General features: G+C 30.5%; 8 protein-coding genes, 1 long non-coding RNA gene and 1 pseudogene across 11 annotated transcripts in view; 6 read left to right on the top strand and 4 right to left on the bottom strand.

Annotated features, from left to right (window-relative positions):
- Nucleotides 1-3,579, top strand: part of LOC129910065 (inhibitor of growth protein 3) — an 8,067-nt gene extending 4,488 nt beyond the window's left edge. Inside the window, exons 4-5 of the mRNA XM_055987313.1 lie at nucleotides 2,969-3,296; nucleotides 3,358-3,579. Coding sequence (XP_055843288.1) covers nucleotides 2,969-3,296; nucleotides 3,358-3,474 — 445 coding nt within the window. The 3' untranslated portion in view covers nucleotides 3,475-3,579. The remainder of the gene's footprint in view (nucleotides 1-2,968; nucleotides 3,297-3,357) is intronic.
- A 3,022-nt stretch (nucleotides 3,580-6,601) lies between these two features.
- LOC129910077 (mpv17-like protein 2) lies at nucleotides 6,602-7,580 on the bottom strand. Its single transcript, XM_055987331.1, has one exon. It carries the CDS (start codon nucleotides 7,329-7,331, stop codon nucleotides 6,744-6,746), a length of 588 nt encoding a protein of 195 aa, XP_055843306.1. The 5' UTR covers nucleotides 7,332-7,580; the 3' UTR covers nucleotides 6,602-6,743.
- Nucleotides 7,581-11,635: 4,055 nt separating this feature from the next.
- LOC129910070 (phenoloxidase-activating factor 3-like) lies at nucleotides 11,636-12,966 on the top strand. Its single transcript, XM_055987324.1, has 3 exons — nucleotides 11,636-12,134; nucleotides 12,195-12,394; nucleotides 12,463-12,966. Exons 1-3 carry the CDS (start codon nucleotides 11,713-11,715, stop codon nucleotides 12,876-12,878), a joined length of 1,038 nt encoding a protein of 345 aa, XP_055843299.1. The 5' UTR covers nucleotides 11,636-11,712; the 3' UTR covers nucleotides 12,879-12,966.
- Nucleotides 12,967-15,298: 2,332 nt separating this feature from the next.
- Nucleotides 15,299-29,297, top strand: LOC129909556 (serine protease grass-like). Its single transcript, XM_055986630.1, has 8 exons — nucleotides 15,299-15,392; nucleotides 19,171-19,328; nucleotides 19,392-19,750; nucleotides 19,924-20,098; nucleotides 20,191-20,467; nucleotides 27,732-28,113; nucleotides 28,172-28,371; nucleotides 28,799-29,297. Exons 1-8 carry the CDS (start codon nucleotides 15,314-15,316, stop codon nucleotides 29,209-29,211), a joined length of 2,043 nt encoding a protein of 680 aa, XP_055842605.1. The 5' UTR covers nucleotides 15,299-15,313; the 3' UTR covers nucleotides 29,212-29,297.
- A 6,268-nt stretch (nucleotides 29,298-35,565) lies between these two features.
- On the bottom strand, nucleotides 35,566-47,134 carry LOC129909255 (uncharacterized). Of its 3 annotated transcripts, none has more exons than XM_055986316.1 (10): nucleotides 46,964-47,134; nucleotides 45,435-46,480; nucleotides 42,077-42,199; nucleotides 41,506-42,019; nucleotides 41,103-41,449; nucleotides 40,752-41,043; nucleotides 38,404-38,525; nucleotides 37,429-38,196; nucleotides 35,941-36,081; nucleotides 35,566-35,794 (listed from the first exon to the last, which is right to left on the bottom strand). In XM_055986316.1, exons 2-10 carry the CDS (start codon nucleotides 46,308-46,310, stop codon nucleotides 35,723-35,725), a joined length of 3,255 nt encoding a protein of 1,084 aa, XP_055842291.1. In that variant the 5' UTR covers nucleotides 46,311-46,480; nucleotides 46,964-47,134; the 3' UTR covers nucleotides 35,566-35,722. The 3 variants fall into 3 exon arrangements, with proteins under 3 accessions (XP_055842291.1, XP_055842290.1, XP_055842289.1); XM_055986315.1 differs by having other exon boundaries at nucleotides 38,404-38,543; nucleotides 45,435-46,483; nucleotides 46,964-47,133; XM_055986314.1 differs by having other exon boundaries at nucleotides 38,404-38,543; nucleotides 46,964-47,133.
- A 986-nt stretch (nucleotides 47,135-48,120) lies between these two features.
- On the top strand, nucleotides 48,121-49,443 carry LOC129910620 (uncharacterized). The gene is made up of 4 exons (XR_008771530.1): nucleotides 48,121-48,383; nucleotides 48,465-48,535; nucleotides 48,588-49,137; nucleotides 49,222-49,443. It is a non-coding gene; the product is annotated as an uncharacterized LOC129910620 (long non-coding RNA).
- Nucleotides 49,444-50,149: 706 nt separating this feature from the next.
- LOC129910619 (cytoplasmic dynein 1 intermediate chain-like) lies at nucleotides 50,150-51,789 on the bottom strand (annotated as a pseudogene).
- Nucleotides 51,790-56,661: 4,872 nt separating this feature from the next.
- Nucleotides 56,662-63,346, top strand: LOC129911957 (GATOR complex protein NPRL2). The gene is made up of 5 exons (XM_055989994.1): nucleotides 56,662-56,867; nucleotides 56,933-57,181; nucleotides 57,235-57,355; nucleotides 62,581-62,717; nucleotides 62,779-63,346. Exons 1-5 carry the CDS (start codon nucleotides 56,766-56,768, stop codon nucleotides 63,340-63,342), a joined length of 1,173 nt encoding a protein of 390 aa, XP_055845969.1. The 5' UTR covers nucleotides 56,662-56,765; the 3' UTR covers nucleotides 63,343-63,346.
- Nucleotides 63,347-66,458: 3,112 nt separating this feature from the next.
- LOC129908551 (uncharacterized) lies at nucleotides 66,459-113,271 on the top strand. Its single transcript, XM_055985131.1, has 10 exons — nucleotides 66,459-66,860; nucleotides 92,916-93,646; nucleotides 99,689-101,977; nucleotides 105,082-105,178; nucleotides 105,237-105,363; nucleotides 105,421-106,061; nucleotides 106,125-106,220; nucleotides 106,282-106,422; nucleotides 112,256-112,779; nucleotides 112,840-113,271. Exons 1-10 carry the CDS (start codon nucleotides 66,849-66,851, stop codon nucleotides 112,973-112,975), a joined length of 4,794 nt encoding a protein of 1,597 aa, XP_055841106.1. The 5' UTR covers nucleotides 66,459-66,848; the 3' UTR covers nucleotides 112,976-113,271.
- A 1,584-nt stretch (nucleotides 113,272-114,855) lies between these two features.
- LOC129910431 (myosin-G heavy chain) lies at nucleotides 114,856-140,857 on the bottom strand. The gene is made up of 6 exons (XM_055987812.1): nucleotides 140,137-140,857; nucleotides 119,986-120,929; nucleotides 115,856-115,979; nucleotides 115,612-115,778; nucleotides 115,212-115,540; nucleotides 114,856-115,130 (listed from the first exon to the last, which is right to left on the bottom strand). Exons 2-6 carry the CDS (start codon nucleotides 120,862-120,864, stop codon nucleotides 114,968-114,970), a joined length of 1,662 nt encoding a protein of 553 aa, XP_055843787.1. The 5' UTR covers nucleotides 120,865-120,929; nucleotides 140,137-140,857; the 3' UTR covers nucleotides 114,856-114,967.
- Between the last annotated feature and the right edge of the window lie 3,322 nt (nucleotides 140,858-144,179).

Genomic DNA, 144,179 nt, shown 5'->3' with positions numbered 1-144,179 from the left:
CAGTCCGCCCCTGAAAATTATGTATGTACGACCACATTATTTATTCAGATTCTAAGAGCATTCCAGGAAATGACGTTTTGACCATATTTTATTTTTTTTTGTCACAAAGTAAAACAAAATATTTTTGAGAGTACCTATATTGTAATATCCTCGATTTTTGATCACAATACAACCAAAAAAATAAAATTTTAATCTAAATATATCCCAAAACAAGCGTTCCCGGAATGACGGTTAATTGATGTACGCTACTTATAAATGAAACTAAAACTAACTTATAACATACATTTAATATATTTGTCCATACAAATAGGTGTGGAATGATAAATCTATATAATATCATCTTAAAAAACTGCTTTCAGCACCATTTGTACGTTAGATGAATAAAATATTCAGCCATATTCTGCTATTTGATTCACGTGAAAGTCTAAAATAAGAAGCTTTTTTTAATGGCACAAGTTGCTAAATAAAACTTAACAAACAAAAGGTGGTTAAAATTAAATTTAGACATTTTTTTTCTTTAGAATTTCTAAAACAGACGGAAGCAACACTTTGCTATCGAAATTAGAAGTTTTTGACTTAAATGCGTTTTGAAGTCATTTGAATATCAGTTTTTGAGTAATAGACATGTCCGGGAACGCTGTTTTTGAGTATATCAGATGAAATAAAAAAGAAATGAAAACTTTTCTAACCAAAACATATTCCTAGATGCTTGCCTATTTTTTTAATTGGTAAATTCGAAAAAAAAAACTGTAGTTAAATGTTATTTTGATTTAAAAAAATGCCTGGACATCAAGTTTTCACCTCCATGATTTTGACCTTTATAGTGTAGAATTTCGTAAAAATGTGTTCGAACCAATTTGTTGTCGGTTGTTTTCATAAACGTCGGAAATCTGCGTTAGTACTATCGTCAATGAACTATGAACATACCAATTCTGCAGAATGTTTGCAGGCCTGAGTAAGTACAAATTTCAGCAATCACTGAGTGTTCATAAACGTCAGAAAAAAAAAATATTTCTGTATATTGGTTTTTGATCATATATATTTAACTTTTGATAATTTATAATTGGGCTTGATGATCATCAAGCCCAATTATAAATTATCAAAAAATATTTCTTTTTTTAGTTCCCGAAAATATTGTTTTTTATAGCTGCGTTCCTTTGGAAATATTTATCTACTTAGTAATTAAAGCTGCTTTGAACTACTTTTTCAGTATAGCAAAATTAGTTCAAAGTAGTTTTAAGTACTAAGCAGTAGATAAATATTTCCAAAGGAAAGCAGCTAATAACACACATGTTACATTAGGGTGGCTCAAAAAAATACATACTTTTTTCTACTTTTAATAGTGGAATTAAAAAAAACATGTGGTTTACATTAGAAATAAATTACCTATCGATAAATAAAACCATTTTCAATTAGGGTGTTCAAAAAAGGTTTTTTTTTTTGCGTTTGAAAAAAAAAAAAAAAAAAAAAATGAGTATTAGTGCACAGAAAGTTTACTAAGTGCGTTTTTTGATATAGTATTATTAAATTTCTTTAAAATTAATTAAATCGATTTTGGTTGAATTCCAAGAGTAAATGTAAAATATGTATGTATAGCATTTTTCTGAACCCACTAATGCGAAAATATCCAATAATACGTTAGGTTTATTTCATAAACGAAGTTTTACAAACATTCTTTGTAGTGAAAATCAGTTTTTTTTTGTCAATAATATAATTTAAAAAAAAATTGAACCACCCTAATGGCAAATTTTTCAAAAATTCAAAATAATATACACGTCGACTTTTTTAGAATTTCACTAGCAACTGTAGAAGATAACTTTTTTTAGAGCCACCCTAATACGAAAAAATTCAATTTAAACTCATTATCTCAAAACACAATTTATAAATTTTCTGTTTTATTAAAATCCAAAATTTTCGAAAAATGAAAAAAAGAAACAATTTTTTCACCACCGTTATTAATATGTTTGCTTCCAATTTTTGTTTCACAATATTTACTTTATTAACAATAAAAACATCGAATCAAGAGCCAAATAAATTTCTTCTTGAGTTCTGCAGCCAACAAATTTTGGCTGGGCAATCTGCCCGATGTTGACGACATAATGACGTTTTTGAACAGCAGCAACTGCAGTTCGACTAAGTTAGTACGATTGCAATTCTGCATTTATGAACACGCCTAACGCAGGTCTAAGTTAGGCAGACGTTTATAAAAACACTCGTCAATTCAGGCGTCCCTCAGGACAGCCATTTAGGTCCAATTTTATTTTTATTTATAAAATTTATTTATGCTGATGACATTAAGCTATTCAAAAGTTAGTATTAAATGTACTTCTGACTGTTTACTGTTACAAAAAGACTTAACTTTATTAAGGGAATGGTGCAATAAAATTGGTCTTGTTCTTAATGTCGACAAGTGTAAAACAAAGTAAAGTCCACGTCTTTTCAGACTTAGGAGTTATTCTTGATCCTGAGCTAACATTTAAAGATCATTTAAAACTACATTATCAAAAAAGCTAATAGAATCCTAGAATTTATAAAGAGATTTGGTCGCGATTGCAGCGATCCTTATGTTCTGCCTTAAGCTGCCATTTTTTATAAGACCAATACAATACTCGAATATAACTGTGTAGTGCAGGTCACCTTCCTATGCCACTCATATAACAAGATTTGAAGTCTGTTAAATTTCAGTTATAGTCGCACAAGTATAAGACTACGCCAACCATTGTGCCTTATTCTTAGTAGTTTGAACTATGATGCATATAGCCCCCTCAATCAATTGACAACAATATTCAATAATTTTTATCGAGTCTCTAAATGACAATTTTAAATGCACTAAATTCAAAACTATGTTTTTCAATAGCTTAGAGTTATTAACTTAGATTTTAAGTATTATGTATAAATATTATTCACGTTAGTATTAAACGAATTGAAATAAGTAAGTAATTGGATTTTTTTGTATTCTTTTTTGCAGAAAATCCTCATCTCATTTACCCCAACATACACCAGCAACACCAACTTCAATTCCATCCTCATCATCCTCAATCAGTTCACATGCTGAATCATCCACATCCAGCATTGCAGAGGTGGTTCCTACACCAGCTGCTGTTAGCGCTGCTGCCACAACATCTGCCGCAGCTGCTGCTGCTGTTCAGCGAAATAGTACCCCTGCTGCAGAGAATAATAGTCTGGTTGTGGAACAGACTGCCGAAGGCGAATGGTCCTATGATCCTAATGAACCCCGCTACTGCATTTGCAATCAAGTGTCATATGGTGACATGGTTGCTTGCGATAATGATGCGGTAAGTTCTAAAATGTTTTATTCTTTAGTCATCAACTTCTAATTGTGGTTTCTAATTACAGTGCCCATTCGAGTGGTTCCATTATCCTTGTGTTGGAATAACACAACCACCCAAAGGCAAATGGTACTGTCCAAAGTGTACCGCATCAATGCGCCGACGAGGCAATCGCAAAAACTAAATTCTATTACTTTCATTTCCATGAAATCTTTTTTTTTTTTCTGGAAATGTCTCGATTTAAGCATGAAAATTAATAAATGAGTCTTACAATTTCATGGCCTCGGAATTGAAGTGTTTATACTTTATAGTTTTTTTTATAGTCTTATATAATTGAAGTCTTAGGCCACAAAAGTCTACTATCGACCAAATATTTACAACCTAAGAACATCAAATCGACACCCCGCTACCTATTAATTGATTTCAAGTAACCGAATCTGCATGGTGCAGCTCATCATCTTCCATTGATTTATCAATTCTGTTGTATTTGCTCTTATTAATAGGGCACATGCCGTTTGTGATCAAAACCATATCCAAGATGAATTGAAAAGGGTAGATACAGCACTAATTTAAAATTTATATGGTTCCAAGCAACGGTTTTGGATACAAAAACCAACACAAGACGTTCAAAACCAAAATGAAAAACTGGCATTTCTTGCACATAGAAAGTTTTTTCGAAGGAATTGGAAGAATTTTATCCATTTGTGGAATTAAGTCGATTTTCAAACCACCACGACAAATTTTAAGGTAAAATACATTCAGGGAAAAAAAATAATTATTTTGTAACTATTTGCATAACTTTGAAAATAGTTAAAAATTACTATTTTTTTTCTCTGTGTGTATGTATAAAGTACCCCTACAAAATCCAGGAGTATAATCTGTTCCATGTAGCTGCGGCTTGCAATATATTGGAAAGACAAAACGACCTATATCGACACGCCTTAGTGAACACATCAAAGCGATCCAAAAGAATGAAGTTGACTCTAACAGCTCGATTCTCCTCCACAAGTCACAACTTGTAAGAGTCACAAAAACTCTTAAAGTTGTGATCTCCTTTAGAGCAGGTCACATTTCACAACAACTTTATGTGACTCACAAGTTATGACTGTTGGGGAGAATCGGGTTATAAATCTACCATTTGTGACCCTTTGGCCTACAATAATGATCACCATTTGATCAATCGAAATCCATTTATACGGAAAGATATTATGTGGCAAGATTGGTTTGTGAGACAATTGAAATTAAAAAGAGCAAACATTTCAATAAAGAACAAAGTGTAAATTTATTCGGAGCATAAGGCCGTGTGTGAATTGCGTTAAATACTTAATCTATGTAAAATTTTTTACACTATTGAGGTTAATAAAAAAAATTTCAGCTGTATGGATTATTGTTTAAAATTTTGTCTGCTTTTTTTCTGCCATGATATTCCTTTTTAATAAAAAAAAAAACAAAACCATCTGCAAAAAAATTTTACTCAAATTTAACCAGGTCCCAGAGTCAAATACATTTTTAACAGCTGAAAATTTTGTATTCACCTCAATAGTGTCAAAAATTTTACACGGTGTTAACTATTTAACGCAATTCACCCACGGCCTAAGATCCACATATCAACCAGTTGCCTTAAAAGTTGGTGTGTTTAATTCTCTTTTCAAAATGGTATAACATTGTTGGGAATATTTCATAAATAACCGAGATAAAATTTTTTTTCTTAAGAAATCCGACTTTTTTTAGGTAATTTTTCCATATTATTTAAGTTTTTGTATTCTGAAAGGTTCTGAAAGGGTACAAAACTTATTATTCAAGTGGAATAATAATAATAATATGGAAAAATTACCTCATAAAAAAGTCGGATTTCTTAAAAAAAAAATGTTATCTCGGTTATTTATGAAATATTCCCAACAATGTTATACCACACACCAACTTTTAGGGCAACTTGCCGAAACATCGTAGTGCATTTTTTTACACTACGGCTCATTGAATTAGACTCATGTAAATTTTTTTAGTTCTAAGTTGGGTAAAAAAGTAATATTTTCTTTAAATCTGATGCAGCTAAGTTAAAATTAAATTCAAGCAATTTTTTTTTTTCCTTAGAATTTCTAAGATAGCGGGACACATCGTTTTGCTTTCGAAAAGTTGAGATTTTTCAAAGCCTGTTTGACGTGATTAAGGAATGAAATCTTTCGATTAACGTGAATCGAATAGCAGAATAGGGCTGATAAAATAATTTAGTGCGCGATATAAACGTATTTTTAGTTTTTTAAACTATTATTTTATTTTTTACTTTTTAGAAAGTAGGTTCATTTCTGCAAAACCTTCATTTTTGCATCCATACTTCATACCTATACCATATAGACTTAAATTGATTTGGGATGTTTCAACCCTCCAATGTTTCAAAGTTTTAGTTTTATACAATAACACTGGTCAACAAAATTGGTTTTTGAACTACTGAACACGAATCTGAAGTCAGAAAAATTTGATTGGCCTCCGTTTTTGAAAATTTACTCTTATAAAATGTAAAAAAAAGTCATTTTGGCTGTTTTCGAGGTTATGTTTTTATGTGCGGTAATTCATTATAAACAAATTTGTAACCGTGATTATAAAAATAGACTTTTTTCTTCCTAAAATTGTTGCAACCTTCCCGATATCTCTTTTATTACTCGAGATCTTAAAATGCAGTATTGTTCTACATATCTAGCAGTTTAAAAATATATAGGTTAGACCTGTTGTCTAGTGCAAATTTTTTAAGTTTGTTTGAAAAAATAGAGTTCCATAATTATACAATTAAATTTTTTTTTTAGAATACTATAAATACCTTGATTATCAATATTCATACCAAAAACATTAGAAAGACCACTTTTTGTTTATAAAAATCCCAAAAAAATCGTGTTTACCCACATAGTGCATATTGATGGTATCGCGAACTGGGTTGACCAATTTAAAGACAGACTTCACTAAAAAGTAGCCTGATTATCTACATAAGCTTAATCGTCGAGGGCAAAATTAAGAAATTTGATTTGTGGAAACGTTTTAGGTTAAAATACCGAACTGTGAAAAGTATATTTTGGTTCTTGTGGCAAAAACTTTGTTGATCAGTGTATTTTGAAGTAAGCTAAAATTGGTTTGGGATGTTTCAACCCCCTAATGCAACTCCCCAGGGTCCGGACCACCAAAATATTGTGTTGTCACCCAAACTACATATATGTGCAAAGTTTTAGTTCGATACGATAATTGGAATTGGGTCAAAACTTATTTCCAAGATTTTATTACATTATTGTTAGTTAGTTTGTCAAAGAAAAAAGAAAAGAAAACAATTGCATTTAAATCACATTTTATTTGGAAGCCCATGTTCAACGCCCGCTCTGTACAAAGTTCCCCATACAAAAATATATACAATCCATCATTTAAGCTAAATTTATACATTAACGCCCACTTTGGTCACGTTATCTTAAATTCTTAAGAATTATCATGTATCACTTGTGATGCATACACATCATAGCCCAAACTAATTATATTATCATAAAACACTCGATACTTGGTCGGCAGCCAATAGAAGTTAACAAACTGTGCTGGCGGCCATATCGCCCATTCAGCTGCATACAACTTCCATGCTTTTTCCTTCATCTCCTCCAACACTTGTTGTCTCGTCTTTTGTTCGAGAATGCCAAGTGTTACAAAAAACGCTGATATATAAACTGGCGAACAAATAAATTGATCTAAGGCAATCTTTTGAATTACAGTTCGTAATCCACGTCCGGGCATACGTCGATCCAAGTATTTATACCAAAAATGGCATATTACTCCGACACTAACCCCAGATAAACCCATATTCATGGTTCGTCGTCGATCCCATTTGTCCAATTCACCAGAGTACTTTTCGTATTGTTGTTCAAGGAAGTCACCAGTTGAGGAGAGGCTTAGGGAGATTGTTACATTTGTTACAAGTAGATATTTGTCGCTGAAGGCAGTACGGTGGAAAGATTTTAGTTTTTTAACTGGTGCCGTTTGGGATATGGTTCGCAAGGCTGATCTTATCGCAATCATTTTTTTTTATTGTTATGATATGAAGATTAGAAGAAGAAAAACACTTGAACAAAGATAGTACGCAGGTGAATTGTATTATAATTAATGAGGACACAACATAAATCTTTATATATTCGTCATCGCTAAATGGATGTTATAAAACGACTGTGCTTCGTAATAATTCACACAAAAAAGAGATGATTTTTGTTGAGAACGAAAGTGTTTATTTTCGTTTCGCAAAGAACATTTGTGTTATTTCGGCACGTGCTGTTTTGAAATGTCAAAAAATTGACAAATCGATGGTGGTTCTGTCTTCTGAGACAGGGTGGTTAGAATTTTTAATTTTCAGGTATTCTCAAACTGTTTTTGTTTTTATTTTTTAAGCCTGGTACGCTGCTCGCGCTAAATTTTAGCTGAGATAAAATTCCCATACAAGTTATCGATAACTTGTATGGGATCCATTTTATCTCGGCTAAAAATTTTCGATAATTTGTATGGGAGCTAAAATTTAGCGCGAGCAGCGTACCAGGCTTGAATCGAAACTTAAGCATTTAATTACAACATAAATCCTTATGTGACAGTTTACGCCGAAGTTAAAATAGAGCCTAAAAGTTTATGTTCAACATGAATTATTTAAGGTTCGTTTCAGCTAATGGCCCTTAAAGAAAAAAAGAAAAACGTTAAGAAAAACTCAACGTAATAATTTAAATGAGGTAAGAGCTCAAACTAATAAGTCGTTTTGGCTCAAACTTTTTGTTTATTTTTGATTCCAAGGAGGGGAAATTGGAATTTTTTAACGGCACCAACTAGAGATGCTGCAAATAATGATTCGGTCGAATACCGAACATTCGACCACGCTTATATGTACATTCACTTACTATTAGGCTATTATTACTATAATTCACCAAAGCTTATCATTAGTAAATTTGATTTTCTACGAGCCTTACCAATAATCAAATTAAAGGTTCACTTAAATATTTAACTGAATTATACATATTTCTCTCAACCAATATAAACAATTTAATACTCAGATTAAAGGCTAAAGCTCGGCTAAATTTAATACTTGAGTTTCATAACCATAAAATTTAACCGAGCATTAGCTTTTAACCTGAGTTGTTTTTATACGCTAGCCCAAAAAGTTTAAGGAACAAAGGAAAATTCGTGATAGCTCGAAAACAAGTACCAATTCGATTTGATTTTTTCTACTAAGATAGATTTTTAGAAAAAAAAAATTTCAAAATCGTTGGAACCTTATAAATTAAAAAAAAAAAATACAAAAATAAAATTGGTATGCAATTTTGTAGAAATTACTAATCCAAAAACTATTATTTTCCCAAATTTTCTTTCTGTTTTATATCTAAACTATATAAATGCTTTTGTATAAAAAATTCGTTGAAATTAAATTGGTAGTTTGGCACGGTTCTACGGTAGGTTAATAATAATTTTAAAAAATGTCCATGATTGCCCAAAAACTATTATATAATTTTTTTAAACAAAATCACTGGTACCGTTTTCGAGAAAATTAAACATTTCCTAAATTGGTTTATCACAGGTATCGTTATTTTTGATAAAAAAAAATTAGTTCTAAAAACCCCTATTGAGATTCTGCAAAAAAATGCTACATACCAAGTTTGATGTTACTCGGTAGATCCATTTAGCTGTTCCTTTGGGAGGTGGCAAAGTACTACTAATAGTTAACTAGCGATTTTCAATGGAACGCACTTTCAACGAATTCAATACAAATCGTATCCACTCGGGAAGAAGAGCATGAGTAGGTAGATGATAGTACTAGATTAAACAAAAAATCTACTATTAGCAGACTACCACCTCCAGTGGAACAGGGCTATAGTAATCCCATGTCTGATTGTTATCTCAACTTTTTTTTTGTACGAATGCATAGCTTGACTATATCATGACAAAATAAAAAGCATGTAAAAGCTACATTCTTCTAGTTTTAGAATCTTAGAACCAAATATGTATTTTATTTCAAATGGTGAAATAAAAAAATCATTGGAACTATCCCAAAACCACATTTTCTTGCATTTGCGATCAAAATATGCCCTTTTACCTTTTGAGTTTATTTGAACATTTTATTTATAAATATCGTTTAAATTTTAGATAACAAAAATGTTTTAATTAAAAATAAAGAAAAGTATCCAAAAATGGTACGAAAAGATTTTTTTTTCAAAATTTAACATTTTATAAAAACTTTTAATTTTTATTTGCAGTTGCAAATTTGAACAAAGCCGTATATCCAGAGTCCTTGTTCGCAAACATAAATCAGTTTAAGCAAATAAACGAGGTTGTTTCGTATTGTATTAAAATACTTTAAAATAATGTGAAATATGGCCATATTGTATGAACTTGATCCCTACCTACTCTTGCATTATGCGGTTTAAGAAAATAGTAAGTATATGCCACAGTGCATGTGGAAAACATTCAAACAATGTGAACTACAACTTTGGCCTAGATATTATTACAAAAAGCACCCTAATCAAAATTAAATAAACACTTCTATAACTGAAGAAAATCTTCTTCTTCTCGTTAATAAAAACAAAAAACAAAATCCTTCCAAACATACATAAGAATCAAACATTCAAAAATAAATATTCAATTCAAAATAATACAAAAATTTAAAATAAATTCAATTTCAATATTACAGAAACAAAAATAAACAAACACACTACTAGCACAAAACAAAACTAATACAAATACAACAAATATAAATAATATTGTAAATGTGGTTACTTAGTAACCAAAAGTCCTTTTCAGGGATTTTTCGGCCATCGAATACACAATCCTAAAACGATTGTGGCGCCACTCCTCAAACGATTGTGGCTCCACCCCTCAAACATAGCGGACGTTTTTTCCGGTGTCACTTCTATATATAATTATTCAATGATAAAATGCTTTAACATTTCTGAGAAACTTTTACCAAAAGAGCAAGTACGTGAGACTCAGTATAGTGCTTTTTTATGGAATCAAGAATTTTTGTGCTTGGGTTTATTTATTTAATTTTAATGAATAATTTGGTGCAGTACAATAACACCCGCGGCAATAACCCCTGCAGGTATTATTACCCAAACGAAAAAAATATCCTCTGCAGGCTTTATTTCCTTTTAAAAGTGGCAATAACATCCACTTCGAAAAGGCAACGCCCTGCAACCCCCCTGCTTGGCTCACTATAGGAGTTGGGACAAGGTTGGTTGTGTACACACACTTTCACTTGTAATAAGGCATTTAAAATTTGAGGAAGGTATCGAAAAAAATATCCCCTGCAGGCTTTATTTCCTTTTAAAATTGGCAATAACACCCACTTCGAAAAGGCAACGCCCTGCAACCCCCCTGCTTGGCTCACTATAGGATTTGGAGTGGGGACAAGGTTGGTTGTGTACAACGTTTCTTTTGGATTCCAAGAAACTTTTAAATTTTGAAGAAAATTTGCCTACACCCAACCTCGCACCCACCCCAAATCCTAGTGTGCCCAAGCAGGGGGTTGCAGGGGAGCAGCATGTCCCCCCCCCATACCTTCCTCAAAGTGTATGGCGCGAAGCACTTCAATTTTTTGGTTTTCGATCTTATAAAGTGGATGAGTTAAAACTGGAAAAAAAAAATAAGATAAGGCTTTAACACTCGCGGGTGTAATTGCCATATGAAAAAGGAAATAAAGCCTGCAGAGGATATTTCCTTTTCATTTGGTTAATAACACCTGCAGGGATTTTTGCTGAGGGTGTTATTGCACTGCACCGAATAATTTTAGTAGCTATTATTTATATTTGTGGTTCTTCCTCAAGGATGAAAATTCAAGTCAAGGATCGTAGCATTGAATTGGGGCAGATATTTTTAAACAAAAAGAGAAATATTAAAATTGGAATTGGAATAAACTGTTTTACAATCTGACTTATCTTTAAGTGGTTTTGATAGAATACTTCCATTTTTCAGAAGGGGTTTAGAATTTATCCATCTTTAAGTAACTCTGTGTCATTTGTTATAAATGTTTCAATCAAATACAAATTACTAGATATGTATAACGGCAGAAAATCTACAAATTAAAAAAATACAACGAATTAACAAAATGTTAAATAGTATGTTAAAACTTAAATATTCATATATAAAAATCGTGTAAAATTTAAAATTTTTAATCTGTTAAAATAAAATATACCCAGAACTTCGGCAGGAACCCCCTGCAAATAGTAAGCTGATGCATTTCGGGTCTTATCTTTTTCTTTGAAAAAATGACAATGCACATTTTACAACTAGGACTGATCAACAAATCAACACACATCATCTTTTCTGAGCTGATAAGTTATTTTATGTCTTCCATAAATTTCATTCAATCCCAATGTTTTGAGGGATTAAGTAGTTTGCTATAAAAACTTATAAGACTAGTTTCTAAAAAACGATGATTTCGAAAAGTGTAACTTTTAGCGCTTTGATAGTAATTTTGATAGCAGGGGTTGGTAATTTATCAATGGCCAAAGCCGATTGGTCACTCGAAAAATATACTGTTGAAGGCTCTCCAGCAGTGATAAGTCGTCAAATTGATGTTGATTTTGAAAAACCAATTATTCGTAAAAGTGAGCGAAAAACGGATGAAGAAATAAATTTAGGATTTCGTATTCTCGAAGCTACAAAATGTGGCAAAAGGGAAATAGAATTAACAACAACTACTGATAAAACACCTCAGCCACAGGAATTCCCATGGATGGCATTATTGGTATATTTTGATGGTTTAACTAGAACTCTAGGTTGTGATGGTTCTTTGATCACTGAAAGATATGTCTTGACTACAGCGCAATGTATTCGTATTGAAAATAAAACCTTGTAAGAATTTTATATTTTTTTCGTAAGAACTTGAAAATATATTGTTTAGTTTTTTTTCAGAGTAAGTGTTAGATTAGGTGAATATAATACAATGGAGAGGGACGACTGTACCGGAAATGAAATTAACCGAAACTGCGCTCCACCTGTTCAAGAAATCGATGTTGAGGAAGCAATTTACTACAATGATTATGATCCAAATTCAATATCTTTTATTGGAGATATTGGTCTTGTTCGACTTAAAACTAAGGCGATTTTACGAAGTGAGTACGAAATCAAAGAATGTTTGGTTGTTTAATAAAAACTTTCAAAATAATTTTCGTTTTCACAGGTAATGTTATGCCAATATGTCTTCCATTAACACATCAATCCAAAGTGGAAACAAACAAATGGATGTCAATTGCTGGATGGAATAGATTGAACAAAGATCTAAAATCTAATTTGCCATTTAAAGCTTTAATACCAACAATTAATTATCAAGAATGCCAAGGAATTCATATTTTCATTGATTTAGTAGACAAACATATGTGCGTTGGAGAAGATAATTATGTAGTGAATAATTATTGTAAAGGAGATTCTGGATCATCAATATTTTCAACAGCTTTTTATGCTAATGGTGGACAACCACGTTTTGTTCAGTATGGTATCGTATCGCTTTATGGACAATTTTGCAATTCTGTGCTGCCAAGTATTTATGTAAATGTTACATCATATTTACCTTGGATAGCTGGAAATATTCGTCATTAAATTGAAATTTCTTATTATTGTTTAGTAATAATTTGAATGATAAATAAACTCAATAAAATAATGCCAACAGCATTATTATGCATATGAATTTTGTTCGTTTTAATCTTTTTATACTTTGATTAAACTGATTCGACTAGATCTTCCCAAAAAGTTTTTCGATCGCTCAAAAAGTTAAAAAAGAAACTCTCTATGTAGAAGTACAGGGTGTGCACTTCTCAAAGCCCGATATTCGTCTTCCAACTCTTAGCATGAAGGCTCTGTTAACGTGTTAACGGAGTGTTGGGAACTAATAAGAACTTAACGGATATTTACATCTGAGAGTGAATCGTCATAACTTGGGAATTGACATACAAAAATTCGAACTTGCCTATATGTAGGTACTTACAAAATAAGTCTTATTAAGATAAAAACTGTTAGTCTAAGAGCCCACAGCAAATTTTGGGAGTGAGTGGAGGTATAATCAAAATGTGAGTATGCAGTTTTATAGCCTAATGCGTTCTGATAACGGATTCAAAAGTCTGGAAGCTTTAAATCACGGCTTTATATTGATTTCAGGGGGTTAAAAAAATGTGAGTTTTCCAATTCATATTAGTACATAAAGAAGGATAAATTCACACTTTTTCATATTACTTATAAAGGAACTGAGGCTCAGTAATTTGCTCTAAGCCTGAACACATTAATGTTGACGATGTGATAAATAGAACTCAAAATATAAGCTGCTTAAGCGACGTTTTTTTGGATTTGGATACTTTTCTGTTTAATTTTTGGTTTCTCAAACCTACCTGGTTCGATTGCCCGAGGTTAGCTCAGTATACCCCTAGTTTTTTTTTTTCGCTAGCCCATCCTTAAGTTTCAAAATCATAACGGAATTTTTTTTTCACCTCACAACTCACAAAAAATAATTTTTGTTATTCAGTGTAAGAATTGTTGGTTTTGCATTGTGGTTCGTTAGCCCAACGTAAGCCCAGGATAGCCTAACTTTGTTTTTCTTTATTCCACTATTTTTTTTTAAAACATACTACATACATAACAGAAGCCGAAAAAATTATGATTTTTTTCTTGTTAAAAAATCGTTTGTTTAAAACCGTGGTTTGTTTGCCCTGCCCAGAAATATCCTAGGGAGCAATTTTCGTAAAAAATAGTACGCATACACCACAGTGACCTTTATAAATTTTTAACTGCTTAGAAAAAGTAAATACACTGGTATAGGCACTGTGCTTCAAATGTTATTTATTTGATTTAGAATTCTTACTTGATTGAATGTAGTCCATTAAACATTCCTGTTAAGAAGCTTAAGTTGACATTTCACCTTGAAAACCACAACATGCAAATAATATTTTTTCAACTGATTTTTTTTGGTTTGCCATATATGTATAAGCACCTAGAAAAGCTAAATCCTTAGTAAAATATTATTATATACATTTTTCAAAAGTAACAATAAATATAAAATGGTGTGCAGTGATTTCTGTTTCAGTACACGAAAAGAACTTTTTAGACCTTTCTGAACTAACCTTGGTAATTCCAACAAATTACATCACTTTTTTTTGCTAGCCCACCCTTAGTTCAAAAATTATGACAAAACACTTTTTTCACATGCGTACTTTTTTTGGTGTGGTGAGTTAAAACTAATTCTTCTATAATTTTAAACAATTAGGTACATATTTCAAGTTAAGGTAAAACTAAAGCCTTATTTATCTTGTTTTTTCTTAAAATTTTAAAATATCATCAAAAATGATTCACCTTGGGGCTTTCCCTCTAATTTTGTATTTGAGTGTAATTTTCTTCCGAGGTCCATCGGGGGAGGTTTCAGGTTCTTTCAATCCTTCTCTCAGTTAGCAACTGATTTGAAAAATTAAATATAAGCAAACATTACCCCCAAAAAACTGCTTACATTAGAGAATTGTAAATTTTTGGTTGCGATGTTATCTATTCCAGAGTGCGATGTGATCATAATTATTATCTTGAGTACAGTATCTTTTTTAAGTGTAAATTGAGTATGTATCTAGCTACCAATAATTAAATGAGTATTATTTTAAATTTTCTTTAAGTGGTAATGTATAAAAGATTTCTTATCTTATAATCCCAAAGAGTAATAAATAATAATTTTAAGGATAAAAATGTCTAGGTACCAAAACTGATGTTCTTTCAGTTGAATTGAAAAACAAACACTAAAACAAGTATTACTTGGACTTTTTCTTATAATTTGTCTTTAATTTACTTTGAAATTTCAATCTGTGTTTCCCAGAACGAAATACGAGTGAGCAACAAGTTTGCAATTTAAATTCACACAAACAAGTTTCGAATTATTAACCTATCTACATGGTTCAGCCGATTCAGCTTCAGACTTTTAGTCATAATTTAACTCAACGAGATCCAATTATAAAACTGCAGGTATCAGCCATTCTGAGTCTAAATTGATAACAAACAATACAACAATGTTCACGAGATTTGCGAAGTTAATTTTATTTGCCATTGTTTTTATATTAAGTTTCGATTACCACAAAGTCTACGCACGTGAGTTTAAAGATTTTAATAAAATGTGTGCTTAATGTAAAACATATAAATAATTAAATTAAGTGCAATATTTTTAAAATCGTCTAATTTTTTTTTTTTGCAATAACAGTTAAAATGTTCAAGTATAATAAAAAAGTTCTAAAAAAAAGTTAAAAATATAAACGTCTAAGCATAATTTCCGTCTATTAATTAAAACATTACAAGTGAAACAGCTTAAGCTTAATGAGTTTCTCATGCCATTAATTTACCATTGTTTTCAAGAGTCCATCAAAAACAACTCCGAGAGAAAAAAATAATTTTATTTCTTCATCCACTTGCCTGACTAACTACCAAACGCACATTATTTTAATAAATATGTAGATAATTTTATAGAAAAATTAGAATCGAAAAAGTAACTAAAACACTTCCTAAAAATACCACAAGACGTCATCAATTTGAATTAAATAATAGAAAAGTTCTATTTGGGTTTGCCAGGTTGTTCATATATGTGACTGAAGTGTATTATTTTTTTTTATTAACATTAAATCAATTTTGTTTTATAAATTGAAAAGTGTAAATAGAATGTTGGAATTGAAATTAGAAATTCAAATTAATTACCCTATTTATCAAGTATCTACAAGAACAAGTGGACTGTTTTTTTTTGGTAGTAAAATGTTTCCGTAAGAAACACTTGGACCTAATTTTTTAATATGCTTACGTAATAAGAATTCAGGAAATTTGATGATGTATTTCGACTTAAAACCCTTTTAACCGACTTCCAAAAAGGAGGAGGTATTCAATTCGACTGTATTTTTTTTTTGTGTTTGTTACTTCATAACTTTAGACTGAGTGAACCAATTTTGATAATTCTTTTTGTATTGGAAAGTTGGTGGCTGCCATGTGGTCCCATTTCAATTTCGTTCAGTTGGGGCCATAGGAACTATTAGACAAACCATAAAACCCAGTTTTATGTCGTTTTCGATTGGTTTCACTCAAGGATTTACTCATTCTGAAATCGAATGAAATAGTTCAAATCGCTTCCACTCAATTCTGTTTTTTGTGTTTGTGTTAGTAGTTATTCTGTGAAATTTTAAATGTCAAATATAAATTAATTTGTTTTCTTTCAAACGAAATATTATACATTTATTTTCAAAAACGGTATTATTCAACAAATAAATGGGACAGTTGGTTTGTAGAATATTTTAAGTAAGTATATAATGCGTTTATTTGTTTAATTACAGAAGAAATTTTGAAGAAAAACCAAAAAAATAGTGATTGAGTGATTATTTTGACTTTTGAATAAGCATGTATTAGTGCTTCTTTATTTGATTCTGATTTTAAATCAAGAAGAGAATTTCTCTTCTGAGAAGCGTTCTTGCTGTCGTTTTCAAGTCAATAAAACGGTTTCAGAGGACTTCCAAATGCTTCCGGACGCTTCTGGACGTCCAATCGAAAACGACATTAGTCGATTTTGTTTTTTGTTAAAAATGATTATTGTGAAATGAAAATATATTTCCTAATGTGTTATAAGTGAGTTTTGAAATTCTTTATCTCGACTGTGTGTAGCTGTAGCCAAAAAAAACTGGAGTGTTTTGCTGCAAAAGTAGTATTTAAGGGTCTTAGATCATTTCATAGAAGTAAAATTGAATGTTTTTGGAATCAAAATTAACGATTCTTTTTATAATAACCCACGTTGAAAAGCTTGTTTTTCTCAACACGGCTCTAATGTGTTTTGAATCGTTATTAACGGAACCTGTTTGGGATAAACGTTTTAGTCTTCTAGGGTAGCTTCAAGGTGTAGAGGCCCTTCGAGGGTTGTGTATAGGCCACAACAGAGCTGCAGAGGCCTCGATTAAAATTGAAGGGCTCCAAAAGAGCTTTAAAAACCCTAATAGAACCGGAGAGGCTATAGAGGAGAGCTATATGGGTGCGGTGGGTCCAAGAGCTCTTGGACCCACCACAGAGCTGTAGAACCCTCCAAGAGCATTGTTGGGCTATATGAAATCTTATTTTATGAAAACCTTTTTTTAAAGAGAGGCTTTTAATTTTTTTTTTTGCTCGCCCAGTTTATCCGGTGAGCATTCCGCTACTGTTCTTAAAAATTGTCAAAACTGTTTTGCACTGAACTAAATTGGAGTGTTACAGTTTTAAAGTAAATAATTTATTTCCGACTACGGTTGTAATGTAAGTGATTGCAATCATTTGAGAATGCATGAATTTTTTTCCATTTTTTCATCCCAGAATCTATGATTTTCACCGAGGCGAAGACGGGAAAGTTTATGCCTTGACAAGAGCGCCGATTTTCCACATTTTCTTTCGTAGGAATGGGTTTAGTCCACCCTAATTAGTTGCTGCACTACTCGTTCTCCCACTACCAAGTTTATTTTCTCGAAAACTTCCTTTGCTGTCAAATTCTCAAGAAAATTACTTCATTTTTTGTCACTTTCGGCTATCTCTCGACCAAAGGCTTCCGTCCTGATCGTTTTAGGTAACCATACTTGTCATTTTTGTAAATTAAATTATCAATTGCACAATCAGACCTTTCTACTCCTCCAGATTTTTCGCGGTTGGACAATCAATTTTCATGGTAATCCTTAATTTTGCCCATTTCTGTCTGCGTCAAGGGTTTTTCACGCCTTATTTAAAAATAACCGAACAGTTTTACTTAAAAAATGTTCATAATGGGTTTAATTAATTTTCCAACAGTTTTGCTTACTTTTGGTTACATTTGATCTCGCTAAACCACACTTTTAATGCGAAAATCAGCTCTGCCTTTATAATTATTTCGCACCAGAAATTCAAAAAATAATTTTTAAAATTAAGTTTAACGAATCAAATAAAAATAAAGGGTGGCAAACAATCCAGTATATACTTGTCATCTTATTCGTGCAAGGAGTAAAAATTAAATATCCTTTATATGGTTTAAAAACGAAAAAAATCGACTGCCTTTATAATTATTTCGGTGAGTGTATATTATCAAGTAATGCATTCGTACAAAAAAAAGTTGAGATAACAATCAGACATTACATTACGATGATAAAGAATGCCAACAAAAGTGGGTTTTTGTAATAAATTTTTTAGGAGCAAAAATAACGGTACCTGTCATTTACCGATTTTAGTAAAGTTAAAATTTCTCAAAAACGGCTCCAACGATTTTGTTAAAAAAAGGTCCGATTTCCTTCGAAACTACTGTTTCGAATTCAACGAAACTTTATTGTAAAAAAAACATTTATATAACTTTAATATAAGCCAAAAATGAAATTTAAAAAAAATGTATTTTTGAATTTTTAAAATAAAATGAATTTTTTTTTTTTTGAAAAATCAAATGTTCGAAAACCTGAAATTTAATTTTTTTGAAATTTTGGTTTAAGATGTTGATTAGTAATTTTCTAGAAAATGGCATAACAATTTTATTTTAAAACTTTTTTTCCAAAAAATTATTTATTCAAAATTAGTTTTTTAAAAAAACGGATTTTGAATTTTGTTTTTCTAAAAATGCATTTTTATGAAAAATATGAATTGCATACCTACTTGTTTTGGAGGGCAATTTGATTCTAGATGTTGTTTTATTCCTTTGAAAAACGATTTTTATGTGTGTTTTTAAATTTTGATTTTTGTTTATATAAAAAGTCTTAAAAATTCTGGCAGAATCCTAAGAGCAAGTTCGTGCGACCCAGTCGTGCATTTCATTTTATTAATTTTTAAACTTTGATGGCTTCTTTCCCCACTTATACTTTCTTCTTTTGCGTTTTCTCAAAAGGTTATTAATACAAAAATATATTTTATTTTTTCATCTCAGAAAGCTCTTGTACAACATTACGTTGTCAAACTGGAGTTTGTGTTCCAATATTAACATGCAAAATAATAACTCAATTACTGAAAATTGCCCCACGCCCTCTTCCACCCACAGTCACAGATGTCATACGAAGATCACATTGTGGAACATTCAATAATATTGTAAGTTAAAATTGAATTGTTGTCAATTATTTCCGAAGAGTTAAAGATTTTTTTTGTTCTTAGCCTCATGTTTGCTGTGATGCTAATAACATTGAAAATGCAGACGAAACAGAACAACAATCAACTCAAGCTGCGCCAGTTGTGTCCACTTCCCGTTCCAAAACGACAGTACGTCGTAGTTCCGAATTTAGCGAAAGACAAATTAAAGCTGGAATGAATATTCTCGATAAGACCGATTGTGGAAAAAGTAATGCTGATAAAATTTCTAATGGAGTAGAAGCCGGTCTTTCCGAATTTCCATGGATGGCTTTACTTGTCTATACTGATGGAGTGTCAAGAACTCTTGATTGTGGTGGCTCTTTGATTACCGATAGATATGTTTTAACAGCTTCCCATTGTATTCGATCTCCGAAAAAGAAATTGTAAGATATAGCCCGACAAACAATATTGGTTCTATAAAGCTTTACAGATGCAATTGTTGCTTCTGTAAAGCATTATAGAAGCAAAATTGTTAGTAGGGAGGACATTAGCTCCTAGTATTTCAGAATTCGATGGGACTTTAAAACCTTATATACATACATATTTTGAATTTCAGAGTAAGTGCAATTTTGGGAGAGCATAATAAATCCGAGCCTAATGACTGCGTCGGCGAAGGACAACGAAGAAAGTGTGCCCCACCCACACAAGAAATTGATATAGAGGAGGCAATTTATCATAAAGACTTTCGCCCAAACCCAAGATTTGCAAATGATATTGCACTTATTCGACTTGTTAGCCCAGTTATTATCCGAAGTAGGTTCTAAGCTAATTTTTAGACCGAACTTCAATTTTAAGCTTGTTTTACATTATTTAATTTTTTAAGGTAACGTTCGGCCAATTTGTTTACCAATTACCGAAAAATCAAAAACAGCTTAATTGGTTGACAATCGCTGGTTGGGGTAAGATAGAAAATCAAACTTCAGCAAATGCTTTGCAGAAAGCAACTGTACCATTACGCGAAAACAATTATTGTGATGAGAAACTTGGTCTTATTCGATTGACTGATGATCAATTGTGCGCTGGAGGAGGAGACAAAAAGATCGACACATGCTTGGGTGATTCGGGAGGGCCGATATTTTATGCAGTTCCCTATCGATTTGGTATACGTGTTTAATCATATACCATAAGTACAGTTACCTATAAGAATAGTTTAGGTAGAGAAGTAAGAAAACCTATAAATAGCGACGCTGGGTCACATCCATCCCTTGCAACCATTACCATATTTACTCAGCGATTGTGTTGTTGACATACATCTGTGAGCTATATGGTGGTAATAAAGGGATGTATCGTATCTTGCGTCGTTATCTGTATGTACATTAATGTTAGTTTAGAATCCTAAGAAAACTAGTGATAAGATAATTTAAGTAGATGTTAATGTATTTGTAAAATAGAGATAAGATATAGTTATAGAGTAGAGTAGATTTAATTTGAATAAAACAGAATACTTTGTGCTACCAAAAGAAGCGGTTGTTTTTTATTTTACCTTTCAAATTGTTCAATACGATATGTTCAGTTTGGTGTTGTTTCGGCAGGTACTGTTGAATGCGGTTTAAAATTACCAAGCATATTTACAAGAGTTGAAAAGTATTTGCCTTGGATAGCGGGTAATTTAAATTATTAGCTGTGATAATTAAAAACCAAATGTAAGATTTTAAATAATTTATATAAATGTATCTCTGTATGTATATTTTTATATTATATTTATTTAATATTTAATTAAAATTTAAAGTAAGAATAAAAGTTTAGTTTTAATTCAAAATTATAATAAGAGGGTTGCATTTCAAGGCATGTAATAGAGGAGATGGTTTCCGTTTTTTATTTTATTTCATATCCGTCCAATTTTATTTTTATTTTCGTTCTGATTGTTTGTTGCTATTTCTTGTTCCTTTGCTTTATTGCTTATATCGCGACAAGCCTCAATTTGCTGTGGAAAAAAAGTTATAAACATAAATAGAGAACAGGGTAAAAAAAGTAAATGTACATATAGGAGAGACGACCGATAAATTTGTGTAGCCTTTGTTTGTTGGTCTTCCTCGAAGCAAAGAATATTTGAATATTTAACAGGTACATTTTAATATTTTTTTTCTTTTAACATCGAAATAAATTACTACTTAAATACTGCACATTGTTAACCCCCTGTCGGCACACGGGTGCGAATTTAGCAGGACAAAAATAAAAAAAACTACTTTTTTTTCAAAAAGTGGTCACAAAAAAGTCTCTTTATAAGTAATTAATTCCTCCTTTTGTGACCTTTTTTAGTAAAATAAATTTTACTTTTTCCGTCTCTTTATGAGGATGGAAATATATTTTTTTTGGAATTGTGAACACAACATTCGAATTCCTCCGAAAATTCTATATCAATTTCATACAAGATTCTCTATAAAATCAGTGTTGCAAGAGTATTTTCGAAGCAAGGAGCCGATTTTGAAAAATCTTGGAGCCAAAAATAGCCGCTTTCAAAAATGGTCCAAAAAAACGCAAATAATTGTGGCATGAGATTTAAAAATGTTTTTCTTTCAATTTTCAAATAACTTTTGCTTATCAAAATTCAAGTGTAATTATTTTTTTTTTCATTTTGTTGATATATTTTGGTTTTCATGCTCATTTACGGGCGTAAAATTAAATTTTAAATGAAAATCAAATCAAAAATGTATGCAAATTGGTTGTCTGTTCACATTTTTGGTGAATTTTTGCTGTAAAATGCCTTGATTTTAAAGGAGCCTGAAATCGCCAAGTTCGAATTTAAAAGAGCCAAAATCCGATAAATCGAAAATCAAAATTTTAGGGAGCGAGTTAAAAGTTCAAGGAGCCTGTTTGGCGATAAATAGCCGGCTCTGGCAACACTGATAAAATACTGAGATCGAAAAAAGTTTTAGCGATATGAAAAAGTATAAACCAAATTCGCACCGTGTCTCGATTGCAAGTCTCGATTTTCATGGTCAAACTGTGAAATGAAGATTTACAAAATAAAGTACCAAGTACAATGATTTCAACCGATTCTAGTTGATAATGAAGAAAAAATCGAACAATCGTAATCATTGCAGCTAGCTAGACTTTAGTTTAAAGCCTGTGAAATTCCGAATATTTCGTTAAAATTTTGATTTTTTTGTTTTAAAACTGTTATCTTCTTCACAAATACGGTGCATTTTGACCTTAAGAGGCTTAATTAATCTTTATGTTGTGGGATTTGTTTTATAGGAAAGAATTTTTAAAAAATGTATATTTTTAACATTTAAAATTAAAAAAAATTACACATTTTTTTTTTTTTTTTTTTTTTTTTTATAATTAACGCGCACATCAAGGGGTTATGAATACCCTTAAAATGTTATAAAAACACAGTGTGAGCTTTTAGGAAAAGAGGAGAGGATTAAGTAGGAGACACCGATGTACATTGACTTTAAACCTTTGTAGATTGTAATGCGGAGGAAAGACAGAGCCAGGTAAAGCATTCCACATACGAGTTGAACGGCTAAAAAATGAGTCTCTATACTTAACTGTACGGCCGAAGTTGGGTTCCAGGTAGAATTTATGGGCATTCCTAGCAAGCCGGGTATTGCGGTTGAAATTTTTTAGGGGAGGAATGCAACTAGCAACTTCACTAGAGCACTGATTATAAAAAAAGCGGTAAAAGAGTGAAAGGCAGGTGACATTACGACGATGTTCAAGAGAATCTATTGATTCAGTAATTGCCCCATCACCAATCAGTTTTAATGCTCTATGCTGTACCCTATCTAGTAGGCGCAAAGATGTTTGGGAAGCACCTGACCAAATGTGTAAATTATATTCTAGTTTAGGACGGACGTAGGCTTTATAAATTGATGCCAAGTCTGAAGGGGTGAAGAATTTCCTGCACCTTTTAAGAAAACCTAAGCATTTAGCACCATTTTTGGCAACTTGAAATATATGGTCGTTCCAGCGTAGGTCATCATTAACACACATACCTAGTACTGACAGCTTTTCGGTTTTATTGATGCAGGTACCACTCATGGATAGTGGCAAAGGCGGTACATTGAATTTCAACGACAAAAGACAGCATTGGGTTTTCGAAGCATTGAATTCTACTCGGTTTTCGTATCCCCATTTTACAATGCTGTCGAGATCAGAATTCAATGAACTAATCATACGCAACCGTTCACGCTCTATATCCGAGGAGCAGGGACGTGAAGTAGGAAATGAATATGAGAAGCTTAGGGTTGAGTCGTCGGCGAAACAATTTACTGGATTAGTAGTTTTTGATAAGAGATCATTTATGAATATAAGAAATAGAGTCGGAGACAAAACGGAACCCTGGGGCACACCAGCATTTATGTAGTGAGTGTCAGATTTATAACCATCCAACACAACTTGTATTGAACGATTAGAAAGAAAGTTACTAATCCAACGGAGAAGGCAATCATCGATACCAAAAGCACGCATTTTTGATATAAGAGCTTGATGCCAAACTCTATCGAATGCCTTGGAAATATCTAGCGCAATAATCTTACTTTCTCCAAAGAAGTGTAAAGATTGGTTCCACTTTTCGGTAAGATATGCCATCAAATCGCCAGTGGATCTTTTGCTGCGAAAGCCGTATTGCCGGTCATTAAGAAGCTTTCGTTCTTCAAGGTATTTCATAAGTTGACGATTAATCAATGTTTCCATGACCTTGGAAAGAATTGAAGTTAGTGCAATTGGACGGTAATTGGATGGGGAGGACGATTCGCCTTTTTTGGGAACAGGTTGGACATAAGCAGTTTTCCAACTGTTCGGAAAAAGTCCAGTTGAATGGGACAGATGGAAAATTTTGCGAAGTGGCTTTGCCAAAGTTGAAGAACACCTCTTCAGAATAATGGCGGGGATACCATCTGGACCAGCGGATTTGTGTATGTTGAGATCTTTTAAGACTCTCGCTACCGAGCGAGTGCGAAAAAATATGTGCTTCATGGTGAAGTTTACACTCTCGAGCTCGGGAGGAGCCAGGTTGCTATTTGGAAGCGTAGAATTCGCAGCAAATTGTGCTGCCAGCAAGTTGGCTTTGTCGAGAGAACTGACAGTTGGAATATCGTTGAAGACAAGCGTTGGGATCGAAGATGTAGTTGAGTTTTTGATGTTTTTGACAAAAGACCAAAAATTTTTGCTACCTTTTGGACATGACATTATTTTTTGTCGAATTTGCCTGTCATGTAAAAACTTAGTCTTCCGAATGTGGGCGTTACAGATATTTCTGGCCTGTTTGAACTTTAATTGTTTTTCTATTGTAGGGTCATTTTTATATTTCCGAAAACATTCTTCTCTCATCCTTATCACCTCTTTACAGCTCGAATCAAACCACGAATTTTCTTTGGGGGTGATACTTTTAATTCTGTGAGGAATATAATTTTTCATGCCGTTAAGAATAACGTTAGATATCATATCAGCTGATGCATCTACGTTACCGTCGAGAAAGCACAATGACCAATTAAAATTTCGAAAGAAATTGTTCAGGCCATCCCAATTGGCTCTCTCATATTGCCAAACAGTTCGCTTAGGGATTTTTACTTTTGTTATAACGGCGGAATACGCAAAATCTACCGATATGACACAATGGTCCGATGAGCCTAGAGGAGAAGATACTTTAACCCTGTATTTATCGGGATGAGAAGAAAGAAAGACATACACCACAGTGTCCATTTTTAACTATTAACTTTTGTCAAGAATTGTAACAAAATGAGTAGTTTGTTTCTCATGATTGCTTTTACATACTTTATAAATGAAAGTGTACATTATTATATTACTTTCTGGCAAGATTTAAATTTTCTTAAAAAAATTCTTTTGTTGCATTTTCTCTATATTTTATAAATTATAAGGTATCCAGACGTAGTACAAATTATATTTATTTATTGCATTGTAATTTTCAGTTTTTGCAAATTTCTAGGCCAAATGGCCGCTTAAATATTTTGTATTAGTACTAATATTTGAAAAATTAATTGAAAATTGAATAATACAGTCAAATAAGGTGAAAAAAGGGGTAATCCTCGGAATGAATGCTAATAGAAATTTTTCTAGCTCAATACCTTCGTTTTGTCATTCTATAACATACCTCAAAAGTCTAAAAAAATCTCATGTCCGCAAGTCACGATTTTGAAGGTCAAAGCGCGAAATGGAGATTTTCAAAATTTGCAAATATAGACGATGATATACACATATGATACATGATTTCTAGGTATTTTTTAATGCTGATTCCAAATCAAGGCAATCTGACGTCTCTGAAAAAAGTTATATCTGTTTTTCATCTGTCAACCCATATTATTATAACAGTTGCAATCTTACTACCGAAAAACCCCTAAAAGTTATAGTAGAGGAACCAAATTTTGCATGAAGGTTTTCATATCCATTATCATTAAGAATCAAAACAGTGCAATGAAAAAAACATATAAATCTATGAACAAATGGTATTTTTTGAGAAAGGGAAAATTTTAGGGTATGCACTAAATCTTGGAATTAGTGCTAATAGGCTTATTTTTTGGTGTCTATGTTTGTTTGGATATTCTATAATTTATGTCAAAAATCTATAAAAATCTCATGTCCGCAAGTTCTAAAGGAAAGTGGAAGTGTAAACAAAACTTGATGAACTTTAACATTAACAGATTGTATTTACCTATACTTTTTGGCGTTTTATAAACATTTCTGTAGAAAATGATAACATTAATCAATACTTTCAGCTTAATCACGCTTCAAAGTACGTTTTAAATCCCAACATGTGATTCCAGTGCCAACAGGAATTTTTCATAAAGGGTGTTTTAACAATCTTCAGACGTTTCGTTTTGATTGATGATCAGAAATTCGCATGATTTTTTGTTTTGTTTTGATTTAACAAGTAATTGTTAAAATATGTTTACGGTACTCATTGATTCTTTTCATGAACCTTTAGTTTCTTTATTCAATCTTTATTCCTTCTTAATAAGGTATTTTTAATAATTTCATTCAGAAGCGTTTTGAAATTTTTCACTCCGTCTTTAAATTCAGTCCACCAAAAATTCCTAGAAATATTTTCAGAAAAAAAATTCTTACTGAAAATAAAAATCCCCTGTATTAAATTTAGAAAAATAACAAAAAACAACATAAAAGCTAAAAAAAATCAAGTCGTTCAAAATTTACAGTAGTATGTATGTATAGTTAAATGTATCGATTTATAATGTTTGCAAGAACGCCCTGCAAATATTTAGCTGCATCTCACACCTTATCTCTTTTCTTTGAAAAAAAAAAATGGCAATGCACATTTCTGAGCTCATAAGTTATTTAATTTTTCTATGAATTTCATTCAATCCCGAAGTTTTGTGGGATTAAGTAGTTTGCTTCAAGAGCTTATAACACAAGTTTTTCAAAAACGATGATTTCAAAAAGTGTTATTCAGTTTATGGTAGGGGAGAGTGGGGCCAAATGTAACACTTTTTTCTAAAATCGATGGTTCTCCTACAAATTTGAAAGTGGGTCAACCAGACCTTTTTTAAATTAAAGACCCATGTTTTAGCTCCAAGATCCATCATAAAAATTTAGCAAAACATAACGGTAATGTTGAAAAATAAAGCTTCCAAAAAAAAAATCGTGTTGTTTCAACTTACCCCACATACGGGGCAAAGTGTAACACATACCGGGGTAGGTTGTACCAAGAACTAAAAATAAGAGAAAAATACCTTTATTTGTTTATATTTATTTATTTTTAATTAATAACAATAAAAACAAACCTCAGTCATGAAATTTTGGTGCAAATTTGTAAAAAGTGGAGCAAATCCAAGATTTCCAGAGAAAATTTGACAGTAGTCTTAAATAAAAGTTATTCGAATTCATAAATTGTTTTATAAGCTTTATGAATTCAAGTGGTGGTTCAAAAATTTGTTTCCAATTTCAAAATAAATACAAATTCAATTACAAGCATTCATATTCAGGGTTGTTAATTATATTAGGTAAACAATTTTTCAGTATAGGTAGGTTTTTACATGGTACAACTTGCCCCGGAAAAATGTTACAACTAGCCCCAGCATGAAATTTGGCACATAAAATCAATTTAAAAAAAAAGCGAAATTGATATAGACATAACATATACACGCAATTTGAGCCAAAACACAGTTGCATATAACAAAAAAACACTTAGCACTCTATCTTTTTCGGGTAAAGAGGTAGACCAAAAATAAAATTAAAAAAAAAAGTTACAAACATGCATTTTTTGGGCACCACTAGTGTAACTTCTCACCCTGTCGTCTAATCTTCATCTTAAGAAAATGTGCCGGTAGATATGCAAAAATTGAGCATTTTTCTCCTTTACGCGTTTCTTAATATTGAAAGGAACATCGCTTTTTTTAGCTGTTAATTCTTACCCCTGTTACATTTAGCCCCACTCTCCCCTAGTTTTAATGGCAGGGTTTGGTAATTTATCAACGGTTAAAGATGATAGGTCGCTCAAAAAATATACCGTTCAAGGCTCTTCAGCAGTGACAAGTCGTCAAATTGATGTTGATTTTGAAAAACCAATTATTCGTAAAAGTGAGCGAAAAACAGATGAAGAAATAAATTCAGGATACCGTATTCTCGAAGCTTCAAAATGTGGAAAAAGGGAAATAGAATTAACAAAAACTACTGATAAAACTGTTCAACCACAGGAATTCCCATGGATGGCATTATTGGTATATTTTGATGGTTTAACTAGAACTCTAGGTTGTGATGGTTCTTTGATCACTGAAAGATATGTCTTGACTACAGCGCAATGTATTCGTATGGAAAATAAAACTTTGTAAAAGTTTTATTCCTATTTGTTGAGAATTCGTAATAATTTTTTTTATTTTTTGTAGAGTAAGTGTTAGATTAGGTGAATATAATACATTGCAAAGGGACGACTGTACCGGAAATGAAATTAACAGGAACTGTGCTCCACCTGTTCAGGAAATCGATGTTGAGGAAGCAATTTACTACCAGGATTATGATCCGAATTCAATATCATTTATTGGAGATATTGGTCTTGTTCGACTTAAAACTAAGGCGATTTTACGAAGTAAGTATGAAATCAAAGAATGTTAGCAAGTGGATATTGTATATGCAGGTGGCCATGGCACAGAGGAATAGATGGATGACTTCAGAGCCAGACATCGTGGGTTCAAACCCAGCGGTCGGCTCAGAAGTTTTTTCTAAATCGCCAGCTTAACTGAAGCCACCTGTGCGATAACATGAGACAATTTTCAACTATGTCTCCTCCTCTGTGCCACGTAGTTCAGTGTTGTATGTTCTTCGTTCTTTCTCTCTTTGTCTTTCTGTGTTGTATTAATGTCTTGTGTTGTATCAGCAAAATGGACCTAGATTCCGAAGCTGCAGTGTTTCTAGTCCGGAGATTTATCTTCAGACTAGTTTAATATGTAATGTAATGTAATGTAATGGATATTGTAATTTATTGAAAACATTCAAAATGAATTTATGTTTCCTAGGTAATGTTAAGCCAATATGTCTTCCATTAACACATCACTCCAATGTGGAAAAAAATAAATGGATGTCAATTGCTGGATGGAATAGATTGAACAAAGATCAAAAATCAAATTTGCCATTTAAAGCTTTAATACCAACAATTAATTATCAAGAATGCCAAGGAATTCACATTTTCATTGATTTAGTAGACAAACATATGTGCGTTGGAGAAGATAATGTAGAGAATAATTATTGTAAAGGCGATTCTGGCACACCAATGTTTTCTACCGCTTTTTATGCTTACGGTAGACAACCGCGTTTTGTTCAGTTTGGTATTGTATCGCTTTATGGACAATTTTGCAATTCTATGCTGCCAAGTATTTATGTAAATGTTACATCATATCTACCATGGATAGCTGGAAATATTCGTCATTAAATTGAAATTGTTTGAAAGTTTTGTAATAATTTAAAAAATAAATTCAATAAAATAAAATAATGCCATCTGCATTATATGCATTTGAATTTTTTTCGTTTCAATCATTCATTCTTCAAGTCAGATGGAATTGAAAAAACGTTTAAGGAAGAAAAAAACCTTGCAATAAAGGACGACTTCTTCATAAAGTTTTAAGCCTCACCGGTATACTTGTATTTGAGTTATTACTCAAATTGGTATTACAGTGTGTCAAATTGGGTTTGAGGGTTAGGAGATACCCATTACAGTAAAACCCGCTTAAGAGAAACCCGCTTATGAGAAACCCCGCTTATCTGAAACACTTTTCTTATCTCCAAATATTGTTTTCAGTTAAACGTGGTTCGTTTAAGTGAAAAAACCGCTTAAGTGAAAGTAGAATTGTGACATTTTGCCGTTTCTCTTAAGCGGGTTTTACTGTATTAGTAAAGACTTCGAAATTAATAGTCTTAATGCATATGTAAATACTTGAATCAGAGGGTAATGCGGGTTTCATTATTTTCTACTGCAGATTTTTGAATATCTTGGCCGTTGTTTTCCTTCAATTAATAGGTTATAGGTAGGTACATTTCTGGACTTAAGGATTAAAAGTAATCTTTCATTTATATTTACTTAACTCACCACAAAATGTCAAAAAGCTCTGCGCACTGGAATTAGAAGAATGGGCACTTCTTGATGAAGAACAAGTAGGTATTTCTTACAAATTATTTTTTTTTTCCGGATTTTCGAAAAAAAAAATCAAGGTTAACAACCCCTTGTCTAAAAAAATAGCATTTTCAAAAATTTCCTCCAAATCCATCGAGTGATACACCAAAAGAAAAGCCTCTTTTAGCTTTATTCATAACTGAAAACCAAAAACTGCAAACAAAATGTATTTTTTTCTTACATTCGGAATCACATACACATTCGTACAAGTTTTGGTTTACATATACGAGTTCACAATGAACAGGTCCAAACTTAAGAAAAAAAAAAAATAATAAGAAATAGTCAGACCAATATAGCCCTTCACAACTTATCTGGAACATCTATTCCCGGAAAAGTCTACAAATCTACAAAGTCCAGCATTTGATTACTAAATGTTGGGACTGGTCAGAAAATGAATTACAAAATGGTTAGGTATATTATTTGCTAACCAAAAACTATGTGTTAAAAAGATTACACATACACCACAGTGACCAGTCAAACATTGTTAACTTGAAAAAGGATAAATACAATTTGAAAAACTACAAACCAGCAACTAGAATCTTTCTTTCATTAAAGAAAAGCGTGAAGTGTCAAACTGACAAACAGCGGTCAAATATCAACTATTTAAGCCAACTGTTATTATAGTTTTAAATAGGTCCGTTTGGGTACTCCCAGACAATTCTTTAGAAAGGAAACCAAAAGGAAAAAGTTTATTTTTATTTGATTTCACAGGTTACAATATAAATTAATTTATATTGTCCGGAATGTTAAAATAAGTATAAGCTATGTAATACTTATACTTTCTTAATCAATTGGCTTGAATATTTCAATAACAATCATCAACGATTAAAAAAAAAAAACTCCAATAACCATTTCTCAAAGACGTATTTATTGGTTCGGAAACTGTTGGTATACTTTTATCACTTTAAGCACCTTTCCATATGACAAGTCGTCCTTTTTTGATCTGAAAACTAGAACAAATAAAAAACGTTGATGTAAAAAATGCGAAATTATATGCCATTTATTCACTGATTGATACATAATATGTAATAATTTGTTTGTTTGTTGTATTTTGTTGTTTGACTATTGTGTTCATTTTGCCTGTAGTATTTGCAACAAAATTATTATTATTTTATTAATTTTATTTGTTTACACATTATACAGAGTCCGATGGTTTTAATAAATAAACATATTTATGTATAAATATTATAATCATGTCTTATCTTTTTTTTTTTTTAATTTTTACAATAAATAAAAATAAAATTCAATTTGCATTAAATAAATATTTTATGGACGTTTCTCCTTATTTCAAAACATAAAATATAAAAAAAGATAAATAAATAATTTAATTTAAAAGAACGTGTATTTTTGTTTTGTCCCTCGCATAAATATTTATTGTGCTGCTGCAAATTAATTGTTAATTTAAAATACATTTCTATGCAAGACATTTTTTAATTAGAATATTATAGTTTTATTTATTTTACATGATTCTAACTACGATTAATAAGATTACATAATTTTTTTTTTTACACATTTATATAAAGTTATTTAGGTTTTTGTTTCTTTTATTTTCTTAAATTTTTCAATAAACATATATAATGTATTTTTAAGTAATTATTTTCTTTTTTTTATATTTGTTCTGGTAAATATTACAACAATTATCACGTCGTATTTTATTTTTATTGAATTTTCACCTATTAAAATATTATTTTTGAAATTGGTGTTTATGTTATTTTTATCTTCTAACAAAATCGGGCTTGCAAAATAATTTTTTTTTAAATAAAAAAAAAGAAAGTATAATGTTTTTGTTGAAACAAAATTTATTAAATTAATTTAATTTTACACTGATTTAAAACTTATTTGAATAATCCTAAAGTCAGTTGCTTGTCCTGAAAATCTTGAATGCATTTTCTTTAGTAATCATGTAAGTGTCTTTATGTATTTGTATAAATATTTAAGAGTTCTTTTTTGAAAGTTAAGTTCTTGAAACCCAACATGACATTGAAGTGTCTGTTTACGATACCAAAGATAAAAAAAAACCATAAGTCCTATCAATACAAGAATATTTTGAAGTAGAAGTTCGAAAATTTCAAAAGTTTGAATAACCACAGGGAAAAAAACTGCAATAATGATTTAAAAAGTAAAATGCGTTCCAGGCTTCAATAAAATTACAATTTATATGTAAAGTGTTTCTGTTTACCTTTACCGATATATAGATCAATAATTTCGAAAGATAGGCATCTCCATAATGTAATCGATTTGGGGGAAAATATTGATTTTCTTATTGACTTTCATTATATCATTTTGGGAACGGTTCATAACTCAATAACTGAAATTCAAATCAATTCCCAATTGTGCCACACTGTTTTTTAATAAAATTATTTTTATTTTAAACAAAAATGTGTTCCGAAGAAATATTTTAAATCGTAAACAGAAGTTTAAGATATACAGCCCTATTCTGCTATCCATCATCGAGGGGATAATCTCTAAATATTCACCAATTGCCATTCTGCTATTCATCGGGGGGAATCGAAATTCACGTCGCGACGTGTCGGTCGGTAATATCGCTAATGTTGTTCGGTATTCCACTATTCACGTGAATGAATTTGCTCCATACATTTGCAATCCGCATACAAAATGTTACGGATCTGCCATCGTTAAAATTAAGCAAAATGCAAATTCTCATACATTTTTAAGTAGTTAAGTTAGTATGTAATCGGTTGTTTTTATTTTTTCTATGCAAAAAAACAATCACCCGTATTGTTATTTACAACAACTATCAATCGATAGTTGATAAATACTGAAATTTGGGATTTTTAAACCTAAATTATATGAAAACTTGTCAACTTTTTAATGGAATTTTGTAATTAGATTTCGTTTAATAACGGTTAGGACCATTCTCTGCTTTCAAAACTTTTTAATTAAGTAATAAGATATCGAAATTTAATTTTTATCAACTATCGATTGATGGTTGTAAATCGAAATAAGGCTGAATAAAAAGATTTTTTTTTTCTTTCAATTTACTTCGTCGCCATTTGTTTTTAAGTTGAAGTTCACGTGGACGTCATATAGGGGTATGATAATGGAGTTCACCTTTTTGATTGCAGAATTACAAGTAGAATGAAATGTGTGAATCGGATCTGAGATTCACGTAAACAGCAGAATAGAGCTTATAAAAATTGTGTGCATCCGAAATTAAAGGCCTTTTTGGGTAATGTATTCGAAAAAGGAAAATAAATCAATTAAAAGAATTATTTAACGAAACAGAACAAAGTCATATTTCTTTAATTAAACATTATACAATTCTAATGGTTACCTATTATTTTCGGAACAGATGATTAATTTCATCATTTGTAGAAACATCATTACAAAATGAACAAAATTATATTATTTTTTAAATGACTTTTACTTTATCAAAGAATTACATTTTAAAAATATAAAAGGAAAATGTCTCGTTAGTTTAATAACTTTTTGTTTATTTGATTTAAAACAACTTTATAAATGAGTTTTAAATAAAACTACTTCTTTCTTTTATGTATGTTAAGATAAAATTACAAACAAACCACTGTCTGCTCTTGCTCTGTCCATTTATAAACTAAAATAAGTTTTATTCTAAAGCGTGAAATCTGAAATTTTGCACCATTGTTAAAGTGAGTTTATCGGTGATAGTCCAAAGAACCAAATTTTGTCTGCGACAATCAGATTTCGCTGAAGAAATTGGTCTCTTTTGATTGTAACCGACCAAAAATCACAATTACCAATTTCATCCCAGGTTCAGATTCAGCGTATATCATCTTGACTTTGATTTCTGGGTATTGTATCTTGCAAGGAGGTCATGTAGAAAACTCAATCTATTCTTGCGAACTTGTTTAAAAACATATTAGTGGTTGGTTGAAAGCTCAAGGTTTCTAGTTTCTTGGATGCTTGTTTCGCCAAAAAAATATTAATTTTAAATTATGTTAACAATTTGATTTTTCAGGACACAGACACATTTATATCATTGTGATTAGCTTGGAATTATTTTTGTAAATAGGTTTTACCTCACTTTTTAAGCTAATACATATTATGTTGAAAGTTTCGCCAAAACATGGTTAACGGTCACACTATTGATACGAGTCAAGTTTTCTTTCTGAAAAACGACTTTGGTCTAAGCAGGATATCAGTATACCTGGAAGCCTAAATAAATCAAAGTAAAATGAAAACATCATTTGGGACACCAAATGTTATTATTAACGCATTTCAACGATTGTAAGTTACTTCGCAGTTACTTTTAAAAAAATCGAATTGAATTATTTTTAATCGAAGTGTTTGTCTTCTTGTTACATAATCGATCTATTGGATTAAGATAACGTATAATGTTTAAATGCAAAACTATGTATAAGCATTTTTGAACGTTTACATTTTTTGCTTAATAAGTTTTAATAACAAAAATATGTATGTATGTATCAACGTGAAATAAAACTTACATAACTGCATAAAATTAATAAAATATTTTTATAGAATATTTGAAAGTTAAATAATATATTTGAGCATTTTTTTAAATCTATTTCTATTATTTTTTTTTTAATTTAATCCCAAAGGTCACTTACAAGAAGTTCATTCTTACTAGGCTAAGAGTTTTTTTTATATCAACATTTATGTACAAGCAAATTATTATTATCAACGCAAATGTATACCTGCATGAATATTGTTATATTTGAGCTAAATGTTTATTTTTTTTCCGAAGGTGAATGAATTATTTTGAAGACAAGCGAATAGCATTGGGATATAATGTGGATATGTGATGTTTAAAGTTTAGTACATTCATAGGTTTTGAGCGTGTGTGGATTTTTAATTAAAAAAAAAAAGAAATATATGTTTTTATATAAAAAAATAAAGCAAATTATAGTTTAAAAAAAATTATATTTTTATTAAGCTTATAAAAAATATTTATTTTGAAAATAAAATGAATATATAAAAAAATGTTACACAAAGAAAATGTTGATTGATGCTAATGGCACGATAACTCAATAAATAAATATATTGCGTATTTTTTTTTTTTTTTTGATTTAATAATAAATTGGATATTAATAAATTGAACATTTTTATACTGATGTATACAATATAAATACTGTTTTTTTTTTTAAATATCAATAATATTTATTTTAAAATAAAACTAATAAAGTAATTATGTACATTGGTTTGTATGTTATTATTATTATTATTGTTTTTTGGTTTAATGCATTATAACAAATCATTAAAAAATAAATCACGCATAATGTCAGTCTCGATTTTGCAAAAAATATTTATGTATTTATTTACTGCGTGAAATTAATTTGAACTCAATAAGACTGAATTTTATTTTTTTCAAAATAAGAAAAAAAATATAAAAATAAAAAATATTACAAAATATTGCATTTCTTTTCTTTTAAAAAAGAGAGCGCAAAAAAAGTTAAATTCGTATTATATCGTATTTGTTATTTTAAATAAACAAAAATTCTAACAAAATTATGATTGCTTGGTGTTTACAGAAAATATCTTTACAGTGATTTATATATTTTTATTTTTGTTTTTAATTTTTCATTTTTGTTTGTTCAAAATATTTTTTTTTTTCATAATTAATCGTTGCCGCAAATAGCAAATAAGTGCGTGTGGGTATTTTCTTTGTATTTTTGGTTTCAAATATTCGTTAGGTTTTGTTTTCTGTTTTTTTTTTATTTTTTGTTTTAAATATAATTCCTATACACTAATAGCATTAAGTTAGATTTTTGTTTTATTTTGTTTAACTTTTATTTTATTGGAAAGTTGAAAATAGTTAGATGAAAATTGGATTTTCCTGACCAGTCAGGAGTCTAAACATTGAAGTCGGCATTGTTTTCATTAAAATCTGAAAATGGACATAATACAATAAATTTTATTTATAATCAATATTATTCATTTAATAGCTAACAATACTGAATATTTAACAGAAGATTTTAATATCGATAATTTTTCAATTATCTGGTAAAGCTTAGTTAAAGCTTATGCTCTTACCTCGCCAACAGATGTTGCTAACAAATTAACAATTTTTTCATGAGGAACAGCCACAACACTTTGATTATTTATCTCAATTATTCTATGACCCACACGTACACCACCACGTTCTGCTATTCCACCGCGTAAAAGACTACAAATCTGTAAAGAATGAATTATTACAATTAGTATAGGAAAAATAGGCATTAAAAGCTAGTAACCCCTTAAACTTGACTTAAAGTAAGAATGAAACGAGTTTTACGAATTACGAATAAAATAAGTTTATAATTTTTCTTCAGAACGCTGCAGAGCGGTGTTAAAATTCAGCAATTATGTTACTTTTGAGATTGGAAGTCAGAATTTAAATTGTCTATAAGAATATCATGGTTTCAAAAGCGGCTCCATAAAGGTTCCATAAAATAATTTTGTGCACCAGCAAACAATCGTATTACTCATATGAAGATGGCTTAGGCTAGTACATAAAGCTTTTCTGCGCGAGTAGATGCATTGAATTTCTCGACAAATCGTTCCACTGAAAACCACCAGAAAAGTACTCATGAGTAGTATCAGCTCCTAGGGATCGCTAAGAAGACATGCATCGTTTAAATTAAATCTTGACAGATTTAAAAAAAACCTCAGAATTTGTATCCATCCTCTGCAATTTTTCATCGATTTCAGAGATAAATTGGTATTTTCTTAATACACATTGCATTGAAAAAGGAATGTTAACGGGGTTTCAGTTAACAATTACCAAATTCGTGGTAGGTATTTGAGCGAAAGTCAAACAAAGGCAGTCAGACACAACTTTAAATATCAATGTTTGATAGGAAGACACGCTAAGCAATTGGGGTGCTCTCTCATGACTGAGTTGCATAGACGAAGAAGAAAAAGAAGAACTATTTATCGTCTTCTTAGCGCCTGCTTTGATCTCTTCAATAAAAGAAAACTATCAGGGAAAATTCTTCGATGAAGATACTAGTGATCTAGTGTAAACGGACGTAAAAAGTCTGACCAAATTCATTGCAAAATATAAGTGGTTCCCCCAAAATAAAGCCATGATGTCTATCTAAGTAAGTTAGGTCTTCACCCAACAGCCACTTTAACCTAATTTAACGTAGGAATAAAAAAAAAATATTAAAGAATCAAGCGATTTCTACATAAAGTAGCGGGATTTATGATAAAAATCATATTTTAAAAATCGGCGTTTCATGACGTGCAAAAAAACCAGCTATTTAACTTTATGGATTTCAGATAGTCTTGAAATATTTGTGCTTGCGTATTTTTGTTAGGCTCAACTTTATTAAGGTGTACAAAGATCTGTGTTATTCAAGTCATTACCAAGTAATTAAAAATCAACTTTATAACTTTAACTCTTTATTTATCCGAATTCACTTTTTGTGACTTCGTTTTGTAAATCTATGAGCTCTCCATATGAATGTTTATAGACGTAAGTAAACAAAAAACAATTTACTAAACAAAAATTTATAAAAGTAACTAATAAGTACTTACCACTCCATTTTGAACACTAAATCCTAATTGATATTTGGTATTCGGTCGTTTTATCTTAACCTCGACTACCGGCGGACAAGGCACAACCGTAAATTTAACAGCAGTCTGATTTTTTGCATTGCGTATATAACTCTGACAGGTCGATAATGGAAGCCCGACTAAGCTCATGCCATTTATAGCAATCAATTGGTCACCGATATTTAACTGACCGCATCTAGCTGCAGCCCCAGTTGACATTAGATTTGCAATTACAACAGTGGGCAACATTGAACCCCAACCACTCTCCACAATCACTACACCTAGTATTTCTCCTTTCGCCTTTGGTACAACTACCTCCTTTTGCAATTCCTTTTTCGCAAAGATCTCCAGTTCATCACCGAAAATCTCTTGACTATTGAGCACTTCCTGGTAATCCATTTCCTTAACAAAACTATGATCCTCAATTCCATTTGCTTTCAGGAATTCCATGTATGCCACTTGGAATGCCTGACCAATTGATTGTGCTATAAATTGTGCTTCATCACTCTCAAAAACATGGCATATCATTTTTGGTGTTCGATTTGGTTTTGGGCCTTCATCGGTGTCCGATGGCACAAATCTACGCCGTGCCATTAAAACTACTAAGTCGCCAATGTCGGCGATGTAGGAGATTGTACGTAGAGCATGATCCATCATGATCTCTTTGAGATCAGTGTTAAGGACCATTATTTTCTCGGTTGATATAAATAGATCAACCTCGGTGGATGGTTGACTTTCACCTTCTGGTGCCTATAAAATTAATTAAATAGCATTGAATTTAGATTGGTAAGTTTGTAATACAAATTGTATTATCAAGAGTGTAGTGTTGAGTGAACTTACCAAAGCCTGTTAGTATGCATGCGAACAAAGAGTGGGAGTTTGGTTAGTAAGTTATTCTTGTTGTTGATGATGATGATGATTATGAGAATTTCAAATGAAATATGATTATGAACGTACCTTGATCCTTGAAACGGCTTCTTCAGCCTGCATCATTCGGGTAGATTTCGTTGGTTGTCCCTCGCACACTAGCTGCGTCGAACCTAAATACCTTGCTCGAAATAGAACTCCCTCGATTAGTACTGCAGGATCAAGTAAAGCTGTAACAGGGAGAGAAAATTAGTATCATGTAATTTACTTATAAACTACTTCTAAACTAATCTATAGAAACTGCACATAAGTTTTCATGGTAGAAGAAAAATTTAAAATTAAGAGAGAATTTTTAATGGACCGCGTTTTGTCTATTAGGGTTGCGAAAATTCATATTTCCACTTGTCATTTTGTCGAATTTATGGCAAGTTTTAAATCCTTCTCTCTATACCAACCATAAGGACATTGGCGATTTAAAAATCGCATGCAAAAAATGTGATGAACTATCTTGTAACATCTTGATTATATTCCTTCAAAAGATAATTCCACTACCTTGGCCCATACCAGTACAACCTCGAAGCAAACTATTAGAGGCGCACAAAGTGAAAGTGAAAAGAAGAAATTTAACGTTGAACGTCTTAGCACACTAGAAGTTTCCAGAGCTTACAAAGAACGACTGAATGTCCCGATATCGCAAAACTATCAAGTCAGTAGCGGAAATCATAAAAAAAAATCCGTTGTATGATGAATACGAATACTGGCAGGAGATGATAGAAGATGAACAGCGAAAGAGATACAGCAAACCAAAAGTGTCGAGCTAGAAAGAGAAGCTGAGAGCAAAAAACAAATCTACGGACAAGAGAAAAGGCATACTCCGAATTCAAGGAGATCGAAAAGTCAAGTGATCGAAAGAACATCCAAAGGTCTTATACAAAATGCAAACAACTCGCTGCGGGTTCTGAAATCAGAACGCAAGCTCTTCGAAACATTGAATCTAATCTAATCACTAAACAATAAAAGTTTTCAAGCAAGTTTTCAAATAATGAAAATCATGTGCAGAGATTAGAACGACAAGAGGAAAACCATGTATAAAAAATTAGTAACAAAACGTCGGCTTCGGTGGAACTTTTCATCTAGGGAGATGAAGGTTTGCTAGCTAATGAGTGAAAGGAAATATTTCATTTTCATTTCTTGAAAAAACTATCGGAGCATTCTATGCATTTTATGCAGACAGCACCTGCACCATACATACTTTACGTGGCTTTTGGTCACAAAGATCACATAAATTTAAATCTTCAAACTAAGACAAATCCTTTGGCGTATAGTGGTGGAACAAGTCTCGCCCATGAGTCTATGTGGGATTTTTATATTTTCGTTGATTATATCGCTATAACGATGTCAGGCCAAAAACTTTTAACTTGCCCTAGTAATACCTATAACTATTTCACTACTAAGAAATCTTATCAGCCGGCCCTGGGTCGAGTTTCGGACATGTTTGTTTTTTGAGTTGTTGAGAATATCTTAATATTTTTTTTGATGCACTGCACGGAAGTAAGGTGGTTCATATTCAGAAACTTAAAACAAATATATATCGGCCTACGTATGTTAAAGAATGTGTATTGACAGGGCCGTAAACACCATTGGGGCAATCGGGGCGGTACCCCGTGGACCCCGACACGCCAGGACCCCGACTGGAGAAAATGCAGAGAAGTCAACTTATTATAAAAGTAAAGAAGCAAAAATATGAGATTTTTGACATGAATATCTTCGGACACAAGAGAGACAAGTTATCAGCCCTATTCTGCTATTCACGTGAATTTCAGATCCGATTCACACATTCGATTCACTGTAACTCTACCTTGCCATTTTGTAATCCACCTGGTGAACTGAACTGTTATACCCCTATTTGACGTCCACATGATCGTCAACTTTAAAAAAAAATGGCGACGAAATGATACATCAGGGGCCCCAAAAAAAAAAGGGGCGTATATTTGTTCTTATTTTCTATATCAAAGGAGCCCAAAAATTTAATCTTGCCCCAGGGCCCCGGCAACTCAACGTTCGCCTCTGTGTATTGATTTTATTAATTAAAAAAGAAATTATCAAAAAATTAAGTATTTAGAATGAAAATTTTTATACTGAATTTAAAAATATTACGACCCATGAAAACATCTTGCTGTTTCCTAAGATATAAATACAATTTTAAATGATAAACAAAAATAAAACACAACTATCATTATAGGACTTACATTTGTTTGGTTAATATTTTTGTGCAACAATTTGGTAAAACATTTATGTTTGTTATTTTTATTGCAAGGTTATGAAAGCGTGGAATATAAAAAAAAACCATTTAATTTTTTTCTTCACTCATTAAAAAAAGCCAACTTTTAGGTAGGGGAAACAAACAACAACACAAAAAACAACATTTCAAAACTTACCTTCTTTATTGCGAGTTTTTGCCTTCTTATCACTATTTGTAGAGTCCTTTAAAGATTTAATTGAACCAGTTGGACTCTTTGAGTATTGTAGTTTTTCGGGTGATGTTATGGTGACTTCACCAGTGCCAATTATTTGGCAATGTTCGGGTGAAGTTGGTGTGAGTGCTGTTCCAATACCTTGTCGAATGGTTGCTGATGAAAATGTTTGAGGTTTAATGCTAGTTGAATTGTTCAACATTGTTATGTCTGAAGTTGTTGGTGAATGAGTTGCAGAATTCTTTGACCAAAGTTGCTAAAATGAATATTGTTATAAGCTTTTTTTTTCTTACAATTTGTATCTATTTGACAAACTTTATCATCATAAAATCCTTGATCATCGAGACGTTGCTGTCCTAATAACCTGTCAGTTTCTAAATCAGTATCGTGTTCCTCCTCTTCGGCGTGACACTGGCCTTTGTGCATTACATCGACGGAAGAATTCTCGTGCGAGTTAGTTCGTGGAACCCAAATTGGTGATTCACGTCCGGCGGGAAGTACTTCATCGCAGAATTTTGCCTTTTCAGGAAGAGTTTTCGCACGCTGCAAAGCCGATCGAATATCCTTCATAGCTTCTTGAATGTCTTGAGATTCTGCTTCGGTTATCGTCTGGCGATGTGGGACCGGTGCAGGAGGTGGTGGTGGAGTATTTTGTGGCATATCTACAAAACAAAAATATTAAAATCCCTCTCTTCTCACAGAACAAAACAGAACTCACTTGTTGCATAGACAGCATCATAAACATGAGAATCTTTAACATCTCCATTGTTAAGAGCTGTATTGCAACATCCACTATCACTTGTAGCCACATCGTTCATAGCCTGTTTTGCTTCGACATCAGACTCATCTTGACCATTATTTATGACACTATTATTGTCGACATCATCCAAAGCTGCCACACTAAGATTATTACACTCCAAGTATTTCTTATCAATCACAACTGAAATATTGTTTTCAGTATCAGACGCATGTCCACTTGAAAGTCCATCTTCAAGCACTGGCATGCTTGTGTAAAGTTTTCCAAAATCAGTTTGCAAGTTAATATCATTGGATAGGCTATCCAAATCACCGCAATTCGAATCGTAGTCTGTTGTTTCTGGTGAAAGAGTAAAATTACGTGAATGTCGACGTAAATTTGCTTCTAATTCTGTATCAGCAAGTTCACCTGAGCTACGACTATTCGAATCAATGTAAAGTTCAATGTCATTTTGCTCGTTGTAGTTATCATATTGCTACAATTGTGAAGGGTTAGAGAAATACATACACATTTTTTAAAAAGTTTATATTACTTGTTTTCTGGGTGAACGATGAACCATGTAAAGTTCTTCCTTTGGAATTCTAGCCAATCTTTGGCCAATGTAAGCTTGTTCGGCTTTTTTGTCTTCTTCACGCTCATAGTCTTGGTGTGTATCCTTAAAAAAAAAAAAAAGAAACCGAATTTGAAAATAATGAATGATAATAATTTAGCAATTTAAAATACGTTCGTTTAAAGTTTTTTCTAATAGGTCTCATTAATACTGCAGCTAGAATAACTATTACTCTTTATATTTTAAAAAAGAACATTTTTTACGATATAGTTACTATGGCAACTGCATTTTTAAGGTTTCGGGTATATTTTTTAAAAGGTTGCACCCAATTCACTCATAATTTATAGACAGATATTTTTCTTATAAGTATTTTATAAATTTTAAGGATAAAATGTATTCAAATTACGAAAAAAAAATAAGATCGGACATTTTTTCTATGATAGTTTTGTTTTGGGGCAAACTAAAAATAGAACATTAAATCGCATTAAATTGAGGGTCATTCTAAATGATCGTTTGAGTTATAATAACTATCAATACGATCTTTGTCAATCAAAAAGGATGTGCCATTTTTATATAAAAAAATTTTTTTAGAAACAATTTGCAAATTTTCAGTACTAAAAACTTAAAAATAAAAATGCGATTGAAGAGGAGGCTTTTTATAAAAAAAATTAAATTAATGTTAATTTAGGAAAAGCAAATCTTCTCGCTGAAAATATGTTTCAATTTTCCATAGACTGCGACCTTTTTTATTTTTTCAATGTTCGCACTATATAATTTTTTAACTCTTAGGTTGAGGCTACTTGAAAATTTAGAATATTGTCACATATACTGGAATTTATAGCTAAATATTTACCTAATAAGTTTGTTAAAGATTTAAATTTTTTTCTGATTCGATGAATTCAGCGAGCAATAGCTAGAGAATATGTTTTAAACAAGATTTAATAGTAGCAACAAAAAAAAAAACTGTGCCCTAAATTCTCGCTTTGAGGTATTTAAAGTTGTTTTCAAATTGAACATTACAAAAATATATGTTAAATAACTATTCACTTGATACCAACCATATTTTTTATCAATTGTTTGGCAATGGATAAAAACAAAAAAAATTGCTTCTTGAAGTAGTAGCGAAGCATCGAGTTCATTCATTACACATAATTTTTCGATTTCCATATCCTATGTCAGAGCCTTTTTGGCGCAACAAAATGATTTTTGTAGAGGATGAACTATTCATGAAAACGATCTTAATTAAAGAGCGTATTTTTAGAAAGAAAAAAGTTACACATACGCCACAGTGGTCGGTTCTTCTAAGAACTTAAAAAAAAATCAAAAAACACCTTTTTTGTTAGTTTTTAGGTTATATTAGGTTATTTTAGGTTTTTAGGTCTTTCATTAATTGATGTACGAAATGCAACGTGCATAATCCTCTGTTAAATAACAAATTTATTTAATGTCATTAATATATGAATTTGTTTTTAATAAATCAGTCAGTTTGTAAATTTTGATTTTCTCGAACATTATAAAAGATGCAAACATCTGTACTAAAGCGCTTGACTAAAATTTACTTAGAGCACTGATAATAAATTCGTTTAGTAGTTTTATTTTTAAAGATTTCTGGAAGCTTTGTAAACGTGTGATTTTTAAGATTACTGTTGTAATTTTCTGACTGTCAACTTGTTTTTTTTCGCTCGAAGCATAAATATTTGAAAAATGGCGTATGAAGAAGTTCATTTATCTCCGTCAGAATCCTATATATAAAGAGGATAGGAATATTGTACAAAACTAATAGTGTATCAGCATTTCTCTTTGTTTGAGTTTCTTTAAGGAAAAATACATTTTTGATATTCCTTGTAGTGTTTTTATGTGACGAAGTATCGAGGAAAACATGTTTCTCAATAAGGGGCATACAAATAAACAGAATTTTCTTTGCGTTATATCGTTCTTCGAAGCCTGAACCATAAAAAGATAACTTGCTATATTTTTGACAAAGTAAATACATACATATGTATGTACATATCGTCGGCGGAAAGCAAAATTGTTCAAAGTCCTTAACAAATCCTATGGAGTTAGAACAATTTTGCTTTCCGCAGGCGATATATAAAATAATGTCGCGAAAAGATATTTATTTAATGTATATTTTTTTTGTAAAATCGAATGCACGAAGTAGATATACAGTGTCCCTGATTAAGATAAAAGCATTTTATGGGGTGATTCTTGGGTATATTCTAAGAAAAAATTGTTCTACAGTAACTCTATATCTTCAAAGTTGATACCACTTAGCGATGATTGAAGAAAACGCTTACTTTGGTATGCCTATACTCATGTTAATTTTCATTTTTCCGTTAATACTGTAGATAGAAACTTTGTTAAGATCTTGATTTTTAGGAGAAATGTTATTCTTTGTTCAATTTCAAAAATGTTAATATCTTTTTTGATTGCTCATATTTTTTTTACTATAGCATTATGTGCTGTATGTATGTTCTCTTATCAAAATAAAAACAAATAAATAATAGTAAAAAAATAAAAAAAAATAAAAAATATCTAACAAATAAATAAGAAATCCTGTGCTTTTTTAAATTTCTTTCATCCTAGTTGAGAAAGAGATTTTTTTATTTTTATCAGAAATTGTTTTCAGGTTTTAATTTACACAGCTGCTTGTAATTTACGTTTAATCAACACAAGCGAATTCGAATGATAAAATCCTCGCTATGTGACATTCTTTGATGAAATATTACTCTTTGATTAAATTTGTTTGCAAATTGTGGGTTGTTTTATTTATATTATTTTTCAGATAAGTATATTTTGTTTGTGTTCTTTATCATCTGGTGTGTTAGAAGAATTTCATGATGCATTTATGCACAAAGTAAAAATATCAAATACTTTATAACTCATCAATTTATATATATTAAATTTGAAAATGTAATACGAAGTCATAAAAGAATTCGGAGTAAATAAATATTGCAATTGTAAACTTAAGTCTTCATAATATGTATTTTATTACACGACCTACCCTTAAATTAATTGATTCCACGCAAAATCTACCACATTTACATATACGAATGTACATATTGATGTTTCCTCATTTTTTCCTAATACCAATTCATTATTACTTCATTATTTTACATTAGTTATTCTAAAAGAATGCATATTATAAAATAAACAATCAATAGTTATACCGGCAATGATTCATTTACAATTCAGTGATTAATAAAATATCATCACTTCATTAAAATACATTATCACGACTTAGGAATAAAATTAACTCAAATGTAAATCAATGTGAAAAAAAGAACAATTAAATCATTAAATCTTAAATTGGACAACATTTATATATAAATATACTTACAGAACTTCCAAGATCATCACTCTCAGTGAAATCTGCAAATTGTTTCTCGTCTGTATTGGCTCCTTTGAAAAACTCTTCAAGAACCTTCCTCGTCTCTGAGAACTCATACAAATAATCAAATGTTGGTGTTTTAGGTCTAGATTCATCAACAACACTTGAGCAATCATTACGATTCTCAACATCCCCAACAGCATTATTATCATCGATATCAATCAAATTCTCTGATCGATGGTTAGTGTCTTTTACATCTTGCGGTGCAGCTGGAGAAGAATGCTGCGATACACGTTGTGGAAAACCAGGAGGACGAGTTGGCATTCCTCCTGCAGTCGCACTTGCCATCTTAAAGCTGCCTCCTTGCAGACTAAAACCTTGTTGCTGATTGCCAATCCGTCGCGGAGATCCTTCATACTCTGCAATCGGTAGTTGACCAATCATTTTGGTAACTTTCAATACATCATCTACATTTCCATCTTTTCCATGCGACTTAACCCAGTTAGTATCGATGTCGTCAAAGACAACAATCTCTCCATCGCGAACACAATGTCCACCAGCTTTCCCAACATCCGTGGGCGACCCAGGACTAGTCAATCCCTGAGGAACCATATTATCAACCTGGCTAACTGGACTTCGTCCGACACGAATCTGATTGTGCCTGCCGTGATGCTGAGAGTATTGCACTTCAGCCAGATCCGGCGAATTCAGCACAGTGCTAGCCGGAGTCGTATTCGGGCTTCGACTACGCATCTCCCAAACATAACGTTCCTGGGGCTTTTCAACGAATTTCTCAAAATCCGTATCAACGACAGTTGAACTCATTTTCGAATAAGGTCGTCCTCGTATAATCGAACTGCCCTTTTCACTACTGTCCGAGTTCATCTTTGTTTAGAATACTCTCTTCGAGATGATCAGAGGTGGCGAGAAAGGTGAACTGTGGACAGAGAGGGACACAGAGGAGACACTCTAAACACACAAAACATGCACTTGACTGTTTTGGGTGGCACACAGTCCTTCTCTGTGCTTTTCTAGAGCAATTCAGTTCCAGGGTGCTACTTGAGGATTCGAATTGAATCATGCAACAAAAAAAAAGGAGGGGAGAAAGAAAATAAGAAGAATATTGAAAATGTGTGAATAAAAATTGACACTGAAAAACTCTTGTGTTTTCAAGATAAAAAATAAAAGGCAAGCACCACACACGGCCAAGGCAGTTGGGTGGTGGTGTTCACGCCCTCTCTGATGATGATGAGCTTTATAACAAAAAAAAAAACTAAGCATTGTTGGATTCAAATAAAAATTCTATTTTTCATAAAAATAAAGTCTTTGTTCTTTTTTCTTTTTGAGGCTCAATATTTTCAACAAAAAAAAAAGGAAGAAATTATATTTTCGTCCTTTGTGGACGATGAAAACTTTTTCGGAAATGTAATGAAAAAAAAAAAATAATCAATAATCCAGCCATGATGTCTACAAAAACACAGCCGGAAAAAAACTAGAGTTTTTCTTTTGATTTCACCGATGATTTAATTAAAACTTACTTTAAGCATAATGTTTAGCAGTTGTTTATAGTTTTAATAAATAGTGAATATTTATAATTTGATGAAGGTACACAAATTTTATTCAAAGATTTTTCTTGAACAGAGAAAAAATTTTATATTTCAGTCAATCAGCTTCAGCGAGCACAAACTACAAAGTACGACGAGAAAAGATTAGGAAAATTTTTTTTCATTTTCTTTGACGTTTTTCTTTGTGTTTTTTTGGGTTCTTTTTTGTTGTGACGTTTGTAACAAGTGTGGTGAGTTGAAAATTATTGACACTTGGCATCACGGCACCTAGTGGATAGCGACGGAACCCCGAAAGTTATATAGATTATTTTCGGATTTGCCGCTCAATGTAATTTCCATAAGAAAAAAATAAAAAAGACCTCGAAAAACATTTATTTTACGAATTAATTTTATATGTACGAGTATCAATTTTATGATTGCAAAATGATAATAATATGTGTTTATATCTAAATCAGGTTTAAAATATATCAAAAAGTATAATAATACCTGTGTAATTTGTATTTAAAAAGTGCAAGCGAATCGCCTGAAAACAACAAAAAATACTATAAAAAATATAAAAATTATTAAATTATTCTTTTATTTGTTTCACTTTTTCACAAATAATAGTAGGTAAGCATTTTTTTTTATTTTCAACAATCTTGAAAGAAAATTAAACCAAAATAGTTTCTATATTTTTTGTAGTATTTGTTGTTGTTTTCCTGCGATTTGCTTCTCTTTTTGGAGACAAATTAAATAGGAATTATTATTCTTTTTGATATATTTTAAACCTGATTTAGATATAAACACATATTATTATCATTTTACAATCATAAAATTGATACTCGTTCATATAAAATTAATTCGTAAAATAAATGTCTTTCGAGGTCTTTTTTGTTTTTTTCTTATGGAAACTACATTGAACTGCAAATCGAAAAAAAAATCTATATCATTTTCGGGTTGTCGCTACAAGTGGTAGATGGCGTGGAAAGCTATTTCCCAAGTCACAATACAGGGGTGGTTCTAGATTAATCAAGGCCGTGTGTGAATTGCGTTAAATAGCTAAGGCCGTGTGCGAATTGCGTTAAAATAGGTGTGTTTTTTTGTTTATCTATAGGTGTGTTTTTTTGTTTATCTATATAGATTTTGTGCAAAAAAACGACATCGAGATTTTTGAAATGAAAACAATTTACGTGTTAATTACAACAAAAACTTTATCTGTATAGATTTTTGAAAAATCCAGATAATTATCCAGATTTTACTTTCTCTCGATAGAAAACAGTACTGCCAAGGTACATTACACTTATTAAATGTCAGATTCCAATAAACGACAGCTGCAGTTGACAGATATATGACAAAAAAAAATTTAATATTTAAAATTGAATTCAATTAGGAATAACAAACAACACAAATCAATGTAAGTATAAGCATATTTTTTGGAAAAAGATGAAAATTGTGCGATAAACTTTGGTTTTTTTTTTTAATTTAATAATTTTAGGATTCACGTATTTGCATGAGTGCGATATCTTCCCCAAAATTAAAGAGAAAAACCGGAAAAGGAGATGGAAAGTAAATCAATTTATTCTTACAATGAGCTAGCGTATTTATCTTTTTTTTCTAGGAATTATTTCACAAAAGAAGAATTCTGTGTACTGTGCGATTGGGTCTTAATCGTGTCGGTACCTTCAACCCTCACAGTCAAAATGTAATGTAAAATGTTCTTGGAATGCCCGCTCGTTTGCGAAAACGTCTATTCTTAGACGATCAACATGAATAAATGATAACAAAGCTCTTGTTGTTAATAAATTGCCTCATTAGAATGCCCACCACAAAAACAGTCTCTTACATTTTTAAAATGATACACGTCATGTATGTGCGCTGCGAAGAAAAGCAAATACAAACATACCTCCCGAAAAATATTCCCCCAGGAAACACTTTTCATCCCAAACAGCAGACAGCAACAAGCAAGACAATCCTAACATTGCATTATGCAGCTCATTCAACACCCAAAAATCCTTCAGCTCCCGTTGATGAAAAACCATTTTATAAGAGATCGCTTCACTGCGTTCAAACTTGTACGACATGTGCATGATAAGTGAAGTGTGGAAACAAATGGCATGTGAAAGTGGTAATTGTTTCAGAGCATCATTTAGCTCCCCAATTGGTTGCAGGTAATATTTTTATTGATTCTCCTTTTTTGGTTCGATATATTCCTTATGTACTCTGCCTGCATTGATGTCGTTTTGTTTCTGTAGGACATGTCTTCTACAAATGGGTCTAAAGCCCCCATCGAGATCCCGAGAAAATCTGCATGAATCTTCTTCGCAATTGCTTTCCCCTTCTAAACAGTTATGCAGAGGGAGGAATTAAGGCAAAACACATGGATTCCCAACCCAACTTAACCAACCCTACAACTGGACATCCGGGTCTGAACAACTCGAGTACAGCAGACTTTTTAAACTAAGTTTATCCATGTATTATATCGCACCCCCGATGGAACAACGACGTAAGTGCAAATTTTGAATTTTCTGAGTTAAGTATGCCATAGTTTCAAGAAAAGGTATTTCCTTCCGATGAAACAAAGACCCAATTGAAAATGTTCTATTTGTATCCAGGGGGCAGAAATGTCTTTGGACCGTTACATTGTTTTCAAACGTTTTCAAAATGTTTAATCGAGTTTTCTGAAGAATCAACATTTTTGCACTTACGTCGTTGTACCACCGGAGGTGCGATATTTGTTTATATTTTATAACTTTGTCATTATTATTTAACGTCAGACCCCCTTTGTGCCATCAAAATTTTAAATGTATCTTAGAAATAAGTTATTTAATTATTAAATTGCAAATTGCAAAATTAAAACGTAATCCGTTCTGCTTTTTCTCATTAAGATTTATCTGACAAGTTTCCAATCCGATATGAAAATTAATTGAACAAATTTGTGCGCGCCTCACTGCATAATCTCGGAACTGCAACATCAGACTTACAAAATGTTTCCATAAAAAATTCAACACATAACTTTGTATTAGTTTTTAGAAATAAATAACATACTCAAAGAAAGAATTACTCAGCTTTTGACTAAATTTACCTATATATTTATTTAACATTTAACATTTTTGTTTCATGTTTTTTTTTTTCATAAGTAGGTACCTACTCAGTAAATACTCTTTTACTAATTTTCATTATCATACATACACAAAAAAAAAAAAAAAAAACAATCACCGATGCCGAGGGCACTTCGGTATTCCATAAATCAAGGCGACCACTGCCGTCGACAGAAGCGAACAAGGCGGGATGAATTGGAGACCATAACATAATTTGAATTTTCTTCAAATGAATATAATGGTTTAGTGTCCTACAAGTAAATACAAAAAATGTAATACATATTGGTCGTTATAGTAGATATTAAATTTCACCTTAAGACTCCATAACTTAATTGTCCAATCAATGAACGATGTAAGAAACAAATCATCAAAATCTGTTGTAGATTGATTTGGATGAGTTGATATTCCCGTCACTGGACCCAAATGTTTCTCATAGACTTCAGACACACCCGAACGTATTCCATGTCGATAAGCTTGAGTAGAAACAACAATTTATTTATAAGCAAATGGAAAATCACAACAAACTTTTACCATAATAAACATTGCCATCTTCACTACCCATAACCAGATTGTTAATCTCATTCGATGGAAAGGACATGCAACTGATAGCAATTGGGTTCGATTGCCGTGGCTGCAATTCCAGTGTATCTTGCGGCATCGACAACATATCCAAACTCCATGAGCAAAGCTTGCCATCGGCTGAGATCGATAACACATTGTCTGCATTCTGTGTGCCAACCATTTGCAAACAATACACTGGATGCGTATGTGCAGTTGCACTTAGAGGTGTCCTCTGGTCCTCTGTGCGCTTTTCCACTCGATTATTCCATAATACAATATGACCGGAATACGTTCCACCGAGTATAAGGTTTTGATTGAATTTAGCAAAGCATGTTGACATAACGGCACTTTGACAATGGAATATATCTTCGGGTGTTTGTTTTTTATATTTTGTGTTCCAGACCATTACAACACCATCTGGTTCATTGTGACTCTCCTTAAAAAAGTTAGTGGGTTTTAGATAGAATCGTGGAAAAAAATACAAATGCAAACCTCATTATTGTGATATGAAACAACAACCAGTTCAGGAAAATGTGTTGACCAATCCATTGAAGTGATGCATCGATTCTTAGACCATCGGTCTTCGTGGAAATCTCGATTCAATGACAACCTAGCATGTGTCCTCTCATCGTTTGACTCCTATCACCACCTCCAATGTATTCGGTGTAGATGTCGACATTCTCAGATAGAGCCCTTTCGATGACACGTCCAGCGGGTAAAACAAACCTTTGAAAGTCCGCCGACAAGATGATCATCTGTTTTTGTTCTTCCGATAGTTCCTTAAGTGAAAGCACAAATGTTAAATTAATGTAAAGAGAGGAGAGAAAAAATTCACTTACTTTATTTTTCTCTTCAGGTTCTTTTTTGTATTCAAGTGGTGTTATGGCTGATGCAACTTCCTTCATAGTGGGCAAACCATGTGGTAGAATTCCTGGTGGTAGTTTGGAATGGAAACCATTGTCGATGTGTGGCAGCGATCTCTGTTCGTCATCTCCTTGGGCATCATAAGTAAGCATAGGTAAAACAGGAACAATTCTACGATTTTTTTTGTTTGTTTTTTTTTTCTCTCATTTTGTTTAGAGCTTTGTTTTATTAAATTTTAATTTTTTAAATAAAAAAGCAAAAGCAAACTTTTTGACAGACAGTTGTCAAAGTTAATGTTCAGTGCTGCCAAACTTTAACACGGATTCCAAAAATCCCGATGTCGTTTTTTTGCACAAAATCTATATAGATAAACAAAAAAACACACCTTATATAGATTTTGTGCAAAAAAAACGACATCGAGATTTTTGAAATCAAAACAATTTACGTGTTAAAAACAACAATAGATTTTTGAAACATCCAGATAATTATCCAGATTTTACTTTCTCTCGATAAAAACAGTAGTGCCAAGGTACTTTATTTTTTGTGTTCATACAAAAATATCTGAAAATATTAACAAAAAAAAAGCGGAGAAAACGAGGTTTGAAAAAAACTCTCATAGAAAAAAATAATCAAAAATTTGTTTGACATGGTTGCATTGAAATGTTAATATCTCGAGATATACGCAATGCACTTTTCAGATAAAAGTCTTAAATGGATCCTGATAAGATTGTTGAACAGATATGTATATAAAATTACCAAAGTTTTTTCGAAAAATTAGAAATAAAAATAAAAAAGTTTTCACATTTGATTTTTTAAAAATCGAAAAAAATTCAATATGGCTACCTTCAAACGCTTATAACACAAGAACGACGCAACTAATGTTAATGGTCATGGTCTTAAAATGTAGCTAAGAATATACAGATAATTTTTGGTTTTTTGTGAAAAAAAATTTTTTGAATCCAACATGGGTGCCATGGCCATATGAAAATTTTTGTCTGCATCCAACATGGATGTAATGGCCTTCCCACTTCGGAGTTAAAATAAAAAAAAAAACAAAAGCAACATTTTTGACAGACAGCTGCCAAAGTATATGTACAGTGGTGCCAAATGTTTGCATGAATTTCAAAAATCCCGATGTCGTTTTTTTGCACAAAATCTATATAGATAAACAAAAAAACACACCCAATGTTGGTTAAAATATGACATTTGGTTAAAATTTGACACTAGCATGGTGAATAAAATGGGTTAAAATTTACCCAGCTGCGCAGCAGGGTAAAATTTGACACTAGTGGTTAAAATTTGACGTTTCTCAAGATAGAAAGATCAAGATAGATTTGAAATTATTTTTGTTATAATGCGTTGATATTTTAAGAAATGTTAAATGTATTAATACAAAGTACTTCCTCAAAAAATTTAAAATCTACTTATTGTTTGTTTATTTTTTATTTTTTATATTTCTATTTTGTTGGCAGCTGGTGAACTACGAATCATTGTATATATATTTCCATAGTACCATGAACTAATACTAAATTCGACTTCATGATAGTACTATAGAAATATATATACAATGCTACGAATTAGTGTTAGAAGATAAAAAAAAGTATGTAAAATTGAGAATTTCTTACATTTTCATACTAGAATATTTAACTTGATATATTTTCAACTGGGTTTTGTTAAAAAAAATAGTTAATTGAATATAAGAAAAACCATTTTTGAGGGTAATTTTGTTTTATCTTGAGGGAATTTTATTCAAAGTAGTACCAAGAAAAAAGTCCCATTTAATACATTTCAACACAATTCGCACAGCAAAAAAATAAATTTAATCCCTTTTTTAACCAAACGTCAAATTTTAATCGTGGTAGAAATTTTAACCAACATTTTAACGCAATTCGCACACGGCCTAACACCGTGTAAAATTTTTGACACTATTGAGGTGAATAAAAAATTTTCAGCTGTTAAAAATTTATTGGGCTCTGGGACCTGGTTAAATTTGAGTTAAATTTTTTTTGCATTTTTGTTTTGATTAATTTTTATTAAAAAGGAGTTTCATGGCAGAAAAGAGGCAGAGAAAAATATTAAACAATTTGAAATTTTTTATTCACCCCAATAGTGTCAAAAATTTTACACTGTGTTAACTATTTAACGCAATTCACACACGGCCCAAAGGTATCTTTTCGTTTTTTTTTTTGATAAATCGGACGCGTTTTGGACGCGTTTCAGGCGCGTTTCGGACGCGTTTTGGAGACGTTTTGGACGCGTTTCAGACGCGTTTTGGGCGCGTTTTGGAGGCGTTTCGGACGCGTTTTAAGGGCGTTTCGGACGCGTTTTGGAGGCATTTCGGACGCATTTTGGACGCGTTTTGGACGCGTTTCAGACGCGTTTTGGACGCCTTTCGGACGCGTTTCAGATGCGTTTTGGACGCGTTTTGAGCGCGTTTTGGATGCGTTTAGGACGCGTTTTGGACGCGTTTCGGACTCGTTTTGGACGCGTATTGCACGCGTTTTGGGCGCGTTTTGGAGGCGTTTCGGACGCGTTTTGGAGGCGTTTCGGACGCGTTTTGGACGCGTTTTGGACGCGTTTTGGGCGCGTTTTGGAGGCGTTTCGGACGCGTTTTGGAGGCGTTTTGGGCGCGTTTTGGGCGCGTTTTGGACGCGTTTTGGACGCGTTTCAGACGCGTTTTGGAGGCGTTTCGGACGCGTTTTGGACGCGTTTCGGACGCGTTTCAGATGCGTTTTGGACGCGTTTTGGGCGCGTTTTGGGCGCGTTTCAGACGCGTTTCGGACGCGTTTTGGAGGCGTTTCAGACGCGTTTCAGACGCGTTTTGGACGCGTTTCGGACGCGTTTCAGATGCGTTTTGGACGCGTTTTGGACGCGTTTTGGAGGCGTTTCGGACGCGTTTTGGAGGCGTTTCGGACGCGTTTTGGACGCGTTTTGGACGCCCAAAGGTATCTTTTCGTTTTTTTTTTTGATAAACCGGACGCGTTTTGGACGTTTCGGACGCGTTTTGGACGCGTTTTGGACGCGTTTCAGACGCGTTTCGGACGCGTTTTGGACGCGTTTTGGACGCCCAAAGGTATCTTTTCGTTTTTTTTTTTGATAAATCGGACGCGTTTTGGAAGCGTTTCGGACGCGTTTTGGACGCGTTTTGGACGCGTTTCAGACGCGTTTTGGACGCGTTTTGGGCGCGTTTTGGAGGCGTTTCGGACGCGTTTTGGACGCGTTTTGGACTCCCAAAGGTATCTTTTCGTTTTTTTTTTTTTGATAAATCGGACGCGTTTTGGACGCGTTTCGGACGCGTTTTGGACGCGTTTTGGACGCGTTTTGGGCTAGTTTTGGAGGCGTTTCGGACGCGTTTTGGAGGCGTTTCGGACGCGTTTTGGATGCGTTTCGGACGCGTTTTGGACGCGTTTCGGACGCGTTTTGGACGCGTTTTGGACGCCCAAAGGTATCTTTTCGTTTTTTTTTTTGATAAATCGGACGCGTTTTGGAAGCGTTTCGGACGCGTTTTGGACGCGTTTCAGACGCGTTTCGGACGCGTTTCAGACGCGTTTTGGACGCCCAAAGGTATCTTTTCGTTTTTTTCTTTGATAAATCGGACGCGTTTTGGAAGCGTTTCGGACGCGTTTTGGACGCGTTTCAGACGCGTTTCGGACGCGTTTTGGACGCGTTTTGGACGCCCAAAGGTATCTTTTCGTTTTTTTTTTTGATAAATCGGACGCGTTTTGGAAGCGTTTCGGACGCGTTTTGGACGCGTTTCAGACGCGTTTTGGACGCGTTTCGGACGCGTTTCAAATGCGTTTTGGAAGCGTTTCGGACGCGTTTTGGACGCGTTTCAGACGCGTTTTGGACGCGTTTCGGACGCGTTTCAAATGCGTTTTGGACGCGTTTTGGGCGCGTTTTGGAGGCGTTTCGGACGCGTTTTGGACGCGTTTCAGATGCGTTTTGGACGCGTTTTGGGCGCGTTTTGGATGCGTTTTGGACGCGTTTTGGACGCGTTTCGGACGCGTTTTGGACGCGTTTTGGGCGCGTTTTGGAGGCGTTTCGGACGCGTTTTGGACGCGTTTCGGACGCGTTTTGGATGCGTTTCGGGCGCGTTTTGGACGCGTTTCGGACGCGTTTTGGACGCGTTTCAGACGCGTTTTGGACGCGTTTCGGACGCGTTTCAAATGCGTTTTGGACGCGTTTTGGGCGCGTTTTGGACGCGTTTTGGAGGCGTTTGAGACGCGTTTTAGACGCGTTTTGGGCGCGTTTTGGAGGCGTTTCGGACGTGTTTTGGAGGCGTTTCGGACGAGTTTTGGACGCGTTTCAGATGCGTTTTGGACGCGTTTTGGGCGCGTTTTGGATGCGTTTTGGACGCGTTTTGGACGCGTTTCGGACGCGTTTTGGACGCGTTTTGGACGCGTTTTGGGCGCGTTTTGGACGCGTTTCGGACGCGTTTCGGACGCGTTTCAGACGCGTTTTGGACGCGTTTTGGGCGCGTTTTGGAGGCGTTTCGGACGCGTTTTGGACGCGTTTCGGACGCGTTTTGGACGCGTTTAGGACGCGTTTCGGACGCTTCACTTTTAATTCATTTATTTCGGTTGCGTTTTGGACGCGTTTTGGACGCTTCACTTTTAATTCATTTATTACTTGCTTTAAAAATTATTTTCTGTTCATTTTTCTTGATTTTAAATTAATTTTGAATTTTTTTATTTATACTTTGACTAAATACTCGATGATATTTTTTCGTTAGCATTTTCGTTGTCTACTTTGGAGACTTGAAAATTTTTCGTTTCGCATCAGCAGCGTACTAGGCTTAAACAACTAAGTCCACGGGTCTAAGATGTTGTTGTATTTAACATGTATAAATTCCTTAGTCCCCACTGCGTTTTTTTCTTATCCAGTTAAGACCGGTTGTAATAAAAAAACACACCTAATGTCCTTATAAGCATAAGGTCTATAGGAAACTTATCGAAGCTTTACCAAAGCTATACCCAAGCTTAAAAATTTTACAGATAGCTTCGGAAGAGCTTGTATCCAAATTATCGAAATTATAAAAAAAAAAACAACAAATTATATTTCTGTAATGTGCTACTAATGTACTAGTAAATAGAACTACTACCATACCACACCTCTGATTTTCACCACCAACCTGTTTGAAACTCACCGCTATTGTGTCAAAAACATCTGTTCGAGGTGGATGTGTGTTCGGTGTTTTGAAAAATTATTTTGGTAGAAGAAAATAAAGTAAAAATTATTATTCCAAAAAAAAAAAAAAACAGTTTAAACCAAAAATGAATTCCAATACGGACTATGAAGGATGTGAAGATGGTTTAATACGATGTATATTCTTGAGTGAATTCCATCCTACAGCTGGATGTAAAATAAGTTGTCAAGTATACTCAAATTGAGAATCAAATAAACAAAGTTTGTTTACGATATTTTCTCTTTTCTCAAAAAGGTTCCAGAAGATTATGTCTCGAAAAAGATTTTTGATGCCATCAATGTTTATATCATTCCAAAGCCACAATTACAACGATGCATTCTCACGGTAAATGCATTACGTCTTAAAATTGTCGGCTACCCAGTCCGAATTGAACATCAAAAGTATGCTCGCAATGCTTTTCATTTTAACTTGTGTTTTGTTTGTGATGCTTGGGCAAGATCAATTCAATATGAACCGGTTGTGAAGAAATTATCAGAGTATTTGGTGAGAGATTCATTTTACTATGACTTTCATATTAATGTTACTCGCTTTGTTAGATTATGATGGAAGAAGAAACTTGCTTTCTATCGAAAGAAGATGATAACAAAAAGCGATTACAAGAACTTTTTGCAACAGTCATACATGATTTAAATAAAGACAAAGTTACAACAATCGTAGGTAAGGTTCAACGTTCAATCTTTGATCTTTATTTTTTTAAGTACCTCTTTTTTTTATTTAAATAAGATGGAAACTATTTCCAAACGTATTTATTCTTAAAGATTGCCTTTATATTCTTATGTTGATCTTAGTCGCTGTATTTTCAAATTAACTTTTTAAATAGGTAACTTTCAAGCCCGTAGAACACGTTATTAAATCTCTTCCTCCACTCTCCATCTATGTACACTGAATCAATCATTATTCGAAAAATCTTTGTCTCAAATTAACTCGAAGCTTATTTTGTATCCTATCTTGAAAATGTTTGGGCTGGAGCCATAAACAGCATAACCGTTGTGATTGCAAATTTTTCTTAATTCTGACTAAACGACCCCGCACATTTTGTATGGAAAGTGGCCCTCGGTGAAATTGTCTGAAATTTTAGTATGTTGTTCTGTTGTAGCTCCTGATGCGCAGAAAGTCGAAAAATGGACAGTTTTTAAGATAACGGGTTTTTTTCCGATGACTATCTCAAACCTTTTATAAGGGATAGTAACTCTCTATATTGTGTTTTGGGCTATTTTTTAGTGGAGTCCATAGGTTTTTAGGGTCGCTGAAACCGAATCCGAATTCCGTTCTGCCCCATCACGTCAGGTTTTCGAGATTACCTCAAAAAAGAAACGAACACATTTTTTTATATTATCGCGAAAACCTGACGTGATAGAGCAAAATAGACTTCAAATCTGGCTTCAGCGACCCGAAAAACATAAAATGAACAACTACCAGATTAAAAAATAAAATTTTCGTGGCTGTGATCTTAAAAACTGTACATTTTTCGACTTTCTGCGCATATCGGCTTGATCAGGAGCTTCAACAGAACAACATACTAAAATTTCAGACAATTTCACCGAGAGGGCCACTTCCCATACAAAATGTGCGGGGTCCTTAATTTTAACCCGGAACAACAGGTGATACTTCGTTTGATCTCTGCAATGAAATAATCGATGTTGTTACAAAATTATGGGCCCTATTATGACTCGCGAGTCGAACGTTCGAATCAAGTCGAACGATTTGTGTAAAACTCATATCTTGGTATTCCGATTAGAAAACAACGACGATTAGCTAATGCAGTCAAAATAAAGAAATTGATGTACAATCATCATTTTTCACTCGGAGTTGAACATAACTTGAGAATTTTTATATTAAAAATTCTCAAGTTATGTTCAACTCCGAGTGAAAAAAATGGCCCTAAATCACTTATTAAAGGCTCAAAAATTTGATTCCCCAAAATTTTCTAGCTATTGGCAAGTCATAATGGGGCCATATAGTCACATTTTTTACATAAAATACTTCCAACTTGAGAGTTGACTTTAACTCGAGAGTTCAAACGCAAGGTGTTATTTATTTTTATTCACAAATTATTTTCTCAACTCTCCAGTTGAAGATCTAAAGTTGGTCAACTCCAAGTTTGAAAAATATCCCTGGGATATTTATGAAATATGAAACAAAAAATGCCAATTATTTAAATTAAAATTTAAATTTTTCATATCCATAGCATATCCATAGTATTCTTTTTTGTGTTTAATTTTTCGATTTTTGTTTGCTTTGGAATATTAATTCGTAGAAAAAATAACTGCCAACAAAATTTTGACAGAAAATTAAAAAAAAAATCTGAAGCACACTCTCAAGTTTGGTCGGCAAACTTCTACTTTTTAAGGAAGTTGAGAAAACTGGGAGTTGATCAACTCTCGAAAGTTGAAAACGTCAACTTGGAGTGAATAAAACCGAATTCGGAAGTTGAGGATAAAAATTCTCAAGTTATGTTCAACTCCGAGTGAAAAAAATGGCCCTTAATCGACTGTCGTCACGTTTAAGAATCTGGTATTCCTATTTAATGTAGAGCTCAATAACGCTTCGATTTAAAGATCGACTTGAATTTGAATCGAAATTTCACCAGATTTATGATTCTACCAGATCAAGGAATCGAATTGAAATAGACTAGAAATAGAACAAAAAGTAGCTTATACTTACGGTGACCATATTTCTAGGAGCAAAACCCGGGACAGATAAAAAATTCGTTGCATAGCGATGGTTTTGAAAATATTGATTACAAAAATAATTCATATAATAAAACGGCAAACACTTATTTTGTGGTACAAAATACGCGGCCCACAAAAACCGAAGGGGCATAAATTATATACCGAACGATAGGAAATTTTATCTAGATGTGCAGAATGTATACTTTATTTATTTTTTTGTACCGAAATAGATAAAAAACACAAATTAAAATTAAGGAAAAAAACAAAAACAAATGTGCTGAACCACGCCCTCTCCCTTCTGGAAGTGGAAACTTCTAAAAGCAAAGACGGGGACCTTCAAAGACATTCTCGAATTTCGAATAAAATTAAGTGTTGCATATTCTTAGTAGTTAATAAAGTGATTTATATAGTGTGCTTATTTGAGCATAAATAAAGGTTACAATTGGCACTCGAATTTTGAGTGCGGGGTCGGCTAGTATTTTTTAAAATGACTTTCTTAATTACTAATAATTTTAATGGAACATTTTCGTTGAAAATATTTAAGTCGTTTATAAGGAAGCCAAAAATGATAAAAAAAGGTTTTGTAATAAGTACTGTTGAAAATAACTTTTAGAAAATATTTTCTTTAGCAAAATCGTTTTTAATACATATTTTAATTTTATTTAAAACGATTTTGAACTTGTGTAATCTTTAATTTGACTTTTAACAAGCCTTTAAAAGTTTTGAAATCAAGCTGGGTTCTTAATTCTTCCATATATTGTTCGTTATTCTGGTGTAGCTTTTTAAGCTGGAACTAAGTAGTAGAGTAGACGAAAAATTTAAAAAACTAATGATTTTATCCGGAAAATTAGAAATACTTTTATTTTGGAACCACTGGTTTTCTTAAAATGTAATTAAAATTGAAAACAAAAATCAGAGAATTTACAAATACGGAATCACGGAACAAATTTTAAAATACGGGACACTTATACGTCCCGGGTTTCTTAAATAAAAACCCGGGACAAGCTATGGAAATACGGGACAGTCCCGGGTAAACCGGGACGGATGGTCTCCGTACTTATAATACTAGATAACATAATATAACATTTATTTAATTTGAATGATAGCTTGTTGATCTCATGACAACCAAGTCTCATTGCGAAACTTGGCCCTAGTCCATTCGGACTTAATGGAATAAAGCTGTTGGTAGAAATATTTCTTTTAAGTAATAAAACGAGAACGTCTCAGCTACAAAAGGTTTTTAAATAATAAAATATTAACTTTGATTTTTCACAACAAAACAAACTGAGTAAATTTAATGTAAACGAAATTTATAAACAATATATAAATTAATTACAGTAGAAAACACTCTGAGGGCGTATTTAAAACAGGACTAAAGTTGCTTACTAGCGATAACTAGTCATTTGCGGTCGCTAATATTTGTATGATTTTTATGATTTCATTTGCTCAACATTAAGTTTCTTTACCCAAAAAGGTAATAAAAAGTCCTCCGCGCTCCATGGAAATACGTTACATACCATTCCTCTATATATGAAATTTTGGGTACCACAAATTGTTGATGCTATTTTTATCCATCAAATTATTGAATGATTTCCTTCGATTTCCGCATATTTTTCTTATTGAGTTAGTGGGTAAAAATTTTGCGATTGGCAATTTAAAGTTCCGGGATCTTAGAACCCTTTGTATAAAATTTCGACTCTACAATTATTTACAGTGAAAGTTCTTATAAGCGGACACTCATTGTTACCCAATTTTTGTACGATTATGAGAAATGTCCAGTTAAAAGAAAAAAAAAAGCAGTGAAAAAATGGAAATATACTCTTTACAAATTACAGCAACTACACCAAGAATCTAACTTATAAGCTTACTAGATAACATAACTCTGTCCGCTTATTAGATCATCCGATTATCAGATACTTTCTATGTATTTGCTAACATATTAAAAATTAAACAAAAATTGTACTGAAAAGGACCTTTTGTTTATTTCTATTTCGTTTCTTTATAAAAAATAATCCCAAAATAAAATGAAGTTTCTGCAAAGAGTAGATTTGCTCTCTAAAAAGACCAAGAAATAGTATAGTACGAAAGCAATTTGTCTAAGGTTTTTGAAAAAGAAGTTGCTCGTTAAAGTGAATTGTCCGTTAATTAGAGCTGCAGAGCTCTCACTTTATTTTAAACAGTCAATAAATAACGAGCAAAATTCAACTTTTTTTTTCTATTTATTAGTGATTAAATCAAATGGACTGAAATGGCAAATGGGTCACTGTGGTGTATGTGAAACTTTTTTTTTAAATGAAATTTCGTTTTTTCTGCTTATTATTTTAGTTTTGAGTAAATAAAATCAGAGGACTGGACGGCCTTTGTTTAAATGGTAGGATGCAATAGCACGGTTATACCCTAAAGAAATAAAAAAGAACTAAAAGATTTGCACTAGGACTAGATTGTTTTTTGTTTTGTATCTCACTAACTTACTATGCATACTAAATATTAAAAACACTCTCTTGTTAATCAGTTTTAATAAAAACACTTTTCTAATCTTTGAACAACAACAACAACATCTTGAAGGTGCTACCACCAAGTGTTTTATGGCTAGAGTTACAGTACTGTTTCACGAATGCCAATCCGATCATCAGACTCCTTTTATTCCATTTTTGTGTGTGGTGCTTGGTCTAGTAATTTTTTTCATTTGATTTGAAAAACTTCTTCCGTCACACTTGAGTATTGAACCTAGACCAAGCGAGTTCAGAAGCCAGTACACTACGCACTGCGCTACCTCACCCACGTGATTAGCCTCACCCAAATGCAGGTAAAAATGCTAAGTCTATTCATTTGCTTGTTGATAAGCTAAGAAAACCTGCATTTGGGTGAGGCTAATCACGTGGGTGAGGTAGCGCAGTGCGTAGTGTACTGGCTTCTGAACTCGCTTGGTCTAGGTTCAATACTCAAGTGTGACGGAAGAAGTTTCTCAAATCAAATGAAAAAAATTACTAGACCAAGCACCACACACAAAAATGGAATAAAAGGAGTCTGATGATCGGATTGGCATCCGTGAAACAGTACTGTAACTCTAGCCATAAAACACTTGGTGGTAGCACCTTCAAGATGTTGTTGTTGTTCAAAGATTATAATGGAATTGACGGAACAAAAAAGCAGTCACTGCAAAGTATGGAAACATACGAAAAAACTGTAAAAAAAAACACTTTTCTTTAGAGGGAGATACAACTATATACTTGAAAATTGTGACTCACAAACCTGACCCACCAGTGGTAAAAGATCATATGGTTCCTCTTTTAACACTTGAATACAAAACTATACCTATAGAAAGTTGGGACCTAACAACACAGCAGGTACATAATTTTAAGTAATTTATAACTCAAAAGTTGAATTCTTAAATTTGTCTTCCCTTAGATTCTACCTTATATAAATGGGATCAATCACATAGCTCAAATAGCAGCCGAAGCAGATGTTGAAACCAATCTTGTCAAATCCTGCATTCAAAATTTGGCATACTATGGAGTTGTGCACTTGTTGCCAATTTTGAAATACAGCAACGTCTATATGTGCACGCAACATCTTAAAACTCTCATCCAAAGCTCAGAATTGACTAAAGCTTGTCGTGAATATGTTTCACTTAATCCAGAGAAAGAAAAATCCAAACCACCAATACAGAAAATATTTCAATTTTATGCTTCCATGACTCATGGTATAACACTACGGGCAATATGTCAACGTTTATGTCCACAAAATCATAATATCGATGAAAGAAAATTAGTAGTTTTTGGATTGCAACATCATTTAATAAGATGCATTCATAAATATCCAGTGTTTACGGGTTCAGTTCCTTCGGGGAGGCAAAAATTGTATACAGGGTTGTGTAACTTTGATGAAATTTGTTGCAAGACTGGAATGTCTCCATTTAATATTGAAAAAGACTTAGATAAAGATACTAACGTTACTGTTATTTTAAAATAAAATAAAAAAATACATATTATTCTTTTTTCTTTTGCTGAACTTAAGTTTTTATAATGATAATTTTTGTTTAATTTTTTTACCATTTCTTTTGTCAAATGTCATAAAAAAACTTCGCAATAATTTTAAAAATTTAAAAAAAAATCTAACATTTAACGTTTTTTTAAACTAAATTAAAATGTTCATAACATTTCTGTGTAAATACATAAATTGCGAGCTATGTTTGTTAAAATAAACATTAGATATCATAACTCCGTTAATTTTGGGATCAGCTTAACAAAATGATTATAATTAGTGAAAATCGGATGCTGGAAATTAATGAACATGTCAAAAAACTCAAAATAATTCTGATTGTGGTCGCATTTTAATTTACCGTGGTTTGCTTAAAATTGTGTGCCTGGAGCAGTGAAAGTCCAAAAGTAATCAAGCCATATTTCTTCAAATGTGATGTGATTGTGAGTTTCTTTTATTGAATGGTTTGGTTTGCTGAGAGATGTTGAAAGATTTTTGTTCCCTAAAATTAATGCTATGAAGTCCTCGACAATTATTTTCAAGAGGATGCGGACAGTTCTTTTTAACAGGATTAATTACTCAATTTAACTCTGGAAGTAAGTGGGTAAGTAAATTAAAAATAAATATATATACATATTTTGGATTTAGGGCTTGTTTCAGAATATCTGAGATATTTTAAAATAAGCGCTAAAAAATTTTTAAAAATAAGTTCCAATAAAAAAAAAAAAAATATAATTCATCTAAACCGTTTTTAAGTTAGGTTTTTTCCCTTAATAAAGAAATTAAAATAAATGCCACTTTAAAAATTTCCTAAACCTATTATAAAAAAAGGCATTTTTGATGATAAATCAAACATTTACCTAAAACCCCCCAAAAAAATGTTGAATTCGTCAGAAATAAAAAAATGTTCTATCGATACTTTATTAATGTTTTTTGATAAAAATTTACATATTTCGCTAAAAAAATGTGTAGGTCCCGTTATTTTTGGCTAGTAAAATTTCTTCCGAGCGGATACCTCGATAGAGTTGATCGTCTCCTTCTGGTATTCAGTGTTTAAAAGAAATTTTACTTAAAACGACTCTTGAAAATGCTTTTATATTCAATGAAATAAAGTTGATAAACGAAAAGTCTACAATTGGATGCAGAAAATCATTTGGATGGAGTGGCTAAATACATGTATTGTACATTGTACAAGCCTGTGAAACTACTTTGGTCTGTTTCAATATTAAAAAAAAAACTTATTCGTAGTAATAAGCCTTAAAAAAAATTGGCTCTAAATGAAATAACGGAGTTTAACTATAATTATTAGTTTGGCACCCTTGCAATAGCTTTACTCCAATCGTTAGACTTGGTGGTAGCATCCTCAAGTTGTTCTGGTTCAAAGATAGCAATATGAAAATTAACGGAAATTAATAATATGCGTGACAGTGCGAGCGTCAGAAAAAGAAGGAAGGGTTTTAAAGGAGGAGCCAATGCAATTTGGTTTTGAGGTTTTGAATATTTAAATGGGACGGAAACACTGAGTTGGTAATGCATTGCAAATTTTCGTCGTATGGCTAAAGAACGAATCTATACTTGACTTGGGCTCAATTTTAAAAAACTGATGGGCATTCCTTGAAGTACAAGTATCACTGTTGCTACATAATTCGTCGGCTTCATAAGGAAACCTTGTAACTCCCAAATTCAAAATTTTACAGGAGAGACGATAAAGTAGAGAAACAACAGAGTAGTTGGGAGTAAAGTGCTGTACAAAATTTGAATTTAAGTCTATTTAGAGTTTTCTGAATGACTTCAAATTTTCTAGGTTGCTCCGCTGACATAATATGTATTTGCTAAAAAATGGCAATCAAAAGTCATTTTCGCAAAAAGGTGGAGTTACGAGGTTTCCTTATGAGGCCGACGATATTTTATTTGAACATTTTTTAATGAAAAAAAACGCTGGTGCCAAGAGATTTGATTGTATCTGAAATGGACCTATCACCTATTATTTTCAAAGCTCTAGTTTGGATACTCTCTAAAATTTAGAGTCTAAATCGTTCAAGTGGATCTTAGGAGCACCTGTCCAGATATGAAAACTATAATCAAACTTTGGATGAATATTATGATTCATAAAGCACAGCGTGATCAGAGGCGGGTGAAAAATTTCTTAAATCTTCGGAGGAAACTTAAGCATTTCGCAGCGTTTTTAGTGACATCAATGGTTTAATGGTTCGATTTCAACACCATCGGTCCTTTCCCGATTGAATTTTACAGTAAGTCGTTATAGTGTAAGAAGACAAATGTCACTTTGTAACATCTTTAGTAGATCAAACTATGGCGCTTATAGTCCTCCTAACCTATTAATTAATGTATTTAATAAAAATTATGTTCTTATTAATTCCTGTAATGATATTGTTAAATCACAAAGTATAATTAATATGTTTTTCAATCAATATCGTTAAAAATTAATTTTTAATCCAATGTTAAATGTTAATCTTAAATCTATATTATCTGTACCGTTAGTATTTAACGAAATAGAATAAAATAAGTATCAAATTATGTGCTCATTTCACATACAACATACCAAAAAGTATTGAAATTCGTCAAATTTTAATTTCGTAGGTACTTTAAATTTGAATTTTTGTATCTTGGTATAATACAAATTTGAATCTTATTTCCCATTTTGTATATCATCATAAAATTAATCTTTAAACTCTGTATTCATTTTTATAACAATAGTAACTAAATATTAAGATATTGAATGCAACCGATAAAACAAAACCAAGTTATTCTCTTTTTGAATCAAGTTGGTATCATAAATGCCAGCACTGGCGCCCAACAGAGATGGCAAAACCAAAACAAGAAAACTTCCGATTTTCGAAAAACAAAAAAGCCGCATTGGATAGTTTCGTTTGGAACAAGTCGATTCAGTTATATGCGAAACGTTCGAGAATCAACATCGTCATTTCGAAACCTTTTTCATTCCGACGTGCTATGGACTGTAGTGGTTTTATTTTCGTTCACTTTATCTGTGTTGTTATAATTGTTCAAGTGAACCACCATTATGTGAATTAAAAAATACTCTGTGCATTTGTGTGTCCTCTTGTATCTGTATCTATCGGGTGTGTTCTTTTGGATTATTGTTTTTGTTGTTTCTGTTGTTATTGTATATGATTCATCTTCGAAAAACTCGCTGACGTCTCTACTTATAATCTATCAGATAATGTTTCTCTCTTAAATAGCCTCGGTTTTATGTTGCATTAAAACGCATGCAGTGGTTTTTTGATTAAATGCTGAATATACATAATCGGCTAGTTTATATTTCCAATATATAATATATTATATATATTTCAATGTAGACCGATTACAAATACCAGCGCAAATGTTTGCTGCTTCAAAGAAAATAAATAAAAATTCTGCTTCGAAAAAATGATAACAAAGAAATCTATCAGAATGTTCCATGTAGTGGATGTAGTTTAATGAACTAAAATATAGAAAATCGCAAAATAAAATAGAAAATGAAAAGTGAAGTGGGTGCAATATTTTTGTATAATTTTTTGTTAAATGTTGTATAAGTTTTTTTTTTTATCGAAATACCTATAAAAGACTCGGAATTAGATAAGCTTCTTAATTTTTATTATTTCGTCAATCACAATTTATAGCTGAGTGAGCTGGTTTTTTTGGATATACAACATAGTCATTCATTACCTGAGGTATGTAAAGACCGGTGTTGTGTTATATACTTTGTACCTGAACACACACATTTGTGTGTCACTATTTTATTGTTTATAGGTACTTATCAAATTTTTCGACAGCTCAATGCTTGAATCTACCTTAACGTGTCTTATGAATATGAAATTACCTTTTTGCCTTGATTACCCACTCAGTAGCCTGTTTAGAGAATGGGTATAAAATATTAGAAAAACAATAAATTCTTTAAACAACATTTTTAAGGGTGAATTTCACATTGCTGATAAATTGACAAATTCCCTTTTTGAATATTTCATTTGTGAATTCTGAATTGGGCGCCATATTTATCGCGAATTTTTGTTTTTGTTGCTTGAAACCAATTTTCCAAATGATTTTACCCATACTTTCATTGGATTTTTTATTGGGGAAAACATTTCTGCGTCGGAAAATGCACTGACACAAAGTTAATTCTGCGGAAATAATCCCAATAGCCGTCATTTAATAAAATTTCACTGGTGGAACATTTGTACAATAAATTTAAATTTAATAGTTAATAAATTTACTGCACAAATGTCCCACCCGTGACTTTTCAATGTCCCATTAACAAATCTCTTATAAAGGCTATTGAGATTTACTTTGGGTCAGTGTATTTTTCGCTGCATTAAAAAATTCAATGAAAGTACGGGTAATCATTTGAAAAATTGGTTCAGTAAAAAAAAGTAGGTAATGGATTTTAACGCAATTTTTATTTGTTTGCATTTAATTGATATTTTTGAAAATTAAAAAAAAAATTAATCTGAATAATTTTAAACAAGTTCTGAATCTTTAAAAAGACTTCTATCATAAAAAGAAGAAAGCATATTATTTTTTATGACAATCGGAGCATATTTCAAAATTCGGAACTTGATGTCAAAAACTTTGTTTTGAACGTAAGAAATTAAACCTTCTTAAATACAAAAGAAATGAAAATATTTGATAAATGTAACATTTTCCAGTATCTGTCCAAAAATAGCTTGCCATTTTAGAACTATTGTGACTTTGTGAGTAGTTCAAATGAAATGTTTGGTATTAATCATATTTTCATAAAACTCCTAGGAGAATATTATTGACTGATTTCACTCGGAATTAAACACTTATTTGGTCAGATATGTATATTAATAATTTGGTTCTAAAAATAATTAAAAGTGTCGAAAACAGTGTTGAAAATTAAAAAGTCATGTTTAATGTTTCTATTTATCGAAATACATCAACTTTTTTTTCCTTTTTTGTAAATTTGTTGTCTTTTAGAATTAATTTTTAAATTTTTTGTGGAAATAATAAAAACAAAAATACCTATGTTTTCATATCTTGCAGTATTTTCTAATTCATTTTGCAAATAAAACATAACACAACGCACTATGTTTGAAAAGGTTTTTTTTTATGGCTTTGTACACCATTGTTCTTTAACACCACTTACACCTACAGAACTTCAACTCCACATGAAATTGAAATGCTTAATCAAAATATCCATTCACAATCATTGCAAATCCATAAAAATGTACAATGATAAAATCTATCAATTTACAACAGTATAACAAAAATTTCTTTGCAATTGATAGATTTTATCGTTTATCAATCCATTGATGATAAAATAGACCACCTTAAAAGCTGCATGTTTCAATAACAAAAGATATGAATATTTTCTTATGAAAAAATACCGTTTTATGTGTTGTTTGAAAAAAGAACTATCAAATTTAAATTTTTTCTAGTCTAGGATACCGGCTCCGGCATAAATCGAGCCGAAATTCGAGGATTGCTAACTTTTAAAACGACCAGACCTTGGCAGTGGCGTATTGAGGGGGGGGGCTCAGGGGGCTCAAGCCCCCCCCAAGCCTTCAAGATCATGTTTTTATTTAGCTGATTTCATCATAATTTACATGATTAACTGAAACTTGTTCGTAAATCTTAGAGATTTAGAGGCAGCATAGATGCTCGAGCCCCCTCCAAATTCTGAAACAGCTGTTTGGGTTTGTTTGAGTAAGAGCCTAAGCTGACGATGAGGGTTGGGATAATTTTTGTTTTTCGGATTTTAGTCCAATTCAGAATTCTTTAGATCATTTTTTTAGTATTTTGACTTCCAATTACATCACTGTTAAATTATTAGGGGTATTCACAATTCGATGCAAATGGTCTTGTATCGTTGTAAAAGTGCAAAAGTGTAACATTTTCTTAAAATAAAACAACCAAATATACAGACTAAAATTTTTTTTACACATTTACACTTTTGCTATACCTACGGTGACCATCCGTCCCGGTTTACCCGGGACTGTCCCGTATTTCTACAGCTTGTCCCGGGTTTTTATTTAAGAAACCCGGGATGTATAAGTGTCCCGTATTTTGTAATTTGTCCCGTGATTGTCCCGTATTCTTTTGTATTCAATATTTTAAATACTTTGTACGGAAAACAAGAAAACAGTGGCTGGAATTTAAAAATTTTTCTAAGGTAAGAATTTCGTTACCTAAGCTGCGTATTGTGCAACGAAAAGCAAAATTTTGTGCTGGTTTTGTATGAAAATTTTCGTTTCGCCTCTAGACTAGGCTAGTCTTATTTAAATGTTCGTCAATTATTTAGTTCCAGCTTCTGTTTGTCAGGTTGCTACACCAGGTAAAATGTTTTCGAATAAAGAACAACATATGGAAGAGTAAAGAACCCATTTAAGTTTCAAAACTTTTAAGGACATGTCAAAAGCTGTGTTAAAGATCATACATTTTCAAAATCATTTAAAATAAAATTAAAATGTTAAAAAACAGCTGTCCCGATTCTGATTAAAAAAATATTTTTTTAGAAGTTATTAACAGACATTATTATTATAAATATATGAAATATGAATTATTATTAAACCATTTTTTTGATCTCTGATTTCGTAAACGACTTAAATGATTTCAACAAAAACGCTCCCATAAAATCGTTTAGGAAATCTTGATATCAAAATAAAGAAAAATTATGAAAACTCATTTAAAAATTTTTTTTTTTTTTTTTTTGAAAAATCAATATTTTCAAAACGATCCACTGTCCCGGGTTTCGCTTCCAGAAATATGGTCACCGTAGCTATACCCCAACCCTATTGCAAAATTTGTCTATTGTAGTTGTGGTAGTAGAAAACAAAATTTTGCATTTTAACACCTTTTTGTTAAACCGGGTCGTGAATACCCCTATTGCAAAACTTCTTATTCAATCTCAAAACGCCGTATTTGATCGTCTTAAGTATATTTACATTTTTTTTTTAATAATATTTTTCTCAAAGAAATTGGAAATAGAAATTTTTGATATCTCAAAATCTAAGTGGCCAGCAGGTTTCTTTAAGTAAATTGCAGTTTGCGCTTCCGATTTGTATTGAAACAGCAACATATTACGAAAAAAAATACATATATATTTCGGATTAAACATCAAAAAGAATTTCATTCAAAATTAGTTTTTGAGACTTTCACGTTCTGCATTCCACTTTTTGCGTATTCACTTGCCGAAAGTGAAATAGGCGTTCTGCATTTTTTTACTCATTTAGATTTTCTGATCGAATTCAATTCACTATGTTACTGTTCGTGAATTTGGGGGCCTTTTTCAATGAATCTGCAATTGCAGTAATTTCACTTTAGAAACAAAATAAAAATGGAAGATCCTTCAGTTTTGACAGTTAGAAGCAATTTCGAAGTTTTCGAAACCGATCGAAATGAAGAATATTGATATTTCATTTCACGTGAAATTGAAAAGTGATTTGAATTCACTGTCGATCGAATTGTGGAACATGGGCGTATATAACGAAAATATTGAAGAGTATAGCTCAAAAACTCTTGACGTGATAGGGATAAATCTGTAAACAGTTTTGGATTCAGCACATGACAAAGTTCGAACGAAATAAAGTATTTTTTTTTTAAGGATGACTCAACTCCTTGCTGTTTGTGTAAAATGTTTGGGACACGAGAGCTTTGAAAAAACACTAGGTACTCTGAATGTGAAAGGAGGAGACAGTAGTACGAATCTGTCGAGAGCAGTATAATGCTACTATACCACTTTCAGTACCGCAGCACAGCGTTTAACTCTCGATCAAAGATTAATAAAAAGAAATGAAATTTTTTTTCGCAAATTTACCCTCTAAAAAATTTTAGTAAAATTTTCCAGCCCCCTCCAAAATTTTTTCTGGATACGCCACTGGACCTTGGTTTGGCATTTCACAAATAACCAACCCCGAAGTTTCGGTTGGGTCTATTTACAATACTGTAAATATGAAAAAATGTAAATGAGGCGTCTGAACCTGGCGACTGAACATACCCTCAGTAGAGCAACGGAATGGCCAAGGCGGTTCAGAAAACCTCAAAAAGGGAGTACAACCCTAGCACCTTTTAATTATTTCGACCCTGTATTGTACAGAACATAGTTTATGGCAAAGCGAAAAAAGAAATTATAAAATATAATGTTAACTAAAAAAACTGAGTCGTACAGGGTTCAGGGTTATACAATTGTTATTTACAAATACAATTGTTATTTATTTTGCCATATTTAAAAAAAAAAAACAGGCTTTTCCGTTTTTATTCTTTTAACTTTTAAATAAAAAATTCAAATCTATTTAAGCTCCAAGTTTCGATATGTTAAATGTGACTTGTACAAGAGCTCTCTGACGTCATGATAAGTTAACTGAAATTATCATTTGCACCAAACATGCGATTTGCCTATACAGCGATTTGCCTATACTTTTAAACCTACATACTACTTTTTAAACTAACAAAATTCAATAATAGGGTGTTAAATGGCGGCAATACCGTTAAAAGGGTTGCTCTGCTTCAATTAAATTAAGCCTAGACATTGACACACAAAGAACACTATAACTACCTTATTCTGCGACATGAAAGTATTCCACTAGATATTAGCAAAAAATGTTTGTTCTTGTAAGCCTGTAAATCCAAACCAGGGTTTTAAGTTAAAGCATTTCTTAAAAATGACAACGTTATCATCTGCTCATTTCATAAAAAATTTAGAAGTTTGTTCACCAGTTTTAAGGTTAGGAACGTTCTTCACTTTCTAGTGTAATGCCAAGCTTCGATCCGGCAGACCTCTAAATTTTTAAAGAGACGTCATTTCATTAGATGCCTTTATTTTGACATTATTGATCGTTTTAGGTAATTCTAATATTAAAAACTTTTGCATCAGCATACCTTTTGTCTAATTTTTTTCCCCCGTAATTTAATAATTTTCAAAATACTAGGTATTAATAATGGTCATCTTTCATTTCCAAATTGAAATTTTCTTTAACTCGATGAGTAAAGCAATTCTGCTGTTTAATACCCATATTATTTGATAGTATAATTTAAAGGCAAATTGTCTAGGGGTGAAAAAAAACTTATTCCTTAACAGGGATATGACGCGGGCTACCTACTTTTGTTTGGCTGGATCTTAGCGTTATTAGGTCAAAAACAAAAATGCTTGTGAAATTCCACTTGTTCTGTCATGACTGTGATTGTTATGTGACAAACAAGTATTTCTTCCATCTTTTAAAGATCTCAGTTACATTAAAATCTGCAATAAGTTTTTTTTGTAAACAAAAAGAATTTTGTTTTGCATCAATGAACAAATAAATGAAAAAATCGTTGGTATGCATTTATACTCTTATCTACCTGTGTTCTTTGGATGTTTTTTTTTTTTTTTTTTTTATTATTTTTCATTAAATCTTTATTGTTTATGTCTATTCTCTCGCCTGATTGCCCTTGTGCTCTTGTACACTACTCAAGTAATAGTCATACTGGTTTTGAAATTTGTTCAAAGGAAATCAGTAAAAAGTATCTATTGCCAACATGTATAAGTATAAAAGTAGTATAATAATAAAAAAATAATGTTGAAAACCTGTTCAGCGCAAAGTAATCAGAAGAAAAACATAAAGAGGTTTTAGTCCATAGAGAATATCGAAATTGTAGTCCGAGAAGTTTTATTGAATTTGAGAATTTTTTTTTTTTTTAACTAAGCTAAATTTAATGAACTTAAGTCGATTTAAGTAAAATTTGACAGGGAATAAAACTAAAAGCTAGCTAACAAAAATTCACAAAGAACTCTACGGCACATGCTTCCATTTTTCTTGGCCTAAGTAGGCTGAAGAGCATTAGTTCCAATTTGGAGGAACTTTGTTTAAAGCCTCAACCCGGCTCCTGTCTAGACTATGGACAGTTGTTATTTTTTACAACATTACTTCCAGTACTATAATTTTTATATCCCTGAACGAATCGACTCGGTGATGTAAGACAGGAGTGTTTGAGTTTGAGGTTACTTTGCTTATACTTTGAATGTAGGTAGGTTGGTTTGTTATTCTCTTAATGTTAACTGGTTTCGATATTCTTTTATTTTTCTTTTTTTTTTTTGCAAAGCTGTTGAATAATATATTTTGTCCCCACACTTTCATTTAAGCATAATAATATACTTTCATTGACTTCCATGTATCAATTTTTGATGAAGATCTGCTAAGACTCCTACACTAAATCTATCTTTTGGTGAAATACACATTACTTATTTAACACTGTAGTAGGTTGTCAATTTGTCACTCCTTATGTTCCACAAATTAATTTAACTTTATCTTCATTTTGAACACACACAAGTAATAGAAATGTCATTGACCCAAATAGAACAGATGTTGTGAAAACCTATCAGCCCACTTATCTTCTTTAGCAAATTTTTTTGAAGACTAGAATCAATAGAAAGAATATTTTGTTTTTTGATTTTGAGGTTAATGCATCTTATCTTGTAACGTTATAAGTAAATATTTTGAAACACTTGTTGTTTATGTTTTCTTTAACAAGATGAGAAAAAATATGATGATACTATGTAGAAAATTAACATTAGAAACTATTGAGTGCAGTTTGAGTTACTCTTCTCAATTGTAGTTAAAAAAATAAAATGCACGACTGGGTCGCACGAACTTGCTCTTAGAGTTAAAGTTGCTTAAATTTTTAAGACTTTTTATATAGAAATTTGGAAAAAAAAAATAAAATTCGTAAAAAAAAAAAAAAATAAAATAAAATCTGAAATCAAATTGCCCTCCAAAACAAGTATGCGGTTTTGATTGATATGTATATTAAGATGCATTTTTAGAAAAAAAATTTTCAAAATCGAGCCGTTTTTTAAAAAACTAATTTTTTATAAATAATTTTTTGGAAAAAAAGTTTTAAAATAAAATTGGAATGCCACTTTGTAGAAATCACTAATCAACATTTAAAGACAAAATTTCAAAAAAATTCAAATTTTTTTTTAAAATCCAAAAATTATTTTTTTCGAAATTTTATTTTTGGTTTATATTTAAATTATATAAATGCTTCTCCACAAAAAGTTTCGTTGAAATCGAATAAGCTGTTTCGGAGATAATCGGATTTGAAAAAAACCGTTCTATGGCAGGTACCGTTAATAATGATTGAAAGATAGACCTTAGCTTAAAACTAACATTTGAAAGGTTCTGAAAGGGTACAAAACTTGAATAATATGGAAAAATTACCTCATAAAAAAGTCGGATTTCTTAAGAAAAAAAATTTTATCTCGGTTATTTATGAAATATTCCCAACAATGTTATACCATTTTGAAAAGAAAATTGAACACACCAACTTTTAAGGCAACTTGCCGAAACATCGTAGTGCATTTTTTTTACACTACGGCTCATTGAATTAGAGTCATGTAAATTTTTTTAGTACTAAGTTGGGTAAAAAAGTAATATTTTCTTTAAAACTGATGCGGCTGAGTTAAAATTTTTGAATGCATTAGATAGCAGGGTTATTCAAGGTTCCGTAACAAAAGAAAAAAATGAGAAAAATTAAGATTTGTAGTCACGGCACATGAAAAACCGTCACAGGGTGACCATTTTTTCGACTTTTTTTCCAAATGCCCATAACTCGCAAAATATATGGCTGCAATTTTTTTTATTATTTTTCTGATAACTGTCACCACCTACCCTATCTACCGTTTTCATTTCGACGTTAACTTTTGGGACACCCTGTATAGTACCTATATCGCAAGTAATAAATCTCTAATATTACTCATAAATTTCCATGAGTTAATAATTTTAGCAACTCAGAAACAACTGAATTTTATTTCTTCGGGATATCTATCTGCATATAATATCTTAACACCAAATGATCACAAATGAAGAGTTTTCTTTACAATTTGTTGCATGGAAACATTTCAATTATTTTGAAGAAAATAAAAAAAACAATAACAAAAAACAAATAACAATTAACAATTAACTGCAATTAAGTCTTATAAGCTGAGACCTTGTTAGTGCGAACTTGATAATGTTTTGTTTTTTTGATCATTTAATCGATGGTTGTAATACATTTGAAATTAAATAAAAATAGAAACTAGGTATACCTAGAGCAAGTTTAAGGTTTGTAAACTTGAAAACTAAATTTAACAGTACCTAACCTACTTAGGTACTACCTACATACATATATTACACTGGTTAACAAGTGTTCTGTTGCCGAAACAAAACTATACTTTTCTGAAGGTTTTCGGTGTGCTGAATTCGAATCCGAAGTGAGCTCCCGTTTTTGAAATATTCCCGTTAGAAAATGCAAAAAAAAGTTTTTTTTGACTACTTCGGACCTTTTTTTTTAATATAAGGAAAATTGTTAGAAGATATTTAGTAAAGTTTTCTATAAGATCTATTTTCCTTCTTTTGAGAACTTTTTAAATCTTTCCGATATCTTTGGTATTGCACGAGATATCTTAAAATGAAGTTAGTGGCTTTGGCTTCATATATCATAAAGGAGATAATGACGTTATAATTTCTATGGTAGATATAATATGCCAAACAACTGAAGATATCTCCGGCAGTAAAAAAGATATCGGAAAGATTTAAACAGATCTTGAAAGAAGGAAAACAGTTTTTATAGAAACCGTTACTAAATATGTTCTAACAAATTTCCTTATATTAATGAAAAAGGTCCGAAGTAGTCCAAAATAGGATTTTCTAACTGTAATATTTCAAAAACGCTGATCAATTTTTTCTGACTTCGGATTCGAGTTCAGCACACCGAAAACCTTCAGAAAAGTATATTTTTGTCCCGGCAACAAAAAAAAAGTTTAATTTTGCTAACCAGTGTTATCATTAACCCTCTGTAGGCACACGGGTGCGAATTTGGCAGGACAAAAATAAAAAAATTACGATTTTTAAAAAAAGTGGTCACAAAAAAGTCTCTTTATAAGGGTGAAAATATTTTTTTTCGGAATTGTGAATACAATATTCGAATATTGTGACCGAAAAAAGTTCTAGCGACATGAAAAAGTATAAACCAAATTCGCACCCGTGTGCCTATCATGTCACAAAAAAGAGGTGTTAAGGTAAAATTTATTATTCTCAAAAAATGCGTCTACCGGCTTTTACTCCAGTCAAAGCGTCGGAAATAAAGGGCCTAACCTTGCCCACAGAGGCACTGTCAGTTTTTATTTCATGGATCGATAGGGGTATATTTGAAAGGCTTGAACCCAATTTCTCACCACCTGATCATTCTTTTTAGCGGAGTTATTCACAAAAATGCATTTTTTGGGATATTTTACTTCTAAGCTAATATCTTTGCTCCAGATTGTCGTAGACCAAAAAATAAACATACATTCTCTTCCTTATAATATTTTTTATCGTTGTATGTAATTTCATTGTATTTGAGTGAGTAAATACAAAATAGCAGCCATTTAAAGTAAAATTCTTTTTTGTTAAAAAACACATTTTTGTCATTATTTCGAAAAAAGCTTATATCATGGTTGACATATTTCTAAACTATTTTGTAGCCCTATTTATGTCCTGCATTTTACAGAAAAAATCAGCTCTTTATCACCAAAGATGGCCGAGCAATTGATAAATGAACGCACGAAAAACCGATGCGAAACCACCCAAAAATATCGTTTTTTGGGAATAACTCGGCTTCAGAATGTCCTACGGCAAAAAATAAAGCAATTAATTGTTCGTGACAATATTTTCTATCGATTAAGTGCGTATTCTTTTTGTTGAAACAAAAAAAAAAAAAAATTAGTAATATTAAGTCAAAGTCGTTTTTTTTGTATAGCAAACTCTTGCCTTATTAAAATAAAATACTATTGTAGTCCTCTAAATTATCTACAATTAAAAAAATATTAGCTCTCTACGACACACACGAGCCGAGAAATTAATTTTTAAAAAAAGTTCCAAATGACCAACGAAAAACATGATACAAATCCTCTTAACAAATTTGACTATTTAACTAAAAATTTTATTTTACTTTTGATTTAAAAAAATTAATTTTTACCGGTTCTTGTAGACGGTACAAGCCATTGAATTGTTTTTTCTTATTGCTGATTTTTTCGTAGTTGAGCCAACCGGTTTCAAAAAAAAAAAAATAATAAAATATTTTACTACCTAAAGAATAAAAAATTATTTTTCGATAAAAAAAATTGATTTTTTTTGAAACATTGTTTATTTGAATTGAATTAAATTATTATAGAGAAGACATACCTGCCAAATATTTATTTAGGTTATTGGGTCGTATGCAAAAACAAAATGAGTCATAGCAAAAAGATCTTTTCTCACTTTTCAGAAAATTTTCTTGAAATAGATCTCATTTTCTTGAGATATATCTCAAAAAAGTGTACTGAAAAGTGAAAAAAGAGTTTAAGCTCATATTTTCGCATATTATGATGACCCATTGATTTGTAAACGGTACCTGTTATGTTTCTAAATTTCTCCTGACGGCTATTAAAATTTTATAAAATTTTGAAAATACACCTTTTAGGATATAATTTTTTTTTGAAAACGGGTTGAAGTTTTTTTTTGTTTTGGAATTTCGCTATCCATTACCTAATATTTTCCTAAAAATGGCATACCAAATGTTTTTTTTTTTTTGAAAAATGTTTAAAACTTTAAACCAAGAACTCGACTGGTAAATAAATATTTTTTATATCTAAAGTTTATTAACAAAGTTGTATGTAAATACCTTTTTAAATTGTGGCATCTTTTACTGTAAATGTATATCTGCGTGTGATACAGCCATGAATTTTATGTTTTGTGTTTAGGTATATTTTCTTTCACAAAGTTTTTGTACCTATAGTTCACGCATAACAAATTGTGGTATGAATTTACTCAAAAATGTATTATTGCTAATTAACCACAATAGCAATGAAAATATGTATCATAATCACATGAAAACCAAAGTAATGCGATAAGGCATTCCGTAAAAATATTATTTCCGGTGTAAATAGTTATTATACAGCAATAAAATAATTTAGCTGCATAAAATTTAAAAGGTTTTTTTTTATAGAAATTCGCAAAGTCGTATGACATTTAATTTAAGAGAATGAAATCATGATTTCATTTGTTATAAAGAAATTTTGCACTTTTCAAACAAATGGCAATGGGACATGAAATCGGATATTTTACCATTTAACACAATACAAATTCTTCTTCTATTTTATCTGTCAAGTTCAGAATTGTATTTCGAATTGGCAAATAGAAAAAATTTTCTTCAAAAAATTGCCTTCCAGAAAAAGTGACAAGTGACAACACTTGCTATGTCTAGCTTTACGCTTTTTAAGTGCTAAAAGCTCATATTCCAATATTTTTTACAAACTTAACTTTATTCATATAAAGATATTTTAATTCAAATGCAAAAAATTGCTTTTGTACCATAGTCTGCCGAAAACAACCCATAGACATACTATTTATTCTACGAAAATTGTTAGTACTGCACTCATACTTTTTAAATCCCATTTGGATAATATATGATTGACGCGAAGTCATAATTTTAGGAAAAATTATAATATAAAAGTATGTAGGTACATATTTAAAGGTATAGCCCACTTATAATGCATGAAAAATAGTTTATAATATTTTCATGACCATGGAAAAATAGGAAATAATTACACCCATAGGATACTTCAGAATGTACACATTTTTCATTGCTGTATAATGTAGGTACTAGTACATAGTTTTGTTACTAGGACAAGGTTTATATTATTCGTAACTAGGTTTACATATGTTGGGCTAGACTAAGATATTTAACGTACAGAAAAGAATGTGAATTTTCTTCAAATTTGTTTTACAGATAATTTTTATAGATTTTAAAAAATAGTTTTTACTTGCGATATATATGCAAAAAAAGTGGGTCCCGGAAGTCCGTCTGTCTGTCAGTCTGTCTGTAAACGAAGTTACAGACTAAACGGATGGACCGATTGATGTCAAACTTGGTATGTAGCGTTATTTGGCGACTCTCCAGAGGAGTTTTTGGAATTAATTTTTTGGACAAAAAATAACGGTACTTGTCATAAACCGATTTTAGTAAAATTGAAATATCTCGAAAACGGCTCCAACGATTTTGTTTAAAAAATTCAAATGTTAGTTTTAAGCTAAGGTCTATCTTTTAATGAAAAAATTTTTCTTTGAAAATCATTATTAACGGTACCTGCCATAGAACTGTTTTTTTTTTTTCAAATCCGATTATCTCCGAAACGGCTTATTCGATTTCAACGAAATTTTTGAAACTTTGAAGAAGCATTTATATAACTTAAATATAAACCAAAAATAAAATTTCCAAAATTTTTTTTTGAAAAATCAAAATTTCGAAAACGGGAAATTGAATTTTTTTGTTTTAAGATGTTGATTAGTGATTTCTACAAAATGGCATACCAATTTTTTTTTTAAACTTTTTTTTCCAAAAAATTATTTATAAAAAATTAGTTTTTTAAAAAACGGCTCTAACGATTTTGAAAATTTTTTGTCTAAAAATGCATCTTAATACATCAATCAAAATTGCATACTTATTTTGGAGGGCAATTTGATTTCAGATTTTATTTTATTTTTTTAAAAAACGAATTTTATTTTTTTTTCCAAACTTCTATATAAAAAGTCTTAAAAATTTAGGCAACTTTAACTCTAAGAGCAAGTTCGTGCGACCCAGTCGTGCATTTTATTTTCAGCTTTATTTTACATTAAAAAATTCTCAAAAACTTTTTTAAAGCACCCTATAAAAGCATGTAAATAAATTTATGAGAAACGGAAGAATTGAGTTGTATTGCTACGTAATAAAAGTATTAGTCATCGGAATTCAAGTGCGAAATACTATGGGAATTTTAATTCATTTATCGTTTAAGAAATACTGTCGCACGCTTACTAATTCAAATAATTTATTTTCATTGAATTAATCAGGAGTTGTGTATGTTTGTATATTCAATATCTATTGACTAATAGGTACGTACTATCAACATTCATTAACGCTTACTATTTTTGCTGGCTTTATTCTGAGAAATTGACAAAATATATTCAAAAACACAAACATAGATAATTTAGGAAAAAACTTCAAAAAAGTTTTCCATTATAATTTCAAAAAAACATTTAATAATATTTATTTCCCATAAAAAAAAAAACATTCAAAAGCGAGCTAAAATGAAAGAAGATTGAAAAGTTCAGAAATAGGTAAAAATAAATAAAATAAACAAACAGCTGGAATATCTTTCCTAAATAAAATATCAAAGAAAGAGATTTCAACAATTTTTATTTAACAAAGATTCATAATATGACTCAAGATCAACGTGCTGCACTGTCATCAATTATGTCCTCTGTTTTTTTTTTTCAGCAGAAATTTTTTTTAATAAATTGTCTATTGAGGAAGTTGCATTTCATTTCATCTTCTTACCATACGTTCTTATTACAAAAACAGATCTCTTTTAACATACACTGAAAAAAATCATTCAAAGAAATTCGTTAATAAATAACTAAGATGTTTTAAATGGAAAATTTTTACATCGAATTTTTAAAGGATGTCGATATCTTTTTCATCTCTTTGTAAAGTAAAAAATTTGAGTTTTAACTCACTTCCACATGTCTTGATCATTCATTCAAGCTTTTTATGTAGCTGATAATGATGTTGCACCATCAACTAATTTGCAGTCGACTCCAAGCTGATTTGCAATCCACCTTTAGCCAATTTCTTGAGAAGTTAGTCACTAAAATTTGTTACAATTCAAAACTGGCTGGGAACGCATACCTAATATTTTAGATATTGTGCTTGCAACCGATTTGAAACGTATTTGCAATTAATTCGAAACCAATTTCCCAAGAAACAAGAGATCCAAATTATCAACATTAAGAAAATTAATAAATAAATCAATTAAATTGCACTGATTTTAAAACGAATTCGCAATCGATTCGAAACATATTTGCAACCGTTTTGAAACTTAATTGCAATTCGCTTTCGAATTAACATCTAGCATCGATTCCAAGCTAATTTCAACGTCTCCGTGCTCATAAAGCAGAACAAGATTTTTAACTTCCACATCTCTGAATTGACGGAACCTGTTATCTTCTAAAGAATTGTTCCATTCCCGATAGTAAATTTTGGAAAACTGTTTCGCATGCTTATTTTTCTCTGAGTGTAGACGAAATGTATATATTTGAAACTAAAAACTTTACCCTTGGTCTTGAACAGTATTTAACTTTGCAATTCAAAATATATTTTCATCACATACAAATTAAGCAAACGAAGCTTGTTTACAAGCATTTTCATGATTCAATGACAATTTTGTGTTATGAAACTATAATTGCTTTCGATTTCCATAAATGAGAAAAATACATATTTGCATACGAGTACACACATATTTTGTATCAATTAAACTATAAAAATGTCACACATGAAAGCAAACCAAAATTATTAAAATTATAAATCTTTAGGCTTCACTTGTCCAAATTGTTATTATACCTGTGAACATGTATTTAAAAGCCACTCTAGCGTGAACTAAAATGAAATTGTTGTTATTCAAATTTAACAAAAAAAAAAAAAAAAACCTAGAAGTAGAGCAAATATGTCATACAAATGCTTTTTATCAAACTTTACAATTTTTGCAATAAAAGTGAAAAATAATAATCGAGCGGCAAAACTATTCCAACTAATAAACAATGTAAACAAAAGAATCACAATCATTTTTAATATGAATGTAGTTGTAGGTATTCGTTTAACCTCAAAAATAAAATATTGTAATATGAGTCACTTCACTAACTCACTTTACTCAGTAATCAATTCGAGGGCTAAGTGAAGTAGGTACGTCGCTGCTGAATTGAAAATTGGAATTCTAGAGATGAGACACGCTCGACATAATTACATTGAGTAGGAGCTGGTTAAATTACAGTGCTGTCTCTTAGGAATTTTGAGCCTTAATCAAAAATTGATAAGAATACATTTCTTTCTCAATTTTTCAAATGGAATATTTGCTTTAAATAACAAACTATTACATATTGCACTGCTCATCAGTTAAAATTTTTGTTTTTAGTTTGTCGAGAAATTAGTTTAAGACCGATTGCAAACTAGTTTCAATTCGTTTGCAATCTGTTTTATATTATAGGCTTTTCACACCAGACCCAAAAACGCTGTTTATGGCAAAAAGTTTTCAAAAACCTGAAAAGCGTTCACACCACAAATTTACAGGTTTTTGTTTGACGTTTAAAATTTTTTGACATCTAAATGTCAAGTTTTCAATGGGATTTAATTTTTGTTGTTTAAATCAGCTTGAGCTCACAAAATTGGTCAAATAAAATTAACTCTGACAATTTAAATATAATTTTATTTATTTGGTCGTTAAATTGTGTAGTTTTATTTTAATTTCTTCCGGAAAATAATACCTACATATTTTGGCCGCCCCTCAAATTCTGTAGACATGTTGATGTAAATATGACTGTTTTTTCGGCTGCCTTTGAGCTGTGGCTCCTTTTCAGTCCAAAGTTCCAACAGGAACTCTTCATCTTCGATCCCTCATTTGCTCTGCCATTTTCTATAATTAATGAAAGAAATAAAAAAAGAAATTTGATTTATATTATCAAAAAAATCAACAAACCTCATTTGTAAAACAACTAGTTATCTTTGCCTGTCAGTTCTTTTTTTTTGTCTGCTGTCAGTTCTTTTTTTTTTTGTCTGCTGTCAGTTCTTTTTTTTTTGTCTGCTGAATTGTTGCTGAATTCCTCAAAAGGATTTTTGGTTATTTCGTTTGGAGTTGAATGTTTTCATTTTCAGGTTTTTGGCGAGTTTAATCAAAAACTTGTGTTTTGCGAAAACTTGTGGTTTATGAAAAATGTATGGAAAATCTTGTGTTTTTGATATAGGGTTTTAGGGTTTTTCGCAAAAACCGCGTTTTTGGCTTGGTGTGAAAAGGCTATTAGATTGTCGTGCAGTTTTAAATAATATTTCATCTTTAGCTCTTCGGGAAAAAAATGTAGGGGAGAAGGGGGTACATTTGACACTTAGTTTTTAAAGGGCTGTATTTTCGAAAACTGTTAATTTTTGCCAGTGTTTTGTTTTGTATTTGATTTATTGACTATTCAAGATTATACTAACAGTAAATTTTTTTTTCCATATTACAACATTTATATTTGCATTATATGTGCATTATATTTTTAAAACTATCAGCGAATCATGCTTGTCTATTGTTTAATTAGAAAAAAAAATTTTGCTTTTAAACAATCTACTAAACAATATAACGAAAAAAAATTAAAAAATTTATTTTCTAAAAAGAAGAAGAAAAAAAACAAAAAACCATAAAATATTTCAAAAAATCTGTCCTTTTAAATCTTAATCAAAATTAATCGATGTCGATTTATTTTTAAATAATTTATTTAATATATAATTCCCCAAAATCAACGTAAAACTGTGCCCACATTGCAAAAGTCAAAGGTGCCCCTAAGGAGCCACAGAACTGTTTTTCTTTTTTTCAATAACTAATACTATTTTTTTACAAAGCTGGTTTTAATTTACTTAATTTTAAGCTAAGTGCTATCAAAATATTGATTCACCATTAAAAAAACTGTTTTATTAGGTTCAGAAATCGTTACATACCGGTGGTCAAAAATTAGATCAGAAATACAGAAAACACGTGGTACTTCGCGAAAAGTTAATGAAAGACTGCGAAATTTCGCAAAATTTCTTTAAATCAAACTAAGCTTCTTTCTTCATCCAAACTATTGTTAATTAAGGGCACGATCATACCGAAAAACGCAAAGTCAAATGTGCCCCGGTGTCAAATGTACCCCCGCTTACCCTATTATTGACTGCAAAATTCTACTCACGTAAATTGCAAATTGGTTTAAATTTAGTTGCATCAAGCTCAGAACTATATTTAAAATGTCAAGCTTTTAGTTCATTAGGATATTGGTTTGTTTCAAACCTGATGCCTATAATAACAAATTTACCCACGAAAAAATTGATAACTATGTAGTTTCAAATCGATTTTTTAATACGTTTCAAATCGGTTGCATTACGTTTTGAAGAGAATTAAGTAAATGTTGTTCTTATCCATTTCAATGTTTAAAAATGTCAAGTCCCTGGTTCACCTCTTGTGAAATTCTCACCGAACAAATCGCCAAAAATGAAGTTTCAAACCGATTGTCAATTAGTTTCATATTGGTTGATAGACAATATTGCATTGTTATCAGCATCTTACTCTGAGATTTATGTATAAAATTGTAAGTTGTGTCGAATCAGGAAGAGCCCTTAATATCGTTTAGGCCCCCTACTGTATTAGTAGGCTGCTCCAGTTGCAATTTAACTCAATTGACAGCCAAGCGGGCGGTGGTGGTGTGTCACTGTCGTCGTCGACAACTATCTGGATCTTGTTTATGTTTATTATTGTGTTATTGTGTACAACAATGAGTTTAATTTTATTATTAAGTCCAGCAAAAGATAGAAATACTCTCTTCTGAAAGATGAACGAACTTTAAGAAAGTTTTTAATTTATGAATAATAATTTAAAATTCAGTGCTGCAGTACTTAAATTACGCGTGAAAGTTTTTTGTTTATTTTTATTAAACGGTGAAAAAAAACATTACTACAATTAAAATTTTTAGGTACCTATCTATGTTAAAAGTATGTCTGCAGACGGTTTATTGTAGGTATGAACAATTGCAAAGATATGTCGCGTCGCAGGTAATGTAAGAGATGGAATCTAGTTTAGACTCTGTTGGCTACAAAATGTGTGTTAACAGTTCAAGATCACTGAATTTGATAGCTATTCTTATGAAAATTAAATAGGAGTTAATGTTACGAAATAACATTCGTTAAGAAGTTTGTTGATGTCTACACTCATTGGGTGGTAGACTGGTTAAAATATGGAGACCTTAATACAAAAAGTTGTTAGCACTTTTTGTTTATGTTAATTAAGATGGTTTTTGAATGTTGATCTCTTTTTGGGATTCCATTCGAGTTTTTCTTTGTTGTAACATGCTTTGTTGCATTTCACTGTAAAAGTATTGAAATATACTTACTCATACCGGTAGAACCGGGTGATTTTGGCCTGGCGGGTGACTTTGACTTTGACATGGACACTTTTTTAAAAAATTGTTAATATATGAAGGACTTATTTGATTTTTTCCAAGTTTCTTTGTAAATTCGTATAATTTGATGAATTCAAAAGTGATCATACTAGCTTTATTTAAATAAAATAAGATATTAATTTATACTAAAATTTAGTTTAGTGCCAAAGTCACCCGGTTTTACGGTACTTGGTATTTTTTTTTAATGTTTAATTAACATGTGCCTTTATAGTGTAAAATGTATACCAGCGTTATTCATAAACTCAATACGGTGATTAATTGATTTTCCTCTTATTTAAATAGGATCTGTACATTTCTTGTTTGTTTTCGATTTTGTAGAACTTATCCGAGGTGTTGTCATAATTTCTTAATAACTTGCCATTCTATTGTTTCGATCACAGGGGAAACTCAATAAAATTTCGTGAGATTTTATAAAACAAAGAAAACAAAACTGTTGCTTTTTTCACTTGAATGATTTGAAGCAAAAAATAACTAATCATGCATCGCATGGCTGAACAAATTGCTCAATTTGTTTTCCAAATTTATCTCAATACAATTTTAACTAAATGGTGTTTGCGAATAATTTTATTTGCCAGTTTGACAGTTAGGATTCGGTAGTTATGTTGTTAACGGCCGATGAATATTGTTTTAAAAGCTTAAATTGAATACCTAGGTCTTTTCAAAAACTTCTTAAGTCACAAATTTAACAATTTGCAGGAGTAAAAAAAACCGTTTCATATACATTTTTAAATATTTTTTTTTGAGCTGAATATAATATCTATTGGAATATTACAGCCATACTATATTGAGCTCAAAAATTTTCCTTAAATCTCATTTTATTTGTGAATGAAACAGTCTTTATTGACTATATCTGCTAAATTTTAACTGTGGCTTTTGAAAAGACCGATGAAAAAAAAAAATTTCACCTGTGAGATACCATGATGGTAAGGCATATTAAGTTGTTTTTTCTCTCAGTGTCGTTGACAAATAATGGCTATATTAAATAGAAATAAATATTCTCAAACCAAGTTTGGCAAACTTGTTCTACTTTGGTTAAAAGTTTTGCAAGAAATAAATAATTGTTCGAAAAAAAACTTGTTTTAACGAGATAGGTATGTCAAAAATATCAATTTTCCGTTTTCGAAAATTTGATTTTTCAAAAAAAAAAAATTTTGTAATCCAAAAATTATTAATTTGTAATTTTTGATTTTATCTATAAACTCAAACTTAGTAAAAAATTTAGTTTATTAGTAAGTACCCTTTTCTTGCATATTCTCAATCGCCTTATTGTCATGTTGCAGATTCAAAATAAAATTCTTATTAAAGGCACACACTGCGTTAAAACTTGGATTAAAATTTCTACCACTATTATTAAAATTTGACGCTTCTTTTGAAATGGGATCGAATTTAGCCATTTGCCATATGAATTGCGTTAAAAAAAGATTTTTGAACCAATTTTTCTGCGAAAACTAAAAAATTTCTTTATGATTTAAGAAAATTTCCTCAACAAAGATTAACCTCCTTTTTCCAGGTAAAATAATTTTTCGTACAAAATTAAACTTTTAAAAAACAAAGTTAATAAAAAGTCTCTTAAAATATTAAAAAAAAAACTGTGTTTTTTTTTCGATTTTGAATTGATCATCTGATTTTGTGATACAACAGTAAAAAATCTTCAAAAGAAAATTCCCCTTTTGGGTAGTTGATTTATTCAGTGTAGTAACACTGAACTCTAGGTTTTTACAGCTGATATGACATCGTTTTCAAAAAAAAAAAAAAAAAAAAAAAATTATTTCGTATCTCAATTTTAAAATAGGATAAATTTAAAGTTTTTTTTTATATTAATTTTTACTTAAGCTTACATTTATTGTATGGTTTTCCAGCGAATCTCCGTTATTTTTTTTCGATTGTTCATCTCTTATTTTTATTGTTTGATTAAAAAAAAACAACAACAACACCAACAACCATTTTATTCAAGACCTGTCAAAATTTAACCAAACGTCAAATATTAAAATGGACCCATACCTATTCATAGGCAATTAATTTAAAGTTTGTAATAAATTATATCGATTATTTTTAAGTCCTCTACAAAACTATTCTTTACTAAACTATACATACAGATTTATGTGTGGGACGTAAGAAATAAAATGATCATTCACACCTCGTTCTAACTTCGAGTCTTCATTCATATTTAAATTCAAAATAAAAATAAGAATCCAAAAGGTGTTCCATTTTGTGTCTTCAAGTAGGTAGGTAAAACTAACTTTCAAGACAAAGTGAAAGTAAATTAGCGTAAACTCAACAGTCACATCACACAAAAGATCTTTTAAAAATAAAAACAAAGATGCGCGAAGTGCAAAAAAAAAATGGAAATATGTAAAATGAAATGGGTGTCATATGAGTAGATTGGTATTTTATTTTTTATAAATGTGTATATGGTTTCAATTGGAAGAAAGTTTTAAGCCTTCTTGTCGACTTCGTTACTCTCAATTTTGTTTTATAAGCCTTCTTATATCATCAATAAAACGAATGCCAATAATATACTATCGATTGTCATTAGGCAGAGTTCAATCACATAAAAGTATATAATGCACAAACATATAAACACAATTATTCTTTTGAATTGGATATTATGTTGTTTTAAATTGATTTCAAATGGGGTATATGTAGTTTTGAGTATAACATTAACTTTTGTCTAAAAATTTTAATTTTATGTTCGCAAAAACAGATTGTTTTTTTTTTTTAGAAGATACAAATTGACAATAATTTTAACGTTTGACAGTTTAGCGCAACCGAGCTAAAGATTTTTTATTATTTAATATTAGCAATATTACAATTTTAAAGAAGAAAGTGTAATATAAAAAATATTGCAAATATGTTTTTAATATATTATTAAGGGTTTTATATGTTTGGGAACAATATGAAAAATAAAATTAGATTTGTTAACTCATCTTAGTCAAATTCTATTATTTCCTTTAAAGTTGTATTATATTTTATTCATATATAAGGTATAGAGGACAAGGTGTAAATAAGGCCCGTTGATTTATTTTTTCTTGATTTTTCAGATCTGTTTTTTTAAATCTATAAATGACCTAGCAATAAACTAAATGTTATAAATGATGTGTTTGCAAAAATAGGGTGACATTTACATATCTATGATATTGCTTTAAACAGATAAGAATTTAACAAAAAAAAAAATCATGTGTGTAATTCACACGCGGTAGAATTGAAACCTTAAAAAATATTTTTTCATGAAAAAAAAAAATCGAAAATATCTAACTTTTTTTTGTTTTATCACCTTTAAATCCATTTTATATGACAACTTACAATAAATTTTATATCATCCGAAAGCTAATTGTTCATATCGACCATGTCTATACAACATCTACAAAAAGAGCTAGAATTTTTTGAACCCGATCAGTTTTCTCAAAAAAAGCAAAAAAATCATTCTTTTTTCTCTTCTTACCATTAAATAATTTTTTTAAATGACAGCCTATGATAAAGGAGATGGGGCGTTTTTGGGCCATGAGCGTACATTAATGAGACTAGTCTCAAAATGAAGCTGGAGGTTAGTATATTCAATCTATGAATTTTTTTTCAAATCGTAAGTCAAGTTCTTGAGATACAAGGCTCCAAAGTTCGTTCTGATAACCCTTATTTGTCACTTTTATATGCAAATATCATGAGAACTACAAGAGGTATATTGATGTTTTTGATGTCAAATGAAAGGTGGTCTTAGTGCCTTTTTAACAATATAAAATACATATTACACAAAACAAAGAAACGGCGAACAAATAAAAAATTAAAATATTATTTTAAAAAATCGATTTTTGTTACATATGTAAAAATACGTAAAAATAGCCACATCCATGCATGAACCGAAGTTGACCCGTAGCTAATCCGCCAAAATCGGTGGGTTAAATTCCTGATCCGAGGCTGAACCACGTTTGTACAACTGGTCCTTATTTGACCAAATTATGTTAGAGAGACACAAAAACTGTACCTAATTTCTTGTGATGAACTCTGGGCTAAACTTTGTTTACATAAACTAGATTACAAAATACGTACTAAAGAAGATTTCCGATAAATCCACTTTTATCTCTGTTTTAGTTTAAAATATAGTTCTTGGAGCTTTTTGAAACTATAATAAACTGATAAGTTCTTTGAAATTATTGAAAATGGAATTAAATACAATAAACCAATGTTCTAATAAAATTGTTCTTTAAAATAACAACATCTTATCCGTTCCTTTTCTATAAGTGATCTCCCAAGTTTTTTTGAAAAGTGTATTAACCAATAGGTTTTCCCCACATAACATAACACAAATAAACAAGCCTCTAAACCGGTTCTAATCGCATTCTAAAAAATTAAAACAGTTTTATAATAAATGCCATTAATGTCGAACATGAATCGATTTTTTCAAATTAATATTCTACTTTTATTTATTTTTTCGCCGTTTCTTTGTTTTGTGTAATATGTATTTTATATTGTTTAAAAGGTTAGTACCTTTACTAGTACTTAACAACCTTTCATTTGACATCAAAAACATCAATATACCTCTTGTAGTTCACATGATATTTGCATATAAAAGGGACAAATAAGGTTTATCAGAACGAACTTTGGAGCCTTGTATCTCAAGAACCTGACTTACGATTTGAAAAAAAATTCATAGATTGAATATACTAACCTCCAGCTTCATTTTGAGACTAGTCTCATTAATGTACGCTCATGGCCCAAGTCCCATATAATTTTACCCCATCTCCTTTTATTATTTCATCTTTTAAATGAGGCTTCAATCATATTTCTATGATGCCTACAAAAAAGTAAGAATTTTTTAAAGTCAACCATGTCGAAATTTCAAACTGTGATTACGGTACTTCCTACACTGGTGACTGGTCATCGGCAACAGATCTCCACCACAGGTGTTTTGATGAACTTCTCAAGTTTTTAAATTTACAATTGTGTAATTTATAGAACACGTACCGTTATGTGTGATACATCAAATGAAAGGAAATATTATTATGCATATTAACTTTAAATCAAATTTGTATGTGCTCTTGATCAAAAGATATAACGTGTTTAGTAAAACATTATATTTTCACCGTTATCTCAGGATTTTGAATATGAAGTTGATTGAATTGTCCAATTATAGTTTATTGTATTACCTATCTACAGTAAAAATTTCATTCATCTGTCTATTAAAAGAAAAAAGTTATAATCGATTGATTTTTCGTGTGGCTTTTTCGTTTCTTCTTGTTTCAAATCACTACGATACTAAAGAAGTTTTCACTTCAAAAACAGACTAGAACTAAGCTAGAACCAGGCTTGAACCAAACTAGAATCAGACGTTACCAAACTAGAGCTAGACTTAAATCAAACTATAACCAGGCAGTAACCATAATAAAACCATATTATAACCAGACTAGAACCAGATTTAAACTAGAATAAAAGTAGACAAGAACCAGACTAAAACTTTACCAGAACCAAAATAGAACCACTCCAGAACCAGACTAGAATAAGAACCAGACCAGAGCCAAAATAAGACGATATCAAGAACAAAACTAGGGCAGAACCAGACTAAACTACAGCAAGACTTGACCAAAAACCAGACTGCTTTCTGGATTATTGTCAATTTGCGAATTTGCTTTTTTTCTTCTTCTTCTTTTTCTTCTTTTTAACGATTATCACGAACTTTCCTTCACTAAATAAAAGTGATACACGTAACAATTTCATTTTGAAAAGCTTGAAACCCGCTTTTTTCAAATGGTGTTGGCAAACTGAATTACTTATCGGAGAATTGACCGTAAGTTTTAGCTAACCATTCGTCGAAACGACGAAGAGATTTTTAACTGCGCTGTTAAGAAAAAGTTATTAACTAATTTCTGTGAAGGTTAATAATTCATGTTAAGCATTTATTTTTTTAACAGAAAAAGCAAAAAAACGATTTTTTTACACACGGGTTACACGAATTGAGAATGTAATCGGAAGCCACTTTTTCCGAAAAAACAGAAAAAATAAAATTGGTGTTCGTCAAATCGACGAAGGTTAGCTTTCTAGGGTTAAAATTGGTATTAAGTGAATAATAAAATGATACCCAAAATTAAAAAAAAATCATGTGTGCAATTTACACATGGTAAAAGTGGAACCTTAAAAATCATTTTTCTTGCAAAAAAAAAAAAGAAAAAATCTACCTTTTTTATTCTAACATCTTTAAATCCATGTTTTTTATGTGACAACCTATAAACATTTTATATCATCTGAAAGCTTATTGTTTCAGCTCAAAATATTTATGTCCACCATGTCTATACAACATCTACAAAAAGAGCTCAATTTTTTTGAACCAAATCACTTTTCATCAAAAAAGCAAAAAAAAATCAATCTTTTTTCTCTTCTACACCATTAAATATATTTTTTTAAATTACAACCAATAGTAAATTTTATAACATCTGAAAGCTTATATCACCTTTTATATGACATATCAATCATATTTCTACCATGCCTACAAAAAAAGTAAGAATTTTTTAAAGCCAACTATGTTGAAATTTTAAACTGAGATTACGGTACTTCCTACACTGACTAAATGGCTGGTCATCGGCAATAGATCTCCACAGGTGTTTTGAGGTATTTTTCAAGTTTTTCAATTTAAGATTGTGTAACTTGTAGAGCACCTACCATTATGTGTGATATATCATATGCGAGGTTATATTAACAGCATGAGTATTAAAGTCAAATAAAATGTTTGTGTGCTCTAGATCAAAAGATATAACGTGTTTTGAAAAAGAACATCTTTTTACCGTTATCTCAGGATATTGAAAATTAAATTAATTGCAATTTTGCACAATTTTAGTTTATTTAATTACTAATTACATATATTATAATTAATTGATTTTTCCTGTCGCTTTTTCGTTTCATCTTGTTTCAATTCACTTCAAAAAGGTTCAAACTTTCACATTGGAAACTTTCTATTGAAAGGAACAAATTTCTACCTACATCACTATAGAAAATATTTTATATGCCAAGGAAATTTTCGATTTTGTAAAGGCTTACATTGTTGATCTACAAATATGGTAACCCTGTAAAAGTCAAAACTATCTAAAAAAAATAATTTTTAAACAAAAAGTATCAATTTCGATACATTTAAGAGCATTGTTTATTTGGAAAATATCAGGTCTTAAAGCTGGAAAACACCAAAGACCAAATACACTCACTTTTAATGTTTGATAGAGTTAAAGATTAAAAAAATACTTTAAATTTAAGCTTAGAAATTCAAATCTGTTTCAAAGCTCTTGGATATGCCATGAGATATTGGGCCTTTTATATTTGGATATATTTTTGCTTAAAAAAATGTGTTTTTTTTGTGTTTATTTTAAAAGGGTTGCCGAGTAGGTACTTTACTTGCTCACTAATTCAATAAAAAGATATTATAAATGTTTGCATTTAAAATAAATAAATGTTCCAGCTCCATTGTAGAACTAGTCCCATTTTACCCTACCCAATCACTTATTTCTTAATTAGTTGTTATGAGTTTTGCTAGAAAAAAAAAACACAAATTGAATGGCAATATTTTCTATTTACTTTCAGATGAACATTATGGAGGGCGAGGAAAAAAGGCCAGTGCCGATGCCTCGTCGCTTTATACCAGAACCACGCAAAAATGAATACGAAAATGTAACCATTGATATAATTGATAAAAATTTAAACATCAACTCGGATAACATTCAAGCCATTGGTGTTATCGATAAATGTCCTAACAACAAAGTCTTCCATGTGCCAGATTCCAATACAACAGAAATTCCTCAAGACACCTCAATTGAAATAAATAATTTCAATGAAAAGGAAGATGAAAATCAAAATATTCCAGAGCCTGTCAAGCAACCACAAATAATCGAGTCAACAACACCCATTCCAGCCCCGCGCAAATCCCAAAGCAGTGAAAACGATATAGTTACCAATGAGGCATATGAAAATGTTCCTCCGTTTCCACATCATCGGCCGACAGGAGCTACTAGCAAAGAAACGCCGGTAAAACGTAGAGCTCCAGATATACCGCCAAAAACTTATTTAGATGTTATGAGCCCGTCTGCTCGGTATTCGATTGGAAGTGAGTCAAGTTTCGCATCCGAAATGAACGAATCTATTTTTGAGATATCAAAGAGCATGAAGTCATCATCGAGTACAACGTTGAATTCGTCAATGGAAGACTCGGCAACTGGCAGCAGTGAAAATTCGAAATTCAAATCACCACGGCCCGGGTATGTACCACCACTTCCTCCAACACATTCATCAGAGTTAAGCGACAGCAGCGATCCAAAGTAATGCATATTCGATGTTTTTTTTTTTTTTTTGCTTTTATTTTTCTACTTACTTTTGCACTTTTCCTATCCATAAAAATACTAAAATTTTTGTTTATTAATTTCGTGTTAAGTAGGTAAAGTGCATCCAATGATGTTTTTATTTGAATTTTATTTTTTCTCGGTAATATTATTGTGAAAAATAATATAATTGTGCTGTTGCGATGAAAAACTTTGATAAATAATGCTTGCAAATGATTTTTGATGCTACACACTGCTCTACTATTAAATAGGTACAATTCCAAAATTTTTAAGAGATCTAAAAAATTTTAGAATAACAGATTTGTTAGTGATTTTTTTTTTATAGAAGGTTGCAAATTACCAAATGGAATTCCAATTTCCATATAAAAATATTTGTTTTTGAGTTTTTAATACTATCTCTGACAATTGTATCCAATTTCATAACAATCTCGATTGTTTGAGGAGTAAATTTTCGGCAACGGAATCCTTACCGAATAACTACTACGTTTCTACGAAATGTTATTCTGGTATTTATGAGAAGAAGATTTAAAAGGACTTCCACTGGCATAACAGGTTCTAAGAAGATGAACTTTACCTTCAAAAATCGAAATACAGTTTGAATTTCAATTTTTTGAAATGAAAAAGAAAACTACTTAGGTATTCTGAACGCATACGATGCGTTTAAAGTTTTTTTCACGTGGATTTTTATTCAAAAAGCACCAAAATTAAAAAAGTAAAAAAAAAACGAAATTTCACTTTTGTTGCATATTCTAAATAACTCAGTAGTAGTAGATCGTTTTTGAAAAATTGAACCGTTCTCGGAAAAAATACATTTTTTTTGTTGTTTTCGGTCCAAAAACAAATGACAAAAAAAATTATGTGCCCTCGATTTTAAGTTATTTTTTAACATGCGACACATGAATTATAGGTAATTTTAAATGACAAAGGGACTTAATCCAAGAGCAACAGACAACCATATCGAAAATTATCGTCCTTATAAGTGAACGAACTGCGTACAGTAAATATAAAAAGTATCGGTGAAAAAAAAATTACAATTATGAAATTAAGTAGGTAGGTACCTACAAATATTCTTTTTGGCTAAGAGCCGATTTTTCCATCGTCTAATAAACAGTCAGTTAACTGTTCGACGAATAAATTTATCAGGCTTATAAACAATCGGATAACAACATTGAATTTTTCAATCAAAAATAATTTATTCTACAGAATAACAAAAAAAAAATTGTCAAATTCAATAACATTCAAAACTAAACGTCTTTTTTATTTATAATTGTTTTTGTTTTCTTGTGTTCCTCTGTATTCTTTGTCAAAATTATTTCAAAGCAGCTTTGACAATTGACACAGTATTTTTATTGATATTATTCCTTAGAATAATTTTTATTCGTCTCTGAAAGAAGCAGATAGTTTTATTCATAGGAATAAGCTATATCTGCCTGTTGAAAAAATGATTTTTTCTCTATCCTTAGGAATAACTACTAACTGACTGTTTAACTGACTATTGAAAAATTGGCCCTAAATTGAAAAAAAAAAAAAAAAAAATACATTTAATTTGATAGCCATATCGAGTGTTTATGTTTTTTTGGGATTTAATTTTAAAAATGGTTTGATGCCCGCTATTTTCTCTATTGTCTTAACTAAACAAATAAAGTGTAAACATCTGCATATCGTCGCCCTAGTATTGAAGTGAAGTATACGCCATTTTTACATTTTTGGGAAATCGCATGAAAATCAGAAGTTTCTTTAATTCATACACGTACGTCAAAAAAAAAAAAACATTAACGATGTAAGACGTACGTCAAAACAATTCTCAAAATGTTTGTAAATTGTATGAAAAATTTGACGTAAATACCAAAATTTGTAGTTTTTTTCAAAAAAATAGTGAATATCTCTGCAACGAAAAAAGATAGAAAAAAAAAACGGATAACAGATTTGAAAAGAGCAAACTCGAAAACATAAGACTGCATACCTAGTTCAAAAAGTTCAATTTGGCGTATACGGCACTTCAATACTAGGGCGACGATATACCTGCACAAGCCCTCCTCCCCCTTGATGTGACGCAATATAAGATTTTTACTGTGTTTTTTGATGATCGTTAATGAAAATGTATTTTTTACCCACTATTTTATAAACTGCCATACAAAAAATAAAAATGACCATTTCATTATTAAGTGCAAAAATATCTATTTTTGAAGCCTATACTGTTATATTTTGAATATTTAAAAAGACCATTTTTTTGGTTATGAAGGCCAACCATTATTTTGCCAACATTACTATTCTCCATTTTATGTAGGTATGTTGATAAGGACCCGAAATACTATTTCCTCGGTATTATTATTATAAAATTGCATACTAAAATGTATGTAGCTTTTCAATTGACGAGCAGTGTACTTACATCTACCTTATATTTTTTATTATATTTGGTTCGCTCTCATGTAATTTTGTCATCTTGTTTGTAATTTGATTTTTTAACAAACGTCATCTAAAAATCGTTACTTAGGGAAAACATTTATGAACTTGGGATTAAGTGTACCCACGCCTTTATAAATTCATGGGGAATTCATAGTTTAAAGTTATTTGGAACAAGACATTAACAAAAAAAATACCTTAATATAGCCCTGTGTCTTAAGTTAGTAGGTACATTTTTAAAATTCGTTGAAAAGACATTCATTACTGTGCTCATTTATTTTTGATTACAAAAGAAATGCTAAGGACATACCTACTTACTCGTTCCTTTCTTCTTTTAACTAAACATAGCTTTAAATACAAAAATTTAGTTCCATTGGGTGTGAAATGACATGAGTGATATCTTGCTTCCTTCCTTTTTTTTGTGATAAACATTTGTCACTGTTTTGTGTAGCCATGTGCATTTACTTTTTCTATTTTTAGAATAAATACTGTCGCACTCTTACCTATTTTGACTAGGGTGCTTATAAACTAAGTTTACCCACCTAGTTGCAGACACTCGCATTCATATAATAAACAATTATGCCTGCCTAATTCACTGCAGTACTTTTGTGTCATCTTAAAAAAAAAAAAGTAAATAATTGCGTACTGAAATAGAAATAGTACGCGCACGTATAGGCTCTGGGTCCTTTTTTCTTTTACAAGATAAAAAGCCGTGGCTTTTCATTAAGAAATAATGAAGACGACCGGGTTGCAAGGACCTACTCGCAAGATATTCATATATGTACTTTGTATATAGCTTTCTTAATGGTTGCCACAATGGAAAATATTTAATCAATTAATAAATATTTTCTAAACTACATGCATTTATTTTGCATTTTAGTATAAAGACGGGCTATATTATCAATGTTCCCACACCGAGTTGATTTCTTAATATGCAAATTTATTTAAAAATAAAATCTACATTTTACAAACGTAAGTCCCTAATACAATGGCTTGAAAATCAGAAAAACTTTTAAGTTGTTGTTCAAAGACTTCAATACACAACTTGAAATTATATTAGCAAAACTAAGCTCCCGATATTTTCCATATTCTTTTACATACTTAGACATGGTACAAAGTGTAAGTCGTAATTTATTTTCTCGCTTATAGTAAAAAATGATAATGAAAGAAACAAAAAGAATCGAAAAAGTTTACTCAAAAATCTATTTAAAAAATACTCAGAAATCGGTTACACTGGCTTACAGGCAAATTGACAATCAATCCCACTGTTTTTTTTTCGTACGTACTTTGACCTTAAGAACTCGGAAATCACCAAAAAAAAAAAATACGATGGATAGGTTTTTGAGATATGATTTTTCAAGTTTTTTGTCGATATTTTTTCCCAGGATACTAAGTATTCAGGCTATATCTTGAGTAATAAACAACCAATCAGAAAAAAGAACCGGCACCTCAAAGTTGAATATATAAGCTAGAAACACCAGAATAATTTTTCTCGATCACTCCAGGTGTTTAAAAAAAAAATGATTTTTTAAAGAAAATTTTTGACAAAAAAAAAATACTAAAAAGCAAAACCTTTAAATTAGGTACTCATAGTTTTAAATTTTGTATGTATAGAACACTTTCTGGCAAAGACAACAAGATACTTTTCTTCAAAATCTATGGATAAAATATAGCTAAGATCATTTTTGTACCGATAAAAATTTTCGACTCTTTTTGTTATTTTCGAGTTTTTGTCCATAACTTGGAAAGCAAGCCGAATTTGAAAATTATTGTAATGTAATTTCTGTAGATAAATAAATTTCCTATCGATATGTGTAATTAAAAAATTTTTAAATTTAAAATATTGTTAAAAAATTTAAGAAAAACTATTAAAAAAATAGAAAAAATTAAATTTTTAATGTTTTTACTAAATAGTTTATTTGTATGCTTTGAGCATTTATAGATAATTGAGCATGTAAAGAAAAAAAGAAGATAATTTATCTTTTTTTAATACGGCTAAAATTGGATTAAATATGAACTTTCAAAATCTACTGTTTTTTATTTTTTTGCAACATTTCTCTAAATCAAAAAATTTCGTTTTTCTGAAAATTTTTCCTTAATACTCAAAGTCCGATAAATGGGTTTACAAAAAAACAAGAAATCGAAATTGAATGCACCAGTTTCCTGATCTTGGTTTTAGCTTAACAAAACTTGCAAATCGGCATCGAAAAACAATTTTTAAAAATATTTCGTTCCTCAGAATTCCTAGATAGCGGTGTTTTTTTTTTTTTTTTTTTTTTAATTTCAACAAAAGGTTTAAAAGAAGTCTGTTGGTTTGATCCTTGCATTTCTTCAAGTCGTGTATTTGCATAATTAATTTAATAAATTTTTTCAAGAATATTTCCTACAAGAATATGTCTTGCGCGTTTGATTGTTATAATTTTTCAATTTGTTACAAAATTTAGAACAAAAAACGAATTTTTAAAGATTTTCTCGATTTTTGGACCTCAAATATCTATTAAACGGTTAGATAAACGAAAAAAATGTACAAGGCCTTTTTTGTAGAGCGTTCAATTTCCCACAAGAATATGTAAAGAAATTTGCTAAAAAGTCGATTTAAAAAAAAATGATTTTTTTTAGTAGAAGCTTGATGTAAAAATGGAAAATTGCGAAGCGGAGGACCTTCCCATTAATATAAAGAGTTCATATTTGGTGTGTATATTCTAGAGGTGTCTAGCAATCGATTTTTCGGAGTACCAAATCAAAAAAAAAGAATTTGGATTTTTTTGACCCACTCTAATAAATAGTGATCACATCAAAATTCTTGTGAAACCACAACTTACCCCTTAACAAGTGATGAAAAAAAAAATCACTCTCCCCTATCCTATATTAGCGGCTTAATCACAAAGAATTCATATAGGCACACGTTCTTCCAGAAGATCTTCAGCTGTGACTTGTTAAACATTCCATGTTTTCGGGGTGAATATCCATAAATAGATTTGTTTCCTTATAGAGTTTCTATCTTTTTTTTTGTTTTATTAATTAAAACAGTGTGATCGTGTTAGAAGATTATTGTGGGATAAAAGATGTGGATTGAGTTTATGTGTTTTAGGGTCTGGTCTTATTTTGAGTTTGAAGATACCATTTTAGGTATTAGATTTTTAGTTTATTTCGTTAACTCGACTGAAGTTGTTGGTTTTATATCTTTACCTATTCTGCTTAGTGTTTCAGTGAAAAAAAAAATTGGATTTCAAATTTGTACTTTTGCATTCTATCAGGAAGTGCATCCGATTCTGATTTTTCATTAGGTACTTCTAACGCTATTTTTCGTGCTATTAAAACCAATTCACTTCTTAGCCAGGTACAAAAGTTAGATTTATTTCATCTTTTATAAAAAAGCATTTAAAATTATCTAGTTCTTATAAATATTATCTTCCAACTTCGTTTTTCTCAAAAAAGCTTCATTACTAAACTGTTCTACACTTTTCAACACTCTTCTACACTAATATTACACACTAATTCTAACTAACTTGCATGAATTTTTAAAAACACCGTACAAACAAAATTACTAACAACACATCTGCACTAAAACTTCAAATCTCCAACATAACCATTTACCAATAATTTCTTCAATTGCAGTGATCTACTAAAATCCATTGGAACAACTTCAAAACTTCTAACCGAATCGATAAGTGAACGTGTTGCCATGAAAGCTAAAGGTGCCAAACACAAGTTAGACAAAAATTTCAAAACCTCACAAGATCTGATCAATAACTTGAGTGCAGATGCTTCGTGTCGCTTAAAAAATGTTGGCAAAAAAATCAATACAATCGGAAATAACTTTACTCTAACCAAAAAAGATAAAAAGAAAACACCAGCTACTGCAGAATTTGATCCGGAACGACCACAAACTGTTCCTCCAAATGATCCAGTCTTCAAGTCTATTTCTTTTAGCAGTCCCATGAATAAAACAAATGGAGTTGTTGATTTGACTACAAATGGTGATGTAGTTGATGATGGTTCCTATGAAGTTCCTCGAAGTATTAAGGTTCAATCATTGAATGAAGACTATCCATGTCCGTCTTATGAAGATGCAATTGGTAGTTCTGCAACACCAACCACATTTCCAAGGAATACGAATTCTTCGAAATCCTTGATATTACCACGAAATTCTGCTGAACTTCCTGGTAATTCAGAAACTTCCAAACAGCTTAGTAATCCAAATTTGACAAATGATAGCGATAGAAGTTCAGCTGAATTGTCAAGACCGATGCCTAAATTCCCGCCTCCACCACCACCTATATCATCATCATCTTCTAGCCATTCAAAAGATGAAGTAATATATGGCAAGCTTAAACCAATTGCACCTCCAACAAGACAGAAGCGAAGGAAAAACTACGAAGCAATTGAACTTCGAAGAGTTGAAGAAATACCATCTTCAGTACGAGCAACTGTTGATTCAACAGAAATTCGTATAAGAGAAGAAGAAGAAGCCTCACGACTTGAGTCTATAAGGCTAAAAGAAATTATTCGTTTAGAAGAGGCTGCCACGCCCAAGCCAGATCGAAGTGAGTCTTGGGAGTATCACGAAGAACAAGAAGATGCTGATTCTTCATCTCCTGAGCCATTATATGCTAATCATGAAGCTACTTATGGGAAACTCTTCGAAATGGAATCAAGTTCGAATGATCTTTTAACTCCACAAATGAGGAAATTGAACATTAGTTCTGGTAATAGACCATCAGTAAGTTCGTATCGAATGAGTCGTCAACCGGCTGCTGTTAAAGATGTACTCAATGAATTTGATCCATTGATGCTGAATCATCAATCTTCTTCGATTGGTGAAAGTAACAAAAGTAATCAGCTCCTTTTGTTGGAGCATATGCTCCAAGAAGAAACTTATGGTCGAATTCCTAGTTCCCAACAATCAGCTGATGAACAGAGCATTTGTACATCAGAAGAAGACAACAGCAATGTTGCTAGCACATCGGCGGGTGCTGCTGGTTCTTCAGCAGAAGCATGTTTAGCAACAAGTCCGAAAAAAGCCAATATCCGAACAACACCTCCAACAACTCCAACCACACCAACATCAAAGGTGCAAATCATCCATCAGAACCCTAACTTACGATCTGACAGCATGGAAAATATCGTTGAAGAGTGTGAAGTTCAATCATATTTATCTTCAGTTGATGAGAATGAACCATCAACAACAGTTCCTGATTTGGCGCGTCCTTCTCAAAAACAAACAAACTGGTTTGTCAATGATGAAAAGTCCTCACCCAAGATGCGAGAAAATCCTTTCGATAAACTTCAACATTTCGATGGTGAAAGTCCACCAACTTACCTTGAAGCCATATCGGGCTCAGATTCGAAATCTTCATCTTCATACTCACCAGCTGAACTAAAGTCAAGAACTGCTAAATTCTCAAAGAACATGCTATCAAGTATGAAAATTCGTGTCGATGCTCTCAAACGAAAGACAAGTTTTCGTGCGAGTCGCTCGATGGATGTTAAAGTACCCATCACTATGATTCCGAGACCGTCACTGTCACCATACTTGGTTCGCTATGAAGGTCCATTGATTCGTTTTCCCAGTGGTGTCGTTGAGGATATTCTCAAAGAAATTCAAAATCGTAAAGCAATTCTTCGTGATAAGCAATTTCAGACTTTTTTGGATAGTGAAATGAAAAATCCCAAAGAAATTATTCCTCTGGAGAATATCACAACACTACAGTGTGTCAGTAATAGTCGGGTTACAGATAATTCCACACATTTCTATTGTTTCGAATTGACTACATCGATTCCGAAAAATCAATCTTCCCAAATGCAGATGACTAATCCAAATGTTATAATGAGCAGTGGAACATCGGGAAATTGTAAAATGTCCAGAGTTTGTCATTTGTATGGAGTTGGCAAGGAGTCAGAAAGGTATGTTTTGAACAGTTCAATTTGTATTAATTTAAGGCATCTTAAAATAAAGTTTCGAATTCCATGTAGAAGACAAATGTTTAAAGTTTGAGTTAAAAAATACAAAAAACAATAAGTAAAAAATTACGGATTTGTCAAGAAGCCGTTTTAGTTTTAGCGACAACGTAGGAGATTATATTCAAATAAACTGAAACTTTTTGAGATCCTTATAGCTAACCCATTTTTTTACTTGAAATAGTGAGAGAATAAATTAATTTTTCTTACAGTCAGTGAATTAAAGAAACACTATCAACAAAGAAAATTCGAATTTTAATGCAAGTTTGACACAAAATGATTTTTTTACTATTTGACCAATAATTTTTACAATAAACCATAAAGTATAAAATAATGAATTAATGTTAAAAAATAATGTTAAATAATAGTGAAAGTTTCATAACAATCGAATAATTAGTTTTTGGGTACTCGTACTCACCCCCACAAACCCATAAGGTGGTGTTTTGAAAACAAGGCTATTTAGGTTTTGAATATTGAAAAAATAACCGAGCTAATTGTTCGTTTAAGCCTAGCTTATAGTTCAGCTTCCAAGGAAGGGATATCATAAATGTCAAAATATTAGTTTTGAAAAATATCTTATTTTGTTCCGTTTTAGGAACCGAACGAGATTTAACATTTCTCAAGAGAAAGTGCTTTTTCTATATGGCCTTAACTGATCTTACTTATATTTTGAAATCATTAATGTCTCTTATTTTGTCACTCGTCGACTTTCGAGTATTTTTTTAATTTAATTTTAGTTCTATATTTGATGAAATCGACAGGGCAATGAAAACCTCTTGTTTTTTGGTTAATCGTGTTTCAAAAATAGTCGATTCTTAGCCATTACTCCAGTGAAGCATCATAATCGAATTGCATAATTTTTATCTTGCCTTCAATAATAGTTTCAGTTCATCAAAGAAATCATCTTTTATCAATGTCAATTCGGATATCTCGAGATGATTGATGAAGAGCACTTGAAATTCAGCCTTTAGCTGCCACACATTTATCGAATGATTCAGAAATCTTATATCATTTTTTAAATTGATATTAAAATTCTTAAAAAATTAAATTCAAAATATTTTTGTGAGTTATAACATAAAAAGTTTTGATATTCTAAGCAACTTTAATCATGCATTCTTTTACGATTTTATAATTTTTTTTTTGTCCCGGGTTTCGCTCTCAGAAATGTGGTCACCGTACCTATCGTATACAATAAATGAAAAACTAAAAGAAGAGGTTTGTGTATAGCTTTCATACTTGCAGGGCAGCTGCTTGTGTAATCAATTTATATTGAAGGTTTTAAATGAACAACAACAACTTGTGTGTGTTACCACCAAGTTCATAGGCTGGAGTTATAGCTATTTCACGGGGACCAACCCGATCTCCAGACTCCTTTCAGTGGTGCTAAGTCGCTTATGTTCAATTAATTTTGAAAAAAAAAACTAAAATCATCTTAAAAATTATAGAGACAAATTACTTTCAAAGGTAGTTTGTTTTTGTGGAACCACCCATTGAAGAAAATATTTTTTTGAAACATTTTTTGTGTTCGCATTAAAATTGTCCTTGTTTCGGCCCAGTGAGATACAGCTTTAAAAATTTGTTTTCAGTGCTTCTGAATTTTAAATTTCGGCAACATAAAATTTTTGAGAGTTTGTTCAAATAAAATTTAAAACATCGAGCCATTTAAATCACAGCTTCGCTATCTTCATATTTTGTCTACTTTATCCTATTTACTTAACTGCTTCTCCTTAAGGCTCCACATTTTCATGCCCCCATCTTTATCCCAAACCTTGATGGGCATTCTGATTTCTTCAATATTGAACACGATAATATTCACCTGGTATTACCATTTGAACATGGTATAGATATTTTAAGAAAGGAGCCCCATAAAAAGGGTATATCATACAGCGTTCCGATACGACCCCAAAAAAAAGGAGGCTTTAAAAATTCTATTACAAGCTCATGCAAAAAACAGCATTATGTTGGTTCCGTGGCAGAGTTTTGATACTCTCACCATCGAGGCCAGCGATTGCTTTTTGTAGTTGTATGAAAACATCGATTTTAAGACCTAATTTAAACCACTTTGAGCCATCACTCAAACTAATTTCATCAACGTAAAATTTTAAGGTTGCAGGTCCTTGATCAACCATACAGGTTCCCCGTTACAAACAGTATTTGAAGTATATATTAAGAAATTCTAATGTCAAGTTGTTTATTGTATGTGTTTCATGTTTTCAAAAATCTTTTTGTGCATGCGGATTATAAACTAGGCTAATCGTCAACTTTTTTTGAAGCTTCTTAAAAAATTAGTGATTTTCAATTGTATTTTCCTCTAAAATGTCAATTTTATCATATTTCCTCAATAAAGTATTTGGCATAGTGCTGTTACATAGATTTTCATTTCTTTTACTTAATATTTTAATTCTGACCGCCTTCGTTTAAATGCATACATTTACATTTTTTTTTGTTTATCTCCTTATCAATTTTCATTGGCTTGTTGATACAAAGTAGCTTATCTCTTATTTATGACCAAAAATTATTTGTGAATTGTGATGATGTTTTCGATAAGGTCTTAATGGTCACATAAACAAATATTAATTTTAATAATTCTTTTAATTTTTCAATTGTTTTGACTGATACCGAGCGGTTTTGCATTTCCGTTTCAGTATTTTACTGTGTGTGATAGGCTTTGTATTGGTCAAGTGGGATATTGTTGAAATAAAAATAGCCTCGACATTCGTCATTTATAAATTGTGTTTCATCTTTATCGGCAGATATCGATAATGGTAGCCCGAATTTTAAAAATTATTATTTACATTTAGTTAATTCAGAAGAATCAATCTTCTTTTCATAATTTATGAAGTTATGTAGGTACAAAACATACGTTTATTCTAGGGAAGAAAATGTTACGCATACGCCATAGTGACCCTTAAACATAATAATTTTGCTTTTTCATCAAAATTAAAACATCATTAAGAAGCTGTAGCTTAGTTGGTTAATATTATCCAATAAAGTTTTTAAACACCTAAAAGAAATATGTGTAAACTTGTATTATATTTTATAATTAACAGATCAGTTTGGATGCAAAAAATCATGGAAAGCTTGACGAACGTTTTTCCAGCAAAGTATACCTGCAATTATTATCGAGCAGGATGGTGCTATCTGAAGGTAATACATATTCTTTAATATAATTTCTTTGTATTTAATTTCATATTTTTAAATTTAGAACTCAATAACATCCGAATGGAGTGGAACATGGCTGCTTTTGAAGAAGAACAAACGACACTTAATTTTTGTAAGTGAATCGAACACAAATATTGAAAAGATGGATCTGCGAAAAGCTAGATGCATAGGTAAGTTCAATAACTTAATTTTGTCTAGCTAAACTTAAATATTTTACCTACTTACAGTGTTGAAAGAAAACGATGAGTCTATAGAAAATCTGCACGTAGAAAGGGGTCCGATTCTTATGATCGATTGCCCGCCATACACCGTCTATATGATTATGACATCCGGACGAGAAACTAAAATATGGCGTCATATTATCCGAGAAGTCGCTCATAATAATGGATCAACATTAAATGAACAACAACTAACCAAATTTGATGTTCCTGTTTTGGTTGACAAGTGCATAAACTTCGTCTACATACATGGATCAATGTCAGAAGGAATCTATCGTAAATCAGGCTCGGAAAACTCAATTTTAAAATTATTATCTCAATTCCGTGCTGATGCATTTAATGTTGAAATAACACGCAATGAATTCAATGAGCATGATGTTGCTAACGCACTGAAGCGTTTCATGCGTGACTTACCAGTTCGATTACTGGGAAAAACGTCTGAAAGCTTTATAGCCATAACCGCCCTTGATTCAGTACAAACAAAAATTGAATCATATAAAGAACTGCTAAGTCGATTGCATGTTATTGAAAGGGAAACTTTGAAAAAGATTATTGGTCATCTGGCATTTATAAATTCTCAGAAGCAAAAGAACAAAATGGGTGTGAATAATTTGGCAATGATTTGGGGTCCAACGCTGTTGCAAAATGCGGTAATTAAATTCTAATAAGAAATTTTAACGAAAGTGATTCAAATTATATATGTATTTTTTTAGGTGGAAGAAATGACTTATTCACAGAAAGAAGCTGATGTCATTGTGGATTTGGTTAATCTTTATAAACATCTATTTCCATTTACTGAAGATGAAATTGTAACTTTGATATTTTATTATAAAATTTTAATTATTATTTAATTAATATTTTGTTTTACAGAAACGGGAACAAGAAATGCTTGTGTGCCTTCAAAAGTATTATTCTGCAGCTGAAACTTTCACGGATGCTGTGAAAAAGTCTGGAGATTTGAAAATGTGGATAACACTTCACAACAATTCTAATACTACATCTGAAACGGAGGTAAAATGTGAAGAGTATTTTTGTAGAGAGTAATAAATAGGCTGCTTTCACTAGACTCCAAATGAGATAATTTCGCAACAAGGTCAGCTCGAATTTTAAATTAATTAAAAAAAAATCCTATAAGATTTGACATTCGAAATGACTTAATTTGCGAAATTTTCTCATTTGGACTTTAGTGAAAACAGCTTAAAAGAGTAAGCTAATACCTCCGAACACACCTACAAGAATTAAATCATTTAGGAATGATATTGGCCAATTTTTCTTAAATTCGTTTAATTTGAACTATCATTTAAGGGTAAACAAAATAATCAGCAAGTGTAACTGTCACTGTTTACCTATTTATTTTATTTTTTAGCTAATGGGCCTTAGATTTTTAAGTAAAAATATAACTAAGGCTTTACAGTTCGAATTCTTAAAACAATCGTGTCCTAAGTAAATGGTCTTGAGTTTGAAAACCAAGCCAATGGCCAAAATTTTTGATTAATTTTTCCAAGGCTCACTTTCTAATAGAACGCTTCAGTAACTGAAAAAAAAAATGTTGAATTACAAATTATGAATTCAGTTTTGCTAGCCAGTTTAGATGTCTTAAAATACAGAACATTAATCCAGTCAAATAAGGGTTTAACCTCGGAATGAATGTTAGTAGAAATTTTTTTTGCTCAATATCTTCCTTTTGCCATTCTATAACATATCTCAAAAGTCTAGAAAAATCTCATGTCCGCTTGTCGCGATTTCAAGGTCAAATCGCGAAATGGAGATTTTCAAAATTAGCAAAAATAGGCTATGGTATTATATACATATATGATACATGATTTCAAGGTATTTTTTAATGCTGATTCCAAAAAATCTAAAATCAAGACAATCTGACGTCTCTGGAAAAAGTTATACCTGTTTTTCATCTGTCAACTCAAATTATTATAACAGTTGCAAACTTACTGCCGAAAACCCCTAAAAGTTATGGTAGATGAACCAAATTTTGCATGAAGATTTTAGAATCCATCATTATTAAAAATCAAAACAATCCATTACAAAAAATATATATACCTACGAAATAATGGTATTTTTTGATGAAGGGGCAAATTTTAGGATATGCACTAAAGAAGATTCTTGTTCATCTTAGGAATAAGTGCTAATAGGCTAATTTTTTCATTTTAATCTTTGTTTGGATATTCTTTAAGTACCCTCAAAAATCTAAAAAAAATCTCATGTCCGCAAGTCCTAATCTTCTTGGTTTGAAGATAAGGTGCAGATTTTAAAAAATTGAAAAACTACACTTCAGATATTTGTGTCAGATCAACATGAATAAGGTGCATTACTTTTCAGGGATGGTCAGGTTGACTTGTTTGTGAGTTTTGTTGGAATAATTGTTAAAAAATACCTTTAAATCATGTCGCTTATGTTGATATACATATAAAAATTTAAACTTTTCTTATTAATTTTTTAAAATCTGCAACTTATCTTCAAACCAAGAAAATTAGGACCTGCGGACATGAGATTTTTTTTAGATTTTTGAGGGTACTTAAAGAATATCCAAACAAAGATTAAAATGAAAAAATTAGCCTATTAGCACTTATTCCTAAGATGAACAAGAATCTTCTTTAGTGCATATCCTAAAATTTGCCCCTTCATCAAAAAATACCATTATTTCATAGGTATATATATTTTTTGTAATGGATTGTTTTGATTTTTAATAATGATGGATTCTAAAATCTTCATGCAAAATTTGGTTCGTCTACCATAACTTTTAGGGGTTTTCGGCAGTAAATTTGCAACTGTTATAATAATATGAGTTGACAGATGAAAAACAGGTATAACTTTTTCCAGAGACGTCAGATTGTCTTGATTTTAGATTTTTTGGAATCAGCATTAAAAAATACCTTGAAATCATGTATCATATATGTATATAATACCATAGCCTATTTTTGCTAATTTTGAAAATCTCCATTTCGCGATTTGACCTTGAAATCGCGACAAGCGGACATGAGATTTTTCTAGACTTTTGAGATATGTTATAGAATGGCAAAAGGAAGATATTGAGCAAAAAAAATTTCTACTAACATTCATTCCGAGATTTACCCTTTTTTTCTCCTTATTTGACTGTATTACATATATTTTTCTCATTTTGACTGTTAACAAAATAATTTAAACTAAAGAAAAATACCAAATTTTTTTCATTCTCTCAATTGTGCCTCGAAAGGGTTATAGGCTATTGATTATGTAGTTTAGAAAGGAACTAAGACGTTCACGAGTTTTTATTGCAGGAATCGTTCAATGGGTTATAAAAGAACATAAAACCGCGGAGTGCTATTAAATGAGAGGGTGGAAACTGAAGATAGGGGTGCAAAAGCCCCCTTTTTGGTTTTTTCAATATACCTCGTAAACCAAGCAAAATTTTGATATATTGTCTATACAACTTTTTGTAGAGAATTAAATTTCCAATTGGAATAAGGTTTTTTAAAAATTGAAAAAAAAATTTCCCTACCGAAACAATCATAAAAAAAATATCAAAAAAATCGATTTTTTGAGATTTTTTGCTTTTTTAGTTGTACATTTTTTTTGGGTTGAGATAGACATAAACATTGTTCTAAAGAAAAAAATAAGATTAAATTTCCTTCAAAATGCTGTACTCACTAAATTTTTTCATTGAAAATTGACCGAAATATGGCCATTTTAATCTATCTTTTTTTCGTATTTTTAGTTTTACTTAAGTAAAACAGAAACATTTGAGGGAAAGTACGATTACTTAAGCACTAAGAACTAAAATAATGAGATTTTGTAGAGGGGTTAAATACAATCATTGTTTACTATTTGAGGGAGGGTCAATGTCCCCCCGTTTTGGAGGGAGGGGCAATTTTCTAAAAAAAAATACTTAAAATTAAAAAAAATTATTAAAAAACAACGGCAACACTTACAGTCTTGATTGATACTTTTTTCAAAAGCTAGAATTATAAATTTAATATTAATTTTAAAATGAAGTTATTTTAATCAATTCTTTTTGAAATACCCGATTTCAAAGTCAAAACTTGTAAAAAAAATGTTTAAAAAGCACATTGAGTACAATTTTCACAAAGACTGTCTACTTCAATACGACAAAGTAAACTGCCTTAATTGATTTCTTATCAAATCATGAAAATCATAATGTTCCTATGCCTTCTACTTTTTGAGAAAATTGAAAAATAGACAAAATACTTTCTTTATCGGAATCACTCGTTTATTTCAAAAAGAATTGATTAAAATAACTTAATTTTAAAATTAATATTAAGATTATAATTCTAGCTTTTGAAAAAAGTATCAATCAAAACTGTAAGTGTTGCCGTTGTTTTTTAATATTTTTTTTTAATTTTAAGTATTTTTTTTAGAAAATTTCCCCTCCCTCCAAAACGGGGGGACATTGACCCTCCCTCAAATAGTAAACAATGATTGTATTTAACCCCTCTACAAAGTCTCATTATCAGTTCTTGGTGCTTAAGTAATCGTACTTTCCCCTCAAATGTTTCTGTTTTACTTAAGTAAAACTAAAAATGCGAAAAACGATATATTAAAATGGCCATACTTTGGTCAATTTCAATGAAAAAATTTAGTGAGTACAGCATTTTGAAGGAAATTTAATCTTCTTTTTTTCTTTGGAGCAATGTTTATGTCTATCTCAACCCAAAAAAAATGTACAACTAAAAAAGCAAAAAAGCTCAAAAAATCGATTTTTTTGATATTTTTTTTATGATTGTTTCGACTATTTTGGTATGGAAATTTTTTTTTCAAATTTTTAAAAAACATTATTCCAATTTGAAATTTAATTCTCTACTAAAAGTTGTGTAGACAATATATCAAAATTTTGCTTGGTTTACGAGGTATATTGAAAAAACCAAAAAGGGGGCTTTTGCACCCCTATCTTCAGTTTCCACCCTCTCATTTAATAGCACTCCGCGGTTTTATCTTCTTTTATAACCCATTGAACGATTCCTGCAATAAAAACCCGTGAACGTCTTAGTTCCTTATTACCCTGTTTTTTTCGACATAATCAATAGCCTATTAAGGAGAACGAGGTTCTATCTTGGTACCGAACACAGTTAGTTTTTCCAAGCTTTCGGTATAGTTGTTTTTATCTTTCTTTAGGTCTAAAAATGATAATGTTTCTTAGATCTTCAATTTCAATTTGAGACGAAAAAAAGGTTCAAATTTAAAGACTTTTGGGCACTTTTATCTCCTTAGTTGTTTTACCTCACTCATTTAAATGGAACTGCAGTATGGAAAAGTTCTTTCCTTGTATATTGTATATATTCTGCTATTCAATTCATGTAAATCTTTTGATTCACGTCAGATTGGTTTTGAAAAAAAAAAAATATTTTTTGATAGTAAACATTTCTTTCGTTTTGGGGATTTTGTTTCCCTGGAAATATATTTTTTCTTTCAGAATTTTTTGTGCGATCGTGAATCTCCCTATGATTTTTTTTTTTTTTTTTCAGAGAACAGAAATCGTATGAAATGACAGTTTAATTCCCCTGTAAAAATTCTCCGAGGGAAACATTTTTTGTAGATCGTTTTCGTTTTCATGTTTGAAGCAAGAGAAAAATCCATATAAATTTTTTTTTACTGACGATAGTCCTTTTTTTGTTAAAATTTAGTTTCAACATCTTATTTTTCGAAGTTCACTGTTCACGTAGATCGCATAACAAAATAAGTTTGTATGTTATTTTCTAAATTCGGTCTTAAATTATACTCGTACAAATCAAAAATTCATCGCAGAAAAGTCGTCAAAATTGTTGATAATTATACAAATCCAAGAAACAGCATAGTTAAACGTTTAAATTTTTTTTTATTGATTTGGTTTTCTTTGTGGAATTTGTTTCCAAAATTTTGTAAATACATATCTGTATTATTCATTGAATAGGAACAGTTTTGTCTAAATCCAAGTTCGACCCCCTTTATGCTACCAATTTAGCTAAATTTCTAACTTAAATACTGTTTTGAACAAGGAAAGAGATTTTTGGGACTAAATTTGTTAGGCTGGAGAAATTTTGTACTCTCTCTCGAGCACTCACTTCTACGGAAAATAGCACAATTTTTTACGTTGGGAACAGCTTATGACTAAACTCGGAGTTTTCAGACTGAGACTGTTCAAAATAGCAATTTTCTTATTAAACACCAAAAACGTGCACTTTTCTTTTCCAAACAGATCACAACTATTGAGTGAAGTGAAATTAGAATCATTTGATACCTACAATGATTGGCAAATCCTAGGTGATGCGTTTAGAAATATATCCTCAAGGTGTCGAAGAAAAGTGTAAGACAACATTATTTTGAATTACCCCCTGTGGGGCGTGGGCCCCACGTTGTGAAACACTGCTTTAAGCTCTATTCATAAATGAAACCAAAAGCTTCTTTAATTTCTGGTTGCTGTGCTATTTGTAGATACTTTGTTCAAAATTTGTATTTAAAAGAAATAGATTGTGGTCGAAAATTTGTTCACAAACAAAATTGAAAATTTTATTAAAACAGCGGAATAATTTTCTCTGAAAAACGATTTTGAGTTTTTTAAATTTCTTGCAGTGGCAAAAATGTATCCAATGAGTCTTTAACTGTAAGCACAATTTTTATAAACGATATTGTAGGTATAAATTTTCAGATAATTCCGAATTAAAGTTAAGATTATTTATTTAATTTGCATTTAATACGATAAATCATACATTCAAATATGCCTGTTTGTCTCAAAACAATTTATTTATTATTTTTTTTGGAACTAATTTCATAGTGTGAATATCATTAACCTGTTTTTTGTCCGCTATGTAAAAGCTAACTTCTTCAGTATGATAAAATTTACTTTATTTACTTTCAGGAAAAAGACCAAGTCAACGTAACAATAACACCAACTAAAACTGCCTATGAAATATGCCAAGAATTGGCACCGAAAATGAATGCCTCGACACACGAGGTTACCCTCTACGAAGTTATTCTCAATGGAAACTTAGAGCGACCACTTCATCATGATACAAAAGTATTCGATGCAGTCTTGAATTGGTCTTACTGGCCCGAAGAAGATCGAAAGCACAACAATTTAGTTTTAAAACCTATCGATATGCTTAAAGATGTCCAAAGAGCCGTTAAAAATTTGGCAACTGTTACTCCTGGCAAGGAGCTTAAGTTTGCCGACAATAAAACCAAATCCTTAAAATGGTATCATGTTGAGTTGAGAGATGGAAAAATTGTTATATTAAAAAGAGAAAAGAACGGTGCTCTAACAATCGTCAGAGAAATCTTTTTGCATTCCGTTACTGCCTATTTGGGTTGTGAAAAGAAAAGAGATTCTCAATGGACTTGGGCTATAACTTTTGTCGAAAGCAATAAGAAACAAATTTTAAGGTATAATCAAATTTTTTTTTTGAAAAAGAATAGTTTTATAAAAACAAATTTCATTTCTAGGTCTCGCGATTCACCATTTATAGGACATGTGATAGCAGGAAGTGAATGGGTTGACAAGACTATATGGTTCTCTAGCATTTGGTACAGTTTGTATGGTGAAAGTATACTGCCACCAGCTGAAATAATAATGAAATAGTTTATTTTTTTTTTTAAATATTTAATCTAAATTAAAAAAACAAATTTAAAACAAAAATAATTATTATCTTACTAGTTTTTGTAAGTATTGTAAAATTATGTGATACCAAAAAAAATACGAAAAAAAAGTTTTTTTTTACTGCACAAGCGTATTCATTAAAATGCATAAATCAAGCACTTAGCATAAAATCAAATTTTATTATTATTATAAAATATAAAGTCTTTTTTTTTTAAATTAAGCTTGCCCATTATTATTATATTCATTTCGTTGCGACACATCTTGATGGTATTCTTTATAAAATTATTAAATTTATAATATTATTGTATTTACAAATAAAAATTCATGCTAAGAAATTAAAAGAATAAAAATATACAATTTACACTTTTGTAAGAAAATGTTTGTTTTAAAAAAAGTTTTAAATTACTCACGAGGTATAAGGCTGTTTTCTTTTCCTAATCTGTTAATCGTTTCTTTTTTTTTTCTTCAAAACAAAGACCTTCTTGTCCTGGAACAAAAGAACTTACAAGTTAACCAGTGCCAAAGCAGTTTTCAGAGGCCAAAAGTTGAAAAAAATGGTTAAAAGAATATGAACTATGAATGATAAGGGAATTTAAGAAGTATTTTTCGTACGTATAGTTAGATCACGACAGATAGCCGGAAGCGGTGTATTTTTTTTTTGATTGAAATAACAAAGCTGTAGAAAACTAAGAGATCCACAACTTTTATTGTTTTATTTTTCTACATTACCTCAAAAATATTGAGGTATAATGTTTTTTTTTTATGTAAGGGACCAGTTCAATGTTTTTGCCTCGGGTTCTTACAGTAAAGTGTGAGTAAAGCTTTATTCGAACAAAAAGACGTTACTGTCAGGTGTGAATGTTGTATTTGTTTTTATTACTTTAATAGCGGTTAAATAAGATGGTAAAAAAAGCGTTTGAATGTAGAATAGCAGAAAAAAACTATAAAATTTCAAAACTAAGTTATGGACGGTTTTCTAAAACGAAAAATGAAAAAGACCTTCAATAAAGACAGTTTTTATTATAGATATGAATATTTTTTGACAATTTTAAAGATGTCACTAGAAAGATAATAAAAAAAAGTTAAGCATCTGTAACGGATTTCGAAATAATATGTATGATTTTATGAAAAATGCCTACTTCTTAGCTCTTTTCATTTAATTTTTAAGAATTTTTTAAAACATTCTCAAAAAATCAGAAATTATAGGCATTACTGATTCGCATGCATGGATTTCTAAACTGATATTTGACTGAATGACAGGAAAAAACTAGTAGGCACAGCGCACAGGAACATAATGGTTTTCAGTGTTTGATAAGAAATTAATTGAAACAGTTTACTTCATCGACCAATTTCGTATTGGAATGCACAATCTTGACAAAAATAGTATTCAATGTATTTTTTAGACTTATTTTTCCCTAATGTTGACTTTGAAATCGATTATTCCGAAAACAATTGATTTAAAAACTTTCTGGATTTTAAAAAAGGTATTATTGACAATAACAACTGTAAGTAGATATTGCCGTTGTTTTTTAATAATTTCTTTTTTGATTTTAAGTAATTTTTTTTAGAAAATTGCGCCTACCGCCTAAACGGGGGATTGTATTGAACTCCTCTACAAAAAACCGTTATCAATTTTATAAATGCATTTTTAATTTTGCTCAGGAGGTAAATAAAAAAAATTTCAAGAATTTGTTTTAAGTATTGTAGTTAATTTATTTGTAAAACGTTTTTTCATTTTTTTTTTTTAATTTTAAAATTAGTATGTACATTATTATTAAGTGCATACATTATAATTTGTATATATTCATTTTAATTAATAAAAAAAAAATACTTAAGACCTATTTTAAGTACAAAAGAAGTAAAAAGAGGTATAATATTAAAATCATATTTAATTAAAATTGTGATAAAAAAACTATATTAAAATATTAAAAGGCAATTTTTTGTAATTTATATTTAAGTATAAAATAAAACTATTCAAAATACACTTGTTTGTACCGATGAATAAACTTCTCGGTATCTAAAGAAAAATAGAAAAATTAAATAAATTATCGCAAGTAAAAATCCTATGCAATTTAAAACTAATGATAAATTTAAAATTGTGATCCAAACGCCTTTGACCTCATTACAACTCAGTTCTCTGAAAATAATTAAAAAAGAGAAAAAATAATTTAATGATATACTTAAATTTAATGAAAATTAAAAAAAAATTAAATTATACCTATAATTGACTGAATAACTGCTATCAGGGGCTGGATTGAGGTCTCTTAGCGTTCCATTTGAGACTGGGATACTGTTGGTATTAAAGGTGCATTGACATGCAGCATGCTCTAATAATATATCCGACGAAACACATTTTGTGTCTTCAGCTGAAAGCCTAATTATGTGAATCGCCGCACAACTAAAGGCAATGGCGCATAGCAATGTTGCCAATATAGCAAGAATATAGGAATCAAATTTCATAAAGACGAAACAATTCTCTCGGAGTTTGTGACGTTTAATACGCTTGTAGCGTATCAGAACAAGCCCCAGAATACCGGATAGTAGAAGCTAGAAACAGGTAGATAAACATTTTAGTTCATTATGCTGTTTTTGATATTCATAATTCAAATTTGACCTACCCCCAATCCACTCCAGTAAGGATTATCTTGGATATCTGTATGAGGAGCAAGTAACAGAATCCAAACACCTAGAAAAGTTATCAAAATTCCTGTGATAACTTCTAAGATAAGCAAAATTCTCGTCGTTCTCGGGAAGCGAAACTCCATAGGGTTAGGGAAGGTAGTACCTAAAAACAAGATTTGGCATGAGTGTTTCATTTTTCAAGTCTTGAATTTGATTTGATTTTATGAAATTTAAATTTACCATTATAGGTTTTGTTCACTACTAGCATTCTGCTATGACGTAGACTATTTCTGGTTGGTGTGTGTCTTCCAGCTATTTTGCTTCCTTTTATGTTTTGTGGTACTGTTGTTGCCATATACACAGCCTGAAAGGAAAAATTAATGCAATATTATTAAGTTTGAAAAAAAAAATGAAGATCTTCAAGAAACAAATTTATTAAGTTCAAAATTTTAAATATTAATATTTTTAAGAAATTATTTTTTTTTAAATTAATTTGTTAATCGTTAATTGTTTGCAGAATTTATTGAATAATTTCCATCAGAATTAATTTCCAAATTCTCCTAGAAATTATATTGCTGTTACCGAAAAATTTCGTGGGAACCTTTAGAGAATGATTTAAGTCCCCATGTTTTAAAGAAGCCAAACATTCCTAAGGAAATTTTTGTTCAGGATAGCCTCATTAAAGACCAAAAAACAATTACCATTTTAATTTGCCATGAAGGAAGTATCAAATGAAAATTAACATTGAAATACACATAATACCTAATTACATTACATGGGTAGGGGAACTGGGGGCAAGATGGGGTACTTAAGCTTGAAACAATCAAATTTATTTTTTAAATATCAATTAATTATTATTATTCTTATATCTGGTGTCATTAGGAACTTTTGGTAATACATTTAAGAAAAAAAAATAAAATAAGAAAATTGGTTTTTCGCCCCGTTTTGCCCCATGGCGCGGGTAAAATGGATACCCCCCTGAGTTAAGATGTAATGATGAGAATGATCACAGAGAATGATGATTATTTGAGCTGGCAGAACTCACAGTCATGGGTGGCTTCGTCATCATCATCATCTATACCTGCACAGCTGTTATGAACCCATCTTACACATCTTTGAACTTTGAATTTTGCTAGGTACCCCATCTTACCCAATTAACAATTTTGCTTCTGTAAAGCTTTATAGAAGCAAAAGAAGCATATATAAAGCTTTACAGAAGCAAAATTGTTAGTCGGGTACCCCACCACCCCGTCTTGCCACCATGTCCCCTAGATACTATATAAATGCTTTATTTCAAAAAATATACTGTCTAAGAGCCCACAGCAAATTTTGGGAGTGGAGTTATAACCAAAATGTGAGTATGCAGTTTTATATCCTTATGCGTTCTTATAACGAATTCAAAAGTTTGGCAGCTTTAAATCGCGGCTTTGTATTGTTTTCGAGGGGTTGAAAACTGTGAGTTTTCCAATTCATATAAGTAGGCTAAATTCACACTATTTCATATTTCACTATTTCAGCAATTTATGCTCTGTCATTTTCCCTAAGCCTGAAGACATCAATCTTGACGATGCGATTAATAGAACTCAAGATATAAGCTTTTTAAGCGGCTTTGTTTTGGAGACTTTTCTGTTTAATTTTTTTGTTTGATATTTTGAACTCGGAACTCTCCAAGAAGAGAGTTGATATAGTTAGTTTAAAAAGCTTATATCTTGATTTTTATTTGTCGTATCACTAAGATTGAAGTATTGAGGCTTAGGGGAAATGACAGAGCATCATTTCTTATTATCAGAATGTGAATTTTTGCTAACTTAGCCTACTCACATTAATTGGAAAACTCGCGTTGTTTAAGCCCCCGAAAACCATATAAAGCCGTGATTTAAAGCTGCCAGACTTTCGAATACGTCATTAGAAGGCATAACGCTATAAAACTGCATACTGACATTTTGGTTATACCTCCACTCCTAAAATTTTCTGTGTGCTCTAGGTTTATGTTGTTTTTTTGAAATCGAATAAAAACAAAATTCATGTTTCAAAAATTCTCATTTTTTCGAAAATGAAAGTTTTTTTATCATTAAAAAAAAACAAAAACTACAAATTCATGACGGTATTCTGTGTAAAACAAAAAAAAAAACGTGTGAAGAGCCTCACAGTCTCTGCTTAAGAAAATCGACTCAAAAACAATTGTTTGTACATCAAAAATTTACTTTTGTTGCTTACTTTTTAAGTTCCCATTGGAAGTTAAAATAGTTTTGAATATTATATATTTTAAGTCAATTTTGTTTATAAAAATTGCTCCTTTAGTTTAGAAGAGAGAAGCCAACGTCAAAACGAAAAAAAAAAAAAAAAAATAGTAGCCGTAGGTATTTTTTCCATATTATTTACATAATTATTATGCCCTTTCAGAACGGTACAAAAATTACGAAAACATATTTTCAAATGGTTAATCTCCAAATGAAGTCGTCCATTTGATTTCTAATACATATAGTGTAAATTCACAAACGCATCACTGCAGAGATGATTTGCAATCATTCCTGTAGCACGTTTATAAACGCAAATAAATAGCATCACTTAAAAGTCAATCGTTCATTATTGCAAATTTGGATAAACTGATGCGCAAATATCAAACAAAAAAGCATCAAGAATTTTCTTGATAACTTGGTGATGCCGACGCGATTTGGAGTCAAACTGAAGGAAAAGGACAATGAAAAGTATTTAATCAAATTCTAAATTGTTTATAAATGAATAATTTTGAAGAAATTTAGGAAATATTTTACCAGCACACAAATTAAACAACTAATAGAAAGCAAATTAATATATGAAGGTGAATTTATTGGAGACAGAAAATCGAAGTCAGTATTGTGGAGGAATGTTCTGGAGGAGATAAAATGTGAGGCTCCAGATTTTAATTATAACAAAGAGTTTTTATTAGTACATTTCCATCATTAAGCGAAAATTGTTTTTAAACGTAAAACTTTTTGTCGATCAGCATCGCATCGTCATCAGCTGAGCAACGATCAGCATTGCAAAAAAGCAGTGATGCGTAATCACTACCAAAGAATTTGACGTTTGTGAATTTACCCATAAGTAACAACAAATTTTTTAATATTCTTTTGAAGATTTTCGACAATTTTTCAAAAAAAAAAAAAAATTGGTATGCCATTGGGCAAGTTCAGGAAATATTAGGGACTAAATATTTAGGCAACGTCATTTGAAATTTGAGTAAATTGACTAAATTAGTTTGGATATCATGTTATTGTCAAATTTCGAAATTTAATTAAGGCCACATGGGGCAAACACCGAATTTAACTTTACTTTAATAAATAAATAATATTAATTGATACTACACTTTTAACGCGTTTTTCACACAAATAAATTCAATTTTGCTAACGAAATTCTGTAATTTAAAACAATCAGCTGTCATGTTGACAAAAAAAACTTTCCTAGATTTTTAGGTTAAATTTTCTTGCCTAATTTTCCAGTCAGCTTTCCAACAAAATTACCTAAATTGGAAGAATTTTTTTTGACAGCTGACCAATCAGAGGCCGAGAAATTACCTAAATATTTAGTCCCTAACGTTTCTGAACCTGCCCATTTTAAAGAAATTATTTTCCACGTATTCAAACAAAATTTCAAGAAAATCACAAGTCAAGAAAACAGTTCTATTGCTGTAAGTTCTATAACAGTCCAAAAAATATATTTTCTATATCAAATTTAAGACACTTAACAACAGTACACGCAAAAAAAAATGCGTAGAGAAAGTAACTCTTTTGTGCATTTTGAGCAACAAATTTAATGCTCCTAAAAATCTCATTTTTCGTTGAGTTTTTTCTTCATTAATAAATTTGAAGGTGAAAAAGAAACTGCTTAAGTGGAATACGTCAATTTCATTCAGATGAAACACAGAATAGCTTTTAAAAGTTCTAGGTGAATAAAAAATATTTCAGATGAAAAGTATTCCTGTTGAAATTCATAATATAAGTTTGAATTACCATAAGAAAAGAAAAACCGTCTACATTTTTCCTTGATTTTTAAATAATGTAATTACTCACACGCAAACTAAGTAGTTTGATATTAATACACCTAATTATTGATCTAATAAGTCAAATGTTTATTATGATGACGGAAGTAAATTAATTACAATACATATCATCAATAACCTTACTGTCATATAGCCATATTGCTACCCTACTTACTGACTTAATAATTTTCCGTCATTTAAATATTATATAATGAAGTCATTACTTTTAAACAAATTGCATCTATCTAACTGCTTTAAATACTTAATTAATTTAAACATCATAAAAAGTAAATTACATTTTAAAATATCTTAATTTTTCATGATGTCTATACTTAAACTCCACACCACTTACCTGTGAAGGCTGCGAACTTATACCAAAGTCCATATCAGGTGCAATTGGTTTATGCTGAATTGTGGAATACTGAACTGAGCTCGGGGAATCTTTGAGTTTCGAGTTTGTGCCAATCGACGAAATAGGTGAGGAATGCGCTGAGAATGCTGTACTGGGTCGGCTCGTTTCCGGCGAATTTGATTTGCTATTGTCACGAATTGGCGGGGATAATGTTGAAGGTTGTATTGGAGGAGGCGGAGGTGGTGGTGGTGGTGGCGGTGGAGCACTAACTTGAGCACTTTTAAATATTGCACTATTTTCTGGGATATTTTGATATTTGGGTTGAGATTTTGGTACAATTTTTGGCTTTTGATCAGATGATGGCTGCACTGCACCGGAGTTAGATAAGAGAGATTCTTCAGTTGGATCGTCAATGGCGCTGTTACCGTTTAGACCGAAAAACTTAGATTTGGCATCATTGAGTGCCGCTTTGACTGCTGCAATACCGCTATATCCGTTTGTATCTGAATGTTGACTAATTGGACGGCTACTTACAACTAACTGAGATTGTGGTTGAGAGTTGTTGTTGTGGTTGTTGTTGTTGGTTTTATTAACATGGCTATATGGACTATTGTTGTTGTTGTTCGGTGTGTAGTGTATAATGGGTGATGGTGTTTTAATTGGACTTTGATGATTTTGAGAACTCAAATTGTTATTTTGTTGTTGTTGTTGATTTGATCGTGATGCATCAAATTTAAATGAAATATCAGCATAAGGTGATGTTTTATTCTGATTCATTGTGACAATAGGAGTTTTTGGTGAGTTATTAATTTGTGAAGTTGGCAAGATTGTATTTAAATTATCATAAACACTAATTGGTCGGTCATCAGTTGAAGCCATTTTTCATAGGTTTAAATTTTGCCGCCTTCATTAAGAGGATTTCCTTTAGTACTTTTTTGTAAGTTCTGAAATAAAAATAAAAATGAAAAATTATATTCAATTTATTAATGATGTGTCAAAAGAATTTTAAAAATGTTTATAATGTACTCTTTTTTTTTTTAATGAATAATGGGCTTAATTTATAATACTTTTTTGCTGGATGAAAGTCTCTAAATTGTGTTAATGGCATTGCTGCCCATTAGTTATATAGAGAATCTTTTCGACTTTGAAAAATTTCATGTGTAATATCCCTCTGAAGTTCAAGAAGAACAACATTTTTCAAAATCAAAATGCTTATATTTAAATTAAACATGCAAACATGATGTATTATAGTACGGCTAGTAGAGTTGTAGTTTCAGGCATTGAATCGGGGAAAAAATAAATTTTTATATTGATGATTTTTGTTTGTAGGAATTATAAAAAATTAAAAAAAAATTATGAAGCTCTAGGTAAAAAACGTGAATTTTGTACATTCAAGTGAAATTTGGAACAAAGTAATAAATAATTATTAAGTAATAGGTAAGTACCGAATTTATATAAACAAAAATATCAGCTTTTAAAGAAATGTCAAAGAGGGGAGAATCAAGTTTTAAAAAAGGTGCTCTAAGTGGAGCGATGAAAAACATCACTTAGTAAACTGCTGTGTTAGCTCAAATCGAGAATGCGTAACATTTCCGCGTTTCCAAAATTAAGAGAGTATTTTAGGACTAAGTCATGCTTTTAAACAATATTTACTTGAAAAGTCAGCGGATACTGAAGTGTACCTACAAAACAGGAAACTACCAACAGTTTACATTTTTTTTTGCTGTACGACTTTCGACTTCCGCTCAAGAAGTCATTGAATAATTCTGTGTCAATAAGTTAAAAGAGCTTAAGTCAATTTTTATCATTTTTCAGTAAAAGCAAATGAAATTTGTGGACACTTTTAAACTGTTGCCGCTAGATTAACAATTTTTTTTTTAGGATACAGGCTTGTTATACCCTTAATTGTCATATGTATATTTTTTCTTGAAAACTTTCGGGACGACAGTTACAATTGAAAAAAAATATATTACTTTGACTTAAGTATACAATTTGGCGGACATTTCAAGGAACAAAACAACTTATGTTACTTAAGCTGTTTTGCAAAATTGGTTTTGGTTCAAAATACAAATTTTTAAATGGCTTAAGTCGACATAAGAACACAAATGGTTCTCTCGACCACAAGTTTAAAATAGCTTATGTTGAAGTAAGCGATGAATATATTTGAATTCAAATTGTCATAAAAGCTTATGTCACTCCTTAAGCTGATTTAAAAAAAATTATTCTTTCCAAGATTTGGACGATTTTATTTTAACATAAGCTATATAAGCTATTATGCAAATGCAGTTTTTGTCCAAAAAGACTGAAGCTACTATGATTTTTTTTAATTTAACAGTTTATATTTTGCGCAGAGAAATTAGACCCAGACTAAAACAAAGCTGAACAAAAGGTGAACATGTTAAGCAAATAAAATCGATTTTCACTTATGTCGACATAAGCTCTTTTAACTTTATTATTACAGAATTATTCAATAATAATCTGGCGTTTTTTAGCATTTGAGTAGGATTGCCGAGTACTTGTCTGCAAAACGTTTCAAAGTTTTGGAAATGCATGCAATCTTATGGGAACTCGTGCTACGGAAATTGATATTTTAGGCTTTTAGGCAACAGATGGATGATTGGGGTCGAAGCAGTGGATAGAGGGGCCGATAACAAGTTAAATGACGCATTAAAGTGAATGTCCAAAAATGCAGATTCGCGGTTTTGGCTTTGTGCCGACGATATAGCCTTTAACTATTTCAAATATTATGCACTTTGGCCAAAAAACAAGTGATTTTAGCGTTTTTTTAGAATTTGAGTAGGGTTGCCGAGTACTTGTCTGCATTTACGAGGTGGCACCCGACATTTTTTTTTAGATAGAATGGAGTACTATATATGGTGTATAGTTTAGCTTTCGAGTGCATAAAAAGTTATACTGTTTTGTTCAAAGAAGATTTTTGTCAGTGTTGTTTTAATTTGAATGGGGTTGCCACATTTGTAGGGTTACGTTCTTTATATTATTTTATTATTTTTTTCTGCTATTTTGACTTTCGTTTGGCATTTCAAAAATTTTTATATCTGGCCAAACAACAAAGATATGAATGTAGGTACATAAATATGTATAAGTTATGTGGCAATTTTTCCTTTAAAATAGGGTTGCCACATTGATTTTCTCATTTTAGAAGTGACATTAATTTTAACCTCTAACCTTATGAGCTAAGTTACTCGACAGTCACCTCTTCGTCAAAATTCTATCCGCAGCTTGTAACGCATGCATATGCCAACTGAAGATACGGATTGAAATGCCAACAAAACACAGCTAATATTTTTTTTTTAATCAATTTTTTAAAAACGGGCTCATGATTTGTTATGTTGTATAAAAAAAAAAATTCCAAAAAACGGCTCCAACGATTTGACGTTTATTCACTTCTACACAATGTGTCATATTCCTTCGGACAAATTTTACGAAATTATAAATAATGATATTTTTATTTATTTATGAGACAAGTAAATAAATAAATTTCTTTATAAGTGCTGTTAGATAAGAATTAACTAAAAATAATTGACTTTTAGTTATGGAAGTGTTCCAGGCACGCTTTTTTAGGTAGATATATTAGATTTAAAATAAAATAAAAAAATTTTTGAATCATTTTTATATATTATATATAAATAAAGCATAGTACGCAGCTGAAGCGAAACGAAATTTTCCGTACAAAGTTCGTGAACGAAATCTTGAACGAAATTAAATTTGATTTTAAAGTTCAAGTGACCTCAACTCCAAAGGAGAATGGGCATATTGGACGTTTGGCGGCCAGTAATGAAATTGGTATCAAATGAAAGAACTATAACGTAGGAAAAATGTTTACTATGGCCGTTTCGTTGTATTGCATTTGGAATGGAAGATATTGCAATATTAGTGTTGTTAATGCATCGAGCAATATGCGAAGGGCAAATTGAATTACTATTTTAATTAAATTATGAAATATGATTTTATGTCATTTTTTCTATGATTTAAAACCTCAATCTTGAATATCCGACCAATGGAACTCAAAATAGAAGCTTTTTAAGCCAACCACTTCAAGATTTTGTTTTTGAGTTTTCAAAAGGAGAAAACAAATAAAAAATTGAGAAAAAAGTCTTAAAAAAACTCGAAATTGATGTTTTAAAAAGCCAATATTTTGGGTTCTATTGGTTGGATATCCAAGATAAAGGGAAAATGACAGATTATCATATCTTGCACTTAAAATATACTTTCAATTTTAAACATTGAGACTATTTGCATTAACTTTTAAATGCAAAAATGCATTTTATCGGTTTGTGAAGAACGTTAGAAGGATAAAACTTCTGCACAATGTATGTAAGACTTAACTACATCAAAAAATAACAAAATCGTTCTTGGCCGCGGAACGTCCAAGTTCCATACAAAATTGCCCATTCTCCTTTATAAATAATTTTTTATTATTTTTGTTATTTTTTTCTTCGTTATGAAATTAAATTTGTTTTACTTTTGCTTTTAAACTTATTTTCTGGTGTTTTTTCTCGAATTTTTTGGTTATTATTTTTATTATTTTTACTTTGCTATAATATCGGATGGTATTTTTTCGTTAACATGTTCGCTGTTAACTTTGGAGGCTTAAAAATTTCGTTCAAGATTTCGTTTCGCTTCAGCTGCGTACTAGGCTTAAATTGTGTAAAAAATTGTATTATTAAATACTTAATAATATTAAGTACATTAATACATTTTTTCCTGAAAGCTGCATATCATTCTTTAATTTCTAGAAAATCATGCAATTCTTTTCACTAGTACTTGAAGGAAATATTTAAAAGCTGTTTATTCTTCAAGTCAAGGTATGTAGTTCACTAGACATCCCAATTTCGTTTCCAAAAACAAATTTTGGCTCCATGGTCAAAAGTTTTAGTTAGTTTTTTTTTAAGTTGAATACTACCTTATACATTAAAAAATCTCTCCTTCCGAAATTATTTCATTTCTTGCAAACATAAAACCTCCGGACTATATTATTATGGTGAAAGCATAAAAAAGCCACGGTCACCATATGTTGCCAGAAAATCTTTGAATTTCTGCCTGATATTTATGAATTTTTTTTTATTTTTAGAACCAAAGGTTCTTTTTAAAAATGTATATATATTTTTGTTTACAAACAATGTTTTGGTGATCTTCACCTTTTCGTTGTTGTTGTTGAAATTTTGTTTATCTGATTTTTTGTTTTTTATTTCATTTCCTCCCTTTTTTTGTTTTTTTTTTTTTATGAATCAATTTGAAAAAAAAATATCTTTATTTAAAATTTTAAATGAATACAAATTTTTGTATCTGGAACTCACTACACAATTGCTGTTGACAAATAAAATTATTCTCGTCAGTTAGGAGAACATTTTTGTGGATGCTAATTTGATTTATTTTGGTTTATATTGAACTTTTATAAAATCAATGTTCTCGGAAAGTTTCAAGGTTAGAAATTTATGCAAAAGACATTCCTTAAAACAACACCCACATTAGAAAAAAAATTATTCAGTTGTTTTTGATTTATTTTGTGTTGTTGTGATCCAAATTGAAACAACCACGAAAAATCTAAAAAGCTCAATTATCTAATTTCAACAACTAATTCCAATTAAATCTGGCTACCAGATGGTTCCAAAAACTACATTTTTTCTTAAGAATAGAATCACTCATGACTTTTTTTCTCTAAATTATAAGCTAACAAAATTTAATGAGACAAACAAAAGTCTTTGATCATGATTTTTCGACCAAAAGAAATATTTCAACAGTTCCATGTATGAATAAATTCCAAAATCACCCACTTCCTACTTCCAATCAATCAAAAACCTGCAGACAGTCTTCACAATAATGTGGCCAAAAGATGGGCTCTTAAGTGGCAGCCAGCAGCATAAACATAAACATTTTCATCCATTTAAATGACATGCCTTAATGGAAACTCGATGGCAGATATCACAGAAGTGTGTTCGAATAAAAACAAAAAAAAAAAAAAAAAAAAAAACAATCAAAGCTGACTCTAGGCCTGCCGATTTGAAAAAAAAAAAAAAAACATAAAACACATTGCGTGTGTGATGATCGGATTTTGTATATAAATCTATTCGAATCCGAAAAGAATTTCGTTCCGAAACAAGAAGCTTCAAATCAATCATCAAATTTCGAATTTCGATGAATGTGAAATTGGGGGCGACTGGAGGGCTTCTAATTAACTTAATTAAACTTCAATCAGTCGGTTTTAAACCAAAATCAACATCATCCACACGCATTTTTCTTTGAGTTATTAATAGCTTTTAAAAAAACTAGCATATTTTATTTTCCATAGCGTGTGGGAGAGCTGGCATCATTTTTATCTATCTTTACTTTACGGTAACGTGTGATTCTGTACGCATAAACAAATAAGTAAAAACGTTTGCTTTGGCTCGATCGCGGAAGATAAACAATTTAACAACACGAGAAATTCGCATTGCTTTCCGCATGAAAGCGGGTCAACAATCAACATACAGTCAATGTGGTACGTATGCAGAGCACACGAATTTAAGAAAACATTTTGTTTTTTTTTTTTTTTTCAGTCGTCAGTAATACTGTAGAAGCGCGTATAGATAATTCGAAATGAGTATATAAATAGGTAATTTTTAACCGGAAGTTGTAGGCTTCATTTTAGTGTTTGACATTTTCATAATGTCAGTTGGTACACAAAAATTCGAGAGTTGTTGTGTAGAAATGGTATCTTTATGGTCATACATTTAGGTCAGGTGTAAGGTTACAGTTGGTATATGGAATTTGACCAGGGACGGATTAAGACAATAAAAAAGCTCTGTTATAATTAATAAAAAATTCAAAAATAAAATGCAAGACTATGTCGCACGTACTTGCTCTTGCAGTTCAAAACACTTTTATGTTAGTTTACTTGTAAATTTAAAGAGCTTCCTTTATATACATTTTAAAGAAATTTTCTAATGTTAGGGCAAAATTTTGTTAAATGAAAAAATAACTCTTTTTGTTATTTGACTTTTTTTAGAATAACTAAAAATGCAGTTTTATTGCAATTGCCTTGAATATTACTTCTGAAAAGTTTAATCAAAATCGTTATAGCCGTGTTTGAGATATTTGGTATAACTTGAAAAATTTTAATGGGAGGTATTTACAATTTCTAAAAAAAATTTTTTAATTGAATTATATTCAATCACTCCGCTTAAAAATAAAAATAATTTTTATTTTTATTATTTTTTCACTTTGTTTATTTAAAAAAAAAAAAAAAAACTTTCAGAATTCTATAAAAATCATCTCTACCAAATTTGAGGAAAATCCGTCCACGTATTTAGGCTGTGAAAATGTGTACAGATGGACGCACGGCTGGAATAGCGAGATCCACATTTTCGGAATTCTCCATCATCGTAATGTTGGTTTTGATTAAAACCTCAATTTTTTTTCGACACGAAACCAATACTTACCATATCGAGTAAGTAAAAAAGAACTGCGTAAGAAGGTACCTACCTAAATTTTAAAGGATAAGACGTTTTCTTTTATTTTAAATTTATAAAATCAATTTCTTGAAAACAGGTTTATGAATATTTTTAAAATTTTGTTTAAAAATAAAAACTATAAAATAATATTTAATAAATTTTAAAATTAAATCTGTAAAAACGTGTGACCCAGTCGTGCATTTGATTTTTTGATAACTTTGTGTTTTTAAAAACAAGATTTTTTTTTAAGCATTATTACCACCATTATTACCTACCATTTAATTCTTTTTCAATTTCAGACTTTCTCCTAAACGACAGATTTGAGTTTTAGGAAATTTTAAAGACTTCAAATTCAACCAATTTAAACAAAATTTTTTAACAAATTAATTTTCTTTTTTAGAAATGTTAATTTATAAAATTTAGTAAGAAATTAGTTTTTTATGTTCGGTATTCACTTAGCAGGCTAAGGTAAGCAAAAATTGTTTTTTTGTAATTGAATTTTTTTTTAATACTTATTAAACACTCCTAAATTAAATTCAGTTTTCCAGTACAGTAAATGAATGCTTAGACCGAGTTAGCAGACTAATTTTAATCCAATAAGTATACGAAAATATTTAATAAAAACTCTAAGTAAGTTAGAATTTGTAAATCAATGTAAGTAGTTAAAAGGTGCAAATTAAGTGCTCTGTGAAATAAAACCAAACAATTAAAAACAAAATTTTTCTCTTATTTCCTCATTTTTGAAAAAAAAAAAAAAAAAAATTATAGAAGAATTAATTTCTGTATGAATCCATTTTCATTTTTCATTTTTTTGGGGCAAAATTATTTAATTCAAAAAGTTGTCACTTTTGAAAGAAATATTTTTAAGAAAACCTTGGAAATTATACAAAAAAAAAAAAAAATTAAAAGTCCCGATATTGAAATTCTTGACATTGAAGAATAAATACTAAAATATTTACCAATTTAAGTTTGTAGCTTTCACGGGAATTTTTCTAAAAATTAAAACTAAGTTTTTTGTAAATAAAGTTTTTTTTTCTGGATTTGCTAACTCTATTCAACGGTTTAAGTAAAAATTAATAAATAGGAATATAATATTTTAAAATCAGTTGTAAAAGAAATTTAATAGAACTCATGTTTAAAAAAATAAAAAAAAATAAATTGCACGACTGGGGTCGCACGTACTTGCTCTTATGGCAAAAGTTACTCTGATTTTAAAGCTTTTCTTTGAACGAAATAAGGGAAAATTTGATTTTTTTCACGGAATTTCATAAATGGTGCAAAAAAATATAAAATCTGTTTTTATGAATAATTAAATACCGTTTTAAATGATCTTTTACAAAAAACTAAGTATGCCATTTTATTTCTTGTATATAAAGGAATTTTTAGAAAAAAAATGTTCGTAAAACGTTAGACCCGTTTTTTTAAAAAATATTTTTTTTTATTTAAAAATGTTCTAACATTTTTCAAAAAAAAAGTTGGTATGCCATTTTGAACAAATAATTGATTTTTCAAAAAAAAATTTTGAAATATTTTTTAAAAATCCAAAAATGTGTTTTTTGAAAAATTTTTTAAATTTTAAAAAATGATTGCTTAAACGTTTCTGTATAAAAATTTTGGTTAAAATCTGTTTTGTTGTTTACAAGAAATTCATAAAACAAAAAAACCGTTCTATGGCAGGTACCGTTAATAACGGCACAAAAAATATTTTGCCAAAGAAAGCTTTTATGTGCTTCACTACACACAAAATTTTTATTCAAAATCGTTAGAGCCGTTTTTGAAAAAATTAACTTTTCTATTTCCGTTATATTACAGGTACCGTTAGTTTTGGTCCTAAACAAAAATTTCAATTTGTCCTCTGTTAATTACCAAATTTGAAGAAAATCGCTAAATTAGTTTAGGCGGTAGCTCAAGGTACACACAGACAGACAGACAGAATTGCCGGACCCACTTTTTTGGCATTCTCCATCATCGTAATGTCATGTAAAATTGTTATCTCGAGGTCGATTTTTTTTTAGGAATCCTAAACTTCCTCTATAGTACCTACATCGCAAGTAAAAATCAAATTTTGCAGTTTTAAAATTTTTGTAAACTACTGTACCTAATATTTGCTCAATGTTTACAATGTTACACGCATTTGTAAATCGACATTACCTACTCTACGTATTCCGATTCAAACACAGTGAACATTTATTTTTATTTTTATTCATCTAGGTACGGATAAAATTATGACTGCTAACAATTACCGACTGATATTTACAATATTTTCCAATTTTTTTTTTAAATTCACGATGATTACGATCATTTCGAATTATAAAAGAAGTTCATCAATTAAGTTATTAATACAATTTTAAATTTCAGTTTTAATCATGATTGACAATCACAATATGATTTGCATAATAACTATGCAAATCATATTGTGATTGTCAATCATAAAAAAATAATTAATTATTATTAAATGATTAATTATTATTAACTATTAAACTGTCAAGTTATATTTACTCGTAAAGTGCATTTGTTTTAAAAAATTGATACAAGTGCAACAAAAATTAATATAATGTAAAAACTTAGATATTTACGAGTAAGTACTTATGTACGTCAAATAGTTGTTACAGGTATAAATTTTAAATGCGAATACCGTCTTATTTTTAAAATCACACAAGTTAAATTCTCTTAAGATCTCTTTTTTTAAAGAATGCATTCCAAAAAGTCGCCTTGCAAAATATCTTTGAAAAATGCATATAACAACACTGCTACAATTGTATTATTTTTGAAATTTTGTTTAAAATTAAAAAAATAAAAATGAAGCAAAACGAAGATAAAAATTTTTGTAAATTCCAGAGAATAAAAAGGAAGCAAAACGAAGAAAAAAGATTTATTTCTAGTTTTTGTTAAAAAAAAACATTACGAAGATTTTCTGACGGTCTTCAGAAAATTTCGTTGCTTTTGTCATTTCAAAACTTAAAATTGGTATTTCAAAGATCTGAAGTTTTTTTTAAAGCGGAGTGATTGAATGAAATTAAAAGTTGTAGTGACCTCTCCTCCAAAATGAGTTTTGGTACCACAAGGTTCATCAGTTAGAAATGCAAATTTTGGTCAATTTCTGACGTTATTTGGATGAACTTTTATAATTGAAGTTTTGAAGCTACATTATTTTTCCTTACGAATTGAAATTGCAACTTTTAGAAACAGATTTTGTAATCTATAAGAATGAAATTAAATAAATGTAATTGACTGACTTGAGATTAAAGCGTTAAGTAGTCATTCTAAAAACTTTAAAACAGTAGGTATTTTAAGGTGACTTAAAAAAACGAGTTTAAACCTACCAACCTACCAAAACCAAAAAAACCTACCAAATTTGGTAGGATTCTACCAAAACGGCAGCCGTACCTAAGTTTTTAAAATTTTCGTTAAGATTTTATTTACTAAGAAGGGCCTTTTTTATTAATTAATTTTTCTTATTAATAAAAATATTTTTTATTTAGTCTTTTAAGTTGCAATAAATTTTTAATTAATTTAAGTTTTTCTGTTAAAAGAAAAAAAAAAAAAACAAATTGTTTTATTTTCAAAATTCAAAATTAACATTTCATTGCAAAAATAATGAAAGTCATGTGAGTTGAATAATTTTATTTGTCGATATCTGGCACAAGTGTCATTTATTTTTGAAAAGTAATAAAAATTAGTGATAAAAACAAAACATATACACCACCATCTCGTCAACCCCGAGTGCATTATCCGCTTTGCTTTATAAATAAATCCGCTACTGTCACATAAGTGGAAATCTTATACGTAAACATAATATTTTCACATTTGTATTACTTCTAAAATGTCAAACATGACGGCAGGTTTTTCGGTGGGCGTTTAAGAAAAAACAAAAAGAAAAAACGGATCAAGACATCAGAGTTTAAATGAATTGAAAAATATTGTGGTCGGGGGTTGCTGATGTTTTATTTCACCCAAAAGAGGTTGATAAATGTGTGGGTTGAGAGCTAAGCTGAACTGAACAGCTCAAGTATTTATATGGGGGACCTTTTAAACGAGTTCACAAAAACTGTTGTCTATATGGAGTTTCTTTTTCTTTTTTAATTTTTTGTTTTACGGTTACAACTCTAGCATCTGAGGGCGGGCTAGAAAATAAATGAGTGCTTCTAAGATGATTTTGATTATAAAGAGGATGACTTTTTTTTTCATTTACACCTACACAAAACGGTTGACCAGATTTTTGTTTTGTTTTGAACTTTGGCTAGTGTGTTTATGGTGCGACAACAAGAAAATATTTAAGCTACGCAATTAACTAATTTATCGGGTGAACCAATAGGTTAAAAGTGTTTTTGTGTAAGAAAACCGTTATGCAAAGACAATTTTGATCATAGTCAAGAAATTCTAATTTTAATAAAATTTATTCAAATTAATAAAAGAACTAAATTTATAAAAAATGCGATTTTTATCTTAATTAAAAAATGCTTAAAGGAACTAAATTTCTAAAAAAGTATTTAATTGAAAAAATATTTTTAAATGAGAAAATAAAAACGAATAATCGTTGTATTTATTTCCATTTTCATTCATTAATTTCTTCTTATTTATGCCCCACAAGTTATTTTTAAAAAAAGTTCTGATTTGTACCTGCATAAACAATTTTTATAGAATAAAATGGGCAGGTTCAAAAATGTTAGGCACTAAATATTTATGTAATTTCTCGGTCTCTGATTGGTCAACTGTCAAAAAAATCCTTCCAATTTAGGTAACTTTATTGGAAATCTGACTGGAAAGTTAGGCAAGAAAATTTTCCCTAAAAATTTAGGAAAGTTTTTTTTGTCAACATGACAGATGGTTGTTTTTAATTACAACAGAATTTAATCTATTTATGTGAAAAACGAGTAAAAAGTGGATTATTGGTTATAATTAATAATATTTATTTATTAAAGTAAAGTGAAATTAAGTGTCTGTCCCACGCGATCTGTAAAATTCTCAAGTTAATTTCAAAATTTGACAATAATAGCGTATCCAAACTAATTTAGTCAATTTACTCAAAATGACGTTGCCTAAATATCTAGTCCCTAATATTTCCTGAACGTGCCCAATAACTTTTTAAGTAATAACATGAAAATAAACATATTTTTTCGGATTTGTTAAATTCGCATGCTCGTCATTCTTCTTCAGATTCGTGTTCAGAATCCTCCCGAAAAAAAGAAATAAGGTAAGAAACCAAAAAAAAATACACCAAAATTGTCTAATTTAAATATCATTTGAACGGATTAATGTTTTTTAAGTTATTTCTCAATCTTACTTTTTACTGTTGAGCCATTGTAGGATTTTACTGTGCTTCAATTTTGATAAAATTCTTTTTTCTAAATTTTATTTTCTTTTTGTTTGAACTTTAATTGAAATCAGAATCATTTCGGAGTAGGGAAACAATTTATTTGTGTGGTTTAAAAATAAAAAAAAACATATTGAGCATTGCATTATATACGAAAAAGGAGGTTTTCCAAAAAATTATTTAAAACAGAAAAAACAATTATTTAAAATCAACGGCAACACTTAAAATGCTGTGTTCTATTTTTTTTTTATTTCAAAAATCTATTCTTTAATTTTTTTAATTAAATGAAATGAAAGAATTGGATTTTGAAAAATCAATATTTCGAAATCGGGTTAGCGTTCTTTTTTTTGAAATTTTGGTTAAAGGTTTTTATTAACAATTAAATAAAAATGGGAGAGTTTAAAAGTATGATACCCAACTTTATTTAATGTTTTTTTTTCAAACTTATTTTTAATCTTTTTTTTCAAAACATTGTTTATGAGAAATATTATCAAAAAAGAGCCTAACGTTGTTGATTTTATACTTGCGATCTCGAGATAACAATCAGACATGGCATTACGATGATATGAATTCCAAATAAGTGGGTCTGCAATTCTGTCTAGTTAAATTTAGTTAAATTAAAATTTAAAATTTTTGGATTAAAAAAAATATCTACTTTAATTCTTTTTTTTTTGAAAATACTAATGAATTATTACAAACTTTGCTTTCAAGTGTTAATTCATTATTTTTATAAAAAAAATGTATATCAACATTTTTTTTTAAGTACCTATTTAAAGTTTTTAGTATTTAAAAAAAAAGGTATTTTAAAAAACGGTTCTAACGATTTTCAATTTTTTTTCATTAAATTCCACTACCAGTGTGATCAAAATAATTTAAAACGTTGTTAAGTTGCCTATAAAAACAAATTTAATTTTTTTTATTTTAACATTTTTACGAAATTTTTTAAAAACACAATTTTTCCGAAATTTTATTTTTATACAAACTTTTAGCAAAAGAGCTTCTTTAACAAGCAAGTACGTGCGACCCAGTCGTACATTTTATTTATCTCTACAATTCATTTAAGTAACCAAACTCTTAAATGAAGTGTTTTAAATTATTACTAACTCGATTTATTATATTATTTCTTCTACAAAAAAAAAATTGAAATTTTTACTATTCCATAACTTGCTTTTAAGCCTATATATTCGCTATGCTAACATTGTAAAATTATAAAATATAAGTTGGTAAATTAGTTCCATCTTAGGTGAAGCTTTTAACTGGATAAAGGCGTTTTTATGGCTATGTCGTGGGTTGTTAAATAGAAATGGGTACATATATTTTTGTATTTGGTATGATTTACAGCAAATAGATGTATAATAAAATAACAACACGAACGCCATACATTTAATTGTGTATTTATACAGTTTTTTTTGTTATTCAAAAATTCTACATTAATCTCTTAACGTATTTTTTGAACTAATCTAAATTAAGTATGTTCTACGAATTTCAACCGAAACGGGATTATCATTATACTCAACTCTATTACCTACTAAAAAAATGAATTTCAAAAATTGTAATTTATATAAGGTCTGAATATCTGAATAAAGTACCTAATAAAAGCTTGATTAAAATTGTTGGGTTTCCTTTGCAACCTATTAAAGGTGCTAATAATAGTCCTAAAAATATCAATGATAATGAAAAAACCGAATAGTTCCATATTTAACACCGATCTGATTTTTTTTTATTTCCGTGGTTTTTTAAATCCGAGGAAGTAAAATATCCAGTTTTTTTTTCTCAATAAACCTAAAATATAGCTCTGAGATTAAGACAACAAAACTACAAAGAAAATTTCACCTGTAAATTCCGCAAAAGGCTATAACAGCAGAAGATAAATACATAGATACGAACAAGTATCTGAAATGTACTTATATGTTATGTGAGATTGTCTGTGAATGAGGTAAAAGCTATATCTGCTGCACTTTGTGTCTAATTTTATTCATATGATTGCCACTTTGGGAAATACCAACAAGAAATTGTTCAATTTTGTCCTTTCTTGTTCTTTCAAAAATACATATTTTAAAGAACAAACGTTGGTTGTTGATTCTACTCCACTTTTATTTAAAAAAAACTGCAAGAAACTTGCCGTGAAGCTCAATTGTTTTTTTTACTGAAAGCAAACAAAATTTGCAAACTGATGAGTTCAGGCTAATGACCGTTAAAAGCTTTGTTTATTTAATCATTAATCAGCTTTATTTAAAACCATTATTTGTGTTCCTTATTTGTATTTCCTTGAGTGGCAATCATATAATCTATACTCCTAGGCTTTTTGAAAGAAAAGAAATGACCAAGATTGGTTATAATAACGCAGACAGTAACCACTGCAATAGTCGGACTAAGACTGGTCAAACAAGTGACGATGAATGAATTCGTTTATGATGATGATGAAAATTTTCATTTTCCTTATTGTTGTTTGCTCACACATGTAACATTTTTTTTTTTCTGGCCTCATCAAGCAATGGCCTGGCCATCAAAAGAAACTTTTTAATGGAATTTTTATGGTGTGGCAGATGAAGAAATGACAGGAAGATACCACAGGTTATAGTGTACACATTTTGTGGTGAGGCTTAGTGGTATTGAATGGTAGTAATTTCAAGATTTAAGCGTTTTCATAATTTCTCATTAAATTCATTTTTTTTATGATTACACATTTTTAAGATTAAATTAATGGATTAAGTTTTCAGTTTGGAATGGAACTATCTTAATTAAATTAAAAAAGAAAATAGTACTTTATTTTTATCAAAGGCTTGAAAATGTTTGCAATGAACAAATTCATTGTTCATTTTTGACATTTTTAGCTGACATGTTTTCCGAAACTTATTTCTTTTTGTGTTCTTTAGGCAGCTTTCTACTCCTAAAGTGTATCACAAAAAATTCTTGTCCCAAAATTTTAAAACATTATGGTTCATTAGCGGTAAAGACGAATTAGGTAAATCATGAAAATTAAAAGCAAATTTTGTCATTTTTAAATTATAAAAGAAGAAAGAGATTGTATAGTCTTCCGGTTCACCACATCAAATGAAACTTTAAATTTATTCAATAATGTGGGAAGATATGGAAATATCTAAAAAAAAAGTATTGAATATTAATGTAATTTAAAACAAAATTATCAATGATGAGGTAGAGGTATTAAAAAATGTTTAAAAATAAAATAAAAGTTAATGACTACTAATTATGAATTTTGATATGCATGTTGCATGACTAATGTTTTGTACCTGTCACGTTAAAAAATAACTAAAACCAGATGAGTCCCACATAAATACTTTATTAGTAGTTAAAGTTTCGGAGAATGTCAAATGTAAGAGAATTTTTATAAAGGTAAACTTTTCTCCAAAAAAAAAATAAATATCGTATACCTAATTTATATAAAAAAAACAAAGTATAAACAAAACTTATACAAAAATACGAGTGTAATATTTATTCTTAAAGTTGTGTTATTCAAAGAAAAAGTAAGTTATTTTTAGGAAATTTTCAACCTAAAAACAAAACTTGAAAAAAAAAAAAGAAATCAAACATCATCAAAAAAGTCAAAATTTTTTGAAAATTTCGTTTATAAAAAATTTGAATACCAAAGACTATTTTTTTTTTAAATCGATTTAATTGCTGACAAAAAATTCAACAGTAAAGAATGTCCTCTGGAAGACGTGGAAGATATTGTTTGCAGAATTTTGTGAAACGAATTTTGAAAATTAGATTTTTTAAAAACAGAGTTTCTGAAAACTGAATTTTTGGACCCAGGAAAGCGAGAAAGCCGACTAAGATTGTATTTGAAATTGTATTTAAATTCAATTTTTAGGATTTTTAATAACATTTTTGATTGTAATAATTTTTTTATTTGCAATATTAATATTTTTTAATTTTCTACGTGAATTAATTTTTTTTTTAATATAAAAAATATAAATGTGCAAGAAATATTTAAATTGATTAAAAATGAATATGAGGAATTAAGTTTTAAGTCAATTCATTTTATTACAACCAGATAAGATTTAAACAAAAGATAATTAAAACTACCATATTTATGAATTTGGTAAATCTTTGATATTTTAATTTTTAATTTTTTTAGAAATAATGCTCGTGTGTAGCTTTTCTGAGGCAAAGTATTAAATGAGAATATTGTTTTAAAAGAAAAGCATTAGCTAAAAATGGTCACAAAGTATGTGATGAAAAACGTGGTAATATAGTATCAAGGGCATTAACATGCAAAACGCCTTATTCAAACAGAAACAGAAACTATCCGCCTTTCAATGATATGATTTGGCGAAAAGGCTTCTATGTATTTATAACACAACCTTTGTTTTTGATCATCTTTTAGAAAATTCAACTCAGAACATCCCTAAGCAATGGAATGAATTTAAGAGTAGAATGAAATCAATAGCCCTTAGTAAAAAGATCCACATTTAGCGACAACTCGATTTTAACAAATAGGTAAATCATACATCTCACCGTTAAATAAAAAAAGTGCCATTTTATTTAAAATCGATTTTGTTATAGGTGAACTACTTCTAAGCCAATTTTAAGTTAAGAAGTTGGATGTAGGTATGTTTCATTACTATTAATTTTTTTTTTGTTAAATTCGAGTTTTGTTAAATTCGGTGCTACATATTACTAAGAGCCAATTTGTTAATGTTCAATAAAAAATCATTTTTTTCCATTTTTACATCAAGCTTCTACAAAAAAAAATGCCTTATATACTTTTTTCGTTTATCTAACCGTTTATATTAGTAGATATTTGAGGTCCAAAAATCGAGAAAATCTTTAAAAATTCGTTTTTTGTTCTTAATTTTGTAACAAATTGAACTATTATAATAATCAAACGCGCATGACATATTCTTGTAGGAAACAAATTGTTCCACAAAAAAGGTCTTATTAACTTTTTCTATTAATCTAACCATTTGAAAAATCAAGTAAAAGTTTAAAAAAATTATAAAAAACATTTTTGTAGGGGCTTAAACGTTCTACAAAAAATCCCTTGGCATCAAATTGATTGCTTTAATCGTTTAGAAGATATTCGTACCTATCCAAATCGCAATGCATACGGGTCATAAGAAAACTATTGAAATCAGTGGGCAGTGGACAGTCGAATTCAGATCGCTGAAGATGACACCGCGACGGTGTCGAAACAATTGTATGATTTAAAATTAAAATATACAACATAAAATCATCAAAATAATTGTTTTTAATAATTTTGTTTTTGTTTTTGCATGTTTGTATATCGTGTATGTGACTTTAAGGTTTTGACAAAATTCACCTATATAATTTTTCAATTTGTTACAAAATTAAGAACAAAAAACGAATTTTAAAAGATTTTCTCGATTTTGGACCTCAAATATCTACTCAACGGTTAGATAAACGAAAAGAGTGTGTAAACTTTTTTGTAGAGTGTTTAATTTTCTACAGGAATATGTAAAGAAATTAGCTAAAAAGTCAATTAATAAAAAAATGATTTATTTTTAGTAGAAGCTTGATGTAAAAATGGAAAATTGCGAAGCGGAGGACCTTCCCATTAATATAAAGAGCTCATATTTGGTGTGTATATTCTAGAGGTGTCTAGAAATCGATTTTTCGATTTTTTTTGACCCACCCTAATACACATCTTGCATTGAAATTTTATTGTACCTACCTAATGTAATTGTTTTTTTTACAATAATATTTTTTAATGTGAATATTTTATTCTCAAATTTTATTTTTAAATGCAAAAAAAAATACATTAGCCCAAAAAATTAAGTTAACAAAAAAAAATTGTGATTTTTTTAGTGATTTTCGACAGGCTGTATCTCAGTAAAAAATGATCGCATCATGACAAAACAAAAAGCATGCGAAAGCTACATTCTTCTTAATTAAAGATTTTATAATTAAATATTTTATTTCTAATGGTAAAATAGCTTAATCTTTGGAACTGTTCAACAACCAACATTTTTTGTTATAAAATGATTATTATTTTTAGAAAGGCTATTTATTTGGCTTTAAGATTCTTTTTGTTTCAAACTCCTACGATTTTGTTTACTTGCAAAAACAGTCTTCAAACCAAAAACCATACTTTTGACTTTGACTATCAATATTTCAACAACTGATCACTTTACAAAAAATTCAAAGATACATTTGAAAAATTCATTTAATTTTCTACAAAGAAATCAAGTTTAATTTGTTAAAAAAAAATGTTTTCGTACATTTGAGATCAATTGTGAAAAGCTATTAAAATAGGCCTTTTTACGATTTTTTTTTAGAAAATGTGCCGCTATTTCATAAATATGGGTGATAAGATTAAACTGAAGCTTAATTATTAAAGCTTACTTGAAATAAAATTAATCTGCAAATATTCAGACTAATTCATCAAACAGTTTTTCTGTTGTGAGGGTTTGAACTTTTGATATGAATTAAAACACCACATTTTTGCAGCTGTAAATGACTTTCTTCTAATCACTTTTTTTTAGAACAAAATCAAATTCTTTTGAGTTAATTTGGACATTTTATTAAAAAATACGGTTTAAATTTAAGATAATCCAAAGAAAAATCAAAAATTCTCAAAAAATGGAAAAAACATCCAAAAACGGTATGAATTTTTTTTTTTCCAAATTTAACTTTTTTTTTAAACTTTTAATTTTCTTTGGTTTATCTAAAATATAAACGGTATTTTTTAATAAAATGTCCAAATAAACTCAAAAGAATTTGATTTTGTTTTAAAAAAAGTGACTTGAAGAAATTAAAATTAACCTATATAGAAATCAATAACAATATGCAAAAATAATATTGAAAAAAGTTAAGATTTTCCCAAAAGATATCAGCTTGTAAAACAGTAATAACAAAAATGTACGACATGTTTGTGTATATTTTTATTTCAAAAATCCAAACTAGGTAACAAAATCGAGCCCACAAAAAAGCTACCGACAATGACGGCATTTTCCTACTTTAATCATCAACCCAACAATAATTACAATACTATAACTGCTGAAGTCTGAAATTAAAAAAAAAAAAAACGAGTGTGATTGGGTTTGATTTTGTTGTTTTTTATTGCCTTTCTCTTGAGCCAGACAGTCGAGTCGTAGATGTAGGAAATCTACTCCCACTTACGTGCTGTTGTGTTGTTAACTGAACAACGAACAGCCACCACTCAATAAGATTCAAAACGGATCTCAATGTGATGCCCAATTGCGTGACAAGCCCCAAGACAATGCCAAAAACTGAAAACGGAGACGGATATTATCATCGATCCAAGATTTTCCCGTTTATTTGTGAACCAAAAAAAAAAAAAAATGTTTTTTTATGCCAAGTTGAAAACCCAATGACCACAAAAATATTCCAACTTTGCGCGAATTACAAATAAAAAAGAAAACAAAAAAAGGTTGAACTTACTTTAAATTCCTATTCAACACCACACGGGCTCGGGCACGGCAGACAGGCACGGCCAATATGTATAATATTCCTCTTTGATGGGGCCTGCACTGTGAATACGGGGGGAGGTGGGTTGTGTTTTTTTTTTCAATAGTTGCTAAGGTTCTATTCTAACTCAACTTTTTTTCACACAGAATTCAGATTGTTTTAGTATTATTTTTGTTGTTGTATTTTTTGTGTGTGTTATCTCTTCTCTAGCGAATAAACAAGATGTTACAACACATGGAATTTGAGTTGCTACAACTACTGGCAATGGTAATCCAATATTCCACCCAGGTGAATAAGTTAATTAACTTAAACAACAAAATTAATTAAAAAAATTATATGAAAACAATCACTGTGGTGTGGTAAAGAAGGTAAATTAAAGCACTTGATCATATTTCTTGCGTCTTCCTTTTGTTAAGTTGTTGCCGCGCATTCAATTTAAATCAGAGAAAAAACATGAGCTTAACAGAGAAAGCGTGTGTTGATCTCCAGAAACAAAGTAAACCAAAACCGAAGAGTGTTAATTTTTATTTAATTGCTCATAAATCATAAAAAATACGAAGAAAATAAAAACATATTATAAAGGAAAATTAACACATTTTCCGGATTAAATTGGATTCTATTTTTGGGACAATCTCTCAAATCGGACACGTTCATTCACAGTGAAAAGCTACGATCGACTGAAAAAAAAAAACGCTTTTGAGGTGAGTTGTTTGTTGGTTGCTTTCTTCTTCTCGATCGGTGCTATAGTGCCACAATATGTTTGAGAAGCTTTAATTTTTTTTTTTATTGTTTTTGTTTTGTTTGTGATTACACACATGGAGTAAGAAGGGGAGAAGAGTATCGGTGAGTAGGTAGTTTGCTTGCTAGCTGATCGCGTATACAATCGGAGAGATGCCGATTAGAGTTTCTCTCGCGTGGATCATGATACGATTTAGTGTGACCAGACTTTAAGTTTTTTGTTTTTATTTTATTGAGTTTCAAAAGAGCACCAAGTTCCAATTTGAAAGAAGGTTATATTTTTTATATTTTTTTTTTTATTTTCAATTTATTTTGAAACTTTCAGTATTGAAAATGTTTGAAAAAGCTAAATAAGTATGTAAGTAAGTATCATCCATTCTATGAAAATTGATCTTATGAATGCAAATGCTGTGATAGTTATTGAAAATTGTTGTAAAAATCCCATGTTTATAAATGTTCACTATGGCGTATACGTACTTTTTTTTTTTAATTAAAATTTTATTTAAATGCATATCAAAATGAAAATCTACCTAAAAAAATGTTTCAGACAAAATTGAGGGCATGAAAGGAGCAATATAGTCTTCTATAAGGTTTAAAAGAGCAACTCTTTAACTTTAGTTCTAACAAAAAACAGTTCTCCAAATACTGAACAAGATACCTACAAAATAAACAAGTTTTTCAATTTATTTATTTATTTTTACGTAAAAATACGGTGTTATCAGCTCAAAATCACGTTTAAAGATTGAAAAGACTTTGAAAAAAAAAACCAAAAATTAGCTAAAATCCATATCATGTCAATTTCAATAAAAATCTGGCACGGGACGACTTTAGGTACTAATTTATTTTGACCTTTTTTTAGCATTTATAAAGAGATTAGACAACTTTAGGTGCTATAAAAAAGTATGTTTTTGTAAGAAACGTACATACGAATTTAAAAGAAACATGAGTGCAACTTCAAAATATAGTTTTATTTAAAAAAAATTGTTAGTTTTGTTGGTTGATCCCATGAATTTCAATATTGTTTCAAGCAATTCTGTTTAAAATTTACAGTTCAGACAAGTACATTTTTTTGTATATTCTTTACATTTCAGTGGTCTTGTGGACTATGTAGTTTTCGGACAAAGAAAGCAGACGGGTCAAAAATCCATAAAATGTCACAAATCACTCGAATTTCTAAGACATAGTTTTTGATAAACAAGATTTATCCAGGCATTTGAGCCAAAAAAATTCTTACATGTATCGTATCTGTAGGCTTTATTGTTTAAAAAATATATCTTCTCAAATATCATTAACTTTGTCGAAATTGAATAATTTTTTCAATAATAACATGTTGTTTAGACAAAAACTATTATGAAAACCCCATCATGTTCTACATTGAAGGTGAGCCCGATAAACATTTTTTTTTTTTTTATTAAAAATGCAAAAGTTTATTTCATCAAATAACTCGCTAATAGTCCATTTGGGAGAAAAAATCCTGCCAATTAGCAAATATGAACTCTTATAATAATTGGTTTTAGATACAAAAAAATCGTTCATGACAAAAATATTAAAAACTACGGATTTTAAATTCACATTTTTGAAGCCGCAATAACTTTTTAAATGATAGCTCGTATCGGAATAAAAAAATTGTTATGAAGCCTCTTTTAGGCTCTTCTAAAAGAAATGCTTTTATTTGATTTCTTACTGTAGTTTTTTTTTTTTTTTTTTTTTTTCAAAAAAAGCACTTTTCGATCTGTAACCATTTATTAAAAAAATAATTATGTTTTTAAAATAAAATCCGTTAGAATAAAACATGTGGAGTTTTAAATAATGTAAAAATTAAATTAAATTAATCAATAATTCCCATTTTCGTGACCTTTTCTTGAATTAAAATTCAATCCTAAGTGGGCTTGAGGTCATGTTTATTATAGAAAAAAGATATATAAACAATAAATCAAGCCCACTTAGAATTGAATTTAATAAAATTAATCGTTTAAATTTTTAAGCGAAAACCTTGTGTTTTCAACACTTTTTAGCTTTTTAGCTCGTTTGTATAGAAAAAAAGTGTGAGAACATTTTTTGCATATGCAATATTTAAATTTATAAAGTGAACAAAAAATAGTTTTAATAAAATCGGTTTTAAAATTTAAAAGCAAGAAATAGTTATACTTGATTAAGTTTATATCTTCAAAACAAGAAGTATTGTAGAAGAATTGATTTTTTTTAAATTTTGTATCAGTATATGAGAAAATGTATGTTTTAAGCCATTTACATTTTTTGATACAACGATATCTTCTAAACAATCAATCAGAAAAAACAAATATTTCGAAATATTTCTTGTAGACAATTGCATGACCAATAACTTTGGTATGTAACTTCTATTGCTTTCATAGTTTAAAAGTTAGATGTGAAAAATGGATATTTTGGATATAATAAATAAATATTAAAATGCCAAGTTTATAACTCCCCTTAGATCAGGATTTACGGAAACTTTTAAACATACTTATAAAATGTATTTTTAGTAGGTATTAAAGAGGTGTTACTTTATTTCAAAAATAGTTGACTTATATACCTATGAGGCAAACATCAATTGTTTATTAAAATTTCAACACAGTTTTTAGTTATTATTTTTTTAAATGAAATAGAAACAAACAAAAACGAATAAAATTCTCAAAACTCTAAGCACTGCCACACTAATCAAAAACAAATAACGTCATTGTTTTTTTCTTATTTTAAACAAGAAAGAGTCGAGAGAACATTCGTATGCTTGCGGGAAATAACAAACTTGTTTTTGTTTTAATTTCCCATCCATCGATTGTGTGAGAGTTTCTGCACCACCGATCCGAATGTGTTATGTCTCTCACGTCTCACCTGATTGTTGTATCTTGTATCTGTTTTTCTGTTTGTGTATCTCAGTTTTTAGCTCACCTTAAAAAAGAGTGTTGCCACTGACTAGTTTTTGTTAAACTCTTTAGTTTGAAAAAAAAAAATGATAAGTAAAATTTTGTGTTTAATGAATGACTTGTACATACGAGTACGTACTTCCCCTTTTCAGTATCGATTTGAAAATTATTTATCATTAAAATGCAACAATTAGAGTAAAGGTTAGTACAGTATTGAGCTTGAAATACATTTTCTCACAAATGTAAACATAAACACAGATGTACATAGGTATTTCAAAAAGTCATTTCATCATTTACATACTTTGCAATAATTTATTATCGTTTAATGACAGAAGTCTGATTTTAAAATTATCTACTTGTTATTTTCAAAACAACAATAATTTTACAACAAACATG

Source organism: Episyrphus balteatus, chromosome 2 (genome assembly GCF_945859705.1).
Source record: "Episyrphus balteatus chromosome 2, idEpiBalt1.1, whole genome shotgun sequence".
In the NCBI taxonomy this organism is placed as follows: domain Eukaryota; kingdom Metazoa; phylum Arthropoda; class Insecta; order Diptera; family Syrphidae; genus Episyrphus; species Episyrphus balteatus.
Note: the sequence above shows the minus strand (reverse complement) of the source record. Positions and strands in the feature narration are given on the sequence as shown.

What these genes read in the sequence shown, in the direction of transcription:
- LOC129910077 (XM_055987331.1), bottom strand. Translation starts at nt 7,331, where the DNA reads ATGATTGCGATAAGATCAGCCTTGCGAACCATATCCCAAACGGCACCA.
- LOC129910070 (XM_055987324.1), top strand. Translation starts at nt 11,713, where the DNA reads ATGATTTCGAAAAGTGTAACTTTTAGCGCTTTGATAGTAATTTTGATA. An exon ending in CGTATTGAAAATAAAACCTT is followed by an intron (nt 12,135 to 12,194) that starts GTAAGAATTTTA and finishes GTTTTTTTTCAG; the next exon opens with AGTAAGTGTTAGATTAGGTG. An exon ending in AACTAAGGCGATTTTACGAA is followed by an intron (nt 12,395 to 12,462) that starts GTGAGTACGAAA and finishes TCGTTTTCACAG; the next exon opens with GTAATGTTATGCCAATATGT.
- LOC129909556 (XM_055986630.1), top strand. Translation starts at nt 15,314, where the DNA reads ATGTTCACGAGATTTGCGAAGTTAATTTTATTTGCCATTGTTTTTATA. An exon ending in TTACCACAAAGTCTACGCAC is followed by an intron (nt 15,393 to 19,170) that starts GTGAGTTTAAAG and finishes TTTTCATCTCAG; the next exon opens with AAAGCTCTTGTACAACATTA. An exon ending in GTGGAACATTCAATAATATT is followed by an intron (nt 19,329 to 19,391) that starts GTAAGTTAAAAT and finishes TTTTGTTCTTAG; the next exon opens with CCTCATGTTTGCTGTGATGC.
- LOC129909255 (XM_055986315.1), bottom strand. Translation starts at nt 46,310, where the DNA reads ATGAACTCGGACAGTAGTGAAAAGGGCAGTTCGATTATACGAGGACGA. An exon ending in ATCGTTCACCCAGAAAACAA is followed by an intron (nt 42,020 to 42,076) that starts GTAATATAAACT and finishes TCACAATTGTAG; the next exon opens with CAATATGATAACTACAACGA. An exon ending in AAAAACTCGCAATAAAGAAG is followed by an intron (nt 38,544 to 40,751) that starts GTAAGTTTTGAA and finishes TCCCTGTTACAG; the next exon opens with CTTTACTTGATCCTGCAGTA.
- LOC129911957 (XM_055989994.1), top strand. Translation starts at nt 56,766, where the DNA reads ATGAATTCCAATACGGACTATGAAGGATGTGAAGATGGTTTAATACGA. An exon ending in GATGTAAAATAAGTTGTCAA is followed by an intron (nt 56,868 to 56,932) that starts GTATACTCAAAT and finishes TTTCTCAAAAAG; the next exon opens with GTTCCAGAAGATTATGTCTC. An exon ending in AGAAATTATCAGAGTATTTG is followed by an intron (nt 57,182 to 57,234) that starts GTGAGAGATTCA and finishes TCGCTTTGTTAG; the next exon opens with ATTATGATGGAAGAAGAAAC.
- LOC129908551 (XM_055985131.1), top strand. An exon ending in CATTTACTGAAGATGAAATT is followed by an intron (nt 106,221 to 106,281) that starts GTAACTTTGATA and finishes TTTGTTTTACAG; the next exon opens with AAACGGGAACAAGAAATGCT. An exon ending in ATACTACATCTGAAACGGAG is followed by an intron (nt 106,423 to 112,255) that starts GTAAAATGTGAA and finishes ATTTACTTTCAG; the next exon opens with GAAAAAGACCAAGTCAACGT.
- LOC129910431 (XM_055987812.1), bottom strand. Translation starts at nt 120,864, where the DNA reads ATGGCTTCAACTGATGACCGACCAATTAGTGTTTATGATAATTTAAAT. An exon ending in TAAGTTCGCAGCCTTCACAG is followed by an intron (nt 115,980 to 119,985) that starts GTAAGTGGTGTG and finishes TTTTCCTTTCAG; the next exon opens with GCTGTGTATATGGCAACAAC. An exon ending in AGTGAACAAAACCTATAATG is followed by an intron (nt 115,779 to 115,855) that starts GTAAATTTAAAT and finishes TCTTGTTTTTAG; the next exon opens with GTACTACCTTCCCTAACCCT.